Here is a 141806-nt window from a genome sequence, read left to right on the forward strand (position 1 = left end):
CTGTCATCAGGATACAAGTGCGGTTGCATCTCTGTAAATTTGTTACAGAGTATTAAGCAGCCTCAAAGACCAGAATTCAATTCAGTGCCAACATTCTCAAAGCTTGATTTAGCTGTAAATTCCATGGCATACATTGGTGAAAATCAAACAAGAACTTATCTTGTGACTGAGCTAATGGATGGATTGTTTAAAAGAGTAGATGAATAATTTATTTCAAAGCTATACCCAGGAGAAAAAAAGTACATTTCAATAATGTACTTAAAGTGCTCTATTTTCACGCACTAATTTTGGACTTATTATACTAAAATTTCTTCTTAAGATAATCTTAAGAACATTTAAGTGTACTCAGCTGTGATATTTTGAGACACCATGAAATATGAACTAAAATGTGTTTTTAATAGTTTAAAAAATTAAAAAATATATTTAGTTACCACTTGTAGTACACTATGGGTTCAAATGTATTATAAGTAGTATCTAAATACATTTTTTAAATACAGAGATAGTATATTAAAAGAACATTTAAGTTCATATTTCATGGTGTCTCAAAATAGCACAGTTGAGTACATTTACATGTTCTTAAGATCTCCAATCCGCTCTCGCAGAACCCGACATAGTAGATAAACTGATTAAAAAAGATGTCGAGTCAGGTTTCGTGATCGGCCCGTTCGACAACACCCCTTTCGAAATACACTGCTCAAAAAAATTAAAGGTACACTTTTTAATCAGAGAATAGCATCAAGTCAGTTGAACGCCTGGGATATTGATCTGGTCAGTTAAGTAACAAAGGGGGTTGTTAATCAGTTTCAGCTGCTTTGGTGTTAATGAAATTGACAACAGGTGCACTAGATGGGCAACAATGAGATGACCCCCAAAACAGGAATGGTTTTACAGGTGGAGGCCACTGACTGTTTTTCACTAGTTTTGCATTTGGCTAGGGTCAGTGTCACTACTGGTAGCATGAGGCGATACCTGGACCCTACAGAGGTTGCACAGGCAGTCCAACTCTTCCAGGATGGCACATCAATACGTGCCATTGCCAGAAGGTTTGCTGTGTCTCCCAGCACAGTCTCAAGAGCATGGAGGAGATTCCAGGAGACAGGCAGTTACTCTAGGAGAGCTGGACAGGGCTGAAGAAGATCCTTAACCCAGGGCCGGTATCTGCTCCTTTGTGCAAGGAGGAACAGGATGAACACTGCCAGAGCCCTACAAAATGATCTCCAGCAGGTCACTAGTGTGAATGTCTCTGACCAACCAATCAGAAACAGACTTCATGAGGGTGGCCAGAGGGCCCGACATCCTCTCTGCTCACTGGCCGGCACCATGGAGCTCGATTGGCATCTGCCATTGAACACCAGAATTGGCAGGTCTGCCACTGGCGCCCTGTGCTTTTCACAGATGAGAGCAGGTTCACCCTGAGCACATGTGACAGATGTGAAAGTGTCTGGAGAAGCCATGGAGAACATTATGCTGCCTGTACATTGTTCAGCATGACCGGTTTGGTGGTGGGTCAGTAATGGTCTGGGGAGGCATATCCATGGAGGGACGCACAGACCTCTACAGGCTAGACAATGGCACCCTGACTGCCATTAAGTATTGGGATGAAATCCTTGGACCCATTGTCAGACCCTACACTGGTACAGTGGGTCCTGGGTTCCTCCTGGTGCATGACAATGCCCGGCCTCATGTGGCGAGCGCATGCAGGCAGTTCCTGGAGGATGAAGGAATTGATACCATTGAATGGCCCCACACTTGCCTTACCTAAATCCAATAGAACACCTCTGGGACATTATATTTTGGTCCATCCGACACTGCCAGGTTGCACCTCAGACTGTCCAGGAGCTCAGTGATGCCCTGGTCCAGATCTGAGAGGAAATACCCCAGGACACCATCCGTCATCTCATTAGGAGCATGCCCCGACGTTGTCAGGCATGCATACATGCACATGGAGGCCATACTGAGTCAAAATGGTACTCATACTGAGTACCATTTTGAGTTGCTGCAATGAAATTTCAGCAAAATGGACTAGCCTGCTGCATCATTTTTTCACTTTGATTTTCAGGGTGTCTTTGAATTCAGTCCTCTGTAGGTTGATAATTTTCATTTCCATCAAACGATGTGGCATCCTTTCGTTCCTAACACATTACTCAGTCCATATCAGTATAAATAACCAGCATGATATTTTTCCCCATTGAGATCTGATGTGTTTTCAAAGTGTTCCTTTAATTTTTTTGAGGAGTGTATTTCGAATCAGCCCCATCAGAGTGGCTACGAGGACATTTTCTGGTAAAAAATGTCTTATAAACGATCTATCAGCCCCGCACAATTCCTTATTACCAAGCATCAACAGCCTGATCCCTCTTGACGAATTCTCTCTAAAATATCATGATATAGATCAAGCAATCAAGATGATAAAAATCGCAGGTCGAGGCGCTTGGCTTGCAAAAATCGACATCACTTCTGCTTTCAAAGTGATGCCTATCCACCCTGATTTTTGGCACCTGTTCGGGGTATGTTGGCACAGGAAATTCTATTTTGCTGTACATTTAACTTTCAGATGCAAAAGCAGCCCCAAGATTTTCAACATGCTTTCAGAAGCTGTTTGCTGGTTTTGTCAAACCATTACGCGATTCCTCGCCTCATTTATTTACTAGACGATTTTCTGGTCATTTCCAAGCTTGGAATGCCCATTGCCCATGAAAACATCATGGGTCCTGCCACATCAATCGAGTTCCTTGGCATTAATTTAAATTCAGAGAAATTTCAGGCTTCCTTGCCAAAAGAAAAAATCGATAGAATAATCCTCATCTCGTCAATCCTCCTACATAACTCCAATTGCTCCAAACGCGAACTCCTATCCCTACTCAGCCACTTAAATTTTGCAACGCGCATCACTCCTCAGGGCCACTCTTTCATTTCGCATCTCCTCTCACTTGCATCTTCGGTTCACGTGCTAGAGGACCTCATCTCCGTAACTCCGTAACTCAGGCATGCCGGCCATTTTTCCAGTCATTCGTTCCGCAGCAGCCCAAAAAGCCTCTCCCAGCAGCAGATTCAAGCTCTAGGAAGATGGTCTTCAGACACTTTCCAAAGCTACATCAGGACCAACCATTTCCATATCAAAAAAGCCCATCAAACCCTCATCGGTCGTTAGAGAGAGGGGGAAGAGAAAAAAATTCCCCCGCCGATGCTGCGAGTCTTGATCTCCCATCGGATGCTGCAAGAGCCCTCCCGCTCAGTTTCCAACTTTCCCCTTCTCCGTCCACCGAGGATTACCTGTCTGATGCCGTTGTAAAGTTTAATGTTATGTTAATTATATACACTAGGGGGCAGGAAAACATAGTTAAGGGTTTTGGGGGAGACAACAGGAAAGAAGTTGTTAAGTGTGTTGAAAAGCATGTGTGAAGTGGAGGGAGACTACTGGAGGAATAAAATGTGCTAATTCCTACACCAGCCTTGACTGTGATTAAGATAAGAACATTATACTGGCGAAGAGGAAAATATGGCAAACCAGATATTACCTGCTTTTCCCCAATTTGTCGTGCATGAGGACCACAGCTCTGTAGGTGTAAGATGGAAAAAAAGGCTACAACGGTTTGAGAATTTTCTACTGGCCATGGACATCAAAGATGACACAAGGAAACGGGCAATGCTCCTACACTACACTCGAGATGAAGTTCAGGATATATTTGATACACTATCTGAAACAGGCCAGGCTAAAGACTACGCTGTTGATGTTAACAAGCTCAATATTCATCTCCGAAGGTAAACACTGCATATGAGACGTACATTTTCAGAGAGGCTACTCAGAAAGCTGGAAAATCGCTTGACGCCTGTCATACGAGGCTGAGACAATTAGCTGCAAAGTACCAATTCACTGACATTGACAGAGAGATCAAGACTATGATTATTCAAACGTGTACATCAAGTAAACTTCGGCGTCAGGCACTTGAGCATCCTGATTTGACTTTAACTGATTTGTTAGTGATGGGACAAGCCATGGAGGTGGCAGAGGTGCAAGCTGCAGGTATAGAACAAAAACAAAACTGTGCTGCAAATTCACAAGATGTAATGGCCGTATCCAGTGCAAGTAATCTTGGCAAGAAAACGGGCATTTTGCTAAATGTTGCCATTCAAAGCCACAGGGAGGTGCCAAAACCAAAGGACAACTTCATCTGGTTCAAGCTGAGCCAGCTGTTACATCTGAAGAGGCATACCTTTACACAATTTCAGATGTTAAAAAAAAAAAAAACTCCTCACACAGACATTAAAATCAGAGGCAGAAAAATCAGAACAATGATCGATACAGGAGCGAGTGTCAACATTCTAGATGAAAAAACATTCAAGACTCTGTGTGATCCACTTGTCCTAAGTAAAACAGATGTGACTATTTTTGCATATGCTTCCCAGATGCCTCTGCCGGTCCTTGGAAAATTCACAGATGTACTTGAAACAAAGTCATGATTTCTGACAACAACTTTTTACCTTCTTAAGGGAGGAAGTACCACATTACTTAGCTATGATACTGCTTCTCAGCTAGGTCTTTTCAAAGTAGTGAACAGAGTCCAGTCCAAACAAGACGTGAAAGTGCAAACTCCTCAGGTGACTATTCGCATTCCCCACAACACACCCAATGTGAACTGCCTTCTTGCTGAGTACGATGACCTATTCCAAGGCGTTGGCAAACTGAAGGACTTTCAAGTTAAACTTCACATCAATAAATATATCACACTAGTCAGTCAGCCGCATCGTAGGGTTACCTTTCACATCAGAAAACGTATAGAGACTGAACTTACACGACTGAAACAGCTGGACATTATTGAAAAGGTGGACGGCCCAACGCCATGGGTGTCCCCTATTGTTGCTGTGCCAACATGAGTTAAATGGAGCCAGGTACTTCTCCAAACTTGATTTAAACTGTGGGTAGCATCAGAACCAACCTCAAGATACATTACCACTTTTTCCAGTCATGTAGGCCTAGATACTACAAGCGACTTAATTTTGGCTTATCCTCAATCTGGACATGGTCGCAAACTCATCAAGATGCATTCCAGAAGCTAAAGCAAAGTCTCAGCAGTGACACTGTCATGAGTTATTTTGACCCTAAAACACAGACTGAGCTAGTCATGGATGCAAGTCCAGTTGGCTTAGGGGCAGTGTTAGCCCAAAGAGATTCTCCTCATGAACCAGCTCTGGTGGTGAGCTATGCAGCCGTGTGCTCTTTGATATTGAACAAAAATATTCCCAAACTTAAAGTGAGGCTTTGGCCATTGTCTGGGGATGTGAACATTTTCATATGTATCTCTATGGAGCACAGTTTACTCTGGTAACTGATCACAAACCCCTTGAATGGATATTCAACAATCCAAAGTCAAAGCCACCTGCTAGGATAGAAAGGTGGGGTCTCCGGATGTAATCATATAATTTTGTCGTTCAGTATAAGTCAGAAAAGGATAATCCTGCAGACTACATGTCTCGCCACCCCCTGCAATATACTTCTACCTCACAATCAAATGCGGCTGATAAGTGTTCTGAGGATTATGTAAATTTCCTTGCTGCCAGTGCTGTGCCGAAGGCCATGATGCTACAAGAAATACAAATCGCCACAAAGAATGATGTGACCCTCTCTAAAGTTGCAGAACTCATCAAACATGGTGGGTGGGAGGATGTTGTAAAAAAGTCACTGGACGTTAACATTGACAGACCTGCACTAATCTCTTTGTACAAGATATGAAGTGAGTTATTTATTATAAAAGCAGGGGATGTGGTACTAAGAGGGACAAAGATAGTGGTGCCAGTGTTCTTACAAAAAAAAGCTGTTTCCCTTGCACATGAAGGACACCAAGGGATAGTGAAAATAAAACAATTGGTCCGTGAAAAAGTGTGGTTTCCTGGTATTGACAGACTAGTTGAGAGAATGATAGAAACCTGCATTCCATGTCAAGCTGTTGTGCCTACTAATAACAGAGAACCACTGGAAATGTCTGAGCTGCCATTTAAAGGTCCCGTTCTTCGTGATCCCATGTTTCAAACTTTAGTTAGTGTGTAATGTTGTTGTTAGAGTATAAATAAAATCTGTAAAATTTTAAAGCTCAAAGTTCAATGCCAAGCGAGATATTTTATTTAACAGAAGTCGCCTACATCGAACGGCCAGTTTGGACTACATCCCTCTACTTCCTTCTTTAATGACGTCACTAAAACAGTTTTTTGACTAACCTCCGCCCACAGGAATACACAAGAGTTGCGTTTGTAGAGTGTGTTTGTCGCCATGTCATCGAAACGCTGTTATTTTCATCCCGCAGTCCAATCACCGGGTCTGATTCCGGCTCAAATTGTTAGGGTAAAATTAAAAACATGTTTACAATAACACTGAGCGCGTGCATCTCCACGTTATGGTAAGAGGCGTGACCTTTCCAGGCAAGGAGCGCTAAGCTGCTGTCGAATCACAACACAGGAACCGCTGGCACAATCAGAACTCGTTACGTATTTCTGAAGGAGGGACTTCATAGAACAAGGAAGTCATCAGCCCGTTTTTATGACATCTTTTGGTGTGCCTTCAGAAGTCAAAACAGACAATGGCCCACCTTTTAATGGACATGATTTTGCTGATTTTTCCTAATATTTAGGGTTCAAACACAGGAAAATCACCCCACTATGGCCGCAAGCAAATGCGGAAGCAGAGTGGTTTATGCGTACACTGGAGAAACTCTCATGTGGACAGTTTACCACTTTCCTTCATAATTATCGTGCCACCCCACATTGTTCAACAAAAAAGTCACCTGCTGAAGTTTTGTTTGGAAGGCCCATACGTAAGAAGCTACCTGAGCTTTCTCCGAAACAACCAAGCTGCAATGACATGTTTTGCGGTACAGATGCTGAAGTAAAAAAAAAAAAAAAATGAAATGGCATGCAGATAGGAAACATCACGCCAAACATCCAAACCTAAAGGTGGATGACATTGTTCTGTGTCGACGACAGAAGAGTGGGAAGCTCTGTTAAGCTTTTTAACCTCAGCCAAGGTGATTTCTGTAAAAGGGCCAATGATCACAGCAGTCCCTGGCACTCGTAAGATCACAAGAAATTTATCACACTTCAAAGTTCTGTGTTCCTCAAAAATTCACACAGAAGGAAAAGAAGAGGGAAGAAAAATGGATGATGGCTGGGAATTAAATATTCCAAATCAAACCAAAACAGTGACACCAGCAACACCGCTTTCATCAGCAGCTGGTCTACAGTCACAGACAGAGGTCAGAAGATATCTGCAGAGAGAGCACAGAGGACCTCCAAGAATACTAGCAGATTATGAAATCCACAATATATCAATTGAGGAGCTCTTTGGATACTGAGTAATATGTTCAATGTTCACTGTTAATGTTTATTTGATTCATGTGAAAATATCTGAAGGTGAGGGAAGGAAAACATAGTTAAGGGTTTTGGGGGAGACAACAGGAAAGAAGAAGTTAAGTGTGTTGAAATGCATGTGTGAAGTGGAGGGAGACTACTGGAGGAATAAAATGTGTTAATTCCTGCACCAGCCTTGACTGTGATTAAGATAAGAACATTATAGCCGTGAGTATTGATCTCCCATTGGTCGCTGCGAGAGCCCTCCCGGTCAGCTTCCATCCTTTTATCCTTTCTCCGTCTGGCGAGGCTTACCCGTCTGACACAGTGAGTCTTGATCTCCGGTCGGATGCAGCGAGAGCCCTCCTGATCAGCTTCCATTTTGATTTCCTTCTCTGTTCGGCGAGGCTTACCCGTCTGATGCCATGAGCATTGGTCTCCTGGAGCCTTGGTCTCCCATCGGACGCCGCGAGAGCCTCCCGGTCAGTCCTCATCTTTCCTCGTCCAGTGAAGCTCACCCGTCCGAGGCCCTGAGCATTGGTTGCCTGGAACATTGGTCTCCCGTCGGATACCGCGAGAGCCTCCCGGTCAAGCCTCTGCACTTCACTTTCCACCTGTCTGCTAGCGAGGCTTACCTGTCTGATGCCATGAGCATTGGTCTCCTGGAGCCTTGGTCTCCCATCGGACACTGCGAGAGCTCTCTTGGCTGGGCATTCCAATTCTGTTCAGCCCACTATCGACCAAGAGGACCCACTCACCTGTCGGAGCCGTTCCTGTCGGATGGTGAGTGGGCCCCCTTTTTCGTTTGGTCGGTCGTTCCTACACCACGCCGCCCCTCGTCTTTCAGTTGGTAGTGCTCACCCGTTCGACGCTGTGAGCCTTGGTCTCCCGTCAGATGTAACCAGAGCCCTCCCGATCTGGCACTCCAAATCACACGCTCCTCGTCAATCGGCGGTAGGGCCTTTTCCACCCGGCGATGTATGATCCCATTAAAGGCAGCACGGGCCCCCCTGGTCAGACGGTTTAACTCATACTGCTCCTCATTTATTGGCCAGGAGGGCTTTTCCCATCCGATACAACGAGCATTGGTCTCCCGAAGCCTTGGTCTCCCATCAGATGTCGTGAGAGCCCTCCCGATTGGTTGTTCTAGATTTCAGCTACTCCCCATTTGTCAACTAGTCCCGTCCGCCTTGGACAGCGAGAAGCTCTTGTCAGAGGCAACATGGGCTCTCCTGGTCAAGCAGCCAGGCTTCTTTAAATGCCAGTCCACTAATTCTTGGTGTCTTTTGGGGGTCTTTAGTCTGGCGGCTGTCCTTTTGCTCTTTTTTGCCAAAATTTTAAGCTTGGAGCCCTCCCCCTGGACAGCACGCCAAATACGCATTACTTTACTCTACCTAATTATATGTATATGTGAACTCGTGAATGAGGACTTGGTTCTAACCATTGGTTGTTGATTGAATTTTGAGATGTGGGCAATGCACTCAGAAGGGAAGGCAGATGAACATGAGGCAGGGTTTGAGTAGATTAAATGCATACATCATGACGTTTTGTTTAAACATTACAAAGTCAAAAAAAAAAAAAAAAAAAATGAAACATGCACAACATGCATGAATTGTTCATTGATCTATAATATGCATTTAGAAAATAGGTAGAATGAATTTTAATTTTATGCCAACTTTAAATGGTTAGGTATGTATAGGTAGGTATTTTTTGAATGCTCAATTAAGATGGATGAATGAATGAATGAATATTTTATTTAAGCGTCATGCACTCATGGTGCCCAGCCCACATGGGCTTATAATCCAATCATTAGGAAAGATGTCCATCAAAAAACAAACAAACAGTACAATAAGTCACAACATCCTGACATAATCATAACTAAATCACCTCATCTCAGGATACAAAGTCTTAATATCCATGCCTTCTCAACAAAGGTTACCATACAAAAAATTTCATTTTCAAATAACCAACACATAATTTCACCTTCAGACAGCCAAAACAAATCTGGATTTTTCTGTTGCATCATATTATACAAATCAATTCTTAAATTGTTATACAGAGGGCAATAAAACATAAAATGAAATTCATCCTCCACCAAACATAAATCGCATACAGAACATAACCTATCCTCCTCTGGGACTCCTTTAAAGCGCCCCACTTCCACCTCTAGGGGCAGCACTCCAGCTCTGAGCTGAGCACACAGAGACCTCTGTCTTCTTTTCAGATTATATTTGATATAAGGTTCAGTAAAGAAATTTTCCTTAAACTGTACATAACTTCTTAATTTAGGCTTCTGTAGCATCTCTAATTTCCACTGTTCTTTATAAATTTCAAATAATATTTGTCTGATATTGGTGATCTTACCCTGTAAATCATTCAAAAACAATTGTTGTAAATTTACTACTGAGAAGATCTCAAGGACATCCTTAGACCATAGTAGTGCTGACCTCAAGGCTTTGGAATAAGGCGACTAATCTCAAGCCTTGCTGGCAGAACTGAAGAAAATGAAGCCAAGAATAGAACAGCGGTCATGATAAGATGAATAAAATTAACCAAACCTACTTCAGGAATACACATGCTTAGCTAAAATATCGAACTTCCGCCAGACCATCTTCCATTTTCAACTTGCGAAGAAAGTGTAAAACTCTCGTAGTTCATAACGCTTATGGTACATGCTACGCCTTCTGTATTCAACTCACGAAAAAAGTTCCATCAGTTACAATTATTTTGTAATTTGAATACGGAAGGTGGTCTGGCGAAAGATAGATATTTTACTTTATAACTTGTTAAATGTAGATATTTTTCTTGCACAAAAGCTTCAGATGGCCTTTATTAACCCCCCGGAGCCATGTGGAGTACGTTTATAATTGATGGATGCACTTTCTTGAGCTTCATACTCGTTGGTCACATTCACTGCCATTAATAAAGCTTGGATGCATCAGGATATTTATTAATATAACTCCGATAGAAGAAAGTCATTTATATTGCATGTTACATGAAAAAAAATTACTAAAAAACTATATTTAAAATAGCAGTTAGGAAAAATTGGTGATCTTGGGAAGATCACCATCATACTTAATATGACCCAAGGAATTGAAATGTGTCAAGAGTCTGAATATTTAATGCTTCTTCACCACTAGGTGTAGCTGTTTTGAAACTCCTCATACTTTCAATTTTTGGATGTGTTCCAGATGGGCAGTCTGAAATTGCATTTTATATGTTAAATTATTTCTTATTTTAAACTTTATTTGACAATTATCTTTTTATTTTTTTTACTCTGTGGAGGAAACTAGGCTTCTATACTTTCTCATACTCCATAGGGGGAAAAGGATAAATAAGAGGAAAAAATTAGGGGTGTCACACCTTCTGGACTCAACAAATTTTACACAATGAGGATTATTAACATAAATGAATAATTTATGTCTGTTTGAGTTATCTAATGACTGGCAGATAGAACTGTCAGCAGATCAAGTAGCGGTGACAAACTGATGATACTGTAAAACAACAACAATAATAAAATAATAATATGGAAATCTAAGGGTTCAATAACCCTGTTATGTTTTTGTAATGTGCTGTAATTCTTTGTCTCTTTTTGTTGTTTATATATTTTACTCTTTCTTTTTATTTGTATTCTGCTTTATCTATGTTCTTGTCACACATATTTTACCAGTGAGGTGTAGAAAGGGTTTGTAGCAATATTGTTTCTTCTCCTTAGCAGTGACCTGTCCTTGTGCAGAACTTAACGCTAATTCTAAACGCTCTGAGGATGAATGTTATGGGGTGGGGAGGAAAATGGCGTCCACAGCTGTTTCCATACAAGACCTGACCTTGACTCTTATGGTTACATTTATTCTGCTGTATAAATTTAGGAACCATTGTGAGTATTATAATTTGGATTTTGAAATAATGCCAAATCCCTTGGGTGCTTTCACTTTTTACAAGGAGGTAGAATCAGTTTTCATCAGCAGATGGAGATTTCTGAAGCTGCCTTTCTCCTGTAAACATCTCCCAGTCCAGACATTTATTATGCATGTGAATGTCTTTTGGAGAGATAAATAAATTTCACTAAATTCAGATGACAAATGACCCCAGATCATATATACTTTTTTAGTTTCCTTAGACAATCCTCACACCCATGAGGTTTTGCAGAAATGCAGAAATGGAGTCCACCAATTCAAAGAATATGTAGATAAGGCATAGTGTTTAGTCTGTCGGTCATTATCGCAAACCTTGACAGGTTAGTCAGGAACCCAACACGATGCCAAGAAAAAAGATCCAGTGCAAGTGGGCTTTGACTAAATCATTTTAATTAACATTATTTTATTTAGCTGTTTGAAGAGACCTTGGTTAGGATATTGGTTTACTTGCGCCCTTTTTGAGCACTTGAGATCAACTGAGACTTGAACGTTTGTAGACACTTAAAGGTGCTAAAGAGGATGTTTTGTTTTATACATTTTGCAATATTACTTGAAACTGTCTTTACTAACTGATAAAAGACTATTTATTAGGTGCACTGAAAGTAATAATATTAATATACATCATCTGTGCACGAGGTAGGGCCTTAAAAACATCAGCCAATCATTTACGCGATCATCGCTTAAACGATTGGCGACGGCGTGCGCGGATTGGCCCTCTGGCTTGTCAATCACTGCCATGACGTTCCTTGTGAGAGACGAGCGCGGCCGCGCTCTCCAGTAACTTTCCACACTCCACAGGCGCCGCATGCAGTGTTTTTGTCAGGAGACAGGAATAACAACTGCAGATTATGAGTTACCTGCAGTGCGTCCGACATAATGAATCCAAAAAACAGGACACAGCGAATGCCGGTGGTAAACACTCGTGTTCCAATACTCGTGCACGAGTTTTGGGAGGCATTCCTTTGAAATGAGCTGTGAAGGAGGGGGGCTGTTCTTACGCATGCGCTCATTTCAAAAACTCAGTAACAGTCTTTGGGTTCTCAGTCGACGAAAAAATCCTCTCTATCACCTTTAAGAGGCTGTTGTGTTGACCTTGATTTACTGCAATATTGAAGTGCTCGGTTTTATTTTGATTTCAGAAAATAAACATGTGATCGCTATTCTAACAAATCAACTGTTTCTTGTTTTTCACTGGCATGTCTTTTAGGTCTTATAAAAAATAAAATAAATGTGATGAAGGCCAAGTTCCAATGAAAATATATTTATAATCATCTGTGATGTCTTTACATTTATTATTTTGTTTGTATTTTGGTGTAATTTAGTGGCAAGTTCTCTGATAAGGTTGTGGAGTGTGACAGCATCGATCAGGGTAGAAATACACAAATGAGTTTAGATTTGCAGTGCATCCCTTTCATTTGTTTAATTAAGTAAAAGCAAAGTTTAGGATGGTCAAAAGTAGCCATTGTGAATGGATAGTATATGAACCCTTCACAATGTTAAAAGATGAAAGGTTATGGTAGCACTACAATAAGGTTCATTGGTTAACATAAGTTAACTACATTAGTTAACATGAACTAATAATGAACTGCACTGGAATAGCATTTATTAATCTTTGTTAATGTTAATTTCAACATTTACTAATACATTATTAAAATCTTGTTAACATTAGTTAATGCACTGTGAACTAACATGAACAAACAATGAACAGCTGTATTTTCATTAACTAACGTTAACAAAGATTTGTAAATTCAGTAACAAATGTATTGCTCATGGTTAGTTCATGTTAGTTAATATATTAACTAATGTTTAACTAATGAACCTTATTGTAAAGTGTTACCAAGGTTATTTAAAAAAATTCATGGGACAGATTTAATGTTTGTGTGACTGGGCATGTTCATGCATAAACAGTAATAACTGAAAATAATATGGATCATAAATTTAATATCTCTATCACTTACTTCCTTAGTGGAGAAGAGGATAGAAATATCCTCAACTAAGCTGGTAAGAGCTGGTCGCACATGTTCTGTTAAAAAAAAAAAAAAAAAAAAAAAAAAATATATATATATATATATATATATATATATATATTAGTATATATATATATATATATATATATATATATATATATATATATATTAGTATATATATATATATATATTAGTATATTATATATATTATATATTATTTGTATATATACAAACCCGATTCCAAAAAAGTTGGGACACTGTACAAATTGTGAATAAAAAAGGAATGCAATAATTTACAAATCTCCTAAACTTATATTTTATTCACAATAGAGTATAGATAACATATCAAATGTTGAAAGTGAGACATTTTGAAATGTCATACCAAATATTGGCTCATTTTGGATTTCATGAGAGCTACACATTCCAAAAAAGTTGGGACAGGTAGCAATAAGAGGCCAGAAAAGTTAAATGTACATATAAGTAACAGCTGGAGGACCAATTTGCAACTTATTAGGTCAATTGGCAACATGATTGGGTATAAAAAAGAGCCTCTCAGAGTGGCAGTGTCTCTCAGAAGTCAAGATGGGCAGAGGATCACCAATTCCCCCAATGCTGCGGCGAAAAATAGTGGAGCAATATCAGAAAGGAGTTTCTCAGAGAAAAATTGCAAAGAGTTTGAAGTTATCATCATCTTGTGCATAATATCATCCAAAGATTCAGAGAATCTGGAACAATCTCTGTGCGTAAGGGTCAAGGCTGGAAAACCATACTGGATGCCCGTGATCTTCGGGCCCTTAGACGGCACTGCATCACATACAGGAATGCTACTGTAATGGAAATCACAACATGGGCTCAGAAATACTTCCAGAAAACATTGTCGGTGAACACAATCCACCGTGCCATTCGCCGTTGCCGGCTAAAACTCTATAAGTAAAAACAAAAACCATATCTAAACATGATCCAGAAGCACAGGCGTTTTCTCTGGGCCAAGGCTCATTTAAAATGGACTGTGGCAAAGTGGAAATCTGTTCTGTGGTCAGACGAATCAAAATTTGAAGTTCTTTTTGGAAAACTGTGACGCCATGTCATCTGGACTAAAGAGGACAAGGACAACCCAAGTTGTCATCAGCGCTCAGTTCAGAAGCCTGCATGTCTGATGGTATGGGGTTGCATGAGTGCATGTGGCATGGGCAGCTTACACATCTGGAAAGGCACCATCAATGCTGAAAGGTATATCCAAGTTCTAGAACAACATATGCTCCCATCCAGACGTCGTCTCTTTCAGGGAAGACCTTGCATTTTCCAACATGACAATGCCAGACCACATACTGCATCAATTACAACATCATGGCTGCATAGAAGAAGGATCTGGGTACTGAAATGGCCAGCCTGCAGTCCAGATCTTTCACCCATAGAAAACATTTGGCGCATTATAAAGAGGAAGATGCGACAAAGAAGACCTAAGACAGCTGAGCAACTAGAAGCCTGTATTAGACAAAAATGGGACAACATTCCTATTCCTAAACTTGAGCAACTTGTCTCCTCAGTCCCCAGACGTTTGCAGACTGTTATAAAAAGAAGAGGGGATGCCACACAGTGGTAAACATGGCCTTGTCCCAAATTTTTTGAGATGCGTTGATGCCATGAAATTTAAAATCAACTTATTTTTCCCTTAAAATGATACATTTTCTCAGTTGAAACATTTGATATATCATCTATGTTGTATTCTGAATAAAATATTGAAATTTGAAACTTCCACATCATTGCATTCTGTTTTTACAATAAAATGTACAGTGTCCCAACTTTTTTGGAATCGGGTTTGTATATATATATATATTCCATGTTTCCTTCCTTCTCTCCTTGTTCTCTAGCGACTCATCCCTCTCTTTTTCTTACCTGTCTTTGCTGTCCAATGTTTTTTTTTTCCTCTTGAATAATACATGGCCTCACCTCTTTATTTCTCTCCTGCAGGGTTTTTCTGACTGCCGTTGTCCCTCGTCGTGAGCTGAGGTCATTTTGTAGAAGCAGAAGACACCATCATATCCTACCTCAATGAGTTAATGATGACTGGAAGCCAAATACTGTTCCTGTGCCTCAGTTTTCGTCCAATTTTGGAAGCTTTATTCACAAGTACTACAGCTTTCTCTGCAAATCTAAATTATTATTTAAAATTATTGAGCATTCTTATACAATGCTATACACCATAGTTTACAGGTTTCAATCATTTTCTCCTTATTTCTTAAAGTTTCATTCACCTAATGCCATGCTACTTCTTAAATTTTAAGAAAGATATTATTAAACTGTTTGTTTTGCTAAACAATTTACTGGTTAAGGAGAATCAATCTAAAGAGAACATTTATAAAAGTTATTCACATAATGAGGAGGACTGAGAAAATAAGAGGAAACTGTAGTAAATTAATATCAAGAAAAAATTATAACATCTTATTATAACCACAATACATTCTACCAGTTTCCAGAGGATTTAAACTCAAAACTGATCAAATAAGTGCAATTACACCATTGGTAGGCTACCACTTTGATTTTACTTAAGGTAGCATTTAAACTTGTTCAATTTTACATTTTATAAAAGTGTAAATACCACTATGATCAGACAATTGGTTATCGCTATTCTGTATAAGGCCATGAGGTGGTAGTAGAGAAAAGTCTTTCTAAAGCAAAGTCTCGGAAAATATTTACAAAACAATTTTACTTTTTCTTTACATTAGCTCAAAATTCTTTTAATTCTTTCTCATAAGATCCCATTCCTACAGTCATCGTCACAACACTGCACATTTACAACAGACACTTCAGCTCTAGTCATTTTTAAAGAGTTACGCCCATAAGCACCTCACGTCATTACGCACAGTCAAGACGCCAATAAAATAAAAGCCGTGAAGAGCGCGCGGTTTGTTCCGTGAGCGTTAACTTGACAATTTGCGTGGCTCTTCGCGCGTAGCTGGGAAGTTCTTCTGTTATTTCAGATAGAGCCAGAAATCAATGTTGTGCGATTACACATAATGTATTTAACTTGGACACGGATATCTGATGGATAATGAGAGCAACATCGTTTCAGAACCAAGGACAGCTCTCAACGGTCAATATGATTTCGGCGCTGATGAAGGATCGCGTGCAGGCACTCATGACCAGTTTGACATCTGAAGTGATGGATGTGCGCTTTCTTAATAAGATGCACGACACCACTACAACTTTTCCGACGGCAAGTTTTATAGATAACGAGACCAGATGCGGAGAGCAGATTTTGAGTTACGGACATGTTGAGAAAGTGTTCATCGGAGGAGTTCTGACATTGCTTACCTTTTTAACAATTTGCGGGAATCTGCTGGTGGTCATATCAGTGTGTTTTGTGAAGAAACTAAAGCAACCTTCTAATTATTTAATCGTTTCTTTGGCCGTTGCAGACCTGTCCGTGGCGGTGGTCGTAATGCCGTTTGTCAGCATCACGGATCTCATAGGAGGACAGTGGATCTTTGGTCGTGTTTTCTGTAATGTTTTTATCGCCATGGATGTGATGTGCTGCACCGCTTCAATAATGACACTGTGTGTCATAAGCATAGACAGGTATGTCTCCCAGAAATAAATGCTGTATGATATAAAGCTAACAAAGTAGAAGTTACAAGTAAATTGGTTGAACTAATCAATTGCTAAACTGCATTCAGATTAAATGTTTCATTCAGTCTGTATATTTATGTAGATGAGACCGGGGCAAGTTGTCACACTTTTTACTCCAGTGAAAATTTCAGTCAGTTTCTGTATAGGGATACGTTAAGAATAGAAATAAGCTACTGAACATTTTCAGTTTATTTAAAGCACATTTACCTGTTGTCACAGTTAGACCTGCCATTAAACAGCCTATAATAGGCTTTTCAGACAAATCTAATTATGAAACAAAAAATGTAAAGAGAGAGATTAAAGAATTAAATAAAAGTACAGCATGCAATACACTGAAAACGAATATACCTAAATTAGAAGGTTTTATTTAAGTAAAAATATATATATATATATATATATATATATATATATATATATATATATATATATATCAACAAATCTATTTTTTATTGGTTAAATCAGGTAGAAATTGCTATTTAAGGTAACAATTGCAGGCTACCACTTTTTAATATATGTTTGACTATTGTCTGAATGTATGTCACTGATTTTATTATGTTCACTTGTTTATCAAACAGATATTTAAAAAAAAGATCATCGTTTAAAAAAAATTAGTTTGGAGGACAGAATTCAAATATATTATTCTAATTTACAATGGTTTTGAACAAGATGATGCAAACCACCAGACAAAAACACTCATTAGCTATTGAAATGTAGCACTTTTGACAGTTATCCAGGGTCTCTTTTCAAAAAGTTATAGATTGTAATATTCCAAAGAAAGTGAAAGAGAGTCACTGTGAAACTGCCCACCTTTATGCCTTCTATGACACTAATGCACTTTAACAGTTCTTTTTTCCCTCTTCTTTCTTTTTTCCCATTCTCCACTCCATTTTCTCAGGTACCTGGGCATTACTAAGCCATTGACGTATCCCGTGAGACAAAGTGGAAAGTGCATGGCCAAAATGGTGCTGTCTGTATGGCTTCTCTCTGCCTCCATCACCCTACCCCCACTGTTCGGATGGGCTCAGAATGTCAATGACGACAACGTGTGTCTGATCAGCCAGGACCTGGGCTACACTATATACTCCACTGCCGTGGCCTTCTACATCCCCATGTCCGTGATGCTCATTATGTACTACCGGATATACAGGGTGGCGAAGGTGAGTGCTGCCAAGCACACGATTGCTGGCTTTCCCAAAGCGGAAGATGAGGAAAGCGTGAACTGCATGACTGCAGCCCTAAAGCTGCAGAGGGAAGTTGAGGAGTGCGTGAGCTTTTCTCGCCTTCTCAAAAGTGATCGTAAAAACATCTCCATCTTCAAAAGGGAGCAGAAGGCGGCAGCCACCCTTGGGATTGTTGTAGGGGCTTTCGCCGTGTGCTGGCTGCCCTTCTTCCTGCTGTCCACGGCGCGTCCGTTCATCTGTGGAGTGCAATGCAGCTGTGTTCCTTTGTGGGTGGAGAGGACGCTGCTGTGGCTGGGCTATGCCAACTCACTCATAAACCCCTTCATTTATGCATTCTTCAACAGGGACCTCAGGACCACCTACCACAACCTCATTCGCTGCCGCTATCGGAACATCAACCGCAAGCTCTCGGCAGCCAGCATGCATGAGGCTTTGAAACTAGCTGAGAGACCTGACCTGGTGCTGTAGGCTGTCCGTACCCTTCATGTCTCTCTAGGGACAGATGCAGGCACACGGAGGCTGAGAGACGTTTTTGATGAATTCCTTATTGCTCTCACGGAGGAGCTTTTCAGTCACTTCAATTAAGTCAAATTGCAATGACTTCAATTTAATGAAATTGGAACAGTTGTAAAGCTTCATTAAATGTTTTATAAAATATTTCATAAATTAGATCTTATTGCTGTAAAATGGGCTTGATGAAAAAAATCTAAATCAATGAGTGATGAATCTTCCGGTATCATGTTCGTATTTCATACAGTATACTTTATGAATGATATATTCCTCAATAATTATGAACCCATGGCAGCATGGAGTTGACATTGATTAAAAAGGATTGTTCAGCCAAAAATTAAAATTCTGTCATCATTTACTCACCCTCTTGTCATTCCAAACCTCAATGAGAAAAGTCATTGGATCCCACTGACCTTTATTATATGGAAAAAAACAAGACAACAACTGACAACTTAAAAAGAACCCCCCCCAAGTCACGTGTCCTAGTGCTAGGACTGTGTATGATGACAGAATTTTCATTCTTGCTTGAACGGTCTCTTTAAGTACTTGACGACAAATTTACAAAGCATATTATAACACTAGAATAAAGTATGCAGTGTACAAGCAATCATAAAGCTGAACTCTTCACTTCGTTGCAGTCCCGTCCCTTCTGCCCTCCAAACAGTCACCTGATTTGACCATCAGTGATTGCCACTAATAATGTGACAGCAAGCTGAGCGTGTCTCACCCATAGTTGTATTATTAGAAGCAAGGCATTTATTGTCTTCTAGCTGTGAGAAAGGCAGGGGTGGGCAGGTGTCTTTAATTTCTGTCAGCATGCTTGGCCAACAGATGGTAAACAATACATCAACACTAAGTGGCCCTGTGTATTCATCAAGCATTTTAGTGACTGTGTTTTTGGATATGAAACATCTATGCATATGAAGTTACAATTAATACTGTAAGAAAAAGTACTGGACATGAATATGTTAGAGTTTGAAGTAGGTTATTAAAAGGCATGTGATAAAAAAAGAAAAAAAGAAAAGAAAAGTCATTACTGCAGTGAAAGAAAGATTGAGGCCATCTGAGTGAAAATATAGCAGACAGCTCTATCTGCTATCAATACAGTCAAAATTACTATAATAATACTATTAAAATTGAATAAATGTAATGAAAATGTAATAACAAATAATACAATTAAATAGAAAATTCCTTTTAAAACAAAAAAAATTAAAGAAACCAGTACAAAATATACAGAGGTAAATGCATAACATAAAACTAGGGAATGACTGATTGTAGCCAAAATATAAAAGCTGGTTATTTTCATGTTATGGCTAATTAGTAATAAATATTATACTGTTCTCTCTAAATAAATATATATTTATAATGGACGAAAAAGTAAAGTGTTAGATGACAGCAAAACTTATCTAAATTTAAAAATAGGGGCATACACTATTAAATAGCCTGTATTGACAGATATCTTTCTAATATTGACCAATAATAAATATGGTCTCGATATATATTGTCCATCCCTACCTAAAAAAGAATTACAGGCCTGAAAGAGAAAAGAAAAAAAGTATCATTAAGATGCTGAGGGCACCAACAGGCATAAAACAATGAATCTGTTCTGAGCAACCAGCTGTTGTTTGAATTTATAGAAGATGCAAATTTTAGGAGGTTTTGTGAGGTAAATAAATATATCTGATGCTCATTCACAATGACAAATTGCTATGGTCATTGAATTAAATAATTAATAAAAAAAAAAAAAAAAAAAACTTGAGATTGTGCTGTATTAGTCATAGTATTATACATGAACTGAAGTCCACATTAATCTTTCATTGTTACATTTAAAATGTTTTTAATATAATGGTCTGCATGCTTCCAATGTGAGGTGATATATTGTATTTTATTTTATAAACAGAAGGAGAAATTAATGCGGATGTCATCAGTGTAATATATGAAACCTCCAAGATTAAAAAGCAAAGGATAGCTCTATTACTAGTATAGAAGTTATTAGTCCCCATTACAAAAAGCAAAGACAAACAAGAAGGACTTTCAAAGAGATTCAGAATCTATACCAGGCAAGAGGTTTTGTTCTCATGTTATACCTGAACTGAATGTGAACAACTGCTCTGTAAGTTGTACCTCTTTCTGAATGCTGTGACAGCGACACGCTGCCCTGCTGAGTCTTTCAGCCTTGTTTTTCAATCTACGGCAGCACAGCATGAGGGCTGCTTCCTGTGCATTTCCCAGGGGCTTTTTGGAATCAGTGTACCTGCAAATATATTCTGATTTAAGGCTTAAATGTGATAAGAAATAGCTTTGTACTTTATTCACAGAGGATATCTGTTCGTTTAATATTGTAAATTATAAGGTTAAAGACTGTATTCCTGTAGTTTAATTCTATAGACATGTATAGCATTGTTCTGAAATGGTAAGTTGGTAAAACTAGACACCAGAATTCAAATTGTAACTTACAGCAATGGCGCCTTTGTAATAATTGCATATAATGAATTACAACTGGTCTTCTTTGTTATACTTATTTGCATACTCAATTGTGATCAGATTTTGAGTGTCAAAAAAATAGCCTAACATAAACTAAGCCTAAAATTATTTAAACCTTTAACACTATTGACATGTTTTGCTGCCTTGCAAACAATTGTATTAATGTTGGGAAATGCAAATCTTGTAGTAAAATGAAAAAGAATAAGATGAAAAAGAAATGTATGTCATTTTCCACCGTAAAAATTTATTAGTAAACAGTACTAATCATCATTTTGTGGTGAGGTTTATATTTTTCTTGCCCCATATTTACAGATTATCACACATGAAATCCAAATACTGACAGTTTCATAAAAAAAAAAATGTTGGTAATGATGAGTGAAGTCAAAGTAGATTAACTTACTCATACACCACTCTTTGTGGTAATCATACTTTAGATTTAATATTGTCACATGGAATTGATTTTGATGGCATTGCAATTCTACAGCAGAGCAATTACATCTCAGATCATTATCTTATAACAGATGATACCAGACATAGGCCTATAAGGAAAGTCAGGGCTTAAATACATGGGGAACTTAATCAAACAGAAAAAGAACAGGTGTGTGGAAACTAATTAACAGCCAGGGAAACTAATTAGGCAAACTCAGGCAAACAGAAACAGAGCAAACAGAGTAAAAACAAAAACAAAACACAAGAGAATATACACGTTACACAAATATGGTAGAACTATCACTTATACTACTAAATTTTGCTTTGTAAATAATCTTGATTTGTCTCAATTCCTCAAGCGTACCCGACAGCTTAGAAAAAATTGAGGTTGCAAAAGAAACTATAGACTCTCTCTTTTCTAGCACTTTTTTAGACTCAGTTGCTCATTTACACTTAAAGAATATTAAGGAGAACAGTCTGACACCGTGGAATAATGAGCAAACTTGCACCCAAAAGAGAGCAGCCCGGAAAATGGAGCGCATCTGGTAGAGAACAAAACTATTTTTTTTACATTATGTGGAAGGATATTATATCTACCTACAGAAAGGTCTTAAAAACAGCTAGATCTGCATTCTTGTCAAAGAAAACAAACACAATACTCTATACTCTATAATAAATACTATTTATTTGATACAGTGGCTAAATTAATGATAAATCATCAATGACTTCAGCACAGCACTAATGACTTTATGAATTTCTTTTCTTATAATATTGATACTATCAGAGATAAAATTATAACTATGCAACTGTCTGCTACAGTATCGCATCAGACCATGCACCATAGACCCCCTGAGGAACAATTCCATTCATTCTTTACTAGGATAGGAATACTGTAAATGTCTAAACTTGTTAAATCGTCTAAATCAACATGTATGTTAGACCCAATACCATATAAGCTACTGAAAGAGATGCTTCCAGAAATTATAGATCTTTCTTAATATTATTCATTCATCATTGTCATTAGGGAAATGTCCCAAAAACTTTTAAGCTGACTGTTATTAAGCTTTGCATTAAAAAAATAATCAAATCTCCCTTTTCTGTTAAAAAATACTAGATATCCTATTTTCCTTCTAAGAGAGGAAGATGACTGTGAGGATTTCCAGTCATGATTTAGACCATATTATAGAACTGAGACTGCTCTCACCAGAGTTACAAATGATGCTCTTATCATCCGATCATGATTGGATCTCTCTATTAGTGTTACTGGACCTCAGTGCTGCATTTGATACTATCAACCATAACATCATAACCTCTTTTTTTTTTTTTTTTTTTTTTTAATAGGCTCGAAAATTAGGTTGGCATTAGTGGATTTGTTCTGGCATAGTTCAGATTTGTAGCAGTAAATGAAGTTTGTAGCAGTAAATGAGGTATTAGGTATTATATAAGTCACCGTTCAGTACCGTAAGGCTCCGTACTAGGACCGCCACTTTTCACACTGCACATGCTACCCTTGGGAGATATCATTAGGAAACATTGCATCTGTTTTCACTGTTATAATGATGTTTCTCAGTTCTATATTTCATCAAGGCCCAATGGAAACTAATGGAATGCATAGTTGCTAAAAAAAATCGATGACTTGTAATTTCCCACCACTATAAATGAAAAAAACAAACAAAAAACAAACAAACTTCCACATGTAATAACCTAGAATACTGTCTCTAACACTTGATGGCTGCTCTGTGAAGTCTTCGTCTTTAGTTAGGAACCTAGGTGTGCTTTTTGATCTTTCTTTTGAAAGCCACATTTGTGGCATTTGTAAAACCGCATCTTAAAAATATCTCAAAATTGCAGAAGAGTTCATTCATGCATTCAGGATCTCAATACTAGATTATTGTAATGTTTTACTGGGTGGTTGCCCTGCAGGCTAAATAAACAAACTCCAGCTGGTCCAAAATGGCAGCTAGATTTCTTACTAGAGGCAGGAAGTATGACCATGTTAGCCTGGTTCTGTCAATACTGCATTGGCTCCTGTCGTGGAAATTCCTAATACTAATCCGACTTCACCACTGACAATTCAAACAACCTCCAGTTGTCAATATAATATATATATAATACTCAGTACCAATACAGTACTACAGTACCTTCAAGGTAATTCCCGTCCTGAATATAATACAATATAATACTACAGTATCTTGAGGTAATTCCCTTCTCGAATACTTCTAATACATTTCCAATACTTCGAGTTAAGGTGACAGTGTCCTGTCAAGAAGCTACTATCACTACCTCAATCACACAATCTATACACTCTCACTGTCCTTCTCAGGTGTACGCTAGTCCGACACAGGATCATTAATACTAACTCCGAGTATTACAGCCTCACCCCGAGGGCGACTCTATAGTCTTCCATCACTGTCTATGCTGTGGTCTTTTGAGCGTAGAATCTTTAGTACACTTTAGTAGTTTTATTTACGGCCGGAAGGTCACTCGTCACAACAACAGAGTGAGTCTCAATGAATAGAAAGATACATGCACATTTAAGTTTTACAGTTGAGTAAAAATCAATGTCTTCTTCACTGTGATTTGTTCTGGTGATTGGTTTGTAATGATCAAAGCTAATCATATGACTGGTCTTTGACCTGAGCATCCTTAGGCTGCATTTTCTGTACATTTCATGTTCACATAAAATATTTCTATCACACTCCCATTTGGATAAATTTTTAAATCTTACTCATTACGTATAAAACCCTGAACAGTTTAACTCCTTATTACTTTAGCAATCTCCTATTGCAATATAGTCCTTCATGTCTACTGCTGTCTCAAAATTCAGGCCAGTTCATAATACCTAATAACAAAATCGACTGCAGGCGGTAGATCATTTTCATATTTAGCACTGGAACTCAAACATCAGAACAGTCTTCCTAGCATTGTTCAGGAGGCAGACACACTCTGTCGGATTAAATTTAGGTTAAAGACCCATCTTTTCAACCTTGAATAAACAGAACACTATCACATTTCTATAATTCAAATCCCTTAAAATATTGTTAGGCTGCATAAATTAGGTCAACCAGAACCACAACTTCCCACAACACCCTGTAATTGTTACATCGTAAGAGGAACAGCATCTAGGCTAATAATATTAGTCTGTCTTCTCATCCTTATCCCAAGGTTTCCACCCTGATCAGGCGGAATCCAGTCCAGATGATAAACCTGCACCTGAGATGACCACAGTGCAGCCCCGAATGTTAGCGAAGACCACGACAACTAGACAAGCCTTAAAGACAGATCCCCTGCGAAGACCTCGTCAACTAGATAGCCCTCGGCACGGATGCTCAGCAAAGACCATGAGAACTAAATCCTCTGCACAGATCCTATGGCCAGCTTCAACTCCTCCCCTCCATATGCTGCCGTAATGTATCTTGATCTTCAAGCAGAAGGAGCTAGATGAAATATTCTGATATATTCTGGTTTGACATCAATCCACAATCTGACTTGTGATGCAGCCTGGAATCATAATCATGTTCGTTCGTCTGGCCAGATAAGAACTGGCCCCCTGATTGAGCCTGGTTCCTCCCAAGGTATTTTTTTTTCTCATTATGGAGTTTGGGTTCCTTGCCACGGTCACTGTTTTCTGTAGAGCTGCATAACTGAATTGAATTCATTCCATAACTGATTAACTTTACGCAGTTGTTGAAGTAAAGGGAATCAACAATTAACTGATTTCAGCTGAATAATGCCATTGTCTTTTTAGAGCAGAATTTAATTCAGTTTGAATCACCGAATCATTATTTTCCTGTTCATCACTGTAAAGCTGCTTTGAAACTGTCTGTATTAACTCTACTATTATTAATTGCAGAACTATAATATTGTACTTTTTTGACATGTGACAGCTAACAGTGTTATCTTTTTTTAAAAGAATCTAACAAGAATACTTACCAACCACTTATTGCACCCTGTTTTAAATGAGCCCATCTGCAAATAAATAAATAAATATTTCAAGAATTTATTTTAGCACCCCAGTGCAGGGAAGATTTCAAGGTGAATCTATAGCTACCAGTGTCAGAAGCACCGGCACACATATCGGTTCAATCAGAGAGACACGTCCTTCAACCTACACCATGTACAAAGAAGGAAAGGGTGATGTTTTCCAGTCTGAAAAGACACTTCAGATACAGATCTTCTGTATGGCTATTAGGCTGTGGAAGCTACATTCTTTATGCTTCCCATCCTGCTGATCAAACAGAAGTTCACACTATCTATGATTCTTTTCATATGTTTTTTTCATATATAAAACATAAGCACGCTCCACCATCCTGATGTCTTTGAATACTAGTTTAATGACATTAATTCCACCTGGCATCACTATAATTGCAGCCTAAACTTACAGAGGAAAGTAAAAATGGCCCTGTCAGTGCTCGGACCTACCGTTGGCTGTTCTTCAATACATTGCAGGCCCCGAGCAGATTTCACACAATACGCCACTCCATGTGAACATGCTCTCCGCTGCTACCTCTGAAACAAAGAAGTCTCAAGACTAATAAATCACACAGTCCTGAAGGACAGTCCCAAATGCGCTGAAAGCGAGAGGAGGCGATATTATTAGCCCAACATCATCAGGGCTCTGGCACACAAACTGGACATACAGTATAAGCTAACACAAAATTCTCATTAAGCACTCTATGCACGTTTGGACGTTTTTAAAAATATGGATGTTACAATGCCTGACATGGAGGATCTATTTCCAGGAGCCCTTCCTTGATTAGGAGCTGCAATTGACTAGCTGTCCTGGCCATTAAAGTATTGCCCTTTGATACAATCAGACTACATCATTAACAGAACTTCACAATCAGTCAGGAATAACACCTCAGAGATTTCTCCACAGCAGGTACCATTACTAACAAGAAGTCAGGGATTAATGGATGACAGCAATTAGGAACAGGTATAAAAGAGAGACAGAACAACCTCTGTAGATGCTGATTGATTTGTTCAACTGTTTTATGCTGTTAATCCACTAATGTTTAAATGTTCCCAATGGGAATGTCACAGGAACTGGATAGGAAAAAAAGAGAAAAAGTGGGTCTTGACTGCATGTGATAATGAAGGCCACTTGTGGTCAAAACGTTGCAATTTATTAAACTTCTTTGGAAGCAGAAATAGTAGTGTGCTGGATCATTTGCATTTCAGCTAAGTTTTCTTTTGATCGAGAACCTGCTTAAGTGATGTTTGGTTGTGTGCATACTACTTTGAATTTGAACAGATGGAGACCATCAATATACTCTATACATACTTTCTGCTAATAATAGTATGAAAATAACCGAAATAATTTTGATTTATATAAAAGAAAATATGTCATAGATGAGCACTGCATTAATCACATTGCACTCATAAATTAATTTAATATATTTAAAGGATTTGTCCACTTTTAAATAAAATAGGAAAGGAGTAGGACATACAGTGTAAGTGTTTTGAAGAATATGGAAACCGAAAGTGATATTTTGTGTTTATAAAGCATAAACAGTTGTATTTTTTTCGAAAATGACCAATCGTTTCGCTAGATAAGACCCTTATTCATTGTCTGGTATCATTTAAAACCCTTTAAAGCTGCACTGAAACTGTAATTTTGACCTTCAACCGTCGGGAGGCCATTGAAGTCCACTATATGGAGAAAAATCCTGGAATTGTTCATCAAAAACCTTAATTTCTTTTCGATTGACGAAAAAAAGACATGAACATTTTGGATGACATGGGGGTGAGTAAATTATCAGGAAAAGTTTATTTAAAAGTGGACTAATCCTTTAATAAAATATTCAGTGAGGCTCTAAAAGTCCTAAATGAAAATCTGGTATATAAATCTAATTTAGCTGGTAGACACTTGGCATGCTTTTTTTTCATTTCTATATTTTATAGTAATCATCATAGGTATTGTTCGAAAACTTTAATACTCAAAATTCATCATGTAAAATCCTGATTTGAAATTAGACATTGTGCTATCATGGAAACAGTACTTTGATCAGGCAATTGCAATAGTTAAATTCACCATACTAAATTCTTTATAATAAGTATTAAGTAAACAGTTTATAAATAAACAAATTCAAGCTATTCTTAGATTCTAAATTCAAATAATTGCGGTTTTACTTAAAACTTCAGGCCTGGGTGACAAATTCAGGTTTTAGTTGACATGTAACTGTAGAACTTGCATTTCACTTTGGCCAATAATAATCATGCAGAGCGTACCCTTCTGCTGACATACTGTTATTCACCAGGGCAACACTTTTCAAGGACCCTTCATCCGGCAGCAAGGTGCCAAGGGTTTCTGGACAGAATGTCAGGTGTCAGGTTTATTGTCTAAATTGGAAATCCTCAGAGGATTTATTCACATCATGTTTTTCAATGAAGTCCGAGAGTGCCATAAATCCTAAAAAGGTCATCTTACAAGCTTTCTTCTGTGTTCAAACATGTATAACTTCAGTGAGACTCTATAATCAATCAACAGGGGACTACATAATTATCATTGAAATTCAACTTGGCTGTTTGTTGAGGCATTTTTGGCAAATAAGAATCCCTGTAACTCATTATAATTTATCCTCACAGGTTGTCTGTGTTTATATGTGTGAGAGGGATGATTGAAGTCAGAACATATGGGGTGCCAGCCTGAAACACAGGGTGCAAATTGCAATGAAATGATACCGTTGCCTCTGTCTTTTCAAGGTTACATTTCATTCGTGAATTCCATCACATTATGCTCCCTGATGACAAAACGCACTCAAAATCAGAGGATCTTCTTGTTCGCGATATGCAAATTCTTTTTCTTGCTTCAAGCAAGATTTCATTTTCATTTGAAACCTCCCAGTATCCTGACCGAAGCTTTGGGTCATCCAGTCCTCTCTCGCTGTATTTTACATCTAAATAGGATGGACCTCACGGCAAGAATTACAGTCATGTACTGCGATGCCCGAAAATTATTCATAGATGCTTATGTAAGTCAATCTCTGAACTTCAGCAAAGGCAGACGCCAAGTTAATGCAAGACTGCTGCACTCTAAGAAATGAATTAGGCAATGCCAGAGATACATTTTTAACATCGCTTTATTCATTTATATGCTGTGATTTGTAACAAGCTCTGTTTCTTCAGAGGTTTTATTGCAGAGTGGTAATTGATTAATTTGGATGGGTAATTATGAGGGAAAAAAATTAGTTAATGGCGGTTCACTGATTGTGCAGTGGCTAAATTAATGTGAAACTGTTTCTATTAAAATCAATTACCCTTGCAGTGCTGAGACCCCCATTTCAAATGGCCAATGGTTTAACCAAAAACATAATGAAACTGATTAAATGTATTTCTTTCAGTAATTAAGAAAAAAATCTTGTGCCTGCTGTCTCAGCTGTTTTAGAGAGTATGTGCTGACATTTGAGGTTGCTAAACTAAAGCTAATTCTCAATAATGAAATGTAATAACTTTTATGCACAAGAACAGTGTGGCATACAGCCACAGACTAATTAAATTTCAGCACTCCCTATTAGAAAATGGTCTCTCTAAATTGTACCTGTTTGGTGCTGTACCATCAAAAAAAGTGTTCAATATGTACATTAGATAACAAGAACGAAGAGAGCGCGATCAGCACACAGCCAAAGAAACCTATTTGTCCTGTTTAGGTAATAATTTAAGGCCATCACAAAAAAACAAAAAAACACTTTTAAATTCAGGTAAATACTTACGGAATCAGGCCTATGATACGTCAACAGTCTTCTTAAAAATTAAATAATTCCAGTGATGGTTTATAATAAGTAAGGATGAAATTTATTCCTGTGCCTCTTGGGTCAATATTTTTTCAAGCACTGTGCTAAAGCCCTCCTGCCACATTAATCACAGAGTTAGTACTCCTGAATTAGTGTATTATATTTCCCCGGGGTGTCTGTGAAAGTCTGTGAAACCAGGCCTTGGAGACATATACCACTATGTTCATCCATGCCCTTGTAAATTACAGTAAGGCCACCCTCACCACAATAATTGCACAATGTCTTAAATACCTTGCCGCAGCCACCAAAACAGGTCACTTTTGTACAAAGGAAAAAAATGGTAATAATTTACTTAAAGCCTTTATATATAATGCATCATAAAAGTATTTTAATGCATTAATTAAGTATCATAATGCAGCTTATAATGCGTTGTATAGTCTCATGAATAATTGTAACCACAGTTATAATACAGTATAATACTTATCTATTAAATATTACACTTTTGAAAAGAATAATGCATTAAAACACATGACAAACAACCAATTTCAGATGAAACTTTATGCAAATAATATAATGCATTTTACCTTTGGTTGCAATTATTTATTAAATATGAATACCTTTATAAAGCATTATACATAAAGGTTACCAAAGTGTTCCCAAAAATTTCATTAAAAGTAGGCTATATTACACAAACATATATGTATATACATACATATGTTTTTCTGTATATATATATATATATATATATATATATATATATATATATATATATATATATACATACATATGTTTTTCTGTTTTTAAAAAACAGAAAAACAAAATGTAAGTCACCTTTTATTGTGCTCTTAACTTTTAACTCTTTAAAGCAGAATGCTTATCAGCAGTTCTGAAATTTATTCCAGCACCGTCCATCGTTCTACTGTGTCGTTGTTGTTGGTGTAAACTTCCCTATTTCCAAAGAATTGGAACAGTTACTACAACTTCAGTTCTCATTAGTTAACCTAAGAGTTGGTATGAAGTGAAGTCAACGTGAAACAAAAAGTTGCAGTAGTCATTTCTTCCCTATTGTGATATATTTCTGAGTAAAATGGCTTCTGGAATGAGAAAAAAAATGTAGGGCAGGACTTGATTTAGTCCTTGGGAATTGATTGGATCATAGGAAGTTGGGCATTGCTAATTGGAGGCAGACTTAAATACCAGTCTGCAGTCAGTTGTATAGAGTTCGACAGTTCCCGCTCTCTTTTTCAGCAGCGCTGGTTCCATACTTTTTCCTTTCATTTTTCCCTTAGGTGTTTTAAAGTCAGGAAAGAGTTATGAAGTCATGACCCAAGCCAATCAGCTACCCGGTGAATCATAACATTACAAACTTTTTTTGAAAATCAGATAAAATGACAAAGGTACAAGACAGTGTACTTAACGGCTTTAGTGAAAGAAGCCTTTTTACTCCTCAGACTTTTATATAACTTTTTAGGAAATTCCAACTTCATTTTACTCATCATTTAATCAATGCCCCGTATGAACCAATCTTCCTGCTGTAGGAGTATCAGTCTCTGTAACCCATTCTTAATAAGCTGGAAACCTCTGTTGTTTATGCTGTTGCCTTCTTTTAGCACTCTTCCTCTTCTTTACTGAAGTCTTCTTCTGGCTCACTTCCGCTTGAGGTTGCAACATGCTCCCTTCACCCTTATGTGCCCTCTTCTTAACCTTTATGGTTGGTTACAAACATCAAAGAGAAAAACCTAACTTTAACAACTGCTACTTAGTCATTTTTATCTTATAACAAACAAAGGAAGTATTGCAGTTACTTACTTTCATAATCATTCAAGCATTCAAGAATATATGGCCTTAACTTAAAAGCAAGCAAATAACATAACATTGAAACAGGTAAATAGCAATATCAATCTCAATATTCAAAACAGTCATTACCTGCCGATTCGCTTCAGGGCATCAAGGTGACTACCCAAATCACACCAGAAGCCAGCCTTGAGAGGCTGGTTTCCTTAGTAGACCATCTGGCAGCATAGAAGCTTCTGCCAAATGTGTCTCAATGGGTCCTGCAGACTGCAAAAATAGGCTACAGAATCCAGTTTGGGTCTCGACCACCTAGGTTCAACGGGATTCTATTCACAGTGGTAGACCCCGAGCAGGCTCTGGTTATGGAGCAGGGAGTAAAAACTCTCTTGGGCAAGGAGGTCATAGAATGGGTTCCTCCACCCATAAGAGAATCCGGATTCTACAGTCAGTACTGTTCTAAAGAAGGATGGGGAGTTGCATACAATTTTAGATCTGCACCATCTGAATCATTCAGTCAAAAAGCTCAAGTTCAAAATGTTCACTTTGAAGCGGATTGTGACTCAAATCAGATCCGAGGACTGGTTTGTCATGATTAGATCTAAATGATGCTTACTTCCACGTATCCATCCTTCCACAACACTGGAAGTTCCTGAGGTTCGCTTTCAGGGTGAAGCATATCAATATCAGGTTCTTCCCAACAGTCTAGCTTTATCACCCCGCACTCTGCCTGCATTGACACTATTCTTGAAGAGCTGCTGTGCAGCAAAAATTATGTACCAGTTATCAATGTAAAGCTGCTTTGATACAATCTGCATTGTAAAAAGCGCTATATAAATAAAGGTGACTTGACTTGACTTGACTTTCATGAAATGTGTGGATGCAGCCCTGGCTCCATTGTGACTCCAGGGCATCTGGAAATTAAATTATTAAATTATTATAGACAATTGGCTAATCTTAGCTCAATTGGAGCATATTGTGGTTTGGCACTGAGATGTCATTCTCAAGCAAAAGTTATGGGGTTAAGGCTGAATGCCAAAATTGTGCTTTCTCCAGCACAGAGGACCACTTTGTTGGACGACACATTTCCTCCGTAATGCCTTGAAGGTTGAGGCCTGCATGCCACACTAGAGTCCCAGCCTGGGACCTGGCCATTGTGCTAGAAGGTCTACCTATGGCTCCCTTCGAGCCTACTGAGTCTGTTACAGAAAAGTTTTTGACCCTTAAAACATTGTTCCTTGCCAATCACGTCTCTTAAAAGAGTGGGAGACCTCCAGGCCCTGTCGATGTCCCCTACGTGCCTTGAGTTTGCTCTGGGATGGTTAAGGCATTCTTAAACCCTGGACAGCTGCTGATCAGCTGTTTGTTTGCTTTGGATTGCTGGGCATTAAGCAAGTGGATAGTCGAGTGGATTGTCTCTTTTGCCTACAAGGTCTCTAGTTGGCCTTCAAATTTGGCTGTCAGAGCTCCCTCAACCAGGAGTATGGTGGCCATGGTGGTTTAAGTATTATCGTTCCCAAACCATCAATACTATGACGCAACACAAGTTCCCGCAAAAGGGAACGTCTCAGGTTACGACTGTAACCCATGTTCCCTGAGAAGGGAATGAGACGCTGCATCACCCTGCCATACTTCCTGCATCATCTTGCTTTGGCTAGATAACGTCAGTCATTCCGGATGTGCCTTTATGCTTTCCTGGTGACCATCCTGTGACATTAGGTTTTGCCATTGGACTGATTTCACACATACTTCAGATGCAATTACGCAGAGGCATTACCTAATGTGTCAATAATATGATGCAGCATCTCGTTCCTTTCTCAGACAACAGGGGCTACAAGGGATTGTAACCAGAGATGTTTTTATCACTAGGAATTCTGCTGTTAAATATAGTTATATTAAAAATAAGCTGAAATAATGTGGACTGACAACTTCAACAGAAGCAAATAACATGGATTAACAACCTCATAGCTCACAGTAGGCCTGTCTTTAAAGGTTTAAAAGGTATTGTTCAAAATCAATTTCCCTATAGAGAATGGCGTTTTTACTTCCAGAGCCCGACCGTTGTACCCCACCATCCGCCAAGACATATACCATGAAGATAACAGACGTCATTTCGAGGGGGAGGGGAGGTTAAAGTTTTTGTAAGTAATGATGTGCATGGATAAATCATGTATAATAAACACCTCAACATTATGTAAAAAAATAAGAATTGTCAATTTTGATTTCATGGTGACCTTAAATCTCTTTCACTAAGTGCCACTCATATATGCTATTCTAGAATGACTTTCAGCCTGTATTTTTTGGTGCTCTGGCTTTGGCTTCTAGTGAAAATACAAGCTAGCTGGGCAGAAATGTAAGTTAACCTGTCAACTGAAGTAGCGCTAGTGGGAAACTTGGTGTGCTTTTTATTGCCTTTTTGCCTATCACATATTTTAGAAATCATCATAAATTATTCATGTATAGCAAGTATTTAAGCTTGGATAGTGCATTTTCACATCTATGCTTAAATAGTTGACAGTTAACAGGTTAATTATCAATTAACTTAATAAGGAAGTAAAATATTAATGGCTTGTTTACAGAACTGTTTAAAGGCAATATCACACACTCTAATTATATTCAGTTAAACACACTTGCTTGTATACTATTGCTGTTGCTTGTGCAAAAAGAAATACTACTATACATCCAATATTCTGCCACAGAAATGAATTTATTATTTTTCTGAGGGATCTTGCAGTAATTGATAAGTGAAGTTGTTGAGCTGGTGCAGTATCTCTATCTGATAAGAGAGTAATGAAGCTCAATATGGCACTCCTGACAAGATTCAGAAGGAGGCTGGGAGTAGAATGGGATTTTAACTCTGAAACAAATGAAGCAGAAAATTAAAGCTGACATGCTAGCACAGATTTCAATATTTAATGACACTTTTCATAAGTCATTTCGCCTGCTGCTTGTCTCTAAAATTGGGCATCCTGACAGTGTTTACATTAGGGCACCAAAGTGCCTTGTACATAAAAAAAGGAAAAAAGAAAAGGAGGCCACTATACCGTTAACTCCTGTCAGACTTACAGATGTAGATGAGCTTTTATTTACTGAAATAATCAGGCCGGGGAGCCGGACTGACATGATAATGATATCATCTAGATAGGCAGCCGCATATGCACCATGGGGCCGGAGAATTTTATCCATGAGTCGCTGAAAGGTAGCCGATGCCCCGAACGGAAGCGTAACGAATTGGTGTAATCCGAACGGCGTCGTGAAAGCGGACTTTTCTTTGGATAATGGTAAAAAACATCTTTTGTTAACAGTCGAATAGCCGGTCAAGCAATTCGTCCACCCTTACCAGTGTTGACACTGAATTCATGATCGTCCACGCAGAAACGAACAGAGCCGTCTGTTTTGGGGACCAAAACTATCGGGCTCGCCCAGTTACTGCTGGACTCTTCTATTACTCCCATCTTAAGCATTGCCTCTAATTCGTCCTGAACTACCTTTTTTTTGTGCTCAGGTAATCTATACGGCCGGCTGCGAATAACCACGCCCGGCTCCGTCTCGATATGGTGCTGAATGAGGTTGGTACGCCCCGGCAGGGGAGAGAACACGTCTGCAAACTCCGCTTGCAGTTTAGATAAATCAGTGAGCTGGGAGGGCGAGAGGTGATCTCCTCCTGGGGTCAGAGCGAGGGATTGAGTTTTTACATTCGCCTCTGGCCCGAGATCATCCTCCCCGCTAATCACCGTCAGCCAGCATCAGACTAGATGAGGTTAAAACGTGCCCCCCTCCTGTCAGACCGTACCACCTCATAATCAGTTCGCCCACTTGCCGTGTAACTAAAGGGTTTGCCACTTTGCAAGTAATTTAGAACTTGAAGTAGGGAGCAATACAAGTACTTTCTCTCCCGGTGCAAATTTACGTAAATTAGACCGTCTGTTATACAGCTGGCTCTGTTTGTGCTGGGCTTGTAACAAATTCTCCATTGACAGCCGCCCCAAAGTGTGGAGTTTTGCTCTCAAGTCCAGCACATACTGAATTTCGTTTTTGGCCTGAGATGGTCCGTCCTCCCAAGCCTCCCTCAGGACATCCAGCACCCCGCGGGGCTGGCATCCAAAGAGAAGCTCGAAGGGGGAAAACCCAGTGGAGGCTTGCGGGACCTCTCGCACTGCGAATAACAGAGGTTCCAACCACTTATCCCAATTTTTGGCGTCTTCCTGAACGAATTTACGAATCATGGATTTAAGTGTGCGATTAAAACGTTCGACCAGCCCGTCCGTTTGTGGGTGAAAGACGCTGGTACGAATCGATTTAATGCCCAATAATTCGTACAATTCGCGTAACGTGCGTGACATAAACGCCGTGCCTTGGTCAGTGAGGATTTCTTTTGGAATCCCCACTCGGGAGATTAGGCGAAACAGTGCATCCGCAACACTCTTAGCGGAAATGTTGCGGAGAGCCACTGCTTCAGGATATCGCGTTGCATAATCAACAATGACCAATGCAAAGCGATGTCCCCGTGCCGATCGTTCCAATGGCCCGATGAGGTCCATACCAATTCTTTCGAAGGGGACCTGCATTAATGGGAGTGGGCGCAATGGCGCTTTTGGGGTGGCCGGTGGGTTTACCAGCTGACATTCACGACAAGACGCGCACCACCCGCGTACATTCTCGTGAATGCCCGGCCAGAAAAATCGGGTCATGAGACGATTTAGTGTCGCTGCCTGTCCTAAATGCCCCGCCATCGGATTAGAATGAGCCGCGTGGAAAAGCATTTCCCTGCGGCTCTTTGGAACTAATAACTGGGTTGTATCCTCTTTTGTCTGAGTGTCTTGGGTCACTCGGTACAACCTATCTTTTATAACCGCAAAATATGGATAAGCAAGCGGACGCTCAGGCTGGAGAGGCTGCCCATCAATCACACAGACCTTTTCAAACGCATGTTTTAGCGTCTCATCCTGAGACTGCTCCAGGGGAAAATCATCGCGCTCCGGAAGAATTAGTCTTCCGGCTTCACTCTGTTCCCCTGCAGCAGCGCTCCCCGGTCTCTGCTCAGTCTCTCCTACCTGCACCTGCGCTTGCTTACCCTGCGTTCTCTTTTCCCAAGAGGCATCCGAGCATAAACATCCCAATAATTGACTGAACGCAGGCCAATTCGTTCCCAAAATTATCGGATGCCGGAGGTGCGGGTTAACTGCAACCTCCACACTATGCTTTTGTCCCCTGAATTTAATTATGACGGGCATTACAGGATATTTCACCACATCCCCGTGCACACACCGAACCCCAACCATGCGGCCTGTATCCAATGCCCCAGATGAAATCAGGCTTTGATGGACCGAGGTTTGGTTACAGCCCGAGTCCACCAAAGCCTGATATGTACCCCCTTGATACTCACGGGTATTTGGTACTCGCCAGCTTGACCAGGGGCAGCTTGTGGGTGGTCGGGGACCCGGATCATCGTCCCAACTTCCATAACCGGACATTTATCCACAAAATGATCCGGGTCCCCACACCGCCAACAAGCCGGCCCAGACCTGCCCGCCGCTCCTGTGGCAGTGAGCGGGTTAAATGGCTGACGCGGAGAAAGGGGAGAAGCAGGAGTGGGGTCCGTCCCGGCAGCAGGGAGTCCCGCCCCCTGGGTCCGGGGCTCTGGGTCCATAGAGCGGGGTCGGGGCCGTTCCGCCCCGCCCCCGGGGCGGAACGCGAGGTGGGCCGGGCGGACGAGACCTGGGAAGAGGGACAGGCCTAGAGAGAGAGGGGGACAAAAGAGAGGTAGAGAGAGAGACAGCTGGAAGGGGTTCGCCGCCCCTTGGCACGCCACCATGTGGTCCTCCGCCAATTGGATGGCTGAGTCCAGCGACGTGGGGCGGTGGCACTGGACCCACTCGGCCGTCTTCTTTGGGAGCCGAGAGATGAACTGCTCCAGCACCACGCGATCAATGACCAGATCCACGTCGCTTTCCCCAGCCAGCAACCATTTGCGGCACGAGTCCCGGAGCTGTTGGGCCAACACGAAGGGCCGGCCGGACTCACCCAGGTCGAGGGAACAGAAGCGTTGTCAATGTTGTTCCGGGGTCCGGCCGACCCGCTGGATGATGGCCCGCCGTAGGTCGTCATACACCAGGAGGTTCTGGACTGGCAGCTGCTGTGCCGCCACCTGCGATTCTCCCGAGAGGAGCGGGACCAGCCTCATAGACCACTGGTCCCGCGGCCATTCACTCGCTTCAGCGGATCTCTCAAAGAGCTCGAGAAAAACTTCTGGATCGTCTAGGGGGCCCATCTTGTTCAGGGGCAGGTGGACAGGCACAGCTGGCTGCCCGCTGGCTCCCGAGAAACCTCCCGGTGAATCCAGCTCCGGAACGCCTCGCGGTCCTCCTGCTGGGTCTGGAGGATGGCTTGCCAGCACCGTTCCTGGTCTTTACGCAGATCCAGCAGGGCCTGGTGTTGTTCACGGTGCAGGACCGCGAGGGACGCGATGACGTCCGCAAATGGTGGGGAGGACGATGTTTGCATGGCGGCGTACTCCCGTCTTCCTTCCCGGGTTTCGGCACCAGTGTAACACAGTTCACGTTCGTGTATGGGAAGGAAGAGGACAGGGACGGCGACCAACTGCTGACTGAGTTCTTATCGAAACGAATGTTCAACAGAAAGGCCGTGCAACGCACGATAACAGCAACACAAATAATCCACAAAGGGCTTCACTCCAGGTTCGGTAAACACAATCCACAAAGGGCTTCACTCCAAGTAACTCGCTGGGTCTCAGTCAGCAGTTCCCCTCTCTCTCACACACTCCTGCTTCTCACGGCGTCTTATCCTGTCTCCGCGCCAATCACTAGAACGAGAAACAGGTGTTCGTGATTTGCATCCAACCCACTCACTTACCAAGCGTCTCCCGCTATTCTCTCCGGTTGCAGACCTCGCTGAACCACTCCCCCCCTCGCCACAGTTATTTTATGTTTGTGCTTTTGGAATCTTTATTATTTCTTAAACAGGCTCATTTTGAGCACAAAGTATGTGATATCTCCAAATGTAATTGTTGCAAGTGTAATTGTTTACGTAATTATTCTTATCAGGGTGTACTTTCACCGACGTGGTATAGTTAAGATGTGTGTGTGGGATGTACTGCATTGTGATGGTGAGGACATTTAAAATTGTGTGCAAAACAATGACTCTCGCAACCTGCTCAGGCCCTGTTATAGTTAAAACATACAAACAGTATTGATTTAATTTAACATGAAAACTGCTTGAAACCGATAACGGTGTCTCTTTTGATAAGTAGTATGTGCTCTGCTCTCGTCCAGGTTAAAGGTGCAATAGATGAACATTTTTTGTTAAATTAAATAATACGATGTCCTACTATACCCTCGTGCACCCTATTCACGGCTCGCGCAGACATCATACGCCATCAGCGCGTTTCATGCATGAAGCACCACAAACAAACAGCAGCCACCTTTTACAGTTCTTACTGAATTAAAACAACTAGCTTATGCTGCGTTCAACCTGTGACATTCTAACCGGAGCTGTTCCCATCCTCAGACTCCAAATTATGTTTCCATGTCAACAGTATCAACACCGAAATGAATCTGCAGCAGTCAGGTACAAGCTCTCTAAGTCGTTTATGTTCATTATTATTGTAATGTTATGTGCTTTGAGACATGAGATAGTCTAAGTTTAACAGGGTCTCTTGTGACTTTGCAGAGAGCAGCTGTGTGCACATTCAATGTTTTGGAGGAGGCGTTGCTTTGGACGGCGATTTGCAAGGAGGTTGGGATTGTATGCTTTCAATGCTAGCAGGCTAACGTTAGCATTTCCAAGATCACCTACTGCACCTTTAAGTTTTTCATAAAGTAGCAGCATGCTACAAACTAATCAGCATAGTTTGCTGCCCCCTCTGTTGGTGAATATAATTACTACACAATTTCTTTTATAAAAGAAGACTTTGCTGGTTGGGTTTTTTGCAAGGTATTTGTGATCGTGATATAAAACAGAGACATTTATGGGGACAGGGCACCCCAAACCCAGGAATATCCCCTGAAAATGGGGGTGTCTGGTCAACTTAACTCGTTAAGTTAAATCAAAATGTCATAACTGAACAGTCCAAAGAAAACAACAAACTTCTCTCTGGTGATGCAGGCAGGACTTCTTCAATCATTTAAAGAGTTAGTTCACCCAAAAATGAAAATTATCCCATGATTTACTCACCCTCGAGGCATCCTAATTGTATATGACTATCTTCTTTCAGATGAACACAATCAGAGATATATTTAAAAATATCCTTAGTCCTCCAAGCTTTATAATTGTTGTGAATGGGGGGCACATTTTGAAGCAAAAAAAAAAAATGCATCCATCCTATAATAAATATAATCCATACAGCTTTCAGGGGGGTTAAAAAAAGGCTTTCTGAAGCGTAGAGATGGGTTTTTGTAAGAAAAATCCATATTTAAAACTTTATTAACTATAATAACTAGCTTTCAGCAGACGGCCATACGCATCGTTTTGCGGTGGAAGAGTATCCTCTGACCTGATGCACAACGTAATGATGAACACGGAAGTGCAGAGGACAGAGCAAAACAAAACACCGGTCATGAATTAGAAGTCTAAAACGATAATTTTTAAAGAGAATATAAGGAGCTTCAGATTGTTGCCCAGCCCTATTTGTTGACAATTCTTTTTTATGGAATATACTTTATATTTGAAGAGTTCCATCTGAAGTGCCATCTGAAATTTTCTTCTAAAATGAGCATTTTTATCAAGCTCGTATGTTTAGGTTCAGTAATTTGACTTTAATGTCAATTAATAAGTCATTTTCATTATCATTAAAGTGAAATAACTAAACATAAACATACGAGCTTGATAAAAGAAGAAAATTTCAGATGGCACTTGGCTTTTGCATCTGAACTCTTCATTTATACTTGTATACTTTGTAATCTTTAATCAAAATAACTTCCTCTCCCTCTTGCAGTGACATCCCTTACTGTGCTTATCGGCATGAGGGCGGGACAACCTGTCACTCACATGAAATCACAGCAATAGTAAACCACAATGATCCACCGATCGAGAGGTGTAAAGAGTACCTGAAAACCATTCTTGAGTAAAAGTACAGATACCTTACAGTGAAAATGACTCCATTACAAGTTACAAGTCACCAATTCCACGACGACCTGAGTAAGTCTTAAAGTATCTCATTTTAACAGTACTTAAGTATTTTACTTGTACTATTTTACTCAATACATAAAAACATGCCCGTGAAAATAAGAAACAGTTGATTTGTAAGATGAGAAATCACATTAATTTTCTTAAGTCAAAATTGAACACCTCAAAATTTCAATAAATCAAGGTCAACACAACAGCCTCTTAAATATCTACAAACTCTCAAGTCTCAGTTAAGCTCAAGTGCACAAAAAGGCCATAAGTAAACCAATATCCTTTACAAAAGGTCTCTTCAATACAGTGGATAAATAAAATGTTACGTAAAATTAACCAGTCAACAAGTCTACTTGCACTTGCTACTGTACGTGCTGGTTTCAGCCTCATCACCGGCTGCATGTCTTCATCTAATAAATCAAACACGATTCAGCAACATTCAGCAACTACCTGCTAGTGCACTCCAATTCCCGTAAAGTAACTTTGTTGACAAGTTTGAGTGAGTAAAGGCAAAATGCACAAGATATAGTAGTCAATGCCATTAAATGGCAATATCGCTTCTTTATAGCACAAATAAACTGCTGCAGAAAAAGTTTGGTGCCATGCAAAATGTAATGTGCAATTGCATTACTCATCACAAATGTTTTGGAGTACAGAGTACATACACTTGTACAAAAATGTAGTCAAGAGAGTAAAAGTTGCTAATATCTTTGATACTCAGTAGAACTACAAAGTAGCCAAAAAGATACTCAAGTACAGTAACTAATTACATTTACTCAAATACTTTACACCACTGCACTGATCCAATCAATTTCTGATGGACAAAATCAAGTCCTTTTTTTTTGTTTTGCTTGAGAAGCTGTTTCACTCAATAGGGAAGACTATTGCAACTTCTGTTTCATGTTGACTTTAAACAAAATGTTATCACGTGCATTAAGGACAGAACCCAATGCCATGAAGCAACTTGAAATTTGCCACAGTGATGACATGCAAGCACACGTCCACAAAATGATTTGTTTTCAAGGTCACATTAATTTCACCTTAGAAAGTGAAAAGTACATTAGTGCAGGTGTGACCTGTGTTAGTGTAAAGTGCAGAGATCACAAAGTGCAGATAAAATGTATTACTTACTCTTCTCTGATGACAACCACCCTCCCTTTACTGACAGTGGAAATAAATGAGTATCATACAACAAGTTGACCCCAAACATTCATCTGGAACATTCTCTTCATCCCCATTCACCTTGCTTGTTTGGAACTGTTTTCCTCATAGCTTTTTTTAAAGGATATCATGAAGTGAAATCAGTACCATGAAGGGACAATAATGCTTTAAGCATATAGTACTAATATATCTCTCTTAAAGGTGCCGTAGAATGTGTTTTCAAAAGATGTAATATAAGTCTAAGGTGTCCCCTGAATGTGTCTGTTAAGTTTCAGCTCAAAATACCCCATAGATTTTTTTTAATGAATTTTTTTAACTGCCTATTTTGGGTCATCATTAAATATGCGCTGATTCAGGCCGCGGCCCCTTTAAATTCTCGTGCTCCCCGCCCCCGGAGCTCGCGCTTGCCTTAAACAACATAAAGTTTACACAGCTAATATAACCCTCAAAATGGATCTTTACAAAGTGTTCATCATGCAGCATGTCTAATCGCGTAAGTATGGTATTTATTTGGATGTTTTCATTTGATTCTGAATGAGTTTGATAGTGCTCAGTGGCTAAAGCTAACATTACACACTGTTGGAGATATTTATAAAGAATGAAGTTGTGTTTATGAATTATACAGACTACAAGTGTTTAAAAAATTAAAATAACGACGGCTCTTGTCTCCGTGAATACAGTAAGAAACGATGGTAACTTTAACCACATTTAACAGTACATTAGCAACATGCTAACAAAACATTTAGAAAGACAATTTACAAATATCACTAAAAATATCATGATATCATGGATCATGTCAGTTATTATTGCTCCATCTGCCATTTTTCGCTGTTGTCCTTGCTTGCTTACCTAGTCTGATGATTCAGCTGTGCATATCCAGACGTCCTGCCCTTGTGTAATGCCTTGAACATGAGCTGGCATATGCAAATATTGGGGGCGTACATATTAATGATCCCGATGGTTATGTAACAGTCGGTGTTATGTTGAGATTTGCCTGTTCTTCGGAGGTCTTTTAAACAAATTAGATTTATATAAGAAGGAAGAGGAAACAATGGTGTTTGAGACTCACTGTATGTCATTTCCATGTACTGAACTCTTGTTATTTAACTATGCCAAGGTAAATTCAATTTTTAATTCTAGGGCACCTTTAAGCATAAGAAATGCAACCCAAACGATGTCTGCTTTTAGGCATTTTTTTAATGAACAGCATTTTGTTTGTCATATTTTGTCCAATAACCACAGGAAATAAAAGGCTAAATTTAAAAAGAAAACTTTTTTAGAAAACATTTTTAAATGTTGCGAGCTACATACATAAAATATTTACAAACATTTCCAGTTAATAAAACAAATATGAATTGTTCAACAACATTTAGGTATTAAACAATTAAAATATGACAATTTAGAAAAAAAGTAAAGCAAAATAACTTAAATCCATCAAATTAACATCTCCTTGCAGTTCTTGTTCTGAGTTTTCTCTTGATTATGAGATGATCGCTCTCTTTATCATCTTCACTGCTTCCAATGACCTGTAAAATGATTTTATGGATTTAATACACATTTACCTGGCAGCCTTGCTGCAGTTTTAATGCCTTTAAAAACCTTTTAAGACCTGAACAAATAAATGGAATACTGCACCTCCATACCACAGCAAACATCTCAAACAACGTATATGTATCATGTATCAGATTTCTTTTCTTTTTCTTTTAAATGTTCAACAAAGCCTTAGAAATTACTGCTTTAAACACTCGTTTTAATACTAAAAGTTTAAAATAATCAAACGCAATGTCAAATATGGAAGAATAATATTTAATTATAAATATAAATATTAATGATATTAAAAATTGAATGTGGCGGTAATGTTAGTGTTTCAATATACTGTGAAACTTTTCACCAAGTATTTTTTACATACCTTTTTAATGTTTAAAACATCTAGTGCCCATTAGTTCAGAATAGAACTATGAATTTAGGTTGATTGGGACACTTTTTCCAATTCATCTCAATGGCAGAAACACTACTTACAGGATGAGAGGGGATGTCCAGCGGGGAGGAAACCTGAGTCTTGAAGAGCTTTCGTTTGGATCTCTTTGGTTTGTTGTTTTCAGAAGCATTTGGCAGTTCAGGGGATTTCACATTCACCATGCTCATGATTTTCTTGGCTGAAGAGGAAGTTAAAGGTTTGGTCATGCTGAGATACAGTATGAAACACTGAGAGCTCCAATCGATACCATTGACTGAGTGTAAAATTAAGAGCCAGAGCTGACCTTTGCTCCCAAAGAGGGTTGGAGAGCTCTGGATGAAGTTACCAATCTTCTGGAGGGCTCCGTCTTTTTTACCTTTCATGCTGGCAGGAGAGTCTTTCTGCTTTAATTGACTCACCTTTTTTCCTTGCACTGCAGGAGTCTGGTAAGGTGCAAAAATATGATCATATAAACATTACAGAGACAGATGTAAGATGTCACAGGTATACCATATTAACAGACAGAAAAAAGTCACCTCAACAAACTGCAAGTTTTCCCTGTTGTTCACCTTCAGCCGTCGGTTTTTCCGATTTTCTGACTCCACTGAGTTCTAGAACAACAACAAACACACACAATACAAGTTATATGATTTTGTGTTGTATTGCATGTAAGGATGTCAAAATTAATGTGTTAAGCGCATGTGATTAATTCAAGTTGTTTAATTAATGTCATTAAATTTGATAAGGATGTGATATCTAAAAATAGACTGGAAGATTATCGCAGTAGCTGTAACACAAAGACTCTCTTCGCAGTTAATTTATTTATAAATCCACCCTTTTAAAGCTGCTGTCCGCAGTTTTTCCTCTTTGTCGCCATCTCTGTTTGAAACATGCGATTGCAGTCATATGCGGAACAGTTATCTGTACGTGCGTTGTGCATCGGCACAGCTCGTCAGCGCGGATTAATCTAATGTTTGCTGTCGGTCACCGCACCGGTGTGGATACTGCACTTCATAATCACAGATTCTACGTCTTGAAAGTATGACCAATATAAGAATGGAAAATATCATCTGAACAAATAACATTTCTGCCACTTTTGTTCTGACCAACTGAGGAAAAAAGCATTAGACTTACAATAAATCGCGCTGCCAATGATGATTAAATCTAACAATCGCTTAGCTCATATCACGTCAAACCGTGCAAATTATTATTACTGTTATACTTTGTTCTCAAATTGTTAATGTTAACAACATCAGCATTGCTATGATTATGTGTATATTAGCGTTACCTGAAGATTTCAATTTCTGTAGCCACTCCACAGTCTGAAGTCTTTTTTGCTTTTTGACTACGAGTGAATCTCCAGTTGTCACTGATGATTGTTCATTTGGACCTTTCTGGATTACAATCCGCCATCAAAATGATAAGTTTAATTATTTCAGCTGCTGTGAGAGCAGGCTATAAATATGCCGATACCGGCAGCTTCGTCACCATATAACCGACTCGACGGGACTCCTTCCTTTGTTTACGGACGTGATGTAATGACGCACAGAGGAACTGCTGCATGCTTGAATTTCCCGCGGAAATCCGCCATGTCGCTCTTATTATAAAACATTATTACAAGCTTACTGTTGTGAATCGAGACAAGATAATTAGATAGTTTTGAACACTGGCTGGTCATGTACTTGTTCAAAAGTTGATTTTGGATAATTTTTAACCAAAAAAAGTTGCGGACTGCAGCTTTAACAAAAGTAAACTTATTTGCATTTTTTTATTATTGTGAAACATAATTATCATTATCATTAAATTACTGAATGTGTCAACTATGGAAAAAAATACAATGATCAATCATTATTAAATATTTAAATTGATTAATAGGTATAATTATATGCATTTTAAAATATAAATGAATATATAGTTAAGAAACTATTAGTATCATGGTTATTCACTGGTTAGAGTAGTTAAGGGCTCTAACCAGTGAATAACCATGATTTTTTCCCAGCCATTTGTAATAAAAATCCATTTTATAGAGATCACACTCAAAAAAGGTAAATTTTAACCTAAGAAATACTTTAGAACTGAGCGTAACTAAAAATGTATATAGACTATAGAAATTTACATGACTTTTCCTGATGTGAAAATGGCTTAAAAATCTCTGACATTTCCAGGATTGTGGGAACCTAGATTGTTTAGGATATGTTATCTGTATACCTGCATCTCTGGGCTCTTTCTCTTTCTGGCTGTACGTCGGAGTTTGATCGTGACAGACTCTTCTTCTCCCGGTTTCCTGACATTAATTCGGTCAGGTTTAAGTGGTGTAAAGCTAATTTCTAGCTCAGGTTTGGGGAAGCGCTCATCTCTGAGGCTCTTTGTGGAAAGGACAGAGGAGTCCAGTACTGCAACCTGCTTTGAGTGATCACCAACACATATTATATATGCACAGTAACCAATTATCATACAGACCAGAACTATGCCCATCTCTGCATGTGCTAATACTTCTTAAGAGCTGCATGCATTTTGCATTAATGTCACTTTACTGACCTCTTGTGTTGGACTAAATGAATCGCCTTCATTCTTTGTCTTCACGTTTGAAGTCTGTTTGGTACGGTCAACTTTCTGGGTAGCAGAAGCAGCCAAATCACCTTTTTCCCTTGGTAATTTAACAATGGTATCCTGCTTTTCAGCCAGCTGCTGCTTTAACATTTCCTGTAATTAGTATTCAGGGAAGCAAGGAACAGAAAAATATTATTTTATTCAAATGTTTTAATATCATATTATAGCACTACCACAAAACATAGTTGCTGATTTGAAGTATTTTAAAATATTCTAAAAATTCCACATCTTAACTAGTGATAGGCTGTTATACTGGTCAGAATGATCAGTATAATCAGGGCAGCATTTGGTCATTTTTTTATTATTAGGCTTTGGTCAATAACATTCATCAACAGGCCAAAATCCAAATCCAAAATCAGATTAATGTAATTTTACTATTATTTGGTGAATTTGAGCAAATATTTGGATTCTGAAAGAAGAGTTCATTTAATTAATTAAATAAATAACCTATTACTGTACCGGCCAACCTTCTCTCTAGGTAGCGTTATCAACCATAAAAGAAAATTATAGTGATCCAACAAACAACTACTTGATAGTTGTAACCAGTAATATACTCTTAAAGAAGGTGCAACATCAAAATGAATGCTGTTTAAAGCACTGCCCCTTACAGCGATACACATTGAGATGGACATCACTGGACTTGCATCATATATTACGCTGTTTTTAAGATGTCTTTTCAAGTTAAAAATAGCCTAACATATTTTAAAAAAGCACCCAAGACCTCTGCATTCTGCTTCACTTCATCATGCCTTTGCTAAAAAACATTATATGAACAAAAGTACACTTAATTTCGTCAGATGATCCTGTCCCCAGTTGATTTATACAGGGCTTAGGTAAGACTGATTAGTGAATTAATCGTTTAAGAAACCGAAAAAATTAAGAGTTTTGCGCATTCCATTTTTCTGCTGTGCTATTACTGTCCTGCTGGAATCCTATCATTCCTCCTGTTGGCAGGTCACTCGAATCACAGAAGTGATATTAACTCAGAACCTGCTGTGTAAATAAATTACTATTCTGAGCTAAATCCTGCCCTCAAGCCTGTGAAAAAGGAAATAACAAGGCAGGGTGAGAGAGATGGAAATGCTGATCCTATTACCAGCTCCAGCTGCAGCCTGTCCTGTTGGTTGCCTTGTAGTTGCCTTGTTGCCTGGGCCGCTCTCTCTTCTTCCCCCATGGCTGCCTCATCCAGCCCCTTTCCTTGCTCCTCATTAGGCTGCTGAAACATCAAAAGAAATTATTCTACTGCTGCCAAAAAGGAAAAGTCAGAGAGATTAAAGACTTCCAGGCTCTTACCTTTGTGCTTTCTGCAGGTCTGCAGGCTCTCTGTTCCTCTTGCTGGGGTTTATCAGAGAAACCAACTCTTGATTTCTGATACATCTCCTGCAGTTTTGCAAGATCTGAGAAGAAAAAGAGATGTTTGTGGTGTTAAGGTTACGTTACAGGTGAGACGTTGTTAAAGTGTAACTGAACTAGTGTTACCATGAAACCAGAATTTCAGTAGATGATACCAATACCAGGGAATTTTCACAATTCTCAATGCAAAATGCAATCCATTCTTCAATGTCATTTTATGCTCCAGAAATCATTCTAATATTCATATTAGAATATTAGAAAGAAAACAGAAAATTAAAGTGTCAATATTGCTAATGAATTAATATTAACATATTTGATTATTATAACTAATAATTAATAATAATTATAATTTGTTACATTTATATAGCGCTTTTCTGGGTACTCAAAGCGCTTTACATATAGAAGGGGGAATCTTCTCAACCACCACCAATGTGCAGCATCCACCTGGACGATGCGACGGCAGCCATATTGCACCAGAACGCCCACCACACATCAGCTTATTGGTGGAGAGGAGACAGTTTTGGCAGTTTGATACATGCTCCGAACCTCTGATTCGAAATCACTAGGTATTGCCCATCACTAGATATTGTTGAATAAAGTTATTTTAGGGTTTTTTGGCACACAAAAAGTATTCTTGTTGCTTCATTACATTAAGGTTAAACCACTGTAGCCACATTAACTGTTTTAAATATGTCTTTAGTACATTTCTGGGTATCTGAAAGTGTTAATTATCTTGCTGTCAATGGAGGCCTCACTGAGCCAGCGAATTTTATCAAAAATATCTTAATTCCAAAGATGAACGAAGGTCTTACAGGTGTGGGATGACATGAGGGTGAGTAATTAATGACAGAATTTTCATTTTTGGACTAACCGTTTAACTACTATGTACTAACATTTAAATGAATCATTTGATACAATGCACTTGTGTACATACAAGGTTTTACATTGTACTTGTGTTTTTAAAAATACCTGCATGTAAATACATCTGTAAATAATTTCTTTAACTACATGTATAATTACACTGTTTACCCATCCCTTACATTAGTTCACTTTCAAATGAAAATTAGCCCAAGCTTTACTCAACCTCAAGCCATCCTATGACTTTCTTCTTCATATGTATTCAACATATGAAGAAAGCGTAAAACTCTTGCAGTTCACAAAGCTTATGCTACGTCCTACACCTTCCCTATTTAACTTACGGAAAAAGTGTAACTGACGCGATGCCAGTCTACACTTTCTTTGTAACTTGAATATGGAAGGCAGTCTGGCGGAAGCTAGATATTTTACTTCATAACTTGTTAAATATGGATTTTTTTTTTTTTTTTTTTACACAAACGCATCGCTTTTTTTTTTTTTATTAACCCCCCGGAGCCGTGTGGAGTACACGTTTATGATGGACAGATGTGGATGAAAGCACTTACTTCAGCTCATACCCACTGATCCCGTTCACTGCCATTATAAAGCTCGGATGTGTCAGGATATTTATTAATATTTCTCAGATTGTGTACATCAGAAAGAAGAAAGTCATATACACCTAGGATGGCTTGAGGGTGAGTAAAGCTTGGGCTAATTTTCATTTGAAAGTGAACTAATCCTTTAACCCACCTTTAAACCTACCCATACCACCAAACCTAACCTTACCCGTATCCCACCTCAACAGCAGCAAAAGTGTTTTGCAATACAATAAGTACATTTTACTTATTTTTTAATGCAAGTACATAGTAAGGCTACCTAATATAAAGTGGGACAAATGGTTTAAAAGCATTTGCATGAATAAGAGTGTGATCATATAATGTAACACTACCCAAATTATAATGGAAAAAAACAAATGCAGTGTTAATTGAGTTAAATATTTTTAACAAGTTAAAATGAAAAAATTAATCGCACAGTCCGCGTTACAGTCCTAGTAATAAAATAACAGTAATTTTGCAATCCCTACAATGAATCTTACTGACTTCGTTAGAGATTTATAGGAATTACAATTAGAACTCATTACAACTTGAGACTCAGTCACCTTCGGTTATGGATTCATTCTCATTCAGTCTGGCCTCCAGCAATTCCTCCTCATCTGTCTGTGTGCACACTTTATTTAAGTTTTCACACGTCTCCTCAATCAGCTTTTGCTCTGCCAAAAGATCTAGAAGCAAAATCAGTCTTATTAAGGACAAAACGTAAGCCGATTTTGTTAACACCAAACAGTATTGTGGAAAAAGGGTATAAATAAAAAGACACATAGGTTACCTTGACAGGTTGTTTTGAAAGGCTGTATGTTTTCTTCTTCTATTACATGGTTTGACTGCACCTGTGAGTGAAAGGAAATGGAATAATCCAGCATCTAAGACCTGATAACATCACAAACTGAACAAAGCTTAGGGAAAGAGCAGCACTCACAGTCTGCAATGGATCAATAGTTTGCTCTGTGCTGCTCAATCTGTGTCCAGCCTGATCCCTCATCTCCTCCGCTTCACATGGTCTCTGCTGAAACATTTTGTTTTTTTCACTCAAGATCAAAATCTGAGGGAATAAACAAAGCACTATTTAAAAAAACTTGTTTAAATCACATTAGGCACACTAACAACAGACAAAAATGGTGATTTTACCAACCTGTTTCTCTAACTGTTCTTTCTGCAAATTAGCCTCACATAACTGATCACTGACATCAGATCGCTCCCTCTCCACCTGCTGCAACTTGCAACTCATAATCTTGATTTTATCAAGTCCATCAGTCACAAGTTCTCTCGACCTGTAACAAGACCAAAGCAAGGTCATTCAGATCAGCTGTTTATTAAACCATGAAAAGAAAGAGTATTCATGCAAGATATAATACATATCAAACAAGACACTCAACAGAATTGAGGACCTACTTTTTGTGTAATCAGAAAGTTTGGATAAGAAATGAGGACTTACTTCAAAAGCTCTTGGGCTTTGATCTCTAGTTCTGCATCTTTATGGGCCAGATCATTCTCCATTGCAGTTATTCTCCTCTTGGCCTCATCTCTTGCCTTAGAGATCTCATTTTCTACAATCGCTCTCACTACGTTCAGAACCTCCTCACGTTGGTTCAGTTTGCTCAGCGTTTGCATTAATTTTTCCTGCAGAGTTTCCCAGCAATCATCTCTGGAGTCTTGCTCTTGTTCTTCCTTCCTCCCCTGCTGATGTTTCAGAGCGGTCAGCTCTTCCAGGAGTTCAGAGTTGCTTCTTATTTGGGCCATGACAAACTTTTGAGCTTCATAACGGCTCAGTAGGCTCTGGTATTCCTGTGCCTGGGCATCTCGCTCATATTTAAGCTGAGTGCAGAGCTCTTCCAGCTGGCACACGTTCGCTCTGGTCTGGCTGACCTCCTGCTCCAGGTCACTGATCTGTCTGCTCTTCTCCTGAGATAACTCCACCATCCTCTCACATTCAGCTTCGTTTTTGTCATGTGAGAGCTGGCGGGCACTGAGTTCTTGACGCAAATGATCTGCCTCCGTCATTAAGGATTCAATGGTTTTGGACTGACTGCAAGACTCTGCTTGATGTTGCTTAATCAGAGCTCTGGCTGCATCAAGTTTTTCTGAAAGCTCACTGGCCATCTTTGTCTGAGTGCTCAGTTCCATCTGGATAGTTTTGAGCTTTGAGCTCATCTCATTGGCTGCCTGCTGAAGTACATGTAACTCATTGGCAAGAGCCTTGTTCTCATTTGTGACTTTGCTGACCTCTGCTCTCTCCATCGCCACAGTGGCTTCATGTGCACGAGTCAGCTCTGCCAGTCTATCAGAGAGATTGCACAGTTTTTTTTCAAGTGAACAGTTCTCAAGGTTAAGTTCATTCAGCCGGTCATCTTTCATTTTCAGTTCTTGCAGAAGCTGTTGAGTTTCTTGACTTGTCATTTCCTCCTCTCTTGGTTCAGAGTCTTCATTCAGCAAACACTTGCAGTTGTTTCTGAAATGTAGGATTTCTTCTTTGATATTGTTAATTAAGTCCCTCTGTACATGTGAAAACAAAAGAAAAATCATGGGTCATTACAGTTCAAATGTATAACTTAATGTATTTTGTATGTATGACCTCATAAAAGTTAAAGGAAAGCTATTACTTTTGAAGAGAATTTTCTAATTTTCTAATTTTCTTTTAAATACATTGATAGTTCATAGTGACCATGTCTGTCAAACTCTAAAACAAGACAAAAACACCATAAAAGTTCACACAACTACTACTGGATTTTCAGTAGGGTTGGTAATCGAAAAACGATTCCAATTTTAGAATACGATACTTAAGGTCAGGAATCAGATACTTGTTATAAAATAAAATTTCCGATTCCACTTATCTATTCCTGTGAGCATTTGAGCAGAACTGAATTCGGCATGCAAATACTGAATTGAGTTCTCTTTTGCATCTTCTTGCGCTTGAATGGACAAATACACAAAATTATCAAAATATCCCAATGAACACAGTTGGTTATGTCTTAAGTGAACATAAACAGTTGAGAAAGAAAACGCATGTGTAACAGTTTATTGGATCCATGCATTTGGTCTTGAAGTGACAGCAGCCTAATAAACCTGCTGTTGTCTGTGTCATTACTGTTAATCAAAGAACAAAAAAAAGAAAAAGAAAATCACTCACTGATTTGACTGAATAACTTTTGTAACTGTATTAAGGATTCATCTATACTTTATTTATAAAAAGAAAACTATCCAGTGTTATTTTACACTCGATTTTAATTTCTGATCTTTGTCAAGTTGTATTTATTAGCGCTATTGCTAATTTGCTTATTTGTATTACTGACTGTATACTTGTCTTTAATAAAGTTTGAAATTTATATTAGTTTATTAGTTGGTTGTTCTCTAGGCTGCTGATTTTTGTTTCATGGCATTTAGCTGCAACAACTGTTTTGCAAAAAGACAAATATGTTTGATATCTAAATGTTTTACTTTTTTACCATATTGGAATCAAAACTAGGAATCGATAAGCAGAATCGGAATTGGTGTCACTAAAATTCAATTTAAAAAAAAAAAATTCATCCTATTTTTCAGTGAAAGTTTACTTTTTCAGACACAACGCTATTGAATGAATTATTGAATACATATTGAATAAATATAGTAAAAATAAGCAATACGAGCTAAGTTTATGTCCTTTTGGATTTTGACAGATCCTGGTCACTATAAACTCTTGTTGGTTGAAAAGAAGATACTTAAATTCTCCTTTCGTGTTCGCAGAAAAAATACCAGCCTACTCATTTGGTTTAAAACAAAATGAGTAATGATGACAGAATGTTCATTTTCAGTCAGTCCTATTTGTAGGGCACCACTCTTTCTCAGAGATTATTCCATGAAGAGAAATCCTGACTGAACTGGTCAACATGTATAGTTTGGGGTCAGTAAGATTTTTTTTTCTTATGAAAGAAATTTATATTTTTATTTAGCAAGGATTTCAAATAAAGGATGTGTATAATTGGTAGGGGTGGGAATCTTTAGGCACCTACAATGATCTATGTAATCATAAGTACTTTTTAAATAATACTAGTTTGAAAAAAATGTTAATAAAATTGTATGTTAAGATTTTTAAATATAGACTATAAACAGCTTCAAAACATAAAAGCAAGTAGTCTAATAAATAATAATAAAGAGGAACAATGAAACAATACAAGCAATAAACAAAGAGTGCTTTCAGTAGACAAGAGTATCTGAACCTTTTCCATTCAAAAGCTGTGAGGGATTTTTCTCTTTCTCAGCTTTACGGTTGTTTGATTATTACTGATGTCATTATAGACAGTGGAAGAATAAGCTGCATTCACAATAATGCACAGATCTCTTTTGAAATATAAGATGTTTTTGTCCTGTCTGTTTAATCCCTTAAGACAGGGCTATTCAAGTAGTTTCATTCGAGGGCTGGATTATCAAATCAAAGAGTTGAGGAGGGCCGGGGGGTGGGGTGGGGGTAGGTTTCTTATTGGTAATAATTATTTTATTTATAATTAATATAGGCTTAAATTAAAATATTCTGACAGTGAGAAACTAGTTTCCCATTCAGTCAGTCACGTTCGACGTACGTCGGACAGACCGACGAATAGGAATCTCGCTAGAGAGGTCAATCTACTTCGAGTGTAACTAAACGAGCCAATGCACATTGGCATGCAATCATATGCATCAGCTGCTTGCCTCGCAGCGCGGGTATATAATGAGCAGCAGGTGCGTTGCATCTTCAGCTTTTCGCTTCGGAGCCAAACTTCTGCAACAGTGTGAAGAAAGCTACTGAAAGCACGAGTGTTGGAAAACGAGTCAGCTCTTCGAGACGTCTCTTTGTTACGGTGCAGGCGGACAGCGCAGCAGCAGGGCCGATTTTCTCCTTTGTTTTTCCTTTTGCCTTTTTATTTTGAGCAAAAAGCTGTAGTCATCGTGAAGGCCGTTCTCACGGCTGGTGAAACGGTGCGCCTAGAGCGCTAAAAAGCTATTGTTACAGCTGGTAAGAGAGCGCCTTCAAGGAGAGTGCACACGACAGGCTGCACATTTCCCTGTCTGTGTTGCAGCGGCTTTTCCCCTGCGTGCTTCAGCACCTAAAAGAGTCAGTCCTTGAAAGAGCTTACACAAGTAGTTCGCGTCTTTTTAAAGATGTCGTTCTACTTGTGTGTTTCTGGATGCGGTTGTTACCTGGCGCCTCGGGATGGTCACCAACGCTGTATCGCGTGCTTGGGCTTAAGGCACGCTGAGGCGCCGTTTGTGGACGAGTCATGTACCTATTGTGGGAAGATGACTGCCGCGGAGTTGCGGTCGAGACTCCACTTCCTGCAAAGGGGTGGAGTCCCGGTCCCGACGCCTCGTTCCAATCCTCCTCAGAGGGTTGCTTCGGGCGGCGGGGCTGGTGACTTGAGGATCACGGTGAGTGCGTTTCCTTCGGGGAACCAACCCCCTAGGAACCCTCACCCCTCTTGCACTCCTCTTCACTACAGTGAAAGATGCCGATGCCCCTGTTCTGCGTGCGGAGATCGCAGTCCTACTGGCGAAGGACGCGATAGAGCCGGTCCCTCCAGCCGATTTGAGGTCGGGGTTCTACAGCCCCTACTTCATTGTACCCAAGAAAAGCGGCGGGTTACGACCGATCTTGGACCTGCGAGTTTTGAATCGGAGCCTCCACAAGCTACCGTTCAAAATGCTCAAGCAGAAACGCATTTTCGAGTGCATCCGTCCCCGAGATTGGTTTGCAGCGATCGACCTGAAGGACGCGTACTTCCATGTTTCGATTCTTCCGCGACACAGGCCATTCCTGAGATTCGCGTTCGAAGGTCGAGCATATCAGTACAGAGTCCTACCCTTCGGGCTGGCCCTGTCTCCCCGCGTCTTCACGAAAGTCGTGGAGGGAGCCCTTGTTCCCATGAGAGAACAGGGTGTTCGCATTCTCAACTATCTAGACGACTGGCTCATTCTAGCACAGTCTCGGGATCAGTTGTGCGAACACAGGGACTTGGTGCTCAGTCACCTCAGCCAGTTGGGGCTTCGGGTCAACTGGGAAAAGAGCAAACTCGCCCCAGTGCAGAGGATCTCTTTTCTCGGTATGGAGTTGGATTCGGTCGAACAGATAGCACGCCTCACAGAGGAACGTGCTCGGTCGGTGTTGAACTGCCTGAATACGGTCACCCCAGTTCTTCCATATGTTGTACAACCTACAAGGTTAGTCCATATGTACTTATCCATATAACTCCTTCGGGAAGGATATGGCTTCCGCAGCGTTCCTTATCTCATGTAAGGCGACGCTTTCCCAGCGTTATCCAATTGTCTCACTGAGTGGGTTTTGGGAACAACAGTGATCGACCCTCTCTGTGTGAGCTCGGTCCCACCGTCCTTAGGCAAGGGGGTTCAGGTGGCTCACAACAGAGCGCTGGAAGAGGGCAGCTCCTGTGGCGCTTTGGTAGGGATTCCTATTCGTCGGTCTGTCCGACGTACGTCGAACGTGACCGACTGAATGGGAACGTCTCGGTTACAAAGGTAACCCTCGTTCCCTGAAGGAGGGAACGGAGACGTACGTCCCGTCGCCACAGGCGTTGTCCTGCTGATGCTGCCGCCTGCTGGGTTCGGCTCCTCAGCGAAAACCTGAAGATGCAACGCACCTGCTGCTCATTATATACCCGCGCTGCGAGGCAAGCAGCTGATGCATATGATTGCATGTCAATGTGCATTGGCTCGTTTAGTTACACTCGAAGTAGATTGGCCTCTCTAGCGAGATTCCTATTCGTCGGTCTGTCCGACGTACGTCTCCGTTCCCTCCTTCAGGGAACGAGGGTTACCTTTGTAACCGAGACGTTAATCATTGAGTGTTTTGTGGTTTGTAACTGAGATGTGTATGTTGAATTAAAACGTTGCAACGCTGTTTTATAATGATGACCGGGAATAAACGCTGCTCCTTTAAGCTTTCGTTCCGTTATCCACTGGGCCATGCTGCGTAGCGCTAAGTAAACTAGTGAAACGCCTGAAAACAGCGCTATTTGTTCTGTATTTGTTGTTACTGACCGAGAAACAACTACAGATGATTCAGTGACAGAGCGGTTCCGAACGAATCCAAATCATTTCAGATAGTTATGCAAGCGTGTTTGGCCAATTCACAGAAAAGAAAGGAATCGAGACAAAAGAATAATTAATTCACAAATGATTGCTATCGCTGGTTCAGTCAACAGAAATACGGGACACACATAATACCTGCTGAAATATGTGCATGGAAAACGTTTCTCAGGTCAATTGGAGGAGCATGCATGGTACGAACAGTGCAGCTGCAGCTGCCACTGCGGCCACCCAACCCGATCACAAGAGAATGCGTATCAATAGTACGTGCGTGTAATCTCGTAGAAAAAATGTACACCTAAATGAGTTTTGGCGTGCATATGATACGGAATTTATGGCGTGCATATGATACGCAATTTATGACGTGCATATAATACGCTTCGCTTGGTAGTCTTGGGTAGGATTAGTGGTGTGGGTACCAACGGGCCGGATGAAGATGATTGGCGGGCTGGACTTGGCCTGCGGGCCACCAGTTAAATAGCCCTGCCTTAAGACATCTAATTGACTGCGTTTACATTAATTTTGCATCATAAAAGCATTTTGAGATGCAAGTAAGCTACATTTAAACACTTAGCCACTTGCGCGAGCGTCCTTCACAAAGTGCATGTGGAAATTCTGTCAGTAAGTTTCAAATTTATAAAATATAAGCCCATAGCACTACAAACAACATAAACGATGCCTTCGTAGAGCACTTGTAAGGAAAATGGGCCTATCGGCGGGCAAGAACGCAAGCTGCAAGCGCGTTTGTCTCACAGCGCATATCCTGTGCAATGATGAAACACGCAAATGTCCGCGCAATGGGCGCGCATGTAATTCTCTCTTACTTTTACAAACTGTATGAAAGATTATTTTATAGAACGTTCGAGTGGTGTGTGTATGAGAGGAAATGGAAACAAACACAATACGGTTGTTTCTGACGATGTGTGTCCACTAGCACGGAGCGAGTGTATTCAGTTCATTCTTATGGAAGTTGAGCATCTTCAGGCTCGTGAGAGTGAAGCTCAACATCCATATGAATGAACTGAAAACGCTCGCTCTGCTCCGTGCCGGTGGACACACACTGTAAGCACGCGCAGCGTCACCTTGCAACTGCGGTTAAAAATAAACTCAGAATCGATCCAGAATCGTTTAAGAGAGAATCGTGATGCATCGATTTTTTTCTCCCACCCCTAATAATTGGTAATTTATAATAAACTTACATCTTTAGTAGTTGCCTCCACATTTTGATCCAAAGCAGTCTGTAATGTAGAGACCATGTCATCTTTCTCCTGGCAGATTAACATGAGTTCCTGACATCTCACTTTCTGGTTTTCATAATTCTAAAAAGAGACAAACAAAAATATCAACACACAACACAAAGCCATGTAGTACATATAAATAATCAATTTACAACAACCTCTGATTATTTAAAATAAAACTTTAGTTCATATTACCCTATTTGCCTGGAGAAGCTGGTCATTTGATTCCTGTGCCTGAACACACATTTCTTCAAACTCTGAAAACAGAAATATAATTAGACTTAAGTCACAAAACATTGAGTTTTCCTCTTTAAGGCAAATTAATATACCTTTAGTTTTAAGACTGAGAAGTTGTTGACTTTTGAGAAGCTCCTCTTTCATCTCCTCCAGCTGTGTTCTCAGATGACTGACTGTTCCAGGTGATTCAGGGACATTCGTCAGGCACATGTTTACTGCCTCTGCATCTCCCTTTATCTTAGCTAGATCATCTCGCATAGCTTCAATCATGCTGTCCAAAAGCTCAATCTTAGCCTCCTAGAATGTTGAGAAGGAAAACATTATATTTTCAAATACCATGTTGTCTGTTTTTAGTCTTTTCTTTCATAAACAGATATATCATTATGTTCAAATGTGTGCCTTGATACAGGTATGGTAGATTACCCACTTTTGCTTTGTCTTTAACCTATAAAATTTGTCTAGATCTATTCAGTTATATCTACAGTCATAAAATTCTACCATTAGCTATTAAAGGGATAGTTCAACCAAAAATGTTAATGAACAGGCTTCTTTTTTGAAGCCCAAAAAAAAATTGTATCCATCCATCATAAATATAATCCATAGAGCTCCACGGGGTTAATAAGAGGCCTTCTGAAGCGAAGCAATGGGTTTTTGTAAGAAAAATATCAGGCAGACGGCTGTACTCATCAATTTGCGGCAGAAGAATAACCCCTGACTAGGGTTGTAATGATATATCGGTATGGCATGTCAAATCATTTACATAATGACCAAAAACAGTCCATGCCATTTCAGCGCTAATTTTGCACTGCATATCTTTAGTAAATCCCGACAGTAGTTTTTTAACGCCAAAAGAGGGTTTGTGCTGACGCAAGCTATTAGTAAATCTGGCCCTAAATGTTTGTTTTCCCCACTATAATAATAACTATAAGAATAATTTTTGCTGCTGAATTATCCAATAACCTCATTTATAATAGTATTTTTGCCATGGATTATGAATATAGCCTTCTCTTATTGTGGCAGTTTAAATCTTTGCAAATAAATATCTTCTGAAATTTGTTTTGACAGAGATGATTGGTTGCTTTAATTTTTTCAATTCCTCAGAAAGTGGCCCAAGATGTTTTAAAAATCTTATAAAACTGAGATGTTTATAAATCAATTTTGTACAGAGAACAAAACAATTGTCCAGACAAGATGATCACTACAACAATATTATAGTAGCATTAATACTAAAGTCTTCTGATATCATTTTCAATACAATCAAAAACTGAGACGCAATATGTAAAGTTGCATTTGAATGAAATGAGAGAGCGTGTTGGAGGTGATACAAGAGACATGGATGTGCGCTGTGTTTTAATGCGTTGTCTTTCAACGATGGTCATATAATTTAATGTTTATGCATTTAAAAAATGCATAGAGCTGCTAATTTAATTTGTTGTGTGTTGATTTTCAAATACAAAACTGTGTTCATAAAAATGTTTTCATTGTGCATATCAGTTCTTCTTGAACATTTTCATCTCATTTTAACAAAACTTGGATAATATTAATAATCGTGATAATTTTGGTCACTATAATTGTGATTTGAAATTTTCACACAGTTCCACAGCTAGTTATTTTAGTTTATTAAGTTTTAAAAATTTTGTGTTCGTCTGAAAGAAGATAGTCATATACACCTAGGATGGCTTGAGGATGAGTAAATCATGGGATCATTTTCATTTTTGGGTGAACTATCCCTTTAAAAACCCACTCCATTAGATCCATCAGGTTTGAAGATTATGAGTTACAAGGAAGCTAAAGAAAGTTCAGGCCCTGAACCAAAATGATTGATGCAAACAGCAGAAATGCTGTTATAGCAGCTATAAACACAGGTCAGTGTTTGTAGATTATTTGGGTACCAAAAATCTCTATGGAAAATGCACACAGGCTTATAACAGTGGGTGTAAACTGCACTTGTCCTTATTCTTTTATATTATTATAATCATCTGCATTCACCTTTGCTGCATTCTCGTCAGTGCTAACAGTGGCCATTTCCCCAATAGTTCTGTTCACCAGATTCTTCAGTATCTCCAGCCTCCTTTCTGCTCTTTCCTCAATTATTTCTTTCTCTCTTTGGAGACGTTCACTGAAACATTGAAAAGCAGCAACAGAAATTAGTTCATTTTCAATAAAATAAAAGAAAGTTTCACTAAAAATGCACCCATTCAGTGTTGTGCTACATACATTGTCATAGTGCCCTATTCACTAAAAGAATTATGCAAATAAAAGAATGGCATAAACATGGCCAAAAAAAAAAAAAAAAAACTAATATAACTAATAAAACTAATAAAAACAATTTGTTCTGTACAATTCCCCAACTGGCAGGCTCAATCTGAATGCTACATCTGTTAATATACATAATCAGTTCACCACTATGATCAGTAAAATAGTGTGTGACTTACTTGTAGTCTTTTTCCATATTAGAAAACAGCTCCATAAACTCTGTGGTGACTTCTTCACGAATACGAGATTCCATAGTTAATTTTTCAGACTCCTCTTTGGACAGCTTCTCTTTGAGCTCTTCGATTTTCACCTGAAGCTGTGGCGAATATATCATATTAGTATTTCATATTGTTTAAAACAACACTGAAAACTATAAACATGAATTCATGAAAATTGAAAAGAAACCCTGAATACCTCACACAGCTCTTGACTTTCCGCAGCCTCTAGCACAGTGTTGTCCTCCATGCTCTCATCGCCACTCTCTACATCTTCCTCACCAATTTCATCATCATCTTCCTCACCAATTTCTTCATCATCTTCATCCTCTTGCACATCCTCTAGACTCATCTCCCATCCCATGAGTGAACTTCTCCTGGTCCAATCCTTCTTGTCAGCATTATTAATTATCATGGACACATCTCTGGCAGATCTCTTGAGCACAATGCTAGGAGCTGGTTTAGGGTTGAGGACCACTACCTAAAAGGGAATAAAGTCAAAGCACAAAATAAATATATAGCAAAGAATCACAAAAATGTCTTTAATCAGTGCTTCTCATAATATGAAGCTGTCAGTGTAAAAAAAGAATTAATTGTCCTTGCAGACCTTCTGAGCCATTGCTGAGAACTTAAGGACATTCAGGGTTTCATCGTACATTGAGGCACACTGGTTTATGTTGATGATCATGCAGGCTTTTCCACGACCACAGAAAAAACCCTGCAAATAATGTGTGAGCTTGCTCTCTCTGAAGGGGACGTGCTGATGAAACCTGCACAAAAAGACAAATTAGTTTAGTTCCAAGGAAATTTGCATCTAATGCAGCCCATTAAACAAATTAATTGTTTTAAAAGGGGACATTCTCTCACTTGGATTGTGTTTGGTTGAGCCTCAGAGCATTGATGCATTTTCCCAAAGTTAACAAGGAAGTGTTGATGTTTCCAGCTTCTTTTAAGCGGTCTCCTTGGTTCTGAGTCTTTGCACATCGCTCAGATCCAGCCAAATCACATAATGACAACCTTTAAAAACGAATCAGTTAATGAATAATTACAGTGGAACAGTGGAGTAACAGTGCAGTGATTGAGGTCACCTACTCGCTTATTGTCTGAACTCGAGGAACACCCACATCTTCAATCCGCAAGATTCGAATGGAAAATATACTGTGGCTATGGAGAAAATGCATATTTTAATTTCAGATCACTTTAAAAAGTACGAAAATAATAATGAGAGTTACATATTAATGCTAAAGTGGTTTAAAATTAAGTACCTTCTGCTTGAGATGGTGTTGAGCTTTGTGGATGAGAAACTTTGATTTTTTCTTCCAATTTTCACAACTTTTAATGCTTCATCTACACTGTTAACTTGAAACCATTTTAGGTCTGGGAAAAAAAATATTTAGACAAAATGTATAAATAACCAAATAACTATAGGTGTACAACCATAGAGATAACATCCTGATAAAGAACCTATATTAAATTATTGAAAAAAAATATTGAAATGTAAATATTTATTTAATTATTATTTTAACGATTCACTATTACATTTTCTACACAAAATGAAACAAGTGAACTTTTAAGGGGCTTTCACAATGGCAGTTTAGTTCGAAACATGGCATGGTTTGCAAGAAAAATCGCTAATGTGAAAGCTGTCATGCGAACCCGGGAGCGCACCGGGGTACCGAACCTGAGACTACCTGAAGGAGGCGGTTCTGAGTTTGGTTGCATTCAAACTGTGGTGCGGTTCACGTGTATATGAAAGCAACACGGACTTGGGTGCACACTTGTTCAGGAAGTAAAGTAACCTGCGCATGCGTTTTAGCCAATTACAATGTATTTACTTCAATAAAACACATGTAAGAGATGACAGTATTGATGATTTACCTGGAGTGAGCCTGCAGTGTATTCGCACTTTGCGAGTGCAATCAGAACAGTAAATGACTGGCAATCAGAGGTCTCCTCAAAATAGTCTGCTTGCAAACAGCGGAAAGCCATCTACATGCAACGAGCATACAGTAAACCCAAGTGTTGTTTACTCTGCTGCCCATAATAGCAACAAATTAGTAAGAAAAAACACAATTTACTGATCCGCGTTCTGTTTTCTTTCATGCGCCGTGCACACTTGTGATGACGTGAGATGAATGCAAACGCACCAGTGTTCGACAGAATCAAGTTGAGTGTGAAACCAGACCAACGCAGCGGGGGAGGGAACCGGGAACAATAGCGCCTGGGCTCGGACCGCAGCAAACGAGTCCAGTGTAAAAGCCCCCTTAGTCTTCTAAGTTATTTGGTTACCTTTGACAAAAGCATTGCCTTTAACATCTTGGGATAGTCGCAAAACACTCCTTCTGTGAGAGCCATTTGAAACAAGATCAAGCAGATCATGGATGCTTTCATTGTAAATTTCACAAAAGGAGACCCACACTGAGTATTTAACATAAGAGGTCTCATCCAAACAGACACTGTCCCCATTCGTGTCACTAGAAGTGGAGCCTGGAACAAGAAATCAATGTAAAGTGTAAGCTCACATTTACTGAAACAATGCTCAAAGGCATAGAGAAAGACATAAAACATTTGATAATGCTTACTTTCAAATGAACAACTAGAGCTGGACATGCTGGACAGCATTTTTTGGGAGTCATTCTGATAAACATCAAGAAACAGCCATTATGTGAGTATTAGTAACATGCTTCTCTGTACTAAAAATGGTATATTAAAAAAAATGTAACTATATATATATATATAAAAAATGTACATCTTTAAATCGACGAAGAAGATTTCTCTTATTTGTAGCTTCCTCATCCTGCTGCTCTTTAGTCAGTCTCATAAAGTCGACACATCTGTGAGGTTTGATGTTATTTTGAGAATAAATTCTGCCTTCTATGCTGTTAAAGATCACATTCAATGACCTGGGCAGAATTCCACCATCTGATTCAGGGCCTATAACATAAAGGTAGCATAAATAGACATAAAAATGAGTTAATATACACCTATACATACATTTTATACATACAGCTATGGAAAAAATTAAGAGACCACTCCAAGTTCAGAAATCAATGTTAAGTGGTCTCTTAATTTTTTCCATAGCTGTAGATACATTACAAACATCTCATTCAAAATCATTACCAAGAAAAGTAAACGTTTTCCCAGCATTGGTAACTCCATATGTAAAGATCAAGGAATTCCCTCCGTCCAAGACTTCTTTCACAAGGCTTTTAGTTGTTCCATCAAATATCTGTCTTTGAGTTGTTTTTGGACCGTACACCTAAAAAAATGAATTCAGCATCGTTACAGCAGAAACACTTAAAGAGTTAGTTCACCCAGAAATTAAAGGTGCTGTAAAACGTCTTTTTAAAAGATGTAATATAAGTCTGAGGTGTCCCCTGAATGTGTCTGTGAAGATTCAGCTCAAAATACCCCATAGATTTTTTTTAATTAATTTTTTTTAACTGCCTATTTTGGGGCATCATTAAATATGAGCCGATTTAGGCTGCGGCCCCTTTAAATGCTCACGCTCCCCGCCCACGGAGCCCACGCTTGCCTTTAACAGCATAAACAAAGTTCACACAGCTAATATAACCCTCAAAATGGATCTTTACAAAGTGTTCGTCATGGAACATGTCTAATCGCGTAAGTATGGTATTTATTTGGATGTTTACATTTGATTCTGAACGAGTTTGATAGTGCTCTGTGGCTAAAGCTAACATTACACACTGTTGGAGAGATTTATAAAGAATGAAGTTATGTTTATGAATTATACAGACTGCAAGTGTTTAAAAAATGAAAATAACGACAGTCTTGTCTCTGTGGATACAGTAATAAACGATGGTAACTTTAACCACATTTAACAGTACATTAGCAACATGCTAACGAAACATTTAGAAAGACAATTTACAAATATCACTAAAAATATCTTGATATCATGGATCATGTCAGTTATTATTGCTTTCTAAATCTGCCATGTTTTTTGTTAAATCTGTTGTCCTTGCTTTCTTACCTAGTCTGATGATTCAGCTGTGCACATCCAGACGTTAATACTGCCTGCCCTTGTCTAATGCTTGAACATGAGCTGGCATATGCAAATATTGGATTAGACATGGCGTACGAACCTTTGTAAGACTGTTATGTAAGCACTGTGTCGCTTCATGGTGGTTAAAAGGCAAGCGCGAGCTCTTGGGGCATGGAGCATGAGATTTAAAGGGGCCGCGTACCCTGAATCGGCGCATTTATAATGATAGGCAGTTAAAAAAAAAAAAACGATGTGGTATTTTGAGCTGAAACTTCACAGACACAATCAGGGGACACTTAAGACTTATATTACATCTTTTGAAAACATGTTCTTCGGCACCTTTAATAACATTTTTCATGATTCAAATATATATTTGATATATATATATATATATATATATATATATATATATATATATATATATACATATTTGTTTTTTTTAAACTCTGGTTAAGTCTGTTGTACTTCCTTACATGCTCCTTTATTCAAATATTTCCACTCCCACACCCAGTTACACTTACACACACACACACACACACACACACACACACACACACACACACACACCACACCCATACTCAAAATCATATGTTTTGTTGGTCTTTGTATTTGTATTTTGCATTTAATTTGTCTTCTGTAAATATTGTAATTGTCTGTTTGCATAATAATAATAAAAAAAAAAAAAAAAAAAAACATTTTTCAAAGCCTGTTCACAATAAATGATAATGCTAGAGGTGACTGTGGCCGTCCTCCTTATACCTGTGAGAACTGAAATCGTTGTGCCAGCTGTGGGCCGAATCTCTCACTGTGTCTGGCTGTCAGAGATGCTCTAGGTGCCTTAAGAATCACAGTATCTGGAGGCTCGATAGAAATGCACTCCTGTTTGTAGAGATTACAATCATAACAAATAACATTAGGGACACTAAAGTGATAGTTCAATAAAAAATGAAAATTCTGTCATCATTTACTCATCCTCATGTTGTTCCAAATTGTAAAATTGAATGGTAACTGAGGCTGTATTTCAACCTAACAGTTTTTTGAAGATGGTTATACAGGTATTGGAACATGTGGGTTGTTGTGACAGAATTTCTAAAAAATGTTTATAAAATATTGTGAAATATTAGTTTAAAATTTTTCAGGCACCTGTGATTGTCCTTCTGCGATCTCTGCGGAAGTGAACGGACGTACACGGAGATAGACCTGCAAATTCTCTTTTTCAAGCAATACGGAGTCCTGTTGGAAATAGAAATATGCAAAATAAAAGAACAGTTACAGCCTAAAAATCAGGTTCAATGGCTTTAAACATGAGTTATGTCTGGTAATAATAAATACCCTTGATAATTTGGAGAACTCGGAGAAGAGATCTTTCCTGAGATCTTCAACCGTTATAGATCCAACTCTCTCAGGCTTGTGATTTAAACACGATTCCATCATCTTGAAAAAAGCCTATCAGATTGTTTGACGTTTAGCTAAACATCTTATTATTATATGATAATAAATATTTAAGTGGCTACAAGCAAGAAAAAATAAAATAATAATGACACAACGACCATTTAACGTGTTACGAGCTCATAATTGAGATATTATCCTATTAAACTAAGAATCGATTTTGAATTACATGTAAGAATATTAAAGTATTACCTATGTGTTTTCATTATCGCTAATTTCACTTACTTGTTAATATTTTCTTTTGTTTATCCCGTTTACATTGCTAACATGCTTCTTTCCTGCCGTCGCGGTTCTCTGTTCAAATCGGACCAATCGGAGAGCTCGCTACAGACGTAGCTCCGCCCCCAAAAGAGGAAATTCACTGAATTGTAGTTCTGATTAACTGACAGGAGTAACGAAACTAAGGAAAGAAATGGCTTTTATGAACTACACAGCCCATAAAGCTCCATTGACTCACGTGGTCCACTCTTCTGTTCACGCTACTTCAGCGTGTAGTCGAGTGTGTTTGTGCATGTGGCTCAGTACGTTAGTTGAGTTGGTTTAGATTTATGTGATAAGAAGTAAACTCTATAAATTTGCGCTTGTAAAACCTTTGCGGATCGGTGTCCGTGGAAGAAAGATGTCTGTGTTTATGGATTTAAACATCATCAGCTGTAATGATAAGAACAGACTCAAAAGCATCATAGAGACAGCTGCTCACCGTAAGTATCAGTAATAGTAGTTATATTCACTGCAATGTTTTTTTTTTTAATATCAGTAGTTTATCTATTTGTTCAATTATTCATAAGCTATTCAATAATAATTAATTTTGATTATGAAGGCTTAATCTTATCCTAATGTTAAGATCTGCTGTACTTGCTGTACTTGTACTACCTAATGTTAAGATCTGCTGTAGAGAAATCCTTAATTCTGTTATAAACTTTTATTTTTTATATTACAGTTGGCTACTCAACAGTTGCAATAAACTATGTAGTTGAACCACAACAGAAGAAACCGGTATGATATAAAGAAGTTAAACTCATCTGTACACTTTGAGAGACTTCATGTGATGATGCTCTTATTTTCTTGTATTACAGGAAATTCCTAAGCCACAGAGTGTGTCAGACATATTTGATAAATTCCCAATAGTACAGGTAAATTACTTATAGCATGTTTCCAGAGCATAATTGCCCATGATGAATATTCTTTAATGAATAGTCTCTGCTTTTTTTTGTTGTTGTTCATAGGGAAAATCTTCACCCATCAGAGTACTGAATCGATTGACCATCGTGGCCTCTGATGCATTTCATTTTGTGAGTATATAATGAGGTAACTATAAGAACATTTTTGTTACAGTTTTATTTATATAGTGACATTTTTATCCTCTTGTTGTTATTCTCAGAGACCAACTAATGAATACAAAAACTTTGACCTTGTGGCGGTGTACCCCAAGACAGAGAAAGTCTTTCATGTAAGTGAAATTGCAATTCTGGATTAGCTTCAGTTTAGGCCAATCAGTTTTAGTTATTTTCATTACATTTCTGATGACAACCAACAGTTGTGTTATTAAAGTGTCTATATGTTTTCCCTCATCTGAGCCAGGCAGCCTGCATGACTTTTGATGTCGACATTATCTGCATTGCAATGACTGAAAAACAGCCTTTCCATTTTAAAAGGGCTCCAGTTAATGGGGTGAGTGTATAGCATGTTCTTTCCATACCTACCATGTGATTTCAAGCAGCACTGAGGCATTTATTTGAAAGTAGATTTTGGTAATAAAATAGCCAAAATTACTACAATGTGAATATGAGGACATATTTCAATTCACACCAAAATTAAAATAAATTTACTCACCTCATGTCGAGTTGTATGGTCCACTTTTATAATACTTTCTCTGTAATGGTATTTTTGCATTCTTTTCGAGACTTTTCGGCCCAGTTTTCTTATACTTTAATTATATCTTTAAAATCCTCAGATTATGCTATTTGAAAGGTTCCTAATTCTGTTTAGGAGGTCTCCTACAGCGTGTTTACATGCATCAAAGGTCAAAAAACACTTTAATTTTCTCATAATATACATTGCACATCACCACATTTTTCAATGATTCTCAAACGACTCGTCGGATGAATAAGTCTCTCTAAATCTCTCCTTTCCGCGAGCCTGCTCTGCTCTGATTGGCCAGATGGCCCAGTCTCTTGTGATTGGTCTACCATTTACAGCTCCGGAACTTCCTTAAAGGGTTAGTTCACCCAAAAATGAAAATTGTCATTTATTACTCACCCTCATGCCGTTCCACACCCGTAAGACCTTCATTAATCTTCGTAACACAAATTAAGATATTTTAGTTGAAATCTGATGGCTCCGTGAGGCCTCCATAGGGAGCAATGACACTTCCTCTCTCAAGATCCATAAAGGTACTAAAAACATATTTAAATCGGTTAATGTAAGTACAGTTGTTCAATATTAATATTATAAAGCGACGAGAATATTTTTGGAGCGCCAAAAAAAAAAAAAAATAACGACTTTAGTGATGGCCAATTTCAAAACAATGCTTCAGGAAGCATTGGAGCACAATGAGTCAGTGTATCGAATCTGCTGTTCGGAGCGCCAAAGTCACGTGATTTCAGCCGTTGGCAGTTTGACATGCGATCTGAATCATGATTCGACACACTGATTTATTTGTGCTCCGATGCTTCCTGAAGCATTGTTTTGAAATCGGCCATCACTAAATAAGTCGTTATTTCGTTTTTTTGGCGCTCCAAAAATATTCTCGTCGCTTTATAATATTAATATTGAACCACTGTACTCGCATGAACCGATTTAAATATGTTTTTAGTACCTTTATGGATCTTGAGAGAGGAAGTGTCATTGCTCCCTATGGAGGCCTCACAGAGCCATCGGATTTCAACTAAAATATCTTAATTTGTGTTCCGAAGATTAACGAAGGTCTTACGGGTGTGGAACGGCATGAGGGTAAGTAATAAATGACAGAATTTTCATTTTGGGTGAACTAACCCTTTAAGCTCAGCGTTTGTACAGACAGTAACGATTTTACCATATCAATCCGACACGACTCAGATAATGAAATATTGGAAGAACTAGTTATTCAACCCAAACCTCCATCGCAAAGACGACTTGAGCAGGATGTTTCGCAGTGATACGCTACTCAGTTTGACGTTCATCATGAGATGTTGCTCTGTAATTCCTGTATTGTAATTGCTCACCATCAACATTAACAAGTGTATGTCCATCAACAAACCGATGTGTATATTTCCAGTTTATTGCGGTGCACATGCGAGAACTGTATTAACAGTATCAATAACATAGTGCATAAGTTAGCACTAACGTGAATGACTGATGTAACATTTAAAGTTTGTCAAACAAATCTTGCTCCATCTTTTATCATTACTCAAAGTAGTAAGAATGACAGACCATCTGCATTAATAAACACAATTTTAGGTAATTGTGGGCCCACAGTTGATTAACAGAAGTATTTCGTTAAGACAGTAATAACGTGAGAAAGCCGGAGACATACACAATATAGCCAAAACACACAACTATGTATTTTGAACACTCGGTATAAAATACATCAATAATTAATCACACTTACAGGTTGTGATTCTGAGGAACAAGTTGGTCCAAATAGAGCAGGTACTCTCCCATTTTTAACCACTGATTCTTCACAGCCTCATCCTTTTGGAAGTGAAAAACCAAATTTCCTTTCGCAGCACAATTTTCACAGCATCTTGTTGACATGTTATCCACAATAATGAGCTACAGCGTTTAAGAGGGATTCAAGTTCATGCAGAATGCAGGCAGGCATTGTGCAAATGTATTAAAGGATTAGTCCACTTTTAAATAAACTTTTCCTGATAATTTACTCACCCCCATGTCATCCAAGATGTTCATGTCTTTCTTTCTTCAGTCGAAAAGGAATTAAAGTTTTTGATGAAAACATTCCAGGATTATTCTCCTTATTGTAGACTTAAATGGGCACCAAACAGTTGAAGGTCATAATTAGTTTCACTGCAGCTTCAAATTGTTCAACACGATCCTAGATGAGAAATAATGGTCTTATCTAGTGAAACCATCGCTCATTTTCTGAAAAAAACTGAAAATTATGTAAGTTTTAACCATAAGCTCATCTTGAACTAGCTCTCTTCTTCTTCTTCTCCTCTATTAGAATTCCAGCAGTGTAGACACTGCTAAGTGTATTACTGCCCTCCACAGGTCAAAGTTTGAACTACTTGTTATATACTATTGAACTAGCATATTGCATATAAAAATTAGTTCAAACTTTGGCCTGTGGAGGGCAGTAATACGCTTAGCAGTGTCTACACTGCTGGAATTCTAATAGAGAAGAAGAAGAGAGCTAGTTCAAGATGAGCATTTATTGTTAAAACTTTTCAAATTTTAAAGAAATTTTCCTTTTTTTTTTTCAGAAAATGAGCAATGGTTTCACTACATAAGACTCTTATTTCTCATCTGGGATCGTGTTGAACAATTTGAAGCTGCAGTGAAACTAATTTTGACCTTCAACTGTTTGGTGCCCATTGAAGTCCACTATAAGGAGAATAATCCTGGAATGTTTTCATCAAAAACTCTTATTTTCGACTGAAGAAAGAAAGACATGGACATCTTGGATGACATGGGGGTGAGTAAATTATCAGGAAAAGTTTATTTAAAAGTGGACTAATCCTTTAACTTGTGATGTGTGAACTTCACGGAAATGGGATTCGAATTACAAACAACTCGTTTAAAGGATTAGTCCACTTTGAAATAAAATTCTTCCAAAAGCTTACGCTGTATGTCCTATGCCTTCCCTATTTTAATACTTACGGAAAAAACGGAACTGCCGCCCCATTCGTTCCATAAGTTGAATAGAGAAGGCGTAGGACATACTGCGTAAGCTTTTTGAAGAAGACGGAAGCACTCGCAAGGCAATCATTTGTGTAATTTTTCAGAAAATGACCATTTCGCTAGATAAGACCCTTATTCCTCGTCTGGTATCGTTTAAAGCCCTTTGAAGCTGCACTGAAACTGTAATTTTGACCTTCAACTGTGGAGTCCATTGAGTCCACTATAAGGAGAATAATCCTGGAGTGTTTTCATCAAAAACCTTAATTTCTTTTCCACTGAAGAAAGAAAGACATGGACATCTTGGATGACATGGGGGTTAGTAAATTATCAGGAAATTTTCATTCAGAAGTGAACTAATCCTTTAAGCGGTTCAGAGTCGACTCTTTCTTTTGAGACATTTTATCTATGATGCACTTTCAGCTTTACAACTTTTCAGACTGTTTACATTCACATACAGCTACATTACACACTGCATGAAAGGTAATTTTCATCCATAATAGGAAAAATCCATAATAGTGGCAGTTTAAAATTGAACCTTTTAATTTGGGTTTGAAAGAACATGAGAATTGTTATTTTTGTGTGAACTATCCCTTGAATTTTTTTTAATCTTTATATTGTTTGTCACTTCAGGCTATTGACAGGGGGGTTTTCTTTGAGATCTGTTATGCAGCAGCCATCAGAGACTTCATTATGAGAAGATACACCATTTCCAATGCGTTCGTCCTCATGGAAGTCTGCAAAGGAAAAGTATGGTTTTTTTCCCCTTTTACACACAAATGCCCATAAAATGTTACAATGATTCAGAAATTGCATTTTCCCCCTACAGAATATCATAGTGTCCAGTGGAGCGGAAAGGGTAAAAAGTCTTTTGCAAATTATTATACAATTTCTATGCTACTATATTGTATGGTTAATGTGACGTTGCCATCTGTTGTTTTTCTTTTCCTTAGCCTCTTGAGTTGAGGGGCCCATATGACATTGCCAATTTGTATCCTTTTTAAATTAGTATATGAATAAGTTGTCTGAATATGTCATGGTACTTTTAAGGCACTTTATGCATGTTGGTATGTTCCTTCATTGAGATTTTTAGGGGGCTTGTGTTTAGTCTGTCTGAGGGAGACGCCAAAGCTGCCGTTTCTACTAACTGTCGATCTGTCTTGCTTCATGGAGGTAAATTGATTGGAAAGAGCCACACTATTTCTCATTTCTCCAGTATAGGCATAAATCTATACCACATAGGTCCTGTTTCCAGGTAAGGTGTGTTCACACTTGTAGTGTGGTTCGTTTGGTCTGAACCAAAAAAAAAAAAAACATTTAGATGACAAAAAACTATATGCGTGAGGATTCTGTCACTATCCCATCTTTTCAGCGGTCTCGGACCGCTTGTTTGGTGCGCACCAGGGTTCGGATGGCAGCGTTCACGCATGTTTAAATGAACCGCGCTAACAGAGCAATCGCACCAGGGTTCATTTCAATCGAACCAAACATGACAAGTGTGAACACACTTAGTTTGCTTGTCGATTGCTGAATATGCATTTACACTGGTGGGCATGAAAGAGGTTTTATAGATATTTCAGTCTTTCTTTTTGATATTACATTTGTTTAAAATGTTATATGAATGTTTATAGGTGATTTTCTTGTTTCTTTATAACAGAGACGAGAGCTACTGCATTTGGTGTTATTCACACCATGAAGAAACCACAAACTTCTGAGAAACCAGAAGAGGAAACTCCAGCATCTAAAAAGGCCAAAATTGAACTAGTGTAGCTATTATATGGGGGGGAGGGGAGAGACATTTATTTCTTCAATCTTTGGAATGATTGCATGCAAAATAACAAAATAAAGCTAAATACAAAATTCATGTCTTACAAAGTACATTCAGAAATAATCAATCGAAACTTTACATGAAGCCAAATGTAATCTTAGTTACAGAGCTATTTCAGGCAATGCATTTCCATGTGAAAAAAGGAAGTATTATATTATATTCAATTTTCCAAGTTTCTCATTCCTTTCTGCCTTGTCTATACTTTAATAAAAAGTTGCTGTGCTTCATTTTCCAAAATTCTTATAAAGCTTTCACATAACCTTTCCTTTTGAGAAACCGTAATGTCATGCTGAGCTCAATAATATACCTTTCTTAGATCAGATTCTAATATGCAGGCAATCTCTAAAAATGCAGGTTTTTAGCATATTATGCCCAAAGTGTAGCTGTGGTCAAGATGTGCTTCTATTTATTGCCATCCTTAAAGTTGTCAAAGATTGTTTTAGCTCCGTTCTGCCACTCACAAACACTGTCCATTGGTGACTTTCCCTCCTGGAGAAGACAAAGCAACAGAAAGTGTGACCAAACAATAGTGAAAACAAAATGTAGTGTAAAAAAAGTCCTTTTACCCACTAGCAAAAGGAATAAGTTTTCATAATTACCAGAAGATGGCACTGCACACAGCTTAAATAAGTATCACAGTGAATACATTTAGGCATGACAGCTGTGAATTGATTGACTACACCTTATATTAGCATTTATCAGTAACAACATCCTAATACATCAGCAACGGGGTAATGGTATATAGGCTAAACATTAAGAATTCTTACACAATTCTTGAGTTTTAAGTCTCCTCCGTGCATCAGAAGAAGCTGGATAAGTTTGAAGCGATTTAGTCTGACAGCATCATGCATTGGTGTGTCACCCTCCTGTTACAGAATGACATTTAAAGTGACCATTAAAATGTTAATTCAACTATTTACTGACTCAAAGTCACATTTCTTACTATGTCTTTTGCATTGACGTCTGCGCCGCAGTGTATGAGATGTTCAGCACATTCATAGTGTCCTGTCCTGACTGCCACATGAAGGGGAGTGCTGCGAAGCTAAGGACAAGTGTGACTGAAAAAGACATTTCAAACCACACCAGCTATTATTAAAACATATTTGCAGTCAAATAACTGCTTCTACCTTGTCTCTGGAATCCAGTTTTGCCCCATGATTAAGTAGTGCTTCCAGCACAGGCAAACTGCCGCCACGACAAGCCCAGTGAACTTCAGTTGCTTGAAGCTTGTTAAACACAACCATGAGAGTACAGTAAGTTCCATAGTATTATCTAAATTAGAATCAATTGAATAGATGTACTATGGAGGAATGACATGCTGCTCATTTTTAAAATATTTAGTAAAATAATGCAATTATTAAGACACCTAATGAACATGGTAATTTATGAGTAAAATGTATAAAATAATTTATATAATCAGTGTCAGTTTTGTTAAAATTTACATTTTTGAACATTTTGAATAAATTTGGTGCAACCCTGACCCCTATGATATAAAGATCAATGAGGCTAAAAAAAATATGAATTAATTAAAAAATTGTATAAAAGTTTTTCAAAACCATATGAAACTGACATTTTTCTAAGAACTTGGCATGGATTTTAAGCAGTATTATAAAAACATTTTTCTTGTCTTTATCTTGCACACTTTTATCAAGCACTAATGTGTAAACATTATTCAGTATACCTTGTCCTTATTTTCAATTGAAGCACCAGCCTCTAGCAGGGCATTCACAATCTCCAAGTTTCCTTGTGAGCAAGCTCTGTGTAGAGCTGTACGGTTGAACTAGGGAAAAAATAGTATTTTGTGTTTTAGTCCTTTAGTGCTCCCAATTGACTTTTATTCAGTGTGTTGCGTAAACACTCACATTATCACATGCATCTGGGTCCGCACCTCTGGCGAGGTAACTCTTGATCATTGTCAATTTGTTATCCAGCGCTGCCTTCAGGAAGTCATCCTCATCAACAAAATCATTCTGTGAGAATATGAAATATGATTACTCCAGGGATTGAAATCTCTTATTAATAATGATTATTTTGAAGCACAATGACCATTGTTTACCACTATCTCTTGTTCAGGCTCTATTTTGTAGACTGATGTGCTTCTTTTTGTCTTCTGACTAACTTCTAGAATCTCCTGGAGGTCATTTGTGCTGTTGTCAGTCTGCAAAATCATTTCAATATGCCAAAGAAAATACATTTCTAATCAAATATGCTTGCTTATGTATGCAAATGCATGTTTCACAAATCTATATCTTACATTAAAACCATGTTCACTGTCACACTGAAGATTATTATGGGTTTTCAGATGATGGTCAACAGTCTTGCATTGTTCAGAAGGATATTTCTGTGACACAGGATGGTCCTGCTCTTTGTTTCCACTTGTGATGTCTGTAACCTAAAATAATAATAATAGCATAAAAATAGATAACCTATAATATGATAACCAATGAAATTGCACTTAAACCAAAATGAAAAGGCTGTCATTATTTATCCACCCTCATGTTATTCCAAACCTGTATTACTTTCTTTTTTCTGCAGAACACAAAAAAACAATGTTTTTTTAACAGACATTTAGAAGTGCCTACCAGCTCATCGACCTGTAGAATTCCCATGACTTTAATTGAAAAATCCTTGTGTCAAAACTAAAGCATCTGAGTCAAGCATCACTTATATATGTAGTGGCGACAGTTGGAGGAGGTTATGGTCCTGCTGTTCAGTGACTCCCACATCTGAGGTGTCCCATGTCACTTTGATGGGGGGGGGGGGGGGATGGGGGGGTGCTGAGGGTGAAAAACCACCATTTTCAGAAGTCAAATGCCGACACTGGACGGAATGGAAATAAAAACTGAGGGGAACTTGAGGTGCCGCCATAGCGCCCCTTGTCTATCCAAAGATGACTTACAGCTGTCCGCGGAGCTGAAGTCACAGAACACTACTCCACATTACACACAAAGATGACAGGAAATGTTTATGAAGTTATATGGAGACATATAACATCTTAATCAGCTTTGACTGTCTCATATATTAGAGGAGTTGTCTTCGTTTATGAAGCTTTTTTCTTCTTGGGTTTCATCACTTACATTACTTCTGTTACAAGAGCAGGTAAAATTGTCACACCCTGTGACTATTTTTAATGGAGCTGCCCATAAATCACTTAGAGTAATGAGTCAAGTATGGTTGACTTGCATGACAGCTGTGATTTTACTAGTTCTCCACATGTCCAGGGTCTATAAACCTGGGAAATGATGCAGTCAGGATGTAAAGAATGTATCTGTTAAAATGAATATTAGTGACATTGTACCATGTCTAATTGAGTGCCATTTTCAAAGCTTTCTTAAGCACTGTGGGAGACTACATATGGCATCTTTTAACAAGCTGAATATTTCACTGGTGTTAGACAGAGAGATCCCGCCATAATACCAATATTTGTTTGTATCATCAGCACTGAAGAAAAGACAAAATATTGTCATTGTTGTGTATTTAAATGCAACATAAGGACACAGGTGTCTTATGTATTCATTTAAACTTGCACTAAAGTGCACTGTATCAAGACATACAGACAATCTATGTGATATTCAGAAAATTTATTTTTTATAATGTATTTAGTTTTTAGGGCTGTCAAAGTTCACTAAAACTGCAATGGATTTGTTTTCAGAATATATATATATACACTAGCCTGACAAAGCCTGTCAAAACTTAGTGTACAGTGTATTTAGGTGGTTGTTAATTAAATAATCCTCTAAATATTTTTTTAAATACACAATCAAAACATTAAACATTATTGTGAATTAAATCTATGTATTTGAATTTGCACACATCAATTTTAAATCTTTAAATCGAATTGAACAGAATTGTAAAATTGAATTGTTTCTCACCTCTACTTAAACCTTCATCTGTATCATAAAAATCACCATGAAATAAAAATAGACAATTCTTCTTTTTTTATGAAATATTGCAGTTTATATATATATATATATATATATATATATATATATATATATATATATATATATATATATATATATATATATATATGATTTATCTGTGCACATCATGTAAAAAAAAAAAAGAAAAAAAAAAAGACTATTGCAACTTTCGTTTCATGCTGACTTTAAAAGGGGTCTGGAGTCCAAGCATCTGCCTCCACTGTATTTTATGTATTTTATCAATTATATTTTATTGCAAGGATTACTTAAAAATGCATCTTTTTGCAATGTTTAAGTCTTAATAAGTGCATTGCATCTCTCAGAACATCAGGTCAAATAAAAAAAAGTATGTCCGGAAGGGTGTGGATTTACAACCCCTCTTCTTATAATATTTAATGAATTGTAAATCATGGTTTTCTTCTAAGCAGTGTATCTATTATGGTATTTCTGTTACAGGCAATGTCTGTATTTGGTATCTGAGAGGTGACTGAGGGTCTGACCCATGTCAGGAATGAAGTAACAGTGTTTACTCATTTAGCACAGCTTCCAGAGAATAAATATGTACGTGTTTGAAATTAATTTAATTTTATCATACAACCACATTAATCAAGAGTTATATTTTGTACAAAGAGAACTGTAAGTTTACTTTATTCTTATTTATTTCATTCTGCTGTTCTCTTGATAGCTGTATAAGACATGTTAAAGACAACTGTGTGTAAAGTCATAAGGTCCATAACGTACTACATGTATCCAGGCATATGCATACTTAGTATGTGTAACGTTAAATCCTTTTAGAGTTTATAGCACCATTGGTCACTATATATTAAACTACGACTATGTGTAGAAGTTTCACAAACTCCGGTAGGGAATTTATGTCTGCAAACATTCAGGAGAATGTGTTCATCTGTGTCCCAGGGGTTTGATACTTGATTTACACGTTTCTGGCGTTTTTCTGGAGAGGAGCGAACGCATAGACGGTGCTTGAGGGCGCCGTCTGTGTGTGTTTGTCTATTGTTCACCGTGAGCGTCTCTCCTATCGGGACGCTCCGTTCTCGTTTGACACTCTTCCCGAGGGAGAAGGTGTCTGCATCTGTGCCTGGTGATTCTAGCCCTGTGTGTGCTGAGGCAATACGCCGGCTGCAATCATAGGGCTCGCAGGTGAGCTCGTTGGGATGTCTGAGAGAATTATGTTCTCTCTCGGCTTCCCCGGGGCTGACGAGGATGTGTTGTTGGATGACGGTCACGTCCGTGTTTGACATCACCGCGTCCGATAGTGAGCGCTCCTCTGGCAGCTGGGTATGTAGAGCTGCTGTGTTTTTGGGACGCGCCTTTCGGCGGGCTGCAGCTGCAGTGAGAGCGCGTTAAGAAAGGGGCCGCGTGCGGACGGCTCGACGAACAGTTCCTTTCTGTCCGTGAATGAATGTTGCAGCTCCCATTGACTTTCCATTCTCTCCTGATCTCCGCGTTTGAGATCGGGAGGGCATGGAAAACCCCCTGGTCGTTCAGATTTGGATCTGAGCCAGACAGACGGGAGGAGGAAGAAGCGAGAGTAATGGATGATCGATTGTAAACACCGTTGCGTTTGTAATTGATCCCCCAGCTATTTAAAGGGCGATTTAAATGGCGATTTAAATCTACCCTCTCCTATTCTTCTTTCACCTCCCATTTATATTATATATATATATATATATATATATATATATATATATATATATATATATATATATATATATATATGTGTGTGTGTGTGTGTATGTGTGTGTGAATATATACATATATAGTATGTATATATAATATATTATATCATGCTCAGATACTTCTTATGATCAGACTGATGGCTGGGCCCATAGTAATTTTATTTTGGCCCACTTTTTCGGTTTGATAATGAGAGGATCTTTTAGGCTTAAAAGAACCATAGATTCTATCCTTTTTCATGTAAAAAAAGAGTATTAGGATCTTCGGCCTTTTAGCCACAGGAATATGAGATGGGTCTATTTTAAAAATAAAAGTTTTCCTGTATAGTTTTTCTGAGCATGTAGTTTATCAGGAGGCTGGCCCATCTTGAGCTGAGGCTCTGAGACAGGGCCAGAGGTCCAGTATGGCCGCTCAGGCACCTCCTCTTTTCAGAGCAGGTGCAGAGACGGCTGGACTCGAGGAGGAAGAAGCAGGTTTGAGGAGGTGAATGATCACGTACACCATAGCATCTGTGATCGATTCCCTCTTCATTGCGGGGGCAACATTGCATTTGCCCTCGCCCCTTCTTCCTCTGCCTCCTGAGTTTGAGATCTTTCTACTTGCTCAGGTACTTCTTTTACAGTTAGGCTGTCGGCTGGCCTTTTGATAATATTTTTTCTATAGGCCTGCCTTCTGGCTTGATAGTGAAAGTGCTTTTAGGCTTAAAAGAACTTTTGATTTCATCCTTCTTCATGCATTAAAATAATGAGGGAAAATCTTTGTGCTATGAGCCGCAGGAAGGTAAGCAGGGTCTATATTTTTATGTTTATAAAAAGTGTAGACCTTGTTTTTCCTGTATAGCTTTCCTGAGCATGTAGTCAGTACGGTTAGAAGGGGTTCTTTTGGGCAAAATAACTGTAGCATTAGGTTGGCTAGTTTTCAAAACATGCAGGCCGCTTTATGGACGCTATTTTGTAGCCTCCTATGTTAGAGTAGCTTCTCAGCTAATACTTTAGTTTGGTTTGAGTTAGCACTCGTCGCTTCAGTTATTTGTGTGCAGGATGGTTTTTTGGCTGCCTGACACTGTTTGCTTGCAGTGCTTCATTTTCTCCTCATATTTGAAGGCTTCAAAATGAAGCTCAAGCTTTGCTTGGCCCAGTAGGCCCTTAGCTAGCGGCTAGGCTAGAGCTAGGTTTAGGTGTTTGTTTGTTACATCACCCTTATTATTACTATCTCTGTGAGGTTGTATAGTTCCTAGTTCTGGCCTCCTCCTGAGGGAAGTTGCAGGCCGTATGCCCATTTCCCCTTCGATGTGAAAATGTAGGTGCTATGGCTGAGGTTAACAGCTAAGGTTACAGGCTGATTTTAGCCTTCCTGGTGCTGTTTTCCCAGGTGGTAGGCCCTTATCTTCGAGAAGATGAGTTATGCAGTGCTATGCTAGGCCCCAGTTTTTAGAACTTTTGTCATGCTTATAATGTCTTCACATGAGCCCCTTGAATTATATTCAAGTTTGAGATTACGATGCTAAATATTTAGCTTTCGTTCTCTAGGGTTCATTACAGATCTCAGATCTGTGTTATGAAACATTTATCCTGTTTGGATGGCATGTATTACAAAGCATTTGCGTTTGCTTTGAGGTTCTAAGCTTTAGCCCTACATACATATCTGAGCTTACTCTAGTGCTGCTACAGGTTAACGCCTGTTTCTGTGATAGCAGGCTGTGATTAGCCTCTATCTATGAACGTGGTGTTTTGTTGTACTCCCCAGTTAGGGTTTGTGTTTCACTGAGTGCATCACCTGTTGGATTGCACACTCAGGTTGAGTGTAGAGAGTCTTATTCTGGTTAGAATAGTATGATCTCTGTTAGCTCCCAGTCAATCATGACCACAGCAGCTGTTTTGTATTTGCTGTTAGATTGTTGGCTCTTTATTGTAGCCTCTTTCTTAATACAGCTTGTTTTTCAGGCGCTGTAGGTTTACGATCATGAGTTTGCTCATGTATTTTAGCACTGCCTCAGGCTTATGCTCACGTTGTTTGAGGTGGTAGGCCTTGTAGGCCTTCCTTAGACCGTGATAGCATATTTATGTGTACTGGGTACATTGACTGTTGGAATGTGTAGGCTTAAGCTCAGGTTGTGTAGCTAGTTACCCACAGTTATCGTGTAGGGTCTAGAGCTGGTCCCCTTTGAGCTTGGGCCCTGTTATGACCATGGGCTGGCGCCACATGGTGCTAAAAGTAGTAGGCTCCTTTGAAAAAAGTAGCCTCCTTTGTACCCTCTGTGTTGGCCCAGCTGGGTTGGTTATATCTAGACTCATTCCATGGTTGAGTTGTGTCATATGACTTATGCCGCCATCGGCCACACCCACCTCTATATGAGTAGGCCCTAGGTCATTCCTCTCGTAGAGTTCTGCGGCGCAGTGTGTGCTTCTCTTACCCAAGGGTTTTCTCTCATACTTGGCCTGCTGGCTGGTTTTAGTCATGAAGCTACCACTGGTTGATTCCATGTGTTCATGGAGGTCGAAGGCCCCACCAGGGCCTCCTTTCAAGGGCCTCCTTTGGGAGCATGCTGGCATGTACCTTTTTGAGTGTTTTCTCTGACAATTTTACTGAAAACAGTAAAAAGGGATTTGTGTCGCTGGCTGGCCAGGGCTCGGGCTGACTGATGACCTCCTTTGTAGTCGGTCTGTTTAGCCTGAACCTTGATAACACTGCCACGAGCTGATGCTACATGTCTGCTGAGGTTATAGGCCCATGGGGCCTTCTTTAGAGCTTGATGGTACTCCTCTTGCTTAAAGAGTAGAAAGGTGCTTTTACAGAGTACACTGCTCGTTGGATTGTGTTGGACGGGCTGTTTCGTGGGCACTCACATCTACCTAATTACTTGGTTGGTCATGTGCTCAGCATGCTATGTTTTCAGTCGAATGGCCTTATGGGCCATCCTGAATACCACCATATGAATTGGGTTCTTGTTGTAATATTAGTTGATTTGTAAGAACTTTAGTTATGTTGTAGGCCCTTTCTGGTCGGCCTCCATGACTATGTGCCTACAGTATGGTCTGTCTGTTAGGCTGAGCTTTGTACTTCCCTTTGGGTTGACTGCGTAATTATGCTTAGCTCCCTGAGCTGGTCATTGGCTGTAGACTTCTATGAAGTCTCCCGTTCAGACTAGCCCTAGGCTGGTTTGTGCTCCCCTGTACCAGGGTTTTTCTAGCGCACAGCCTCCTCAGAGCTTTAATCAGATGCTGAGTAGATCCTAGGACGAGTGGATTATACTCCCCTCAATACGAGGGTTTATAGCGCTCAGCTGAGTTTCGCTCTCCAGGATGCCCATCTCTGCGCGTGGGTTTAAGTCACTTACTGCTCTTTCGCAGTCACTCTTATCTGCTCTCTTCTTTGAAGAATGCGCTTTGGAGATTCTGTGTATCAAACAGGGCTGGCCCAGACTATGTTTGGCTTTCGCTAGATTAGTACGGCCTCCTTGGTGGCCTTGGGGGTGACTTTGTTCCCCTCTAGTGACTGGCCGGGGTTCCGTTTGGTTTCCTGGGTAGGGTTGCACCAGCCGTTCGTAAGTTCTTTCTTAAATTGGAACGTAAAGTCCACACTAGTGGCTTAGTAACTACTAGCTAGTTTGTAACTAACTCTGTACTTTATTCGGTTGCACCATTTGTTCTTAAGGCAGAACATAGCTAGTAGCTCGTAAGGTCTCCGTAAAGTAATGCGTAGTCGCATAATATGACGTTTACCCTCAGTGATCCTTCAAATACAGGAGCAGAAGTTGTTGAAATTCCGTGAATTTAAGTTTATCCTTCATTCTGACTTATTTTGCCTCACGTAGCTAACAGTAAAAATAAGTTCCCATTAAATATAATAGCCTTAATCATAAATGTTTTTATATGTAAATAACATTCAGAAACTATTTGAAACGAAATTAATAAGGGTCAATAAATAAATACTGAAACAACAACAACAACAACAAAAAAAACATAAGAAATTACATTTATTGTTTATGACTGATTTTATTTGACATGCACAACACGGAGTGATAGGACCGATGCACACAGCGGCGCGCTGTTTAACGGGTTCCTGTTGAAGTGTCTAACAAAGTAATCTTTTCACATGATGTTCTCTCTCTTAAAATGTAAGAGAGTGTAAATGTCAGCAGCATCATGTGTAAAGAATGAAGTCTGTCAGGTAAAACAAGAGCTTATCGATGCAGTTCAGTCAGTCTGCTATTTTATTCCAACCGTTACTCCTGATAGGAGGCTTCCGTAAATATTTAGTGTATACGTAGAGTTACGCTTCAACTAAGTTTAATGGTGCAACACAAAGTAGTGCGTAAGTTGTAACTTAGTGCCCATTTACGTTAAAACTAGTCTACGTTGTAACTTGCGCACAGCTGGTGCAACTGGCCCCTGGCCACATTCCCTTTAAGGGATCACTTTCCACGGATTGCTGCCGGACATTTGTCCAGACATTTGGCATGCACTCTCCTTTAGCATGGCGGCGTGGGTATATCGTTCCCCATAGCGTGATTAAACGCAGAGTTGAGTTCCCTTTCGAAAGGGAACGTCTCAGGTTACGGATGTAACCATGGTTCCCTGAGAACAGGGAACGAGACTCTGCGTTGCTCTGCCATGCTTCGGGCTGCCTGCTGAACAGTCCCTCAAAGACGAGTAGGTGTTGACTGCTTCCTCAGGCGCTCCCTTTATACGCCACGGTTTGCGCCATGTGACGTCATAGGCTGTCGCCGGCCAATAGGATTGGAGTGTTGTGATTCTTGGCATTTCGAACACCTGTCACGAGTGACGGTTCTCCATAGCATGATCAAACGCAGAGTCTCGTTCCCTGTTCTCAGAAAACCATGGTTACATACGTAACCTGAGACGTTTCTGTATCCTAAGTTAGTTTGAGGCTGGATCCTCTTACTCATTTTCTACAGCCTTTGGAAATGTGGAGAAATTTTTCTTTAGTAAACTCTCTGTCAAATGAATGAACTTCAACTTTGACTCCTGATCTTCACTAAGCATACTGGTCTCTTTATGTGGTTTACTGTAATTCAGTCCTCTTTTCAGGATACTGTATTTAAAAGATAATTTTGTGAAAATCTAAATAAGCTTCACAGATCTTGATTAGAAAGGGTTTAAAAAATGTTTCTGATGCTTGTTCAATAAACCATAAACAATTATTGCACATTCTGTTGAACAGACACTAACAGTTTACAGGCAGTAGACAATTAAAGCTGCAGTCCGTAACTTTTTTTTTTTTTTTTTGGTTAAAAATGATCCAAAATCTATTTTTGAGCAAGTACATTACCAGCCTGTTTTCAAAACTATCTCCTTATCTTATAGCCCGATTCACAACGGTAAGCTTGTAATAATGTTTTCTAATAAGAGCGATACTTGTGGGTTTCCGCTGGAAATTCAAGCATGCAGCCATTCGTCTTTGCGTCATTGCGTCATTATGTCATGTCTGTTTACATGAATATGGAGTCCCAGCTAGTAGGCTATATGGCTGAGGATGCTGCAGTTTGCGGATCATTTATAGCCTTCTCTCACAACAGCTGCAATAATTAAACATATCATTTTGATGGTGGATTGTAATCCAGAAATGTCCAAATGACTATCATCAGTGACAACTGGATATTCACCCGTAGTCAAAAGCAAAATATTTTGGACTGCGGAGTGGCTACAGAAATTGAAATCTACAGGTAAAGCTAATACAAACTAAATACACATAGTCTGATGTTGTTAACATTAACAATTTAAGAACAAGTATACCAGTAATAGTCATTTGCATAATTTGACATGATTCGAGCTAGGCAATCGTTAGATTTAATCACCATTGGCAGCGCAATTTATTGTAATGCTTTTTTTTTTTCTCAGTTGGTCAGAACAAAAGTGGCAGACATGTTACTTACTTGTTCAGATGACATTTTTTGGTGAAAATTCTTATTTTGGTCATACACCCAAGACGTAGAATCTGTGATTCTGAAGTACAGTATCCACACCTATGTGGTTACTGACAGCAAACATTAGATTCATCCGTGCTGATGCACAACCCAGGTAAAGATAATAATAACTGCAAATAACTGCAATTGCAGGTTTCAAACAGAGATGGCGACAAAGAGGGTTACAGGTTACAATAATAACTTAGGACACTAAAGAGACCTTTACTCACCTGCTCACCTGCATGAACATGCCATAGTCCTGCTGCATGAAGGCATGAGGACTGCAGATGTGCCTTCCATGTCTGTCTGTTTGTTACTCTGTTTAATTTAAACAAATTTTTACATATTAAGATAATTACAGATAAAAAAAGCAGTTGAAAATAAGAGGATGTTTCTCTTTTTTTGAGTTTTCATTGATAAGGGAATCAATCCAATCGGATAAAAATTAGACTTCAACATTTACGTTATATATAATATTTTGTTGATGTATTTAGACCATATGTCAGTAGGATATTTGATACGTGATGTGAAGCTTCCCTCTTGTGTTTTTATCTGTCCTCATTCTCAGAGTGTTATTAAAATGCTTGTAAAAGATGATCTGTAACTTAACACATTGCCTGAATACCTAGCAACAATTTCTGGACCATGTAACAGCCTCTACCTGCTCTTTAATGACCTCAGGTCTGGCAGCCACACGCAATGCTGTAAACAGTTTTTCAGTAAAGAGACCACTTGAAATGATCTGTGGCTTTGCATTACCATTTTAGTTTGTTCTTAATTCATGTGATTTTTTTGTCATTTCTTCTTTTTTTTAAACAGTATATTTTAATCAGTGACTTTATTTCCATAAAAAGATATAAACATGTTTAAAAAAAGGTTACTTTTTCACAGTGTGCAGTGTTCCTCTAATATGAAGGCATGTATCACATGAACTTCATGCTTTGAGTTTTCAGTCAGGTGGTACTTTGACTGATTTATCTACAAAATGGCACGTGTGTGTGTTGAACTTGTCACCACCCAGCTGTGGTACAGCATACCTTGAGCAATATTAATATAGAATATGAAATATGAACCTTGTGCTGATACATGTTTATATAGTATATTAGAGATACTGTATGCAAGGCAGGTTTTCAAACCTTTCATCACATTAAGTGATGCTTAATATCATATAAAAACATTACTCAGTGTTGATGCATGAATTTTTTGCAGTCATATTACAAGCTGAGCATCTGAGTAAGCGGCAGAGCAACAGGTCATGAGCCTCCTGCATTAAACACCCAAGACCTTTGAAGAGCATGAACCGCACAGAGACTGCAGTTTGCGAAGATAGTTGTTCCTTTAATAAAACATTATTTCACACTCTCACTAAATTATTTAATTTATCTAATAACAATGTCCAATATAGTGGACATAACAGGAGCATTTTGATATTTTTTCATTGTAATAAACAATTTAACCACATCTCACATTATGTATTGTTTAATAATTTCTGTGCATGGTTAATTTGATAACTAGCATTTTATGTATTCTAAATACATACTTAAATACAATTAAATATACATATTTTTTGCATTACACATAATATTGACTTTTTGCATATTTGAAAAAAATTACAGGTTGACACAATAAAAACATTTCAATATTTTTCTTTGTTTTTACAGACACTGTAAACAAGCATGATCCTTTAAAAAAAACTTAATAGCAGCAATATTGTTGCTTGTGGCGGAAATGACACCAGTTGTAATATATGTACAGATTTGTGTAAATGTAATCATTTTCATGCAATAAAATTTTAATATTTAAATTTATATTGTTTATGTTTATTTATAATAATGTTTTGATTATATGGCAAAATCCTAGTGTCTCCACAAAGAAAAAGTGTGCATCACACCTAAGAGTGAGGAAGACCAAATGTGAGTGGACTTCATGCATTTAGTTTGAGTTTGAGTTTTTGTTTTTGACCTGTCACAGTTTCAGCAATTAAAATCATACCACAATGTCAAAATGTAGACAACCTATTGATTTGAGATTCATATTTAGCTGTGTCCCACATTTTTGCATGCAACCCTGTTATAGCATTCATTTTCAGGTCTTCTTTTGTACCCTATTCATGGAAAGTGTTCTTCTATAATACAATAAAATGTACAGTATCTGATCATTTCTGCATTGTATAATGTGCTTTAGATTTATCAGGCCAACTTTTAATAAATACAATTACAACCATCAGACAGCACAAATATGTACATATCTGTTATGGGATTTATAGCCTACAATGCACAGTCCTTAATTGATAGGTGTGACTAATAATGATCTATGATCTATTCCACTTTATTAAATAATGCAAATTTGTTTTTTAAATCCTAATCATGATGACGGACCTGAACGGTTAAAAATGATGAGAAGTAAATTATGTCATGTAGGCCTACAACATGACAACAGTTTAGTTTCACGACACTGAGCATAACTGTGTTCTTTCCAAACTACAGTTGGCAGACTGTTGTAGAGAAAGTTCAGATGTATTGGGTTCTGAATCCCTCTCTGCAGCGCTGCTCATTAGGAGGCATACCACACATTCCAGTCCCACTTCTGTCTGCTCACTCAGCACCTCACATCAGTCACACCGATCACACTGCATGTGAAAATCCTGCTCATCATAGTTTTATTTTAAATAGTTATTCTCAGTGAATTTTACATGTAGGCCTAGTTGTCAAATTGTGTTAATCAAGGAATTAAATTCATTTTCACATTGCAGCTTGTTTTATGCACTTTTGTGGAGTTAACTGCTTCTTGCCTAGTTCATGTGTTATATTTTCTGTTGGCATCAACTGTGGAAATTTTCTAATTTCAGTGAGGTCTTTAGTTCCATGTTGTCACAAATGTAATATCTGAGTATGTGATGTGCACATTTGTTTTACTTATTCCATATTTTTACCTGAAATAGCCTATCTATGCTACCATATGGCATTCTTGTGATGTTGTGAAAATAAATAAATGACAATTTATATAAATGTATGGCTTTTTGGAGAACAATGTCAAAACATTATTACTCATGCCTCTCTTTATTAACGCAAGCCAGTCTGACTTGAACTGGCAAGTCACATAATAATAGCAGGTACCTGCCTTGTACAGGTCATAATCATATTAACGAATCCACCGGCTAGACAGGACTGCCAAATATCTGAGTCTTCATTGATAAACTGGTTCTAAACTGTTACTGGACTAGCTGGTAATTGAAGGCTGCGCCCTAGTTTGTGTCCAATCAGAGACAATCTGCCATGGAATGAATAAAACAGCAATGCGTAAACAAGAACTGGAAAGTCCTCCGCCCCCTTCCCCATATCATCTCAAATGAAAGCAGTTCCGTATTCCGTGCCGCTGCTACAACCATCACTTTCAATAGCCCAAATTCGTTTAAGCCTGTTTGTAAAAATCAATGCGCATCATCGACATGGACCCATCATGCGTAGAAGGTAAGAGATGGTCGCTACTGCCTGACTGCAGCTGCGTGTCGTTTTCACGCTCTCCCTTCATCGTAAAGTTTCGGGTGGGATGGGAATGCGGTCTCGTGTCATATATCAAGTTCGTCAGCATGTCTGTGTCTCGGTAGGATACTAGTTGTCAGGGTAGAGTTGGTTATTTAGTGCGCACTGGTGAGCGTTAAAACGCTCGTCTCTCGTTTACGGAAAGTGACACTTGTACAAATGGCAGCAAGTTAAAACGAGTGCAGCAGTGATCGCACGTTATTCGTTTTCGACGTAACGCAGCGCAGGGTTTTTACAGGAAGATGACGCAGAGAATGACACTGACGATGGCCAAGTGAGGATTAACCGACTAGTTTTGACAGTAGACTTAAAAAAAAAACACTTACTGTCGTGAAGATGTCATGATAAGCGATGTAGCTAATGAGGATTAACTTTTTGGAGTATAGATGATAGGCTATAGGCTATGACAAACCCGCATTGAAACTGTATGTCAACACATTTCATGTCTGATCCCAACATAAGATAAGGGGCGTCAAACTAATATAAAATAGGACAAAATACTACGTTACAGGCCCAAATTTTGTGTCGGTTGATGGCTATTTATCATAGCATACAAAATAACTCGAGTTTCTCACTTTATACAAGACTTTTTGTAAGGATAAAAGTAGTTAGACATTTATTGAATGAGTTAGAAATGTCATTTTTTAAGCCCCTCCGTACTGTGGCCCAATAGTTTCGTTTTGAAGCAGTAGGCGGGGCTTATTCCTCATGTGTCATGATGCACCTGTAGACCTCTCAGGCAAATGTAAGCCATTCACTTTCTCGAACATTAAAGGTGCCCTCAGAATTATTGATAATAATTAATCGTATATTAACGTTATATTGTGGTTTTAGTGCTCTGTACGAAGCATAAAGATAAAAGTGTATTTAAGAATATACAAACCAGACAATATAACAACAAACACAATGTAGGCCTACATAGACCTTTAGCTTAAAGGCAGAGTCATAGTCCAGAGTGGTGGTATGGATCATCAGTGTATGTGCTATGAACTGGCCTAAACAAATGAGTAAAGAGTGGAAAAATAAATGTCCAAACAAGCAGCTCTCACACCATAGATGATCCATAGGAAAATACTGAAGTGAATTGAGAAATGTCCATTGTATGAATGTGCTAAAGTAGCAGTAGTAATAGATGGAAAGCTTCTGTGTGCAGTTAGTAAACATACTTAAGTAGGCCAGTAGGTGTCATCATACAAAACCACTGGTACTTTTGGCATAAATTAAAGTGAATAATAATAATAAAAAAACTGCATACTTCCATACATAATAAACAAAGTAAAAACAGTATGTGAAAAGAGTAGTATTTCAGAATTCACAGTATTCTTAAAACAGGTGAAAAATACCTTGAATGACTTCCTTCTTCCAGGGAGTTTCTGAACTGTGCATACAATATACGTTACTTTTTTAACAGTCGCAATATAAATACTTTTTCAAAAGAAGTTCCTACTCAGAGACTTTGCGATTTTTGGATTCAGTCTTACTGGATGCGCCTTTTATCTTTGTTTGTAATTTTTATTGTTTGTTAATGTTCAAAAAACAATAAAAGTAAAAAATAAATTATCTTTTAAAAAAGATATCAAATTTTTGTTTCAAAGTGTAATAGTTGAATCCATATCTACAGGTCTGTCTAAAAGGCATGTTTAATTACCAGTGATGTCATGAAGAATGAGAAGGCCAGGGGCCCTTCAGCAGAACACTGCAGTTGAGCCACAGAGTGGTTGAATCTCCATTCTTCCTTCATCCTTACTCCATCTGTTTTCCCTCCATCCCCACTTTGGTAACTTGACAATGACATCACATAGGAAACACCTGGTGAGGGACTTCAACCATTTCATCACCTGTTATGTCTGTAAAGGGTACCTGATCAAGCCCACCACCGTGACAGAGTGCCTGCACACCTGTGAGTATCTACAGTCTTTGTGAAAGTTTAGTGCAATGTTTTATTGATGATTTCTCAACCAATGGGCCCTCACCACAGAATGATCTGTTATGATTGCTTGATGGGCAGTAGGTGATAAAAGCAATGCTAAATGCAAATAATGAAAACCTATGTATTGCCACAGAGAGTATGTGAAAATCAGGATTTAGTGTTAATTAATTGTTATTTTATTGTCAGGTGTAAATGCCCTACTTTCCTTTTTGCATCATATTGATACAGCACAATAGATGTGAATACTATTTTAAAATACATGACCAACACACTGTTACAGTTCACAGTCATCTGTTGATCAGTCACCATGACCACCGGTTTTCTCCTCAATGCATAAGCTATTTTCACTATATAATATTCTTGATTGAGTCAGTTTCTGATTTGTGCTTTATTGCTTGGGAAACTTACCATAGGAAAGTTTAATTGAGTACAATTTAGTACAGATAGTAAAATGAATTTATATTTTTATTTATTTTTTGTTTTATATAATGTTCATTAATGGCATAACAAGAATTCTATATTTTGAATGCACTATGCATTTGTTGGAGTATGCACTAAATTTTACCCCTCTGCCCAACCGATTATTCCACACAGTGATGACCTGATTGTGTCTTGTGATTTGTCAGTGTGTAATATCTGAGTGTGCGGTGGCTTTTTTTGTCTCCCACCCACTAATGAGGTAGAGCAGTTTGATTTAGTTTGGATGTGTTGACAGTTTTGTGTGTGTGTATTCACAGAGCAATACGGTATATTAACTGCTGCAGTTTTGCTAGTGGAATGCGATAGGTGTTTGTGTCACACTTTATATTAGGCGTCTTTAATAATTGCATAAAAAAGTTAGGTACAATGTACTTATGCATAACATGCAGATGTTTGGAATTTCAGTTGTGAAATGTAAAAGAGGATTGGAGAGATTGTGAGACAAAATTGTAGAAACCACAAATACCACCATGTTCACTGCACAGATACAGCTGTTATAACTGTATTAAATAATTTTAATCGTTATTTGTGCATTCAGTTATTCAAGAATGATTTCTTCTGTCTTCTTGCTTTTGAACAGTTTGTAAAAGCTGTATAGTCCAGCATTTTGAGGACAGCAATGATTGCCCAAAATGTGGTATCCAGGTTCATGAAACGAATCCCTTGGAGATGTTAAGGTAAGCCACACTGATCCATATTATCCAACTACTAAGACAAAACCTCTTCAGCAAATGTGCTTCAGGTGGTCTGGGATCAGATTCAGTGCAGCATTGTAGAGCACACCACAATACAAACCATGATAAGGTTTAATCAGATTAATCTACTTGATTTCTGGTCCTGGTTGGGAGGCATTCCAGGCAACAGCCGTACTGTTTTCTGGAGCCAGAGTGTCAGCTGTGTGAATGACCCGGTGCAGGATTGCCTTTCCACACCAGTGATGCATCTCCACCCCAACACCAGACAGAATGATAACATGATAACAAGAGCTAGAGCAGCATTAGCCTGAACTTGCTAACAGATGGGACAGGGACATTAAGGCTCTCGTCATGTGTTCTGGTAGCTCACATTTCTTTTCTTCAAAGGCTGGACAACACTCTAGAAGAAGTCATATTCAAACTTGTGCCTGGTCTTAGAGAAAGTATGTATTTTACTGAGCCATTTTAAGTAACTTGTGTGTCATATATAGATAGCAAATATCAACTGTCATTTAATTAACTTTTTTCCTCCCTTTCGTTTTCCTTCCAGAGGAACAGCAGCAAGAAGTTGAATTTTGGAGAAGAAACAAATCGAAAGAAAATCCTGATGGTAAATAACTCACCCAGTGAAATGATCTGCATTTACCTGATAGCCATGGTACCACAGAGCGTCTGTATTTTAAATGGATAATTCATCTGAAAATGGAAATTTTGCCATTCATATTCTCACTCTGTTGTTATTCCAAACCTGAATGAAATGTGAGAGAATTTTAGCAGAATGTTGACGCTGCTCTTTTTCATACAGATGAAAGAGAATGGTGACAATGAGATGTCAAGCTCTGAAAATAACAAAAAAACACTATAAAAATAGCCAAAAATAGGATTTGTATGACTTCAGAAGACGTAGGCTGCATCAGAAATCATCAATCACAAATCCTCTCCAATGGCCTAACTTCAAAATCTTGCCAGAAGTAGTAGGTCATCCGGGAACTTATTTATGAATACTGTGAATTCGAACAAACTACTCTTTTCACACACTATTTTTTGCCTACTATGCAGTAAGGGTGTATGCGATTTCAGTTGCAGCCTTAGAATAGAGCACACAAGTTGTATGGACTAGTGTTATGGTATGTTTATGCTGCATGTTGTCCTTTTTGGAGCTTAAAGGGTTAGTTCACCCAAAAATGAAAATAATGTCATTTATTACTCACACTCATGTCGTTCTACACTTGTAAGGCCTTCATTCATCTTCGGAACACAAATTAAGATATTTTTTATTAAATCCGATGGCTCAGTGAGGCCTGCATTCAAAGCAATGACATTTCCTCTCTCAATGTCCATTAAGGTACTAAAAACATATTTAAAACAGTTCATGCGAGTTCAGTAGTTCTACCTTAATATTATAAAGCGACAAGAATACTTTTTGTGTACCAAAAAAACAAAATAATGACTTTTCAACAATATAGTGATGGTCGATTTCAAAACACTGCTTCAGAGCTTTACAAATCGAATCAGTGACTCGAATCTCCTATCAAACGGCTAAACTTCGCAAAGCTCCGAAGCAATGTTTTTGAAATCGGCCCATCACTACATTGTAGAAAAGTTGTTATTTTGTTTTTTGGCGCACAAAAATGTTCTCGTCGCTTTATAATATTAAGGTAGAACTACTGAACTCGCATGAACTGTTTTAAATATGTTTTTAGTACCTTTATGGATCTTGAGAGAGGAAATGTCATTGCTGTGAATGCAGGCCTCACTGAGCCATCAGATTTAATCAAAAATATCTTAAATTGTGTTCCGAAGATGAATGAAGGCCTTACGAGTGTGGAACGACATGAGGCCGAGTAATAAATGACATTATTTTCATTTTTGGGTGAGCTAACTCTTTAACAGCTCCTGGTCACTATTCATTTTCATTGTATGGAAAAGAACAGAATGAAAAGTCTGCATAACATCTCCTTTTGTGGTTTGGAAAAGAAAGTGATATGGCTTTGGAACTGCAGTTTAATTTTTGCTGAGGCTGAACTATGCCTTTAATCCAACACATTAGGCTCTCATGGCAATGAATCAGTCCTATGTGACCTCATGGTACAGGTTACTTTGCTGTATCAGCATTTAAACTTCTTTCATCAGACTTTTGGTATAACTTTTGTTCCTTATCAAGTAATGTCTTCACAGCTGAAGTTACAATCACAATCTATTTCTGTGACCTTGACTCACAGGTGGTAGATTAATGTGAGTCATCAGTATAGGTGTACTCTATCTATGTCTCTCTGCTTCTTTGACTCCAGAGGGAACAACAGAATCACTCTGTACAGCTATTTTATACAGTTACAACTTTGAAGATGTGCACAGATTTTTTTTTTTATTATTAATTTTATTATTAGTAGTATTATTATTATTGCCTTTATTTATTATTATAATTTTTAAATATATATTTCAAAATGTAATTTATTCCTATGAATTTTTAGAAGCCATTACTTCAGTGCAGTTTTCAGTGTCACATGAGATTTCAGAAATTATTCTAATATTCTGATTTATTATCAAGTATTATTGGTGCCCAATTATTAACAATGCTTCTTATTGTTAGCAATGTTGACAACAGTTTTGCTTTACACAAAAAAAATTAGCAGCAAAAACAGTTTTCAACATGCACCAAATCAGCATATTACAATAATTTTTGAAGGAGCATGTGACACTGAAGACTGGAGTAATGGCTGCTGCAAATTCAGTAATAATCTACAGTCCTTGTGCTCGGTGTATGAGCCAGAATGAAGGACTTTCATAATAGTTGAAGTCTCCAAGGCAACTTGTAAGTGTTTGCAGCTGTAGGTCTTAATGATGAGATAATTACCACATTTATAATTTTGCCAAGAGCCTCGTTTTGAATATTATCTATTTCATTTAAAAGAAAGTCTGAGAAAAGATGCAGATGCTGTTTTGCATTAGCATATCTATTCAGCTTTGTCTGAAATGTTTTGCTTTTGTTGCCCACATTGTTGGAGCAGCACATAATGTAGCACATAATTTTTTTATTTTTTTTTATTAAATTTTTAGCAAGAAATCCATATGAAATCTGTTGAGATTTTTCTCAAGGAAATCTTCAATAAGATTTGTATATTGGTGGATACAGGAATTTTGTGTTTTAACAATATTTGTTAAAAAAAAGGAAAGATTTAAATATTTTAATATTTTGAAATATTTAAAATAGATTTATGTTAATGTTAAAAATTCATCAGTTATGAAACTAATTAAATTTCAGCTGTAAAGCAGCTGTATAAAAGACAATAGTGTCATTAGCTCAATTTAATTAAGTAAAAAATAAAAATAAAAGCAGGAGTACAGTTATTTATGAGAACATCTGTGTGAAAGTTAGATACAACTTCATAAAATGATTTAAATGACAATCCTTTAGCATGAGGACCACTGTTTTGTCTTTTTCCAGAGGATGGCCCTATATGTAAGAAAGCCCGAGTAGATGAAGAGGATGATGATAAAGGTGATGGAGACTACCACAGGAGTGATCCTCAGATAGCCATCTGTCTAGACTGCTTGCGTAACAATGGGCAGATGGGAGAGAACATTGTTAAGGTTAGCCATCTTGAATTATGCAGTATATCTCTCCTCCTCCTATCAGCTTTTCTGGGTGGCACTCCTTGTCTTATGCTTCCTTTATCTTCTCTGCGTTGGTCTTGCCTCCTCATTCCTTCGATCCGGGATCAGATTTTTCCCACAAGATCCTTGACAATGATCTTGACAATGGGCAGATGGGAGAGAACATTTTTTAAAGGTGCAATAGGTAATACAGAATAGGTCTCTACAGAATTTGTTTTGTCATACTGGTTGAAAGTCTCCTCATATCCTGATAGCAATTACTTTGTTAAACAGTGTAAAAGTATATTTTTTTATATATATATATATATATATATCATCTGTAGAAGGTGTAGGACCATAAAATGTTCATCCAGTCATTATATTCAGTCCAAAAGTAATAATACGATGTCCTACCTGCCTGTCAACATATGTTTTTACATGCCCTCACACACCCTGTTTGCGCACACATCATATGTTATCAGCGCATTTCATGCTATGCAGAGTTTATGTAGACAGATGTCAGACGTGGCATTCTTTAATTAAAACAACCAAATTAAACCAAATGAGCTTATGCTGCATTCACACCATAACTACCATAATTAAGAGATGGCAACCCGTGACATTCTAACCGGAGCTGTTCACTTCCTCAGACTCAGAATTATGTGTTTCCATGTCAACATTATCAACACCGAAATTAATCTGCAGCAGTCGGGAACAAGCTCTCTAAGTTGTTTACATTCATTATTATTGTGATGTTATGTGCTTTGAGACAAAAGGTAGTTTAACGCCGTGTCGTGTGGCGCTTTGCCGAGAGCAGCTGTGTGTGTGTGCCTTCATGTGTTTTGGAGGAGGTGTGGCTTTGTAAAACCGCGCTGAAGGGAGGGTGGGATGTTATGATTTGAAAGCTAGCTCGCTATTGGTAACCTCACTGAAAATGTTCTATTGCACCTTTAAAGTTAGCCATCTTAAAGTTGAGGCTGATCTTCAGTCTCTAAAGACTGGTATCAATCAGTATGACTCCAAGGCTCAATCCTTTCTGTCAGCTTCCACTTTACTGTTATCTTCCTGCTTGCTAATAACTTTCTTTCTTTCTTTCTTTCTTTCTTTCTTTCTTTCTTTCTTTCTTTCTTTCTTTCTTTCTTTCTTTCTTTCTTTCTTTCTTTCTTTCTTTCTTTCTTTCTTTCTTTCTTTCACATGTATATTATCTCATCTTTTTTCTCTGCAACTAAATTCAGCTTTATTTCATTTACTTTTTTTTTTAATGTTTTTGAAAGAAGTATTTTATGCTCACCAAGGCCACATTTATTAATATATACTACAGTTTAAAATAACTGTTCCCTATTTGTCAGTCACTTCGAAGTTGTGTTGGTAGCCCCAAATACCACTGATACTTCAGAAAAGGCCAATGAGAATTGGTGAGTGGAATTTGCATGCCATCTACTCCCCTGGACATATGGGAATAAAAGGAGGCTGGTTTGCTCCACTCATTTAGATGTTTTCTTCTGAGCTGAGAAGATATGTCTGTGATTCTCTCTCCATTCACCTCTGCCTAGAAGCTTCATTGGATTCCTATATGCCGCATTTCAGCAGTTCTCTCTTCCACAAGCACAGTTAAGTGCAAAAGAGTTCCCCTGGATGCTTCCACAAGCAACTAGAAAGAGAATATTTTCTAACAAGAGAATTTTTCTATAAAACAGAAAAGCAAATACAGACGACAACATCTTTTGAATGTGGTCAACACCTGTCTCCATCAGACTGCCACGATCGCTGCTGCATGCCCATGTTGGCTGTAGGTCACGGCGCAGACTCTTGGACATCCATGCCGCCTAGGGCTTCCACCTGCGACTGCCACCCCAGCTCCGGGTCCTGAGTGCAGAGATTGCGTTCCAGTTGCTGATGGACACAATAGGGCCTGTTTCTCCAGTGGAGATGAAGAAGTGATTTACAGCCCTTCATTTTAAAGAAGAATGGTCGTAACACATTGCCTATCTTAGACCTGTGAGTTTGAATCGGGCCCTGCATAGGCTCCATTCAAGATTTTAATGCAGAAGTGCATTTTTAACATGCGTTTGCCAGCAAGATTGGTTTTCTAAACCTGTAAGACGCATAATTTCATGTCTCAATTTTACGTTGACACAGACCATTTCTTCAGTTTGCTTTTGAAGGGCAGTACAGGGTCCTCCCTTTCAGGTTGTCCCTATCTCTTCGCATCTTCACAAAAATCTCAGAGGCTGTCCTTGCCCCATTAAGGGAAGTGAGCATTTGCATTCTCAACTACATTGACTGGCTAATCCTAGCCCACTCTTGAGAGTTGTGTGCGCACAGGGACTTGGTCCTTGAGCACCTAGCCTGACTGGGACTTTGGGTCAACTAAGAAAAGGGAAAAAAAAAAAAAAAAACTATACAAGGGCGGATTAGAACCCAGAGCCTCTGGCACGTTTAATGAAAATTCTACCACCAGCCCATAAGGACAAACAAAATCCTCAACATATTTATTCACTAATGTAAATACTCTTGAGACTAACAATATATTGTATTATATCATCTTAAACATGAAATTCTATGTCAATAACTTTTGCATTTATTATTGTACATTTCAGATATGCAGTCTACACAACACATCCACCCCCCACTCACACACATTCCTGTCCCACCCACTTTTTAAAGCAAAGTTCGGGGGAGTGGCTGGCATGCAAATTCCACTCGGCATTTTTTGATGGCAAAGCTCATGATGTCACATGATCAATAATTTTCAATAATTCTTATTCTAATATTCTGATGGAGTCACATTGTGGAAATTTGTCTTTTTTGCTTTGTTTTCCAGGGTTTAATGAAAAAATTTATTCGCTGCTCAACAAGAGTGACTGTTGGAACAATTAAGAAGTTTTTAAGTCTGAAGTTAAAGCTTCCCAGTTCTTACGAGGTAACATTTGGATATCTTTAGTCTACATTGTTGACCATTTTCCTGTAAAGAGATGGAATGATTTGTTTGAATTTACATATTGCCTTTGCATTTAGTTCAAATCTCACATGTATATGAATATGAATGTCACGTGTTGTGTTAAGTTATGTTCTTTTTGTCACATGTCCTCCTTTGTTTAGTTTTCCCGCCTTTAGTTAGTATCCTTGGTTACTCATTTGTCCCAGCTGTGTCTTGTTAGTCTTGTTTAGTCCTTTGTTTGCCCTGTATATATTCCCTCAGTCTTTGTCGGTTCTCGTTTATGTTAGGTTGTGTTTATTTGTTCTCCTGAGATTGTCATTAAAGACCTTTTATATTGAAGCTCCTTTTGTCTGCGTGTGTTTACACACAACCAACCCCTGACAAAGTTGTTATCAGGGCTTGTCATTAACACCTGCATTTGACGGGTTGGCGTGTAATGCAGTCACTCCTACTAGTCACTTTGGTGGGTTGAATTTTATATATACATTTTTCATTTGTAGTCTTTTGAAAAGTCACCTGAAATAATAAACTAAGTGCAATGTAGTGTTGTCAAAAATATTTTGATACATATTGATACTGAAATATATGAAACGCTTCCAATACTAATTTTCTGAAGAACAGATACACGATACCAGCTGTGCTTTCTCGCTCTCTCACTGGATGAATATTGTTGGTGTTTCAGTGTTTGAATTTAGTGTTGGATTGTACGTATTCCGCATAAATTTACTCCTTCCTGCAGATTTTGTGCTCACGTCCAAAGTGCGTGCACATAAAGCCTCTGAGTACTAAATTGAGTTCTTTTTCACTGATTATTGTGCTTAAACAGTCAAATACACACAAAATAATGTCAAAATGCCATGTCTTGGCAAGTATTCACTTAAACACAGTCAGTCGAATGAACGTAAACAGTTGAGAAAGAAAACGCATGTGTAACAGTATAATGGATCTGTGTGTAAGGTCTTAAAGTGATAGCAGCCTAATATACCTAAATTATGAGATAATATTAAAAATATCTATATGGGAGTTTTTCCCCATCAATGTCAAAATGGCCAGTGAAAATGCTGAGTGGCTAGTAACTTTGGAAAACCACTAACCACAGTGGCTGGTGAACAAAAAAGTTAATGTCAAGCCCTGGTTGTTATGCATTTTGCAGACACGTTTATGCAAAGCTTATAGTGTGATAAACTTAAGTGTTTACAGTACATGGTAATTACCCATGAATTTGGCATTGCTAGTGATATACACTACAAATGAAATATTCTTGTCTAGGACTCAAGTATGTTTCTTTTACTTTATTGCATGTGTTTAACCACTTACCATATTCCTGCTGTTTATGCTTGCTTGCTTTGTTTGATCCTTGCTTTGCTGTTTTGTACTACCATACAATTAAACAGATCTGATAATCACTAACTGTTTCTGCAGCTAGACGTTCTATGCAATGGTGAGATCATGGGTAAAGACCACACCATGGAATTCATCTACATGACCCGCTGGAGGCTTCGGGGAGAAAATGTAAGCCATGTAAATACCAGTATCTCCACCTCTCCTCTCCTCTCATGTGTGAAATCTAAATCCCCTCATCTTTTCCACGGGGATGAGCAGTGTGGAAGACCCTATTACTTAATGCAGCTTCATAGCAAGTTATTTGGCTTTGTTCTTCATGGTATTTACAATGTAAATTAGAAGAATTTAAGAAGAAACTAAGACAGCCATAAAACTTTAAGATTTATTCCAAACAAGTTGTTTCAATCCCACATCCCCCCCCTTCAACTGAGCAGGCACTTTATTAATTCTAGCATTATGATTGTAAATTTTACACAAGGCTGTCATGGAGTATGGAGGTATGAAGTTCAAGGTGTAATGAATTACTTTAGATGTGAAGGGGGTTACAGATGCCCCACCGGAAGGGTCCCCACTCTGTTCTCATTCCCAAGCGGCTCCTCTTGCAGCTTATCTGGGGTCTATTATGGTAATGCCACATCTTAATGAGGGTCGCTGTTTGCTCTGTTATATGTGTACGACTTTCTGTCTGTTTGGTACAGCCATCCATCAGGCTCTATTTTAGGCCATGTACACACTGCATCTAAATCTGGTTGTCAGTTCACCTTTTAGTGCTTAATCCTGTTCTGTACACACAGAGTTCATTAGTTTACGGGAGTGACGACCACATTCTGCAACCAAATTAACTGAAACAAACAGAACCAAACTGAGCAACTAGACTTTTTTTTTTAATCTCTCTTTTGTATGTGGAAGAAAACCACTGGGAAAGAGGTATGCGCCTTGAATTTCATGCTGCCAGATCTTGGTATAAAAAAGAGCAAACAAGAAATCACCAGGAAAACAAAATTGTCAGTTCTTATTTTTTATGGAATAGTGCAATATTCATTATAAATGATTTATCCATGCACATCATTATTTTTTTAATCCATGTGCCCTCATAATCTTTAAAGGTGCCGTAGAACATGTTTTCAAAAGATGTAATATATGTCTAAGGTGTCCCCTGAATGTGTCTGTAAAGTTTCAGCTCAAAACACCCCATAGATTTTTTTTTAATTATTATTATTATTTTTAACTGCCTATTTTGGGGCATCATTAAATATGTGCCGATTCAGGCTGCGGCCCCTTTAAATTCTCGTGCTCCCCGCCCCCGGAGCTCGCGCTTGCCTTAAACAGCATAAACAAAGTTCACATAGCTAATATAACCCTCAAAATGGATCTTTAGAAAGTGTTCGTCATGCAGCATGTCTAATCGCGTAAGTATAGTATTTATTTGAATGTTTACATTTGATTCTGAATGAGTTTGATAGTGCTCCGTGGCTAAAGCTAACATTACACACTGTTGGAGAGATTTATAAAGAATGAAGTTGTGTTTATGAATTATACAGACTGCAAGTGTTTAAAAAATTAAAATAACGACAGTTTGTCTCCGTGAATACAGTAAGAAACGATGGTAACTTTAACCACATTTAACAGTACATTAGCAACATGCTAACGAAACATTTAGAAAGACAATTTACAAATATCACTAAAAATATCATGTTATCATGGATCATGTCAGTTATTATTGCTCCATCTGCCATTTTTCGCTATTGTCCTTGCTTGCTTACCTAGTCTGATGATTCAGCTGTGCACATCCAGACGTCCTGCCTTTGTGTAATGCCTTGAACATGAGCTGGCATATGCAAATATTGGGGGCATACATATTAATGATCCCGACTGTTACGTAACAGTCGGTGTTATGTTGAGATTCGCCTGTTCTTCAGAGGTCTTTTAAACAAATGAGATTTATATAAGAAGGAGGAAACAATTGTGTTTGAGACTCACTGTATGTCATTTCCATGTACTGAACTCTTGTTATTCAGCTATACCAAGGTAAATTCAATTTTTAATTCTAGGGCACCTTTAATTTAAATACGTAACTTCCCCCTCTTCAGCAACATCTCTTCTCTTCTCTGATGACGTGTTTAGACGTGTTTCGCAATAGCGAATGACAATGATCCAATCCAATTCCCGATGGACATCAAGTCCCGTCCTGCATTTTTTTTTTTCTTGTTCAAAAAGCTGTTTGACTTCGATATATAGTACGTCACAATAGGGAAGAAAAAATTATCGCAACATCTGTTTCATGCCGACTGTAATAACTCTATAAACTTGTTCACTTTATGAACAAAGCTCATACAGCAAGTCCAAAAAACTTGTTTTTTTGACAGCCTGTCACTCACATGAGATTGCAGCAATAGCAAATGACAATGATCCAATCCAGTTTCCCGATGGACAAAATCAAGTCCCGCCCTACATTTTTTTTTTTTTTCTTGTTTAAAAAGCTGTTTGACTTCTATATGTCACAATACAGAATGAAAAAAAGACAAAATCAAAATCCGTTTCATGACGACTTTAAAAGCTCTATAAACATGTTCGCTTTATAAACAAAGCTCATACAGCAAGCCAGTGATTCAAAACACTTATAAATGGACATGGCAACACTTGAAGAGGCCGCTATGCAAAGCAGCCTTCCAAGCATAAACAAAACATGACGCCTCTGTTGAAAGTGGTTTAGTTAAAATATCTTTGGATTAATCTTTGGATTACTTTGGTCAAAAATAGCACATGTCAGTCATAGCAATTTTGAGATTGAGCTGTGTTCTCTAAATGCATGGAACGATGATTTAGGGAATTCACTCCCGTATTTAAATCACTCCTGAAACCTTACAGTGTGTACATGGCCTTAGTAAAAGTACTTCAATCAGTTTTTCCTGTACTGTAGTGGTTAAAAGAACTGCTCATGCAGTTATTAAAATTTCACTGTTTTTAAACCACATAACATTTTCTTAAGTTATAAAAATTTCCTTTGCCTTTAAGATTAAATATAATAATTTAAAATTGTATATTAAAAACAATATTTTTTTCATAATATAATATAATATAATATAATATAATATAATATAATATAATATAATGTTCTTATAGTGTAATTACACAAATAATTACTAAATAATATTAATTAACTACATGTATAATATTAATTAACTTCATGTACTTATTATAGGTTTAGTGTTTGGTTTAGTGTTATTTACCTGTAATTATGCATACATTACTCTTATTATAGTAAATACATATAAGTCTAGTCAGCTTTTTTTATATAGTGCTTTAGACATGGATTGTTTCAAAGCAGCTTCACAGTGATAAACAGGAAAATAACGATCAATGATGTAAATTTAATCAAATATGTGAAAAATTCAAATTTTGCTGTTAAGCTGGCCTAAAAAGACAATAGTGTCGTTATTCAGTTTGAGTCAAGTTCAATGTTGATTCAATTCAGTTTCATAACAGTGTTGATGTCAAATCAGCTAGCAGCTCTGCAGAAAACATTGCTGTCATCATTCAGCTCAGTTCAAGTTTTGTAACATGTAACATGCAACTACATCCCCTTGTAATAAAGTGTTAATAATATAATATAATATAAATAATATAATATAATATAATATAATATAATATAATCAGTTGACACCCCTAGGAATTAGTAATTGAGTTTGTAATCTGCCAGAACTGCCATTATATTAAAGGAGTCATGAATTGAGAAATCAAATTTTCCTTGATCTTTTGACATATAGGTAATTGTACTATAAAAATGTCCTGTAAATTTCAGAACTCAATCTTCATAGTTACTCTTTTATTGAAACCAAGCTCAGAAAACGTTTCGTTTCGGATTTCGCCACATTATTGTCATAGTGCGATGAAAGACCGCCTCTACAGAAGATTCTACTTCTAGCCCCGCCCACCGATTCACACATGTCATGTATTAGTAAATAACAGACAGACACAAACACAGGATTACTCCAGCAACAAAACTATAGAGATGCATCTGATGATTACAAGATGTTTTGAAGTGGCAACTTGTGGAAAAACACAGTCTTTGCATTGCCATCCTTGTGATCCCATTTGTTTGCTTCATTTTACTGCGGATTCATTTTTAAACAAGACAGTTCGAGGCAGGCTTTTCAGAGAGACTGAAAATAAAAGATGATGCAGTGGAAACTACATTGGATCAGACAGTAATGTCGCAACACACAAGTGTGAGTAACAGTATTTTTACCATGTGTCGCTATTTCCTTGTCTGATACAGATCGTTTGATTATGTTCTGAGTATTTATAATGTTGTGCCGCAGTCAAACTGAATAGTTGTGATTTGATGTTCTTTCATTTGCTTTGGAATTTATGGGGTTAATGCATTGGATAATTGGATGTTTTGTCATCAGTAAGACATTACAACACATGTAATTTTATTTAAAACACTGCAAATGACAATACGTTTTTCACTGTATTTGAAAATGATGAAAATTAATAGCCTATTAGAGCGACAGTGACAAATAGTAGATTAATTCATAATTCCTTTAACATGAAACCCCATACGTTATCATTTGTCAACTATAACTGGTAACTCCAAGTTCTTAAACATTATTTGCCATAACCAAGACTTATAAAGCAATACGGATAAATGTTTCACATTGTTGGCAAATGTTTCAAGATATTTTTCAACATCATAACGTTTTCAAAACAATTTTCACACGTGTGATGGTGGGGATGTTGAAAATTATTTTAATATGCAAAACTGTTACCCAGTCATAGCACTGGGCATTTACTTCCAAGACTTGAATGTGGCATGCCTATCAAAGCGGAGTGTTCAAATGAGAGGGTAAAAAACTGAATAGAAAATAGCTTATTACTTCTAAATTAGGTAGATTATTACTTCTAAATATTTTTTTTTTATGTAAAAATCTTGATAACATTATAATTGGACCTCAGAGAACATAAAAAAATGTTCATGACCCCTTTAATATCTCTTGAACATGAGCTAATTAAAATTATATTAGATGACAACCATTAGAATAGAGTGCAACAACACCGGATGTAAAAAGAATCATTAACAGAAATCTAAAAACATGCAATAAATTTCAATATATATATATATATATATATATATATATATATTGAAATTTATTGCATTTGTAATCAGTGATCATAAAATAGTTTGGTTACACTTTATTTTAATGTGTCCCTGTTACAGTGTAACTATACATTTAAGTACTAATTATTTTTAATGAACTACATGGACTTACTATAGGGTAAGGGTAGGATTAGGGTTTGGTTTAGGGTTAGTTGCATGTAAATATGTAACTTGTAACAAGGACACATTAAAATAAAAAGTTACCAATAGTTTTATATTGCATGATAGTTTTTGATTCAATTACATAACTTGCAGTGGTTTGTAGGATGAGTAGTTCATTTCCTTATAAAAGATGCTAAAGTCTCGTACTTCGTAAAATCTGAAAATACAAACCATGTCATGTGAATTTAAAGCTTGCATACCGTCATAAAGGATATGTCAGTTTTACTGTCAGTTTTACACTCATCTACAATATGTCTCTTTCTCCAGGTATACCCAATGGTACTTGAATATCGACCACGCATTGACTTTGGCTAGGTTGAAATACCCTGCACTAATTTCAGCTTATGAACAGACAGCGAATTGAATGGAGATGTCCAGTTCTGAAGATGTGTTCTACCCATCTCTTCTTGTTTAGTTTCATTAGTTTAGTTCTTGTGAAAAGATTGTCACTTACAACATTGTGATTTATGTCTCTTCCTGTGTTGTGGTTTATTTACCAAAGTGACAAGAAAGTCATGGTCTTCAGCAGTTTGCATATGATGGTAGCTCCCTTTGAAAATGTCACGATATAAAAATCTCAAGTATATGCGGCAGTGCCTTTTCCATTACATCATTTTATGAAGAACTTTTGACAGATGCTGAGTTTATAAGGAGTTGTTTTTTACAGGATTTTTTCCTTTTGTGTTCCATGGACAAAACAAGTTCCACAGGTTTTGAAAAACATGAGGATGAGTGACAGAATGTGAATTTTTAGGTAATTTTAAAGGTGCTAAAGAGGATGTTTTGTTTTATACATTTTTGCAATATTACTTGAAACTGTCTTTACTAATTGATAAAAGACTATTTATTAGGTGCACTGAAAGGAATAATATTAATATACATCATCTGTGCACGAGGTAAGGGCCTTAAAAACATCAGCCAATTGTTTACACGATCATCGCGTAAACGATTGGCCCTCTGGCTTGTCAATCACTGCCATTACGTTCCTTGTGAAAGACGTGCGCGGATTGGCCCTCTGGCTTGTCAATCACTGCCATGACGTTCCTTGTGCGAGACGTGTGCGCTCCAGTAACTTTCCACATTCTACAGGTGCCGCATGCAATGTTTTTGTCAGGAGACAGGAGTAACAACTGCAGATTATGAGTTACCTGCGGTGAGTCCGACATAATGAATCCACTATCACGACACAGCGAATGCCGGTGGTAAACACTCGTGTTCCAATACTCGTGCACGAGTTTTGGGAGGCGTTCCCTCGAAATGAGCTGTGAAGGAGGGGGGTTGTTCTTACGCATGCGCTCATTTCAAAAACTCACTAACCATCTTTGGTTTCTCAGTCGACGAAAAGATCCTCTTTAGCAACCTTTAAGTGGTTTAATACTAGGCTCCTGATGTTTAAAGCTTCTGGGCTTGATCAGAACCTCAAACATCCTCTAAAGGTTTTAAGCTGGTCTGTTTTTGATTTTGTCAATCTTAAGGGGTTTAATTTATTATAGGCCATCTCTGTGGCCTATGTGCCTCGTTTTTTTTATTTTTTATTATTATTATTATTATTATTATTTTATTATTATTATTTTTTTATCAAGTTGAAGTAAACTTTGCTAAACACATCGAATAGAGGTTTTACAATCATCATACTTCCCTGGCATCCTAACTGAGAAAGAATTGAGTTTACCATTGTGTCTTTGTTTTGGTTAATGGCTGGCAGGCAATGAGATAAAAACTTCCTCACAATTTGTAATACTCTGGCTTGGTTTTTCGGATTTATAGAAACATGGGCATAATGTTCATAACTGCTGTCTTAATTCAAAGCTTTTGAGTCATGCGTGCCTGTTTTATGTCAGAATAAATCCTGAATCAAGTAGTCCAAAGAAAGAAATGTCAAAGCAAACGAAGAACCCATAGTTTATTCTTGCAAAACAGAATTAAGGGATTTGCTGGGCCACATTACAGTATTAGTCTTGTTATATTACACCAAAGACACTCTACAGCATCTGACCACATGGGACACAGGCTAAAAACTGTTTGCCTTGCCTTACAACTATACTCACAGAGGCCATGTGTCAAAGATAAAGCTTGAATTTCTGAGTAAGGAACAAAACTACCTAATTTGTTCAAAAACATTTTTTTTTTCCCCCCAATATATATATATATATATATATATATATATATATATATATATATATATATATATATATATATATATATATGATATATTATTTTTTTAATGTCTTAACAAATCTCCCTGAATGATTACTTCTGATAAAATCACACACATTTGATTGAGTTCTAGTAAACAATCTTAAGCAACAATCAAGGTCCTCAAAAATAGAAAATATTATTTTGCAATTGTTTTCACATTTAAAAATGACTTTGAAGTGCCGGTATAAAATATTGTGTTTAAGTGGAAGACTAATAATATTTGTTTAGAATAGACTCTTGAATTTCCTTGTACTGCAACAATGAACATGTATTTTTGTAAGAAGCCCTTGTAGATATTTTATCTTTAAAAATGGAAATTTCAATTCAATTTAATTATAAAATGGAATTGTATGTTGTATGTTTAACAAACATGAAATGCTGCTTAGAATATTCTATTTTTCAATGTAAAGTCCCTGAGGTGATTCCTATAGACATTAGAAATGTATATAACATATGACAGTTATTTGTGTGTCTTTGTTCAGAGGAAAAATACACTCATGAATGTTGAAGATATTGGTCTCCATGTGCCATTTTTTATTTCATACTTGTGTCATGGTATATTTAAAATTGATAAAGAGACAAAACACTACATTATTATATTGAATGTGTTACAGATGGTCCAATTCTCTCTCCCTCCTGAATGGTCTCATTGCACAGCGGTGTGTGTGGAGCTCTGGGTGCGGCAGCACTGCCTCATATTTTCTATGTGATTTCATCTTAGGTTCATCTGCCAAGGATAGAATTTCTCCACGGCCAAAATCCTTCGACTTTTTATTTGGCTTTCATTGCTTTTGATGAGGAGTAAATGCTGCCAAAAGATCATAAAAAAGGAGACAGCTATCTAGTTTTTTTAGAAGGCTGATGAAATTGTTTGTGTGTGTGTATGTGTGTGTCCATCACTCTTCAGTCTCTAAAATGGTAATGTCATACAGCATCATATTCATAAAGGCCCACCAGATTGCGGCTTTTTGCTTTCTGGGAGATGTTCTGAAAGATGCACCGCTCTTCAGAGAGACACTGTTGGCTTTGAGCTCATGAAAGTGGATTTCTCCACTTTCTACAGGTCGGTCACAACACTTCTGGTTTTCCACTCTGTCATAGCCAGGCAGTCATTTTTTTTCCCAAAAGCACTCTCTTCTGTCTAGGAAAGTGTATGAATCTCCTACCTGTGCCAAATGCATTCTCCATCTGCACAATAGAGAATTTTTGGAACCCTTGTGTCTTTATACTGCCTTTTTCTGTGAAGGTGAACAGGGGTTAAATTAGGAATTTGGAGGTGGGAAAACACTCAAATTTGGTGATGATACTGCCTGGTGCCCTTGACAAGATATTAACTTGACAAGATAGCCACCCCAAAAACACATAATTACCTTTGTTAAAACCATTTTGTTATAATACTATATATATATATATATATATATATATATATATATATATATATATATATATATATATATATATATATATATATATATATATTTGCTGGGGGAAAAAATAAAATATGAAATGTATTTAGGGATAAATACAAATAGTATATTACTAGATACTATGTACACAGGGTATAAAACTAACTTTTTTGCCACACCTGCCAGTATTTACTGGCCATAAATGTTTTACTGGCCATGAAACTGTTTTTGCAAAAACAGGCAGTTGACAACAAAATTTTAGATGCAAGTGCAAATTCACAATTTTCAGGTATATAGAAAATAAATAATCAAATGTAAAATAACTGCATAGTCTTTACTGTATAAATTAAATATAGATCCTGAATAAAGTTACAAAAGTTATTCAGTCAAGAGCAGTGAGTTTTTTTCTTTATCGTTTGTTGTTTTATTAAAGGTGCCCTATTTTACAAGATATAATATAAGTCTAAGGTGTCCCCAGAATGTGTCTGTGAAGTTTCAGCTCAAAATATACCCCATAGATTTTTTATTGTTCCATGTTTTAAATGCCTATTTTGGGATGAGATTAAAAATGCTCTGATATGGTTTGTGTACACCTTTAAATGCTCGTGCTCACCACCCCCAAGCTCACGACTGCATTAAACATTGCATAAACAATACTGAAGTTCACAATATAACTCTCAAAATGCATCTTTATAAACTGTTCGTCATGCAGCATATCAGATCACGTATTGCATATTGTGGTATGTTTACATTTGATTCTGAATGAGTTTGATAATGCCGCATGGCTAAAGCTACACTGTTGGAGAGATTTATAAAGAAAGGAGGAAGGGAGGAGGAAACAATGGTGTTTGAGACTCACTGTATGTCATTTCCATGTACAGAACTCTTATTATTCAACTATGCCAAGGTAAATTCAATTTTCAGTTCTAGGACACCTTTAACATTAAAAACACAGACAGCAGCAGGAATATTAGGCTGCTGTCACTTTGAGACAGGCCTAATGCACGGATCCAATATATTGATACTCTAATAATAATATGTTTAATTTATATATCTCTTTTCCCAAGCCCAAAGAGCTTTACAATTAATAAACATAAATACATAAAAACAGAACAAATACAAGAAACAATACAATATACACATCAAATGCCACAGATGATCATGGAACCTGAGTCAGATGCATGAAAAATATACAATTATCTGACCAACAGTCAAAACATTAAAGTAGAGTATTCCCTCATGAAGTGAGTACAATGAGCAACCCGCCGGTGGAATCAGGTAAGCCGGATGAAGCACCACAGCAAGCGGCAGAGCAGAACACACCACCTCCAAGCACCAGCGGGAATCACAGAAACCCAATCGCAGTTGAAGTCCATTTTTTAGGTGCATAAAACATACATTTGAAACAAGAAGACAAGACCAAAACAGACAAACAGCCCCGGTGTGAAGCGGCGGCCAATCACGCAGTGTACTCACACCAGTAGTCATCGCATTTTTGACACTGTAAACATGTTGTCTATCTCAACTGTTTACGTTCACTTAAAGGTGCACTATATAGTTTTTCCATCCGCTAGAGGGCGCCATTTCAAAACAAAGGCATAGCTTGATGACGGCATGTTTGATCGCGGAATCTTGGGACATGTGGTCTTCACCTCACAGCTGGTGGAAATAATAATTTTTAACGTTATTGTAGTATGAAGCAAAGCAGGACCAAGTGTTGTGGGAGCTGAACGAGGCCGCTGGAGCGGTTGCGCAACACGCACCTTGCGAGCAGCGGAACTTTTATTATGCCACGGTCGCTGGTGCTGCTTCCACTTTTCCGGTCATGAGTTTGAGGTAACGCAGCTCTGTTTATTATTAGATACATTTGAGAGCGTTGAAAATGATGTTATAACGTAAGACATAACTGCATGTTTACTAGGATACTTGCTAAGACAGGCTTTTTTTTTTTTTTACATAGTTTTGTGTGAATTCAAGTGCAAGAACACGTGAAATCATGCACTTCTGATGTTTGCGCACCGGAAATTTCCCATACCACACACAAGTAATGAATTGATTTCCCTTTTGCATTTTCTTGCACTTGAATATTTAAATTGGCAAGGCTCAAACTTGACAGCTGGCCTGTCAACTGTCCCAAGTGTCGCTTGGGACAGTCACTGTTAGTTCATGTTAGCTCAGGTCCATTAAAGGTCCCGTTCTTCGTGGTTTTTTGAAGCTTTGATTGTGTTTATAGTGTGCAATATAACATGTGTTCATGTTTCGCGTGTAAAAAAACACAGTATTTTTCACATAATTTACTTATCTGTATACCGCTGTTTCCACTGTCATAAAAACGGGCTGATGACTTCCTTGTTCTATGAAGTCCCTCCTTCAGAAATACGTAACGAGTTCTGATTGTGCCAGCGGTTCCTGTGTTGTGATTCGACAGCAGCTTAGCGCTCCTTGCCCGGAAAGGTCACGCCTCTTACCATAACGGGGAGATGCACGCGCTCAGTGTTATTGTAAACGTCTTTTACAGGATGTGTCACAATGGTAAGCTGTTTATTTACAGTAGGTAACGTTACATAGGCCTAAACATAGAACAATGATTCGCGTGGCTGCAGCTAAACCAGCATGTGGTTAAACAGTAAACAACAGATATAATCAACAAATAATTTAAACTGATCATAACAAACACCAACAATCGATGGTGTCCGGTTGAATTACTACACTTTTTAAAAGTTTTGGTCGGATAAGTTTCAATTGCCATCTAGTTAACAAAGCTAAACAGCGTTGCCCTTTGTGTGATAAGTTACAGAAACTGTTAAACGCACCAACGTAAATAATAAAATGCACTTACCGGTTGTGGTCCACAAACAACGCCTTCTCCAGACAAAGAGGGAACTGCTCCATCTTTCAAAAATAATCTTTGTGCGAATCCGGCATTAAACTGACTGAGATTGAGGAAGCTGTCCTCAGTAAAAATGTGCTGCACATAGTTTAACATGTGGATTATAATTTTCGGGAACCGAGTTAAACATAAATTGTAACCACTGATTTCTAAGTACAGCGTCCCTGGGAAGGCCAAACAAAGGTGATTGGACTGCGGGATGAAAATAACAGCGTTTCGGCGACAAACACACTTTACAAACGCAACTCTTGCTCTTCTCAGTGGGAGCGCAACAAGACCACGCCCCCTTTTTTGTGTATTCCTGTGGGCGGAGGTTAGTCAAAACACAGTTTTAGTGACGTCATTAAAGAAGGAAGTAGAGGGATGTAGTCCAAACAGGCCGTTCATTGTAGGCTATTTCTGTTAAATAAAATATCTCGCTTGGCATTGAACTTTGAGCTTTAAAATTTTACAGATTTTATTTATACTCTAACAACAACATTACACACTAACTAAAGTTGGAAACATGGGATCACGAAGAATGGGACCTTTAAATAATATTAACAGGTATGAATTTTTATTTTAAAAATGTATTAGTAAATGTAGAAATTATCATTAACTAAGAATATTAAATGCTGTAGAACTATTGTTCATTGTTATTCTTTGTTTACTATTATAATGCAGTTAACTAATGCTAAGAAATTAAACCTTATTGTAAAGTCAACATATTCATGTGATAAATTCAAATATCAATAAGGCTTTCAAGGTATTTACAAAGATTTGTCATTAATTTTTGTTTACTTTTTATTGTATTTATTTATTTATTATTATTATCATCATCAGGGTTGAGGAGTAACAGAATACATGTAACTTACATATTTAAAATACAAAATATGAGTAACTGTAGTTCATTACAGTTACATTTTAAATGGGTGATTGTAACAAACTGCTCCGAGACACGAAGGTAGAGGATCCAAATGCAGTCTTAATTATAAGGGTAATCCAAAAACGTAGTAAAAAACTGTCAGAGAGTCCAAGGCACGGGCAAAGAGTTATCCAAATAAACCAAGCAGAATGCAAAAACCATGAAAAACAACAGTTGTGACTGTGTGAACTAGGTTTATATAAGGTGGCTAATGAGGCTAATAAGATTCAGCTGAAAACAATAGCTGCATCTCATTTCAGAGGCTGTGTCCTCTAGAAGTCACATCTGAAGGCTACATACGTCATCAAGGATGTTTTATTTACAGTCCCTGTAAAGTCAATTCTGAGAATTCTTTTTAAACACTTTATAAATGTTACAAATGTATTGCTGAAAAACATTACTAAGACTGTGAATTGTGTAATGCTTAATTGTGAAGTTAGAGCGTTAAACAGTTTTTCACCAAGTCTCTGCTCAGTATTTTTTGGGCGGAGCTAAAACGGGGGTCTGATGACGCACTTGGACCCCCGAGCATAGCCCCTCCCCTAACACTATATAACTGTCAATGACGCACCGAGCGTGGCACCACCTCTAACTCTACAGCGGTTCACTCGCTCAATCTCGAGTGTCATTACAGTTATACAGCCCTTTGCACATTTAGCTAGTAATGCCTTCGTCACGCAAATGCATATTACATTATAATATACAATATGCTCGGTCAGTATAGAGCAGTGCTGTTGCTGCTGTGTTCTGGCGAGGCACCCATGAAGGCTGGAGACTCTCACTTAATTATCATTGAAAAGGACAAATATACCCTTTTAACCCTATATATTCTATAGTGCTCAGCGTGAATGAGTACACCCCTTTGAAAAGTAACATTTGAAAGCTACATTTTAGACTACAAATGTCTAATTTAACAAGAATTCTACCACAGGTGAGTCTAATTATTCATTACACAGGTCTCCAGCAGACAATTGACTATAAAAGGGTGTTAAAACCCCTTCCCATTTCATGCTGTCAGAGAAATGGCTGGAAGAGAAATGTCACAAGACCTGAGAAAGAAAATAATATCTTGACCATAGACTGTAAAAAAATATGGACGTAGTGTCCGTGACGTCACCCATAGAGTTCTGAACAGCAGTTTTGACGCGTAAATGAGGCCGCGGCCATCTTAGCTGCACGTGACCGCTCGTCACTCACGGATAACTGAAAATGGGCAAAGAGGCGGGACGAAGTTGGAGCCCATGCGACTTGTTGCTGAAACCACGCCCGCCCTAGCTATCTATCTTAGATACTATCTAAAATATTAATAAAGATAGCAATATCATTAGAAAGTACTAAAGGATTACTGTCAATCTACGGTGATTTTTTTACGATAACGTTATAGATGCTCCAACACCAGTAGGCTAATTAATTTGTGTGGGGTGTGCAAATAACACAAATCAAATGGGATTTCATACCTTTATAATGAAATAGAGATCGCGAGATGAATCCAATCCGTGGCACTTGGGTAAAATATATATATATATGTACCAGATGTATATCTCTCAAATGTTCTCTCAATGAGCACGTATCCAAAGTATAATTTTTCAAAATAGTGCAGCAGTTTTAGTTATATCCAAGCAGTGCTGTCGGAGTTGTATATCCTCCTGGTATTGTCATTGTAGTAAATCTCAGGAACAAAACTTTTAGCCAATGCCACGACGATCCAACAACGTGTGTTCCGCATGCGAGCACATGTACACAGACTGACATCTGTCTCGAGTATGCAGCAAGCCATATATTGTATAAAATAATACAGAAAAAAAGCACAAATACGACTGAGATGCCAAATTCAGCGGCTGAAATGAGCTGCTGAGGTAACATGACGGCTCACAGACAGCAGCGGCATACCTGTCACTCAAGTGACCACGCCCTTAATTATGCAGAACTTTAAGGCTTAATATAATTTAAACGGATGAGCTATAAAAAAATTCACCCCCCTCAGAGTTGTCATGAAGGGCAAATTCACAGTATAGACCAAAACCACAATATGAACCAGACTGTAAACATGTTTTTTCTGCTGTAAACTTGGCTAATTTAACATGATGGTCAATGAGATTCTGCTCACTTCTGCAGCCTGTCCCTAGCGGCCAGTCGATGAATTGCAGTTTAATTCACTTCCGTATTGGCTTCACGAGAAACAGGGGGAGGTTGCCGTTTGATCTTGACCCCAGAAAGGTGAAGGCTACACAAAGATCAGCAAAGCTTTACTTATCAGTCAGAATACTGTAGCAAAAGTGGTACAAAAATGTAAAAAAAGATGTAACTCTATACTCTGGAGTGATGAGACCAAGATAAATGTTTTTGGAACCTGATGGCTTCAAAACTGTATGGCGTCGCAAAGGTGAGGAATGCAAAGAAAAATTTATGGTGCCTACAGTTAAACATGGTGGTGGCAGTGTCCTTATGTGGGGCTGCATGAGTGCTGCTGGTGTCGGGGAGCTGCATTTCATTGATGGCATCATGAATTCACAGATGTACTGCTCTATACTGAAAGAGAAGATGCTACCATCACTACGTGCCCTTGGTCGTCACTTTTCCAATGTGACAATGATCCTAAACACACATATAAGGCCACTGTTGGATTTCTAAAGAAGAACAGGGTGAAAGTGATTTTATAGTTAATAAAGTCTTGTTCATGTCACAAGTAAAGTTGTCTGTGTTTCATGGCCATATCCTGGAGTCCCTAATCATACAGATTTTGACTTACATGCTACATGCTTTGCCTACAATTCCCATAGCCCGGAAATGAACATTTCTTAGAATTAATAAACATTTGTAAGGCCCGCCCAATCGGCCCAACAGCGGTTTCCCACAGGATGGGGAAGGTTTCTTGCACGTTCGGTCTTTTCAGTGCGGCAAAGTACAAACCCGATTCCCAAAAAAGTTGGGACACTGTACAAATTGTAAATAAAAACAAAATGCAATGATGTGGAAGTTTCAAATTTCAATATTTTATTCAGAATACAACATAGATGACATATCAAATGTTTAAACTGAGAAAATGTATCATTTTAAGGGAAAAATAAGTTGATTTTAAATTTCATGGCATCAACACATCTCAAAAAAAGTTGGGACAAGGCCATGTTTACCACTGTGTGGCATCCCCTCTTCTTTTTATAACAGTCTGCAACACGTCTGGGGACTGAGGAGACAAGTTGCTCAAGTTTAGGAATAGGAATGTTGTCCCATTCTTGTCTAATACAGGCTTCCTAGTTGCTCAACTGTCTTAGGTCTTCTTTGTCGCAACTTCCTCTTTATGATGTGCCAAATGTTTTCTATGGGTGAAAGATCTGGACTGCAGGGCTGGCCATTTCAGTACCCAGATCCTTCTTCTACGCAGCCATGATGTTGTAATTGATGCAATATGTGGTCTGGCATTGTCATGTTGGAAAATGCAAGGTCTTCACTGAAAGAGATGACGTCTGGATGGGAGCATATGTTGTTCTAGAACTTGGATATACCTTTCAGCATTGATGGTGCCTTTCCAGATGTGTAAGTTGCCCATGCCACACGCACTCATGCAACCCCATACCATCAGAGATGCAGGCTTCTGAACTGAGCGCTGATAACAACTTTGGTTGTCCTTGTCCTCTTTAGTCCAGATGACATGGCATCCCAGTTTTCCAAAAAGAACTTCAAATTTTGATTCGTCTGACCACAGAACAGTTTTCCACTTTGCCACAGTCCATTTTAAATGAGCCTTGGCCCAGAGAAAATGCCTGTGCTTCTGGATCATGTTTAGATATGGCTTCTTTTTTGACCTGTAGAGTTTTAGTCGGCAACGGCGAATGGCACGGTGGATTGTGTTCACCGACAATGTTTTCTGGAAGTAGTTCTGAGCCCATGTTGTGATTTCCATTACAGTAGCATTCCTGTAGGTGATGCAGTGCCTGTCTAAGGGCCCGAAGATCACGGGCATCCAGTATGGTTTTCCGGCCTTGACCCTTACGCACAGAGATTGTTCCAGATTCTCTGAATCTTTGGATGATACTATGCACTGTAGATGATGATAACTTCAAACTCTTTGCAATATTTGGCATGACATTTCAAAATGTCTCACTTTCAACATTTGATATGTTATCTATATTCTATTGTGAATAAAATTAATCAGCATTCCTACAATTTTCTTGCAAGCAGGTCAACTCTGCACCATGTACTGTACACTTGTGCAAGCAGTTTGGAATCTCAGTTTGGCCTAATTAGTATCTTTATTTGCTCAGCTGTCTGCATTTATATGTCTATGCTGGCTCCCCTAATGTTTGACCAAACATTTGTGCCACAGTTTTAACTGAGGCTCTTTTCAGTTTTTGACTGTACAGTATTAAATAAACATTTGGAAACACTTCTCAAGGTGAGACAGGGCTGAAAATGATTTATCTCCATATATAGAGTCAAAGATAAGGCACAGCACTAGTATAGTCAATCATCAGAGTTCAGAATTAAGTCTCTTATTGTGACTTATCATTAGGAACAAATCCTAGCATATTTGTGCTAGTGGCTTGATGTTTGCCAGTCAAAGCCATAATGAAATCTAACGCCATAATTACATTCAGACTTTTTCAAATATGAGAAAACTTTATTCATCCCCTCAATCCCCAAACTTTATTATGATGGACAGATGTTAATTTAGACTGTCTTCGGCAGTTTAATCCATTAAGAAAACAAGTGGCAGACCAAAGTGACAAAAATCAATGGAAGGGTTTGCTCAATCTTTCATCTGCACCCTCCCTCATACATCCTACCCTCCCTGCAAATCGCCATCCAAAGCCATGCCTCCTCCAAAACATTGAAAACACACACACAGCTGCTCTCAGCAAAGTGTCACAAGAGATGGCGTTAAACTTAGGCTACCTCATGTCTCAAAGCACATAACATTACAATAAAAATGAACATAAACAACTTAGAGAGCTTTTACCTGACTGCTGCACATTTACTTCGGTCTTGATACTGTTGACATGGTTTGAATTCGAGTCTGCAGACATGAACAGCTCCAGTTAGAACGTCACAGGTTGAACACAGCATAAGCTCATTGTTTTGATTCAGTAGGAACTGTAAAAGGTGGCTGCTGTGTGTTTGCGGTGCTTCGTGACTGAGGTATAAATTCTGCATAGCATGAAATGCGCTGATGACGTATGATGTCTGCGTGAGCCGCGAACAGGGTGCATGAGGGTATGTAAAAGCATACGCTGACAGGCAGGTAGGACATCGTATTATTTCATTCGGACTGAATATAAAGATTGGATGAAAATTTTAGGGTCCTACACCTTCCACAGACAATATATATCTATAAAAATACATATAGACCATTTAACATAATGATTGCTATAAGGATATGAAGACACTTTCAGCCACTATAACAAAAAAATGTTTCGTTAGTGAATCACCTATTGCACCTTTAATGAACTTTCCATCCTGTCATAAAAAGTGATCTGTTTTCTCCAAAGAGTTACTCAGTGAAATTTCAGTGCTTTTGTCAGTGGATTTAGCATTCATATCTTTGTTTTGGCACAGAAGAGAGCAGACAATCGGAGAGCAGACGATCAGATGGAAAGTACGTTTTGTACTGACCTATATTATAGTCAAAGGTGCAAATACTACACAAGTGAATTCCAGCAGCGATTCTTAATCTGCTTCACTATGTTTGGTATTAAGCAGAAAGGCCTGTGTCAGAAGTCAACATGCTAAAATTTACAACATGGATTTCTGGTCAGTCTTATATGTGGACCTGCAGGACAATAACTTCTTACAAAACGTCTGTTCTTAAGATTTGACTAGGCTCTGTTTTCTGTTTACATCTGCTATTGCATCTCAGTTGCATCTCTTTTGACCACTTGTGGCTGGATTTTATATATGGGAAGTCTCTGATGTTTATATATCATTTACTACATCAAAACATACTTTAATTTTCAATATCAGCTCAAAAAGGTGATGTTCGGTGTAGAATGCTCAAAACTATTTTGGTCAAGCAGCTAACTCAACTTCAAATGTGTATCACATGTTGCAGATACTGAAGATTTTTTATGACATCTTGTGCATGTGTACAGTATAAGTTTTGGCTGTTCCAATTTTTCAGGGCCTAAAAATAAGAGTGTACATCATCTGTTCATTGCCTCAAGAAAATCAGCCTGTTTTTCTTCAGCTTAGACCCTCAAATTAAGATCTCTTTGCAATCAAAAATATTTAGGCCTAAATTTAAGATTTATATCTTTGAATTGCATATACAAGTTCCATCCATTTGCACTAAAGTTTTAATATAAACAAATATGTGATGTCATATTTGTCAGTCATACATAAATGAAATGGGTAAGAAACAGGAACTTTGATGCTGCATCTTGCTGTTGACACTATGGGGAACGCCATCAGCCTGACCAGTGTCTGAGGCACATGTAACCAGTTAGGTAGGTTACTTTTAAAATGTATTTCACTACAGATTACAAAATACGTGCTTTAAAAAGTAATTTGTAATGTATTTCGTTAGATTTACTTTGAAATACTAATAAGTATGTGTTGTGTGAAGCAGATGACCCAGAAGTGAAAGAGCAGATCAACCAGAATTTCTTAACAGTTCAGATAACGTTCAACATAGGCAGACTGCCAAGCGTCGTCTTCTTAGACACTTGCAGCTGGTTTAACAGACAAAACAAATTGAGAAACAAATCTGGCGATGGCTCACAGTGCTCAGTAGCTCAGTAGCTCAGTCTCGGTTCTGGAAGCTCCACAGGTTGTAGAGGGAATGACAATGCCTGGCAGCTGGCAGAAACCAGGCTTGAAGTCAGAGGGCTCAGAATGTCGGATTTCAAGATGGCTAATGGGACTAAGACTGAGAAGGACACACAAACAAACGTTAAGGATATCTGGATGCGAGCAAAGAGATAACGCCACAATATGGTAATTAATCATCTGACAAAGAAACGACAAAACAGCAGGGAGAAATAGCAAAGAAAATCAGAGAAGAAGTGAAACAGGTGTGAAGGCAATTCAGTGCGAGCGCTGATAGTAATGACAAACAGCTGAGTCTAATAGGCAATGAAGACAGAGGGAAAAGAGGAAATAAGGAGAAAATCAAACACGGCTCATGACAGTATGTAACACACACACACACAAAAAATGTAATTGCAAGTTTTAATCTCACAATTCTGACTTTTTCTCAGAATTGTGAGATATAAACTCGCAACATTAGAATAGAAAAGAAATACAAGAAAAGAAATCAGAATTCTGAGATATAAACTCATAATTTCTAGAAAAAAGTCAGAATTGCACATTTTTATCCTGCAATTCTGACTTTATAACTTGCAATTATGAGCTTATATCTCAGAATACTGAGAAAAAAAAGTCAGAATTGTGAGATAAAAAGTAATTTTAAAGGTGCAATACTCGGTCCTGCTCTTCATCATACTACAGTAACGTTAATAATCACATTCATGAACATGATTTCTGATCTCAATTCTTTTCCACCGGCCGTTGAGGTAAAGACCAATTGTCCCAAGATTCTGCGCTCAAACTTGCCGTCATCAAGTTATGCCTTCGTTTTGATTAGGCCTCTAGTGACCTCTAGCGGACAAAATTCTTACATACTGCACCTTTAAGTTCACTCTTTTTTTTTTTTTTTTACAGTTACAAGGGACTCACAAACAACTATCACAAAACATAAAAACAGCCGTGGATCATCCAGGTAATGACAGGACAGTTAAAATTCAAGGGTATATAAATTATTGAATGGGGCAATTTTTATAAATTTAGTCATTTTTTCTTGTGGAGTGTATGTAAACATCTGTTATGTGAAATAACTTATTCAAGACATGCAATATAAAAATAACATGCAATTTTTATGATCTGTCTTATTTTGTTAAAATTATTAAAATGTTGCATAACCCCGCAAGGGAGGGGGTCCCCTAGTGCTCTGCGTGGTGGGTAAACATGCTACTGCTTAGGATGCTTTTGCAGACGGTCAGAGTCTGAGAATTACCAATTGCTGTTCACAGTAATTGCCCGTCACAGTTTACATTCATTCATGTTTAGATTAAATAAATGACATTAAAATTCAAAGTAATCATTTTGGTAATCTAAAATACTTTTCTGATGTAACTGTAATTTGATTAACACCCATTTAAAATGTAACTGTAATGAAATACAGTTACTCAAATTTTATATTTTAAATACGCAACTAAGTTAGTATTCCGTTACTCCCCAACCCTGGAAAATGAATAAATATGGATAAATCAAGCAGCAATTGCTTTAGAAAGTGCATGCCTCAGTGTACACATTTTATGACACCTGAGGATACCCACAAACTTTACGTTGTTTGCTTGGGAATGGAGCTGAATGTGTTCACTATGAAGAAGCTCTGCTCATGCTTTGCCTTCTTCTTGAGAAATAAGGTACAAGAGTCTGCACCTCGCGTTTAGGGTCCTGCTGCTGCTGAGGCACAGCAGAGACTTACAGTTGAGCTTGCGGAATCTGCAAAAATGTTAATCATTTTAACAAAATAAGGATCATGAAAATTGCATGTTATTTTTTATTTAGTACTGTCCTGAATAATCTATTTTACATAATAGATGTTTACATAAAGTCCACAAGACAAAATAATAGCTGAATTTATAAAAATGGCCCAATTCAAAAGTTTACATACCTCTGATTCTTAATATTGTGTGTCGTTACCAGAATGATCCATGACTGTTTGTTTTGTGATGGTTGTCCCTTGTTTGTCCCGAGCAGTTAAACTGAGCTCTGTTCTTCAGAAAAATCCTTCATGTTGTTACATACAGAAGGGGATGGAGACACAGGTAGAATATAAACAAAGTTTACTGAACAACCAGAAACAGCGAGCAGAGTGCAGGTGAGTGATGGCAGGTATAATTCGTGGCAGGAGTGATCGTAGAACTGATACTTGTCTTGTTTTTCCCAGGGATCGTGGATGGCAGGCAGATAAGGAGCAATGCAGACACAGAGACACTCACGGGAGACAAGGAGAACACTAGGAGACCAGGAAAACGCTGGAGACAGGTAAGTATTCATCAGAAGAGTCCTTGAGGTAAGCATAACAGGTAGGTATGCGTTAACGAGACCGGACAGTGACTGAGTGTGCTGCTGTGTCTTAAGTAGTGCCAGTGATGATGGTGCTGATGAGTGTCAGGTGTGGATGGTTAGTATTCTGGTGAGGGAGTGCGTCGTGATTAGGTGACTGTGGAGCCTGGCGTGTCTGTGACATTACCCCCCCCCCTCCACGGGCCGCTTCTGAGGGCCGCGGACCCCAACGTTGTGGTGGTCGGCCTCTGACACGCGGAGCTGGTCTGTTGGGATGACTGGCATGGAACTCTTCAAGTAGACTTGGATCGAGTATATCATTCCTAGGGACCCATGACCGTTCTTCGGGACCGTACCCCTCCCAGTCCACCAGGTACTCCAGGTGACCACCACAGCGCCGGGAGTCCAAGATGTCTCGTACCAGATAAGCTACTCCGTCAGAAGGATGGTGAGGTTTTAACAGGGAGACATGGAACGTGGGATGAATTTTATACTCAGGGGGAAGCTGCAGCTGGTAGGTGATGGGGTTGATCTGTCGGCGGATGGTGAAGGGGCCGATGAATCTAGGACTCAGCTTCCTACAGGGCAGGCGCATCCTGATGTCCCGGGTCGACAGCCAAACCTTCTGTCCCGGCTGGTAGTTGGGTGCTTTGGAACGTTGAAGGTCAGCTGTCATTCTGCGCCTGCGTAGGGCTCGCTGGAGTTGGAGATGAACTGAGTCCCAGACCCTCTCGCTCTCCCGGAACCAGTAATCCACCGCAGGGACATCTGACGGTTCCCCGGTCCAGGGGAACAGTGGGGGTTGATAGCCAAGTACGCACTGGAAGGGAGTAAGTCCAGTGGTAGGTTGTCGGAGGGAGTTCTGGGAGTACTCAGTCCAACCCAGAAACTGGTTCCAGGAGTTCTGGTGGCCGTGACAGAAGGAACGTAGGAAACGCCGATCTCCGATCTTCCTCTCTGTCTGCCTGTTCGTCTGGGGATGGTAGCCAGAGGAGAGGCTTACAGTCACACCTAGGAGCTTGAAGAAGGATTTCCAGACTCGTGAGGTGAACTGTGGTCCTCGGTCAGATACAATATCTTCGGGCAGTCCATAGTATCTGAAAACACAGTTAAACATGATCTCAGCAGTTTCCATTGCTGTAGGAAGTCCTCGCAGGGGAATCAGACGACAGGACTTAGAGAACCAATCCACCACCACCAGGACACAGGTGCATCCGTCGGAGACTGGAAGGTCCGTGATGAAATCCATTCCTATGAGTGACCAGGGGCGGTTGGGAATGGGCAGAGGTTGTAGTTTCCCGGAGGGAAGACGATGAGGGACTTTTCGAGACGGCACATTCCCTGCACCCTTGCACGTCAGCTGCCATGTTGGGCCACCAGAAGCGCTGTTTTAAGAACGAGAGGGTTTCATTGACCCCTAGGTGGCCAGTGCCCAGTGACGTGTGTGATGCGTGAATGAGGGGAGTGCGCTGTGTCCGGGTGATGTACTGCAAACCTTGGGGACAACCTGGCGGGGTGTTGGTGGAGGCATTGGACTCGGGCAGTATTTCTTCGGACCAGGCGATGGGGTTAGCAAATAATTTCTCGGGGAGTATGGGCTCTGGGTCGTCGGTACTTTCGTCAGGTCCATGAATACGGGAAAGAGCATCAGCTTTTACGTTCTTAGATCCAGATCGGTAGGAGATTATGAAGTTAAACCTGGTGAAGAAGAGAGCCCATCTCGCTTGGCGTGGATTCAACCTTTTGGCGTCCCGTAGATACTCTAAGTTTTTATGGACCGTAAGAACCACAAACGGGTGTTGAGCTCCTTCGAGCCAATGCCTTCCACTCCTCCAGGGCGAGCTTGATGGCAAGAAGCTCCCTGTTGCCGATGTCATAATTGACCTCAGGGTTCCCCTGCTGCTGGGAAAGGACTGCTCCCACTCCTGTGGTAGAGGCGTTTACCTCAACGATGAAAGGAGTATCGGGATCAGGATGGACCAGGAGGGGAGCGGAGGTGAACGCTTTCTTGAGGGTGTCGAAGGCTTGGGTGGTGGCTGTGGACCAGGACAGAGACTTGGGCTTGCTGCGTAACAGGTCCGTGAGAGGGGTGGTGATGATACTGTAACCTTGGATGAATCTTTCGGTAGAAACTGGCGAAACCCAGGAATCTTTGCAGTTCTTTCACAGAAGTGGGAATGGGCCAGTCTTTGATCGCGGAGACCTTCCCCTCGTCCATGCGGGTGCCACTGTGATCGATGTTGTAACCCAGGAACTGCACTGAGGGCTGGTGGAAGATGCATTTCTCGGCTTTGAGGAACAGGTTGAAAGCCCTCATGCGTTGCAGGACCTCCGCAACGTGGCGGCGATGGTCAGCCAAGCTCCGGGAGTAGATCAGAATGTCGTCGATGTAGACCAGAACTGACTTGTGCAGGAACTCCCGGAGCACCTCATGCATGAAATCCTGAAATATGGAGGGGGCATTGACGAGTCCATACGGCATCACAAGATACTTGTAGTGGTAGTCACAAAAGATGTCTTCCATTCGTCCCCTCACATATTCGGATGAGGTTATATGCGCTGCGGAGATCCATTTTGGTGAACACAGTGGCACCGCGGAGATGTTCCAGCGCTGATGGGACGAGAGGAAGTGGGTATCTGAATTTGATTGTGATCTTGTTTAAAGCTCTGTAATCTATGCAGGGCCGCAAGCCTCCGTCCTTCTTCGCCACAAAAAAGAAGCTGGAAGCAGCAGGGGAAGTAGACGGACGTATGTAGCCTTGAGATAGAGCTTTGGTGATGTAGTCCTCCATGGCCTTCTCCTCTGGGAGGGAAAGGGAATAGATTTTCCCTCTGGGCACTGGCTCACCGGGAATGAGGTCTATGGCGCAGTCCCATGGCCGGTGGGGAAGCAGCGAGGAGGCCTTCTTAGGACAGAAGACATCGCTGAAGTGGGAGTAACATGCAGGGATGTCTGTTGAGCGATTTTCGAGTGGGCTTTCCACAGACATGGCACAGACTTGGACTTCTTCGGAACATGGGAGACTTGGAACAGGAAACTCGGGAAAATGTCATTAAAACATTGGTTACCCCACTTCAGGATCTCTCCTGTCCTCCAGGAGATGATGGGGTTATGCTGCTCTAGCCAGGGGTGCCCTAAGATCACGTCAGCCGTTGAATCCTCCAGAACCAGCAGGTGGATTTCTTCCATGTGAAGAATGCCTGACTTGAATGGGGCCGACACTATGGCACACTTGACGTAGGGGTCTTCCTGTTGCCGAGTGAATTTGGTAGATTTTCGGCGTGGCTGTTCTTTTGAGCTGAAGCTGGCGGCAGAGGGCTCCGGAGATGAAATTCCCGGCTGATCCAGAGTCGAGGAGAGCATTAACTGGAAGACAGAAGTCGGCAGCAGTAAGGTTTTCAACAATGGTGAGTGGTTTCATCTTATTCAACATAGGCATGACAACACTCACCATGGGTCACACGGGGCGAGTAGGGCATTCCGCAATGTAATGTCCAGCTTGACCACAGTACAGGCAGAGATTCTGGGTCAGCCTTTTCTGCTGCTCAGCAGAAGAGAGACGAGAATTTTCAATTTGCATGGGTTCATTGGCTGGTTCTGGGAGGCTGACGGATTCTTTATGGCGGAGGATGGATGGAAAGAGTGACTGGCCCTGGTGCTCTTCAAGACACGACTGCATACGAGTGGCGAACCTGATGGAGAGTTGGATGAATCGCTCGAGCCCGATGGAATCCTCGTATGTAGCGAGATGCAACCGCACACGGGGGTCCAGACCTTGATGGTAGGTGGCGATGAGGGCTTGTTCGTTCCAACCACTTGATGCGGCTAGGGTTCTGAACTGGAGAGCATAATCAGTCACAGACATGGAACCTTGTTTGAGTTTGCATAATCTCTCACCGATTGATGAATCCCAGGTTTTCCAAAGAATTCCTTGAAATGAGCAGTGAAGCTTGACAGTGACTGAACAATGGGATTTTTCTGTGACCAGAGTGGTTCAGCCCAGCGGAGAGCCTTTCCGTCGAGTTGAGAGGTTCTGAACGCCACTTTTGAGCTGTCGGTGGGATACAGGTGTGGTTGCATCTCCAGGACCAGCGAACACTGCAGCAGGAATCCGTTGCAATCCTCCGCCGAACCATTCTGGCTGTTCAGGCGGTTAGGTCCGGTCTTCTGTTACATACAGAAGGGGACGGAGAAAGAGGTAGAATATAAACAGAGTTTTTTGAACAACCAGAAACAGCGGGCAGAGTGCAGGTGAGTGATGGCAGGTATAATTTGTGGCAGGAGTGATCGTAGAACTGATACTTGTCTTGTTTTTCCCAGGGATCGTGGATGGCAGGCAGATGAGGAGCAGACCAGACACAGAGACACTCACGGGAGATGAGGAGAACACTAGGAGACCAGGAGAACGCTGGAGACAGGTAAGTATTTGTCAGAGGAGTCCTTGAGGTAAGCATAACAGGTAGGTATGCGTTAACGAGACAAGACAGTGACTGAGTGTGCTGCTGTGTCTTAAGTAGTGCCAGTGATGATGGTGCTGATGAGTGTCAGGTGTGGATGGTTAGTATTCTGGTGAGGGAGTGCGTCGTGATTGGGTGACTGTGGAGCCTGGCGTGTCTGTGACACATGTCCTGCAAATTCTTTGATTTTCCAGCATCTTTTGCATATTTGAGCCCTTTTCAGCAGTGACTGTATGATTTTGAGATCCATCTTTTCACACTGAGGACAACTGAAGGACGCAAACACAACTATTAAAAAATCTCTAAACATTCACTGATGCTCCAGAAGGAAACACGACACAGTTGTTGCTGGCACCATCTAGCTCTAAGGAGCTGGATGTAGTTGGAGGGTGCAAAGAGAGTGAATTTGTTAAGCACTCTCCTTCCATCAGCCCCGCATATAGGGAATTGCTGGATGTAATGCCCCGTGCCACAACCAGGTTGAATCTACCTTAGTCATGTGAGAAACAGGAGAAAATGATTTGGTGAAGACTCGATGAGCAATTCCTGGTGGGCCCTCCCCCGTAAGCCTGCCGTTTCTTCCGGATCTGCACGCTGAGGTGGAAAGATCCTGGAAGAAACCATATTCAGCCTGTATTTATTAGAATATGGAGGGTTTATGTGAGCGAGGATACATAAAGTTGCCCCCTGTTGAAGTGACACTGGCTAGCTACCTTTTGCAACATGAAGCATCTTTAGTAGCTACAGACCACCTTGCACCTTTTTGAATTTGCACAGGGAGTTTGTTGCACCAGGAAATTTTTGTCTCTGTTCTGTCAACAGCAATTTTCATTGCTATTTTTACTTACAGCTTGTGGGTTCTACTCGGCTGGTGTGAAGACGCATTCCAGCGGTTTGTGTGTTCAGCGCTTTTGGCACTCAAGATGAGGATCTGATTTCAATCGGTGCATCGGAGAGTGGGCTTTTGTCTACTGGAAAGGATGAGGAGGCTAAGTTGCCCCCATTCGGGGTGGTTACTCATGACGAATCGGATTTGGAGCCGATTCAGGGTATGCACAGGTAGATCTGTTTGCCTCCCAGGAGTCCACTCACTGCTAGTTGCTCTTTTCCCTGACCAAGGGGACCCTCAGAACAGACGCACTGGCACACAGGTGGCCCTGGGGCCTACGCAAATATGTGTTCACACAGACACTGTGCAAGGTCAGGGGAGTCGAGGAGTAGGTCGACAACAGCAACAGCCCCTCCCTGCTTTCTCAGAGATGGGGCACAATGCGGCACCCGCATCCAGACCTCTGGACGGGACGAGGAGGACTTATGTGGCCTACCGCCAGCGGTAGTTGACACTACACTTTGGCTAGAGCCCCCTCTACGAGGCGTGCTTATGCCTTGAAGTGGAGTCTGTTTGCTGAGTGGTGTTCTTCCCGATGGGAAGGCCACCGGAAATAACCAGTCAGCTCTGTGCTTTCCTTCCTTCAAGATGGCTTGGAGCAGAGGCTGTCCCCCTCCACCTTGAAGGTGTATGTGGCCGCTATCGCAGCACATCACGATGCTGTCGATGGCAAGTCACTGGGAAAGCACAACCTGATCATCAGGTTCCTGAGAGGCGCCAGAAGGTTAAATCCTCCCAGGCCACACCTCTTCCCCTGCTGGGACCTCTCTATCATCCTTTCGGGCCTACAGAGAGCACCCTTTGAGCCACTAGAGTCAGTTTACTCTTTGAAGACAGTGCTCTTGACCGTGCTCACTTCCTTCTGGAGGATGGGGGATTTTACACGCTAAAAGATTTAGTGTTTTAGATTTCCCTGCGGTGTTTTAAATTTTAGATTTTTAAATCTTATACGATCTTCAAAATGTGAGAGACCACAAACATGAGGACAAAAAATCCTACATTTAACCATTTTGCTTCCATAGTGTGTGGTGTGCCATGATTTGACAAAGACACACACAAACAGATTTTCAACTAGAATCCCGAACAAGGGAAATCTCGCAAAATCTTTCAAGACTTCAGACAAGCATGACAGACTATAGGCAGGAAGAAATTGAGATGATAGTGTTTGGAATGATTTGGATGATTGTTTTACAGGACACGTTGTCTAAACACTTGTGCTGTTGCCACAAATTGACAAGCTGATCCTCCATCTCTGGTGTCCAAATCCATTTAACTTTGTGCTGTGCCATGATTGTGTTTGTTATGCTTCCGTCTTCTGTCAGCTCGCTTTCTGATTGGATATTGTTTAGTTTCATGTGATAATCTCCAGAGCGCGTACGCGTTTGTCCTTGGGGTTCCCCCACACATCAGGATTTCTGATTGTAAATATTCAACATGTCACTCTTAATACACCACAGGAAAATCTCACACCACAGGAAAATCTGATAAAATAATCTGTAGAACCATCAAGATAAACGGGACATGACCTAGGGTTGTCGGAAATCAACCCAAAATCAACCCAGTTGACACTTGTGGTGTGTACCCTGCATAAGGGTTTAAATACACAGGCAATGGTAATTAACAGAACAAGAAACAGGTGAAGAACTAATGTCTAAATAAAACTAATAAGGAACACAGGCAGGCAGGCAGGCAGGCAGGCAGGAAAACCTAAACACAAGTATGTATATATATATATATATATATATATATATATATATATATATATATATATATATAAATTAAAGCTGATAATAATTGATAATAATGAGAATAGTTAAATCAGCATTATTAGTGAATGATCACATGACACTGAAAACTGGAGTAATTGCTGCTGAAAATTTAGCTTTGCCATAGATATATTGTCACAATGTAGAAAGGACCCAGAAGCGAAAGCTGGTTCTTGTTATTTATTAAACAGCAGTAAAAGGACAAAATAGGCTGTCTGCCGGTCACCGGCCGTCTAGGCAGACGCAGATCAGGAAAAGGAAACTTAAAGGGACCAGACATCAAACAGGCGGGATGCCTGGTACAGGAAGCTGCTGTCAGAGGGTGCACACTGGAAACGCCGAACACACAGTCCACTTGGCAGACACGGAGGTGCAGGAGAGCAGACTTGAAGGCAGAAGCTAACAGGGTAAAATCCTCGTCCGCCACAGACACACGGCGATACAGGACTAGATGAGCAAACAATGACAAGGCGTAAGTTGCTGACATGAATGAACAAACAATAACCCGACAAAGAGGAGAGAAGAGCATGAGAACTAAATAGCAAGGTAATCAGGGCAAAGGAGGAACAGGTGAGAGAGTGCAGAGCACAACCGCTGATTAAGATAGCGAACAGCTGTGCGAAACCTAACTGCATTTACTCAATGCAGTTAGGAGAGAAAGGAAAAGAGGAATCAAACCAAACTCCTGACAGTACCCCCTCCCTGATGGGCGCCCCCTGGCGCCCCCGAGGAAGACTGACGGGAGCGGAGGAAGTCCTTGATAAGCGAGCGGTCCAGCACATCCCTTCCTGGTACCCAGCTTCTCTCCTCCGGACCGTATCCCTCCCAATCGACAAGGTACTGATGGCCCCGACCCCGGGGTCGGACATCAAGCAGCCTCTTAACCCTAAAGATGGGGGAGTTAGCAAGAACAGCAGGGGGGGGAGAGGGAGGAGAACTAGAGCGAACCGCAGGCTTAATGCATGAGACATGGAAAACGGGGTGGACGCGCTTAAGGGAATGGGGCAACCTGAGTCGTACTGCCACAGGACTGATAACTTTAGTGATGGCATAGGGACCAATGAAACGGGGAGCCAATTTCCGAGCGGGCGTCTGAAGGGGTAAGTTACGTGTGGAGAGCCAAACCCTCTGACCACACACATACCTAGGTGCTTTAGACCGACGACGGTTAGCGGCACAACGGGTGCGTTCCCCTGTCCGGCAAAGAGCCGATCTCACTCTTCTCCAAGTGCGACGACAGCGCTGTATGAAAGCCTGGACCGAGGGAACAGCGGCCTCGGTCTCCTGAGAGGGAAACAGAGGCGGCTGGTAACCCAAGCAGCACGAAAATGGGGACAGGCCAGTGGACGACGATGGCAACGAATTATGAGCGTATTCCGCCCAAGTCAATTGCTCGCACCAGGAGGAGGGGTTATGAGCTGCCAAACAACGAAGCATCCGACTAAGGTCCTGATTAGCGCGCTCTGCCTGGCCATTGGTCTGAGGGTGGAACCCTGACGACAGACTGGCAGTAGCCCCAATCTGTCGGCAGAATTCCCTCCAAAAGTTAGAGACAAACTGGGGTCCCCTGTCCGAAACCACATTAGTAGGAAGCCCGTGAATCCTAAAGACATGGTCCACGACCGCACGTGCAGTTTCTTTAACGGACGGAAGCTTAGGGAGAGGGACGAAATGAACTGCCTTAGAAAAGCGGTCAACGACAGTAAGAATCACCGTATTGCCACCGGAGGGAGGGAGCCCCGAGACAAAGTCCAGGGCAATATGGGACCAAGGGCGGGACGGGATAGAGAGGGGACGAAGCAGACCATCGGGAGGCGAATTACCGGACTTTTGCTGAGCACAGACAGAACATGACACAACAAAGCGACGTATCTCACATTCCATGGCAGGCCACCAAAATCGCTGGCGGATGACTGCCAGTGTGCGTCCCACCCCCGGATGCGCTACAAATTTAGAGGCGTGACTCCAACGAAGAACAGCTGGACGAACCGACTTGACGACAAAAAGCCTACCCTCAGGACACCCCCGGGGGGACGACAGTGTGAGCTAGTGCCCTTCTCACCAACCGTTCCACACCCCATGTGACGGACCCCACCACGCATCCTTCTGGTAGGATGGTCTCTGTGGAGGAACCGCCCTCAGAGGAAGAGAACTGGCGAGAAAGAGCGTCAGGCTTAACGTTTTTGGACCCAGGTCTAAAAGAGATCGAGAAATTGAAACGCCCGAAAAAGAGAGCCCAGCGAGCCTGTCTAGAGTTAAGTCTCTTAGCAGAGCGGATATACTCTAGATTACGATGATCTGTCCAGACAATAAATGGAGTGGAGGCTCCCTCCAGCCAATGGCGCCATTCCTCCAAGGCTAGCCAAATGGCTAGGAGTTCCCGATTACCCATGTCATAGTTGCGTTCAGCAGATGAGAGCCGGCGTGAAAAAAAAGCGCACGGGTGAACCTTTTGATCAAGAGCGGAGCGCTGCGAAAGCACCGCTCCCACCCCGACGTCCGACGCATCAACCTCAATAATAAACTGGCTCTCCGGATCAAGCGAAATCAAAATGGGAGCGGATGTAAACAATCTTTTAAGATGCTCAAAAGCGCATTGAGCCTTTTCAGACCAGACAAAATGGGACTTAGCAGACGTAAGAGCAGTCAGGGGAGCGGCAACCTGACTGAAATTACGTATGAAGCGGCGATAAAAGTTTGCGAACCCCAAAAACCGCTGAAGTGCCGAGCGAGACTCAGGAACGGGCCAATCAGTGACTGCCTGAACCTTGGAGGGGTCCATGCTAATGCCCTTTGCAGACACGACCGAACCAAGGAAGGTAACCGACTGGACATGGAACGCGCATTTCTCCGCTTTGACATAGAGACGATTCTCTAATAATCGCTGTAATACGCGACGCACGTGTTGGGTGTGTACCTGGAGAGATAGGGAGAAAATGAGGATGTCATCCAGATACACAAAGACAAATATGTTGAGCATGTCTCTCAACACATCGTTTACGAGCGCTTGAAAAACGGCTGGGGCGTTTACCAGCCCGAACGGTAGAACCCGGTATTCAAAATGTCCTAATGGGGTATTAAACGCCGTCTTCCACTCGTCCCCCTCTTTAATGCGCACCAAGTGGTACGCGTTACGGAGATCCAACTTCGTAAAAATCCTTGCCCCCTGCAGGATCTCGAAGGCTGATGACATCAGAGGTAAAGGATACCGGTTCTTAATGGTGATGTCATTCAGCCCACGATAATCAATGCAGGGGCGCAGAGAGCCGTCCTTCTTTTTAACGAAGAAAAATCCCGCACCAGCGGGGGAGGAGGAAGGGACAATGGTACCAGCCGTGAGTGATTCGTCTAGATATCTCTCAAGCGCCTTGCGTTCGGGAGCGGACAAGGAATACAAACGCCCACGGGGAGGAGAGGTACCAGGAAGAAGATCGATACCACAATCATACGGACGATGAGGAGGGAGAGAAGCAGCCCGGGAACGACTAAACACCGCTCGCAGATCGTGGTACTCCTCCGGGACTCCAGATAAATCAATAGATTCCTCCTGAAAAATAGACAAAGATGAAACAGAGGGAACAGCAGAGACGAGACAATCAGTGTGACAAGACAAGCTCCATGCTACAATAGAACTATCAGACCAGTTGATTTGGGGATTGTGCTGTATTAACCATGGATGTCCTAGGACAATAGGGGCCATAGGTGAACGAAACACTAGAAAAGAAATTGTCTCTTGGTGGTTGCCCGATGTGGTGAGACTCACCGGGGCAGTGGCCAACCGAATGTTAGAAAGAACACGACCATCCAGGGCAAAAGCTGTGGGAGTCTCCTTTAATTCATGAAGGGGAAGCCGTGTTCAACAGCCCAGGTTTCATCAAGAAAATTTCCCTCCGCTCCAGAGTCAATCAGGGCAGAGCAGACGACTGAAGAGGTGCCCCAGAGAAGAATGGTCAAAATCATGGTGCGAGACTTGAAGGACGGGGATAGAGGAGTTGCGCTCGCCAATACTCCCCGATCTACTGGCGAGCTCTCTCTTTTGCTGGACATGTGGCAGCAAAATGTCCAGTGCCACCACAGTAAAGACACAACCTCTCCCGGATGCGGCGTTGACGTTCATCGGACGAAAGGTGTATTCTACCCAGCTGCATGGGCTCAGGCTCTGAATGAGCCTCAGATGGCGCCGATGATGTGAAAGGGGAATCCCGGAATCCCGTGACGTCAGCACGAGCGCGTCGGCGCAGATCAAAACGTTTGTCTAAACGAATGGCTAATTCCACCAACTCATCCAGGTGTGAGGGAAACTCGCGAGCAAAAATTTCATCCTTCAGCTCATCATTTAATCCCTCCAAAAAGCGAGCCGTGAGCGCAGCCTCATTCCATTCACAGGTGGCAGATAAAGTCTTAAAGTCAATCGCATAATCAGCTGCGGAACGCCTTCCTTGACGAAGAGCCGCCACTGGCGAGAAGCCTCGCGACCAAAAACAGAACGATCAAATACTTTCAACATCTCTTCCTTAAATTAAATGTACCGATTACAGCAATCAGCCTCAGCCTCCCAGACAGCCGCACCCCAATCCCGAGCCCGGCTCATGAGAAGGGACACGACATATGCAACCTTGGCGGTCTGCTGCATACGTGACGGGCTGAAGGGAAAACACCACCTCACACTGGGTGAGAAATGCCCGGCACTCGGTCGGCTCACCGGAATAACAGGGAGGATTGTTAATACGAGGCTCGGCCGCTTGTCGCGTCCCCGGAGATGAGGACTGGTCTTGACGTAAGTGATGTAGCTGGCTGGTCAAATCCGTCACCTGGGCAGTAAGTGCATCCACGGTGTGTTTGGCAGCTGACAGCTCCTCGGCATGTCTACCCAGCATAGCTCCCTGGAGCTCGACCGCTGAGCGGATGGCCGTCTCATTCGCTGAGTCCATCGTGGTCGGGTTATTCTGTCACAATGTAGAAAGGACCCAGAAGCGAAAGCTGGTTCTTGTTATTTATTAAACAGCAGTAAAAGGACAAAATAGGCTGTCTGCCGGTCACCGGCCGTCTAGGCGGACGCAGATCAGGAAAAGGAAACTTAAAGGGACCAGACATCAAACAGGCGGGATGCCTGGTACAGGAAGCTGCTGTCAGAGGGTGCACACTGGAAACGCCGAACACACAGTCCACTTGGCAGACACGGCAGTGCAGGAGAGCAGACTTGAAGGCAGAAGCTAACAGCGTGAAATCCTCGTCCGCCACACACACACGGCGATACAGGACTAGATGAGCAAACAATGACAAGGCGTAAGTTGCTGACATGAATGAACAAACAATAACCCGACAAAGAGGAGAGAAGAGCATGAGAACTAAATAGCAAGGTAATCAGGGCAAAGGAGGAACAGGTGAGAGAGTGCAGAGCGCAACCGCTGATTAAGATAGCGAACAGCTGTGCGAAAGAGTAAATGCAGTTAGGAGAGAAAGGAAAAGAGGAATCAAACCAAACTCCTGACATATATTTATTATATAATATATATTTGAACAGAAATTTTATTTCATTGTAATAATTTTTCACAATGTTACTGTTTTCACTGTATTTGTGATCAAATGCAGCATAAGACACGTCTTTCAAAAACAATAAAAAATCTTACTGGCCCCAAACTTTTGAAAAGTAGTGTAGATGTTTGAATTGGCTTGAAATGTACACCTGGTTAACTTTTGATCAAATATAATTTAATATTATTTAATATGTTGTATTTGCACTTGAGCTTGGTTGGATGGGGAGGAAAAGAAGGATATAAAAAAGGCACTGGTTTTTGGACAAAGACCTCCATTCTGCAGCACTTTCAGCTGCTTGCACTGTGAGGGCTGAGAATGAGCCAAGACACTATACACTTCACACACACACACAATCACACCCAAAGCCAAGTGTGTGAAATGTGCCTTTGTGCTGCAAGTCAAAAAATGATGCCGTACAATGCTGAGAATATGTTAAAAATGTGAATCCGGGGCTACTTCGGGGAAACGATTTCTCTCAGCATTGTCATATTTGTAGTTCCCTTTCGAGTGAACTCCCGCTGCGTCAAGGACACTTTGGGAACGCTTCTGTGTGATTGCGTCTGAAGCACGTGTGTAAAATCAGTCCAATGGTGATACGGTACATCACGGGTGGGTGACCAGGAAAGCATAAAAGCACATCTGGAATGACCAGCTTTAGCTTCTATGTCTTGGCAAGTGCTCTGTGTATGATCTGTTTGTCCTATTTATTGCTGTCTGTCCCGAAATAGTACAGCTCAATTACTATGGTGAGCACACAAACATTTAAGTCATTTGCTTCTCCCTGCCCTCGTTTCATTACAGGTGGGGATACGCACAATTTATGTGTTATGTTTTTGGGAGCAGAGCACACTCAGTCAGCTCTCGAGGGGGCTGACTGTGAGCATTGCGAGAGACTACCACTTCACATGCTCCGCTCCCACCTATCACTCTTTGAGAAGAGTGTTCAGGTTCGTTCCCTGTGGTTCCAGCCCCACTGCTTCTGAGGCAGCATGGAAGCTGAGATCGTGGGGTTTGCAAATGGATCTCGTGGAGGGGTTAGAGGCAGGCACTGCTTTTTTTCTGCCTTCACTTCAAGGATCTAGCGCTCTCTCACTGGGATCAGAAGGCCACAATGCAGCTTCTTCCACCTGGGGAGAGAGTCTGGTGCTTCAGCTATCTAGCTCTGGGGAGGTGGATGTTCTGACTTCACCCCAAGGAGGTGGAGCTCATATGGGGAATGTATGGCCAAGCAGAAGTGGATCTGTTTGGACCTCAGGATACGACACACTGTCCACTTTGGTTCTTCCTCTGGATGCCATGGTACAGACATGGCCAAGGCCTTTGGATATTCCGGTCAGGAAGGACCTTCTGTCTCAGGCAGGAGGCACAATCCTTCACCCCTGTCCAGAGTTATGGAACCTGTGGGTTTGGCCTCTGAGGGGTGCTTTGAGGCTGAGGCCTGCAAGTCATACCAGAGTTCCAGCCTCAGACCTGGCTATTGTGCTAGAAGGATTATCCGTGGCTCCCTTCGAGCCCATTGAGACTGTTAAAGAAAAGTTTCTGACTTTAAAGACACTGTTTTTTCTACCCATAACATCTCTTGAAAGTGTTGGAGGCCTCCAGGCCCTGTTGGTATCCCCTATGTGTCTTGAGTTTACACCGGGGATGGCCAAGCCATTCAGTTTACTCAAAGCCGCCCTAGGTCACTAAGGTGCCAACCTATGTACTGCAGCCTATTGTCTTCCAAGCCTTCTGCCCTCCTCCCTTCAGAGATCAGGACCAGGAAAAGTTGAAACTTGTGTGTCCAGTGAGAGCGCTGGATGCTTATAACTACAGAGCTGCCCTGTGGAGGAAAATTGATCAGCTGTTTTTCTGCTTAGGGTCACCTAAGAAGGGGCTCCCTGTGTCCAAGCAGACAGTCAGCAAGTGGATAGTCGAGGCTATTTCTCTGGCTTATGAGGTTTCTGGCCAGCCTTCAGCTTTGGCTGTCAGAGCTCATTCTAGAAGGAGTATGGCAGCCTCTAAGGCCTTACTTTCGGGTGTGTCCCTTCAAGATGTTTGTGATGTGGTGGGCTGCTCCTCTCCACTCACATTCGTGAGGTTCTACAACCTGGACCTGGGTTCTTCCCCTAGGCTCACAGTATTCACACTGACAGGCACTTGTAAGCATGTGCCTGTCAGTCATTCCCAAATCTCCTTGATGCAGCGTGAGTTCCCTCGAAAGGGAACGTCTCAGGTTACGCCTGTAACCCTTGTTCCCTGAGAAGAGAACGAGACACTGCTTCACCCTGCCATACTTCCTTCATCCCTGATAGACATGCTTTGGCTAACTGAAGCTAACGCAAATATTTTGGATGTGCTTTTATGCTTTCCTGGTCATGACATCACACGCCCGTGATTTGAGTCAAAAAGAGTGACTTCTTGTTTTTCTCCCTCAAAAAAATTCATGAGCAGCTCAGCCATAACATTACAATCTTCAGGCAACTGATAGCTGTCAGGATGTGTCCTTGACAGAAGCCTCCTGCTGGGTTTGGCTTGCTCGGCCAGGGTCCAGCATGACTCTGGAATGGCATCCAGCCAGCAGGATACAGATGAAAGTTCAGTGTGCTCATCCACGGTGTGAGATTCCTCATGTGATGCAGTCAATGAGCGAGGCCATCGGTCACCCTCAGGACTCTTGTGACACACTCATTGTGTCATTAATGATGTGTTCACAGAGACCGTGTAAAACAGCTGTGATGCATCACGCATGGTGTCAGAATGTGAAGGACACAGAGCTGAAGTCCTCTTATTGTTTCCATCCACATATTTTTTCACTTTAACAATAGATCCTAAAGGAAATGGTATGAGTATCTTAGAACAGTAAGTTCTGGGGTTATTGAAACTGAGATGACTTCTATGTTCTTTTCCTCACAGTCACATTGATTACTGAAACATATATGGGAGGTGTTGTAATGGAAGATGTTTCTGAAGATGGCATTTGAAACTGATGCTGTCTGGGACATACAAGAGTAAATCATCAACCTTCTAAACAGTTATGTATGTTACGTCACAGCAGTGAGTCATACTCCCATACAAACTATTATTTAGGTAAATTATCAGAAATTAACAAAATATTAAATATGATGAGATGAGAACTAATGTTTCATACTGCAGTTGAAAGAATCTCAGATGCTGAATGAACATTTCAAAATGTACTTTTGTCCTATTGTATTTTGGTATTGATTTTGTACAATTCTAATAACATGCAAGAGGTTGTGTAATTAAGAGATAATAGTCAGAAAATAGGGACAACCTATTTGCATAGAAACATTGTGCAGAAAGGGTACTTGCTGTCAACAAAAAAGGTTTTATTTTTAAATATAAAATGTGTTTCTGACAAGATGATGCAGAATGCAGAATGAATGATTTCAGTGAATGTTGTGTTTAGGGGTAGGGAATAGAATATACAGTTTGTACAGTATAAAAATCATTATGTCTGTGGCAAGTCCCAATAAAACATGGAAACCCAACATGTGTCTGTGTGTGTGTGTGTGTGTGTGTGTGTGCGCGTGCGTTTTTGTAATTTATGAGGACACAAATTTGTATAATGACATGGGTAATACACTGGTATTACAACATAAACATGAAATATGAGGACATTTTAAAGTCCTCATATTTAAACTAGCTTTAAAAACATAATAAACAATGTTTTATTAAAAATGTAAAAAAGCAGAATGTTTTCTGTGATGGGTAGGTTTAGGGGTGGGGTAGTGTAGGGGGATAGATTGTACAGTTTCTACAGTATAAAAACCATTACGCCTATGGAATGTCCTCACTTTGACAGCAAAACAAACCTGTGTGTGTGTGTGTGTGTGTGTGTGTGTGTGTGTGTGTGTGTGTCTATCTGTCTGTGTGTGCATCTCTGATGGTAAACAGACTGGCTCTCAGAAACAGTCTCAAAGGCATGTTTCTGAATGTTTTTGAATTTCAGAGTTAAAATTTGAGTTTCTAAAGAATACAAAAGGGCTGGATGTGCTTATTGGGAGCCAAATCAATTGTGTCCTAAGTGATTAACCACATTAAAATAGGACACTGAAGGAAAGGAGCAAACTCCTCAAACATGTCTTTCCTCAGTCCATATGCTGAATGTATTAATGGAAAGCTTGTACAAACTGTCTTGTTAATTAAGACATTATGATCTGGTTTCAATGTCTGTTCCATCAGTGAAGAAGAGCGTTTTCAAACGTGGTAATCTAAAGACATAAACAAATCAAACAGTAAAGCATGCTGTTAGTCTATGGCTTAATGTCATGCTGTCAGGATCAGTTGTAAGACAGGTTGTCTATCCAGTTCTAAGAGCTGAGCCATATTAGTCAATTCCAACAGCAGAATCCAAGTCGTGTACTCAAATACTCATGTTACTGTACAGGAATGTTCGTCTGACTGGCGGGAGACAGTGAAGGCAGATGCCTGATATGGGCAAAACAAGTGGTGGACATATATCACATTTAGAAATCTAGCGATGGTTTAGTCTAAGTTGAATACCGGAGATTATTTCAAAAGGAATATGCTCTTGTGTGGTTTGAGTAATACAAGAAGAGTCTTGTGTTCACTTCAAAATACATCATTTTAACTGTGTTCCATTGAGGAAATAAATGTTGCCAGGTGAATGTTTTTTATGCCATTCTGAGAGGATTCATTTTAGTTCTATTTTATGTTTTTTTTTTTTTTTTTTTTTTTTTTTTCAAAAGGAATATGCTCTTGTGTGGTTTGAGTAATAAAAAAAGAACCTTTTCACTTCAAAATACATAATTTTAACTGTGTTCCATTGAGGAAATAAATGTTATCAGGTGAAGGATTTTTATGTCATTCTGAGAAGTTTTATTTTAGTTCTGTTTAGTTATATATTATATTTTTTATTTCAAAATTAATATAGTCTTCTGTGGTTTGAGTAATAAAAGAAGAACCTTGTTTTCACTTCAAAATACATAATTTTAACTGTTCCATTGAGGAAATAAATGTTGCCAGGTGAAGGTTTTTTATGCCATTCTGAGAGGTTTATTTTAGTTCTATTTAGTTCTATTTTATATTTTTGTTCTGTGGTTCTCCAACAATGTTTTGTGTGTGTGTGTGTGTGTGTGTGTGTGTGTGTGTGTGTGTGTGTGTGTGTGTTTAACTGAATTATGTTAATATCCTGTTGAGATAAGATAAATAAATAAATAAATAAATAAATAAATCCCTTAACCTGTCAGTGTTATTCTGGGTTAGAATTATACTAAGATCCATATCATTTTAATTGGTGAAATCATATACTCTTTGAAGAATATGGTTGTATATACAGACTGTGCACTGCAGCCAAATTGTGAGTTTTCACGTTTTACAAAGACAGATCTCTTCCTCCACCTACTGGCTGAGTGTTTCAGCAGTGTAATATCCTACTGAGACCCAAACATAGACTTTTTATAGACTTTTTATATTTTAGCAAATTTCTCTGACATGGTACGTGTCACAGTTTTAAGTCTTGATGTCCTGTAAAGAGCAGGTTCAGGGCCTTTCAGAGGTTTCACCATGACAATTCCCTCTCCTTGGTCTTTAAAAATGACTGACATTGATTGAACGATGAAATGTAGCACCCTTATGGAAATATTTTGTAATTATCATTTAAATCTGACTAATTTTCAAATTGTTTATCATAAAACAGCATCTCAGGAAATTGTTATGGGGTTTCAAATCAGAATATGACTTTCTGTTACGAAACAGGACATCGATTTTATACATCCACTGTAATGGACACCCGGACTTAAAGCATGTAAATCAGGCATTTTGGGAGAAACAAGTGAATAGGGAAAGAAATTATATATTAATATTCCTATAATATATTAGATATTCTTATGAAAATGTTGCCAATTATTACACCCATTGTTATGCTTCTTTTTTCATTACATGTTGCCCCAAGAACACATTAATATGCAAATTAGATATAATGTAGATGCATTGTATTGAATGGGACTACCCATTTATGGCCATTTTACACACATTTTAGCAAAAAGTAAAATAGTATATCAAATCATTCTGTTATATAACATAGTTGATAATCATATTTATACATCTGGTTAAAATCCTAAAACCTAAAAATTAATTGAATGGAATTAAATGGGAATGGAAAAAAAAATCCATTGTTTCTGCCTCCACATGTCTTTTCATGCCTTGTTATTTTTTAAATAACTGAGCCCTGATGTCCACTACAGTGGACATAGCATAACATATGAATAAAATATATTTTTTCAAAAATGCTTTTTTCCCCTTTTGCTTCTTATGCGCCAAACAATGTAATGACAATAAAAAAAACTAAATTCACAAAACTTTTTTCCCTCGTTCTCGGGAGGATATGTTAAGTAATAGAGCCAAGATGCAGAGCTAATTATTGGTGGCCAATACGACTAGATAAATGTATTAATTGTTGTTTTATTCATCATTAGTTTGACTAATAGTTTTTCAAAATATGAAGACTTCCATTGCAAAAGCCTCTACAAGCCACCTCAGTCAAAATTGAGATAATGATACTGAGTAAATGCTCTCCGCACATTTACGTTCATCAAATTCTTTCTTTTACGTTCATAAATCCCAGCCTCAGCCCAATCAGAAGTACCGGTACTTAGGTAGAAACCTATACATAGGAGCCTGATAAAAATGCTAATTTTTAAGAAAAACGTCAGATGGACTTAGAGGCTTTTGCACCTTAAAGTCTTCATTTACTGTATAGCCTACATAAAGCATATCTAAATATTATTTAGATTATAACTTTAATATATGTTTATGTAAGGCACTCATATTCTCTGGTCTGTGGCAAGTCCAAAAATAATAATAGATTGGGAAAAAAACAGAACTGATGTAGAATATGTGGTTTGTTCATTCCGACACCTCTGATCAAGGTCATGACAAGAGCAAGCTGATGCACAAGAATCTGACAATGCCCAGATTTCCCCATTGAGACATGAAGCTCTTTCACTCAATTCACACAGACACAGAAAATTTTACCTCTGTCAATATATTTCTCTCATACCATATTTTTGGATGCATAGTAATACATAATAAAAATAATACATGTCCTAATATCTATATTTTTAACAGTCTATGCCTAATATGCTTTAATATAATAGCCTATACATAATCATTATACTAGACTACATTGTTATTATTTGTGTTATATTATATTATATTAATCACAGTTTCATCTTTAGGCCATATTATTTAGCACATTTGGCCACACCCCCAAAAATATGGTATGGAAGAAAAGATGAGAATGTAGATTTCACAAAACACAGAGACATGCATGGTCTCATTTATATTTAAAAAAAAATCATACATATCTACTGTAGTGGGCAGTACACATAGGCCTATCTTTCACCTTTCTGTGCGCTATGATAATCCTTTGTTTTTGTTTTTTTTTATTATTGTTCGACCACCAAAATGTGATTTTGATGTTAAATACAAATATAGACTTTCGCTGGGTGTATGTTTACTTCTAGGAAAGATCTCTCAATTAGAGGTGTGCAATAAATCTGACTCAGCACAGCCCCAGTGTTACGTCGAGGCAGAGGCCGTATCCAAGTCCGTAACTACAAACCTCATCATCATCATCCTCAACAACATGGCGCCAGCGTACAGCTGGACTGCACACTGACGCCACGGCACTTCTTCAACAAGTTACTTCACTCACTAAACGCAGCGTCGCGAAGATTTTTGTAGCTTTTCTTTTTGCTTTTCCTTCTTATCCAGTTCGTTTGTTTTCTTTGACGAGCAAAAATCAGCCTTTTTGGTCATCGTGGTCTCCAAAACTCACCTGCTTAACAGCAGAAAGAACAGACAGTACTGGACTCACTCACTGTTGCTGTATTTCTCAAAGTGAAAGGAAAGTGAGCACCGAGATTACGCGGACGGGAAAAGTACTTTTTTCCAGAAAAAATAAGACATGTAACTGTGCTCGAAAAGGCTTTTCTTCAGAGGACATGCATCTAAACATGAGCGAAAATAACTGTCCACTTGAAGAAAGGGATAGAGACAGACTTCCTCCTATACTAAACAATGTAAGTATTTTTCTGCGTTTCAAGTAGGCTTTTGCTGACTATGGTTAATATACCTTATAATATACAAATATACAAAATAAAAAAAAAATAAAAAATAACGTCATCATACATGAATGCAGTTTTTTTTCTTTTTTTTCGTATTTTTAAATCACTGCTTTTTAATTGGAATGACATCAGCTCCTACGTAAAAAAATAGCCTACTGCTGATATAACACTTTTTGTAGTGTAAAAAGTCAGTAAAACGAAATATTCTGCACATGCAGTGTATTTTCTCCTAGTGATTTTGTATTTTCTTAGTGTTTAAAGCACAAAGAATACATCAGCCATTAAAGTTTCATTTCTGCAAAACAACCCTGATGCTTCTGGTTATGCAATGAGTGACAATCTCAATTAACAAGGTTTTGTTTTCCTCCACTATTGTTTAAATCTGTTTTAATATGTTTGCTTGTTTGTTTGTTTTTTTAAACTGATGCTTCTTTTTATTCAAATATTTGAATAAGAGGGATGGGTGGATCTTTAGTCCTTTTTTTATTGTTCTCAGTTAGATGTTAATCTGTCAGTTTAGTGTAGTATAGAATATATAGTTTATTGTGGTATCTATTTTGCCATATGTGCACATTTTTATCAGTAGTGTACAGGTGTACTGCAGCACAGTTTTTTTTTTCTAGAAATATTATAATATAACATGGATTGTTTTATCAGCAGAGCTTGGATCGTGGACCGAAGCTCCCTTTCCCCTCTTATGGAAGTTTCATCTCCACCTTGAATCACAAAAGAGAGTCAGGCAGCCAAAGTCTCTCTTCTCCATTCCTGCTACCTGCAGTTAAACAAGGTCAGACCCCTTCCAGTGTTGCCACTTTGGGCTAATTCTTGTTAGATAACTTAATTATCAAACAAATTGTATACATCCACAGTCTGTGCTTTAGGTCTACAAGCTGGTAACACAAGCAAAGGTTCTATGGCTTAAAAATGATATGCATGAGGGATTTAAAGGTAATTCCCTTTTACAGCAGAGGGAAAAAAATCTCATTGCATTTCAAAGCTGTCGATTTGGTTGGCTTTGAATTAATAACCACTTCACTGTTTTAAGCAGATGTTTTCCTTTCTTTGTCTTGGAGATCAAAGATGTTGTCTATGTGATGCATTCATCTTCAAGTCTCTGACCAGGCACAAGTGTGTTCACGCCTAACATGTCTTTAGCACAGATGAGCTGGGGTCTCATTAGGAAGGCACTACACAGGCTAGGGGCCTGACGCAGTGCTAAAGCTTGTTAAATATCTCACTTTACCTTGTAAATTCACTGGCCGAACTCGTGAAAAAAAAAAAAGTTGTTCCTACTCTAGTCCACAAGTACGAATCGTTTTGTGAATTTTAACTCATCAGCCTTTATCAGTGCATTTGTTGAGAATGAAAAGACTAGGGTGCCTTTAAATAAAATAACACTCTCTGCTGATGGTAATTGCATG

General features: G+C 39.3%; 5 protein-coding genes across 14 annotated transcripts; 3 read left to right on the forward strand and 2 right to left on the reverse strand.

The window, feature by feature from the left end:
• The first annotated feature begins 16087 nt into the window (after window positions 1-16087).
• On the forward strand, window positions 16088-18690 carry LOC125255934 (5-hydroxytryptamine receptor 7). The gene is made up of 2 exons (XM_048171533.1): window positions 16088-16801; window positions 17748-18690. Exons 1-2 carry the CDS (start codon window positions 16275-16277, stop codon window positions 18499-18501), a joined length of 1281 nt encoding a protein of 426 aa, XP_048027490.1. The 5' UTR covers window positions 16088-16274; the 3' UTR covers window positions 18502-18690.
• Window positions 18691-42456: 23766 nt separating this feature from the next.
• Window positions 42457-65467, reverse strand: kif20bb (kinesin family member 20Bb). 5 transcript variants are annotated; one of them, XM_048170592.1, is made up of 31 exons: window positions 65345-65467; window positions 65003-65116; window positions 64814-64903; window positions 64430-64549; window positions 62788-62926; window positions 62417-62601; window positions 62250-62304; window positions 61957-62154; window positions 60933-61044; window positions 60760-60831; window positions 60535-60684; window positions 60275-60437; window positions 59867-60148; window positions 59632-59768; window positions 59186-59315; window positions 57289-57493; window positions 57155-57216; window positions 56921-57040; window positions 50104-51161; window positions 49801-49939; window positions 49588-49674; window positions 49438-49498; window positions 49211-49333; window positions 47137-47240; window positions 46940-47059; window positions 45772-45936; window positions 45442-45636; window positions 43770-43844; window positions 43538-43676; window positions 43296-43432; window positions 42457-42802 (listed from the first exon to the last, which is right to left on the reverse strand). In XM_048170592.1, exons 2-31 carry the CDS (start codon window positions 65102-65104, stop codon window positions 42716-42718), a joined length of 4812 nt encoding a protein of 1603 aa, XP_048026549.1. In that variant the 5' UTR covers window positions 65105-65116; window positions 65345-65467; the 3' UTR covers window positions 42457-42715. The 5 variants fall into 5 exon arrangements, with proteins under 5 accessions (XP_048026549.1, XP_048026548.1, XP_048026546.1 ...); XM_048170591.1 differs by having other exon boundaries at window positions 45442-45633; window positions 46940-47056; window positions 49588-49710; XM_048170589.1 differs by having other exon boundaries at window positions 46940-47056; window positions 49588-49710.
• A 110-nt stretch (window positions 65468-65577) lies between these two features.
• On the forward strand, window positions 65578-71815 carry rpp30 (ribonuclease P/MRP 30 subunit). Its single transcript, XM_048170594.1, has 11 exons — window positions 65578-65820; window positions 66060-66115; window positions 66196-66252; window positions 66346-66411; window positions 66501-66569; window positions 66701-66790; window positions 70589-70705; window positions 70785-70814; window positions 70909-70946; window positions 71049-71128; window positions 71613-71815. The coding sequence occupies exons 1-11, from the start codon at window positions 65739-65741 to the stop codon at window positions 71723-71725; spliced, it is 798 nt and encodes a 265-aa protein (XP_048026551.1). The 5' UTR covers window positions 65578-65738; the 3' UTR covers window positions 71726-71815.
• Window positions 71723-74441, reverse strand: ankrd1b (ankyrin repeat domain 1b (cardiac muscle)). Its single transcript, XM_048170593.1, has 9 exons — window positions 74366-74441; window positions 74038-74175; window positions 73840-73941; window positions 73646-73753; window positions 73465-73563; window positions 72911-73009; window positions 72727-72825; window positions 72551-72649; window positions 71723-72272 (listed from the first exon to the last, which is right to left on the reverse strand). The coding sequence occupies exons 1-9, from the start codon at window positions 74390-74392 to the stop codon at window positions 72186-72188; spliced, it is 858 nt and encodes a 285-aa protein (XP_048026550.1). The 5' UTR covers window positions 74393-74441; the 3' UTR covers window positions 71723-72185.
• Window positions 74442-86633: 12192 nt separating this feature from the next.
• On the forward strand, window positions 86634-106230 carry pcgf5b (polycomb group ring finger 5b). 6 transcript variants are annotated; one of them, XM_048170595.1, is made up of 10 exons: window positions 86634-86797; window positions 88491-88769; window positions 89860-89956; window positions 90362-90417; window positions 90525-90584; window positions 93420-93565; window positions 96393-96491; window positions 97932-98021; window positions 101993-102082; window positions 103444-103751. In XM_048170595.1, exons 2-10 carry the CDS (start codon window positions 88658-88660, stop codon window positions 103489-103491), a joined length of 798 nt encoding a protein of 265 aa, XP_048026552.1. In that variant the 5' UTR covers window positions 86634-86797; window positions 88491-88657; the 3' UTR covers window positions 103492-103751. The 6 variants fall into 6 exon arrangements, with proteins under 6 accessions (XP_048026552.1, XP_048026554.1, XP_048026553.1 ...); XM_048170601.1 differs by having other exon boundaries at window positions 86635-86797; window positions 101989-102082; XM_048170597.1 differs by lacking the exons at window positions 101993-102082; window positions 103444-103751 and adding an exon at window positions 106097-106230.
• The last annotated feature ends 35576 nt before the right edge of the window (window positions 106231-141806 follow it).

This window comes from Megalobrama amblycephala, linkage group LG20, assembly GCF_018812025.1.
Source record: "Megalobrama amblycephala isolate DHTTF-2021 linkage group LG20, ASM1881202v1, whole genome shotgun sequence".
NCBI classification, from domain to species: domain Eukaryota; kingdom Metazoa; phylum Chordata; class Actinopteri; order Cypriniformes; family Xenocyprididae; genus Megalobrama; species Megalobrama amblycephala.

Bases quoted from the DNA above. Each gene is read 5' to 3' on its own strand.
- rpp30 (XM_048170594.1), top strand. From the start codon at position 65,739: ATGTCTGTGTTTATGGATTTAAACATCATCAGCTGTAATGATAAGAAC. The intron at 66,791-70,588 runs GTGAGTGTATAG...TTGTCACTTCAG, and splicing joins AAAGGGCTCCAGTTAATGGG to GCTATTGACAGGGGGGTTTT. The intron at 70,815-70,908 runs GTAAAAAGTCTT...TCTTTTCCTTAG, and splicing joins TGTCCAGTGGAGCGGAAAGG to CCTCTTGAGTTGAGGGGCCC.
- pcgf5b (XM_048170595.1), top strand. From the start codon at position 88,658: ATGACATCACATAGGAAACACCTGGTGAGGGACTTCAACCATTTCATC. The intron at 93,566-96,392 runs GTTAGCCATCTT...TTTGTTTTCCAG, and splicing joins TGGGAGAGAACATTGTTAAG to GGTTTAATGAAAAAATTTAT. The intron at 98,022-101,992 runs GTAAGCCATGTA...TAAACAAGACAG, and splicing joins GGAGGCTTCGGGGAGAAAAT to TTCGAGGCAGGCTTTTCAGA.
- kif20bb (XM_048170587.1), bottom strand. From the start codon at position 65,104: ATGATGGAATCGTGTTTAAATCACAAGCCTGAGAGAGTTGGATCTATA. The intron at 60,685-60,759 runs GTAGGTGACCTC...TCGTTTTTAAAG, and splicing joins CGAGTTCAGACAATAAGCGA to GTTGTCATTATGTGATTTGG. The intron at 43,433-43,537 runs GTCAGCTCTGGC...CTTCCTCTTCAG, and splicing joins AACCCTCTTTGGGAGCAAAG to CCAAGAAAATCATGAGCATG.
- ankrd1b (XM_048170593.1), bottom strand. From the start codon at position 74,392: ATGGGAATTCTACAGGTCGATGAGCTG. The intron at 73,942-74,037 runs GTAAGATATAGA...ATGATTTTGCAG, and splicing joins ACAGTGAACATGGTTTTAAT to ACTGACAACAGCACAAATGA. The intron at 72,650-72,726 runs GTAAGAAATGTG...ATTCTGTAACAG, and splicing joins ACGTCAATGCAAAAGACATA to GAGGGTGACACACCAATGCA.
- LOC125255934 (XM_048171533.1), top strand. From the start codon at position 16,275: ATGAGAGCAACATCGTTTCAGAACCAAGGACAGCTCTCAACGGTCAAT. The intron at 16,802-17,747 runs GTATGTCTCCCA...CCATTTTCTCAG, and splicing joins TGTGTCATAAGCATAGACAG to GTACCTGGGCATTACTAAGC.